The sequence below is a fragment of the Tachyglossus aculeatus genome, chromosome 6, assembly GCF_015852505.1.
Source record: "Tachyglossus aculeatus isolate mTacAcu1 chromosome 6, mTacAcu1.pri, whole genome shotgun sequence".
In the NCBI taxonomy this organism is placed as follows: domain Eukaryota; kingdom Metazoa; phylum Chordata; class Mammalia; order Monotremata; family Tachyglossidae; genus Tachyglossus; species Tachyglossus aculeatus.
The window spans coordinates 45,809,268-45,933,004 of NC_052071.1; the positions used below are offsets into that span (position 1 = coordinate 45,809,268).

Consider the following 123,737-nt stretch of genomic DNA (forward strand, 5'->3'; position numbering starts at 1 on the left):
GTGCTGCAGGTCGAGCTCTGGCCGCTGCTGTGCGCCGAGCAGAACCACCTGCTGCACCTCGTCCTGCAGGAGATGATGGCCCCCTCGGGCCAGGGCATTTGAACACTCCCCACACGCGCGCTCGACCCACCAGGAAAACTGTCTTGCTCAAGAACGGGTCCCTTTCCCCACCCTCGTCACCTCTGGGGCAAGGAGTCTCCGTCCCTGGAGACTCTTGTCCGCCCTGCCACCTGCTGCTGCAGTCCCTGGATGTGGCCCCCCACGAGAAGGCCGTCGAGGCCATCGAGGTGCTGCGGGTAGAGCTCTGGCAGCTGCTGTGCGCCGAGCAGAACCACCTGCTGCACCTCGTCGTGCAGGAGATGATGGCCCCCTCGGGCCAGGGCATTTGAACACTCCCCACACGCGCGCTCGACCCACGGGGAAAACTGTCTTGGGCAAGAACGGGTCCCTTTCCCCACCCTCGTCACCTCTGGGGCAAGGAGTCTCCGTCCCTGGAGACTCTTGTGCGCCCTGCCACCTGAGAGCCCGAAGGGCTCTTTATCCTGCTGCTGCAGTCCCTGGATGTGGCCGCCCACGAGAAGGACGTCAAGGTGCTGCAGGTCGAGCTCTGGCCGCTGCTTTGCGCCGAGCAGAACCACCTGCTGCACCTCGTCGTGCAGGAGATGATGGCCCCCTCGGGCCAGGGCATTTGAGCACTCCTCACACACACTCTCAACCCCCTTGCCGACCCACGGGGAAAACCGTCTTGGGCAAGAACGGGTCCCTTTCCCCACCCTCGTCACCTCTAGGGCAAGGAGTCTCCGTCCCTGGAGACTCTTGTCCGTCCTGCCACCTGAGAGCCCGAAGGGCTCTTCATCCTGCTGCTGCAGTCCCTGGTCGTGGCCGCCCACGAGAAGGACGTCAAGGTGCTGCCGGTGGAGACCTGGCCGCTGCCGAGCAGAACCATCTGCTGCACCTCATCCTGCAGGAGATGATGGCCCCCTCGGGCCGGGGCATTTGAGCACCCCACACACACTCAACCCCTTTAGGGTCCTCACCCGACCCACGGGGAAAACCGTCTTGGGCAAGAACGGGTCCCTTTCCCCACCCTCGTCACCTCTAGGGCGAGGAGTCTCCTTCCCTGGAGATTCTTCTGCGCCCTGCCACCTGAGAGGGGTAGAAAGGGCATGATGTTGGGGCCCTGAGCACAAGGGAACCAAGCACGGCCTCTTTGCGGTGGACTTTGGGGACCTCCCCCTGGTGTCATCGCCTCCTCGCTCTCCCACCGACATACGTTATTGATGAAAGTACAGATGTTAAGGTGGCTTGGAAATTTCAAAATCGGGTCCTTTGCCGTTGCACCGAGGTTTCCGTGTGGCCCGGACTCCGCCGGAATAGGGCGGAGAAGCTCGGCGCCCTTTCCAAAAGTTAGGGGCAAATTTGTCGGTTCTATCCGCCCTTAAATTCTGCAGGTTTTGAATTTGTTTTTACCTCCCGGCCCTGTACGCCTGGCTGAGAACCGTACTGTTCTGCTGACGTCGGTTCTTGGATTCTCCATAACTCTGTATGGATTTTCGCCAAAATTCCCAAACCCCCTCTTAAAGGCAGTTTTGTTGGTGCCGATTAATTGAGCAGCCTGGTAATGAGCTCTCTGGTCTTTACCAATAATAAAAGGCTTGAAAATCTATCTAGTTATTCGGTAGAGGTGGAATCATTTTCATTCTCTAACGGGACCGGGTCTGTGGGCCCATCACCAACCAGAGAGTCAAGACAGGAAGGATCAACCCTGTTGGATCAGTAACTCTCCCTTTTAAGCAGTAGAGCCAGTTAATCCTTATGTCCCTCAATTCAGTTGTAGAATATATTTTTAACCTTGCATCTGTTCATCCTCCAGAACGCCAGAGCTTTTGAAATGCACCGGGGCTCTCAAACGTGATAGAATACTTCAATGTATTGTTCGTCACCGCTATTGAAATATAGTGCAAATTCTAATTCGCCTTTGCAAGCGGTAACTTTTCTATAGTTGTCATATTTGACCCGTATTTGTGAAATAGAGCATGGCCCAATGCCTGATACTGCGTTCTCATGAGTGTGAAAGACAGTTATTGTGCATAACAGGCAGGGTGTCTACTCTTGATTACTTAAACGTTACATTTTCACCCTCTTGGTTTAGAGTCCGTTAGAGTATACTGTTCATTTGTTTTAGTCCTCAACAATTTTGCGGTAATGGGATTGACTATTCATCTACACACATTTCCAGGGTAGCCCCCAACTAAAACACTTAGCTACTTAATAAATGAGCTAGTAAGCTGAATCTGGATGGTATTTATTGAGTGCTGTTGGGTACAGAGCACTGAACTAAGTGCTTGAGTAAGTACAATACTACAGAGTTGATAGATGTGATCTTTGCTCACAGAGAATGTACATCTTACAGCCTTTGAGTAACACAGAATAATACTACAATTTTCTATTGAATAATACAGAAGCAGCAGGGTGTAGAGGAAAGAGCACAGGCTTGGGAGTCGAAGGACGTGGGTTCTAATCCCGCCTCCACCAATTGTCTGCCGTGTGACCTCGGGCAAGTCACTTCTCTGAAGCAGCGTGGCTCAGTGGAAAAGGGGGCTATGGAGTCAGAGGTCATGGGTTCAGATCCCAGCTCCGCCAATTGTCAGCTGTGTGACTTTGGGTGAGTCACTTAACTTCTCAGTGCCTCAGTTCCCTCGTCTGTAAAATGGGGATTAAGACTGTGAGCCCCACGTGGGACAACCTGATCACCTTGTATCCCCCCAGCGCTTAGTGCCTTGCGCGTAGTAAGTGCTTAACAAATACCATCGTTATTATTTTTATTCTCTGGGCCTGTTACCTCATCTGTAAAATGGAATTAAAAGCGTGAGCCCCGCGTGGGACAACCTGATTACCCTGTATCTACCCCAGAACATTGCTTGGCACATAGGAAGCGCTCAACAAATACCATCGTTACAAGCTAACTGGGAAACTTAGTCACATGCAGAAAAAGAGAAGGGAGAACACACAACATAAACCAAAAGTTTTGATGTTCGAAAAGTATTTCCCCTGTCAGAACTTAGAGCTAAAAATGGGACACGTGTGGGTTCAAAATGACAAGCTAAAACGCTAAATGCGGCCGATGTGGCTCTATTGAGCCTGACCCTCCCTGATAGACTAGTTAGAATGACCGCCTGTGTACGTGTTTTGTCACCTGTCTACATTCATTCATTCAATTGTATTTATTGAGCGCTTACTGTGTGCAGAGCACTGGCCTAAGCGCTTGGGAAGTACAAGTCGGCAAAGTATAGAGACGGTTCCTTACCCAACAACGGACTCTCAGTCTAGAAGGGGGAGACAGACAGCCAAACATGGAGACAGGTGTCCAAATCGTCAGAACAAATAGAATTAAAGCTATATGCACATCATGAACAAAATCAATAGAATAGTAAATATGTACAAGTAAAATAGAGTAATAAATCTGTACAGACATATACAGGTGCTGTGGGGAGGGGAAGGAGGTAGGGCGGGGGAGGGATGGGGAGGAGAAGAGGAAAAAGGGGGCTCAGTCTGGGAAGGCCTCTTGGAGGAGGTGAGCTCTCAGGGCTTTGAAGAGAGGAAGAGAGCTAGCCTGGCGGGCTCGGGGGGTCATGTAACATGTTTTGTCACCTGTCTACATTTTTTGTTGTCTGCCTCCCCCTTCTAGACTGTGAACCTGTTGTGGGGTAGGGCCCGTCTCTATATGTTGCCAACTTGTACTTCCCAAGCACTTAGTACAGTGCTCTGCACACAGTAAGCGCTCAATAAATACGATTGATTGAATGAATGAGTTTAAATAGGAGCTAAAAGTATTCATTTTTGTGCCTACTGGAGATTACGTACTTTGGCGGTCTTGCCGCTCTTCAAGAGGACCTTGACAAAGCATCTGTTGCGATAATACTCATGGGATGCTGATAGGTGGTATAAGCACATAAGAAGCTCATGTCCTGCTCCTATGTTATAAGAAGTCCAGACCACACAAGGAGCATCATTCTCCCTCACGCAAATGATACGGGCTGGTGTGTACCAGAACTTACCATGTGCATAGGCAGATAGTTTACTGCCTCCATGACGTTGAAACCTCCGAGGCTTAAAAAAACACCCTGATTTGGAAAATGCCTCTCAACTCCATTTTATTGTTCTCTCCCAAGTGCCTGATAAAGGACTTGGTGTGCAATCAGCAGCCGATAATTTGCATCGATTCAGTCCCAGGTTCTAAAGTTTTTAAGTGAAAGTAAATTCCTTATGTCCTCTAGGATAAACTTTTTATGATGTGGAATGTTGTCCAAACATTGTTTCATTTTGAAGAATTATTTGGAATCTCAGGTTAAAGCCATTCACCGAAACAGTCTCCCTTAAAAACTTTTTCCCACACCGTTTATTGTATGTTTGTAAGGGAAAAAAGCTAAAACACAGACTTTGGGGAAAAGAATCCTTGGTACCTGCCTAGAGTTACTGTGAGTGAGTGCCCCTTATTTTGCTGGATTAGGAGCAGTCATAATTTAAGACTTGAAAGAGAAGGCTCAGCCAGTTACTAGTCACACACAAAAAAAGCATTAGCCCATAATGTCTAAATGCTAGTAAAATGCCTACTTCTAAGCACTGCTATTTTACATCTAGGATGTCTTGAGCGGCTCTAAATGCTAAGAATGTTCCTAGCGTTAGAAATATCGCCAACACAGATCTAACAAATAGCTTCAGAAGAGCTTTTCATGGTTTTAGCAGACCTCAATTCTGCATCCTACATGTCAACTGAGAAGTTTAAAAAGTGCTTTTCTTTCTGCATCTTTCCCAACCCTAAATATACCTGTCACTGCAGTCTTCTTTACTCCAAGGCCTAACCATTCATTCAATCATATTTATTGAGCGCTTACTGTGTGCAGAGCACCTGACTAAGCGCTTGGGTAGTACAAGTCGGCAACAGATAGAGACGGCCCCTACTGAACCACGGGCTCACAGTCTAGAAGGGGGAGACAGACAAAACAAAACACGTAGACAGGTGTCAAAACCGTCAGAATAAATAGAATTATCGCTATATGCACATCATTAACAAATAGAATAGTAAATATGCACAAGTAAAATAGGGTAATACAGCTGTACAAATATATACAAGTGATGTGGGGAGGGTACGGGGGTAGGGCTGGGGGTGGTGGGGAGGAAGAGAGGAAAAAGGGGGCTCAGATAGGGAAGGCTTCCTGGAGGAGGTGAGCTCTCAATAGGACTTTGAAGGGAGGACAAGAGTTAGTTTGGCGGATGTGTGGAGGGAGTGTGTTCTAGGCCGGGGGAAGGATGCTGGCCAGGGGTAGGTTGTGGGACAGACGAGGACGAGGCCCATTGAGGATGGCAGAGGAGCGGAGGGTGAGGGGTGGGCTGGAGAAGGAGAGAAGGGAGGTGAGGTAGGAGGGGGCGAGGGGATGGACAGCCTTGAAGCCCAGGGTGAGGAGTTTCGGCCCGATTCGTAGGTTGGCAGGCAACCACTGGAAATTTTTGAGGAGGGGAGTGACATGCCCAGAGCGTTTCTGTACAAAGATAATCCGGGCAGCAGAGTGAAGTATAGACCAAAGCAGGGAGAGACAGGAGGATGGGGTAGGATGAGAGATTGTACCAACAAGGTAGCGGTTTGGATGGAGAGGAAAGGGCGGATCTTGGCGATGTTATGGAAGTGAGACCGGCAGGTTTTGATGACGGATTGGATGTGTAGGGTGAACGAGAGAGCGGAGTCGAGGATGACACCAAGGCTGCGGGCTTGTGAGAGGAGAAGGACGGTAGTGCCGTCTACAGTGACGGGAAAGTCAGGGAGGGGGCAGGGTTTGGGAGGGAAGGTGAGCTCAGTCTTGGACATATTGAGTTTTAGATGGTGGGCAGACATCCAGATGGAGATGTCCTGAAGGCAGGAGGAGACCCGAGCCTGAAGGGAGGGAGAGAGAGCAGGGGCAGAGATGTAGATTTGGGTGTCATCAGCCTAGAGATGATCGTTGAAGCCGTGGGAGCGAATGAGTTCAAGGGAGTGAGTGTAGATAGAGAACAGAAGGGGACCAAGAACTGACCCTTGAGGAACCCTTGCAGTAAGGGGATGGGAGGGGGAGGAGGAGCCCGCAAAGGAGACTGTGAATGAACGGCCAGAGAGGTAAAAGGAGAACCAGGAGAGGATGGAGTCTGTGAAGCCAAGGTTGGATAGCGTGTTGAGGAGAAGGGGATGGTCCGCAGTGTCAAAGGCAGCTGAGAGGTTGAGTAGGGTCAGGATAGAGTAGGAGCCGTTGGATTTGGCAAGAAGGTGGTCATTGGTGACCTTTGAGAGGGCAGTTTCGGTGAAGTGTAGGGGATGGAAGCCAGATTTTGGGGGGGGGGGTCTAGAAGAGAGTTGGAGTTGAGGAATTTGAGGCAGTGGGTGTAGACGACTCGTTCTAGGGGTTTGGAAAGGAAGGGTAGAAGGGCGATAGGGCGATAACTAAAAGGGGCAGTGGGGGCAAGAGGGGGTCTTTTTTTAGGATGGGGGAGACATGGGCATGTCTGAAGGTAGAGGGGAAGGAACCAGTGGAGAGTGAGCAGTTGAAGATGGAAGTTAAGGAGGGGAGGAGGGAAGGGGCGAGAGTTTTCATGAGGGAATGGGGTCTGAAGCACAGGTGAATAGAGTAGCACTTGAGTGGAGGGAGGAGATCTCATCTGAAGATAATGCTGGGAAGGATGGGAGAGTAGCCGAGAGGTTTGAGAGCGGGGGGTGATGGAGAAGGAAGAGGGGTGACTTTGGGGAGCTCAGACCTGATGGAGTTAATTTTACCAATGAAGTAGGAGGCCAGATGTTGGCAGTGAGGGATGGAGGAGGGGGAGGAACAGGGGGCCTGAGGAGGGAGTTAAATGTATGGAACAGCTGATGGGGATGATGGGCATGGCTGTCGGTAAGGGAAGAAAAATAGTTTTGCCTGGCAGAGGAGAGGGCAGAGTTAAGGCAGGAAAGGATACATTTAAAGTGAGCAAGCTTGGCTTGGTGTTTAGACTTTCGCCAGCAGCGTTCAGCAGCTCGAGCGTAAGAGCGAAGGAGGCGGACAGTGGCAGTGATTCAAGGCTGTGGGTTAGCGGTACGAGAGTGGCGAAGGGAAAGGCGAGCCAGCAAGTTGAACTGAGTAGAGAGGGTGGAGGTGAGAGCAGTAATCTGGTCCTCAAGAGTGGGTAGAGAGGATAGGGAGGCGAGGTGGGGTGTGATGGGCTGAGAGAGATGGATGGGATCGAGAGAGCGGTCTCTGTGGGGCAGTAATATTGATTTATGGGGGGAGGAGTGTGAGCGAAGAGGCAGGTGAGAAGGTTATGATCAGAGAGAGGGATTTCAAAGTTGGTGATGGTGCAGACAGTGCAGCGGTAGGAGGTGATGAGGTCGAGGGTGTGACCAAGTTGGTGAGTGGATGAGATGGGGTGGAGCAGGAGGCTGGCAGCATCAAGGAGAGATAGGAGGCGGGTGACAGAGGAGTCACCGGGGGCATCCATGTGGATGTTGAAGTCCCTGAGGATCAGATTGGGCATGGAAAAGGAGAGAAGGAAGGTGAGAGAGGGGTCAAAATCGTTTAAAAAAAAGTTGGAGGTGGGGTTGGGGGGGCGGTAGGTGACAGCTACGAGAATCTGGAGGGGGTGGTAGAGGCGAATAATGTGGGCTTCAAAGGAGGGGAAGGACAGGGAGGGGGGAGGAGGGATAAACTAAATACTCTGGAAGAGAAAGGGCTGCGGTACACAATAGCCACCGTCTTTGGAAGAGACCAGACGGTGCAGCATGGGATGTAAGACACTGGAAGAGAGAGCAAACTGCTGAAAGTCGGCCATGAGCCAGAGTTAGTGGAGGTGAGCAGGACATCTGAGCGAGGTATAAAGGCCATAGCGCCTGTGGAAGAGGCAGCAGACCCGGGAGACGGCTGGTACATTAATCAATGCTATTTACTGAGCTCTTACTGTGTGCAGAGCACTATAGTGAGCACTTGGGAGGGTACGGTTCAACAGAGTTGGTAGGCACGTTCCCCACCCAGAAGGAGTTTAGAGGAGACGGCCAGTAATATAAATAAATTGCAGATCTGAACGGAAGGGTTGTGGGTCTGCTGCCCCTACTTTCCCTTTCAGGAGAAAAGGACTTTTCCAACACAACAAATTCTGTTTTTCTCACTGCCCGATTCTTTTTCTTCCAAGCCCAGATTCCATCACGCCCATGGTCTCTGGGTACATGGAGTCGAATACATCATTTGAAATTGGCATCATCACAATTGATAGAGCGTTGTGTAGAGAAGCAGCGTGGTGTAGTGGATGGAGCACGGGCCCGGAGTCAGGAGGACCTGGGTTCTAATGCCGGCTCCACCACTAGTCTGCCGCGTGACCTTGGCAAGTCGCTTAATTTTCATCCATGCAGTCGTAATTACTGTTTGCAGAGCACTGTACTAAGCGCTTGGAAAGTACAATTCGGCAACAGATAGAGATAATCCCTACCCAACAATGGGTTCACAGTCTAGAAGGGGGAGACAGACAACAAAACAAAACAAGCAGATGGGCATCTCTGTGCCTCCATTACCGTGTTGGTAAAATGGGGATTAAGACTGTGAGCCCCATGTGGGACAGAGACTTTGTCCAACCTGATTAACTTGTAATAATAATGATCGTAGTACCATTATTTGTAGCCCAAAACACGATCCCTGACCAAGAGTTTACACCTCGATGGGGGAAACATCAATATTCTCAAACAGTGGCTCAGAATAAATACGATTGAAACCTCAATATACTATATGCGTGTCCATGTACAGACTAAAGCACTCGTACAGGTGTATACAAATATGAATGCTTTAGTCTCGGTTATTCCATTTGCTCATGTTGCAAGCATGCCTGAACCATTTCATTCGACGAGAATCTAGCTCGCTCTTTCTTTTAAGTTTTGGGACCACTGAAGCAAGACCAACAATCCGTCCGCAAAACCCGCTTCGACACTGTGGACCGCTCCCTTCTCCTGGAAACGTTATCCGATCTTGGCTTCACTGACACTGTCTTCTCCTGGTTCTCTTATCTCTCTGACCGCTCGTTCTCAGACTCTTTCACGGGTTCCTCCTCTGCCTCCCATCTCCTAACTGTGGGGATCCACAGTTCAGTTCTGGGGCCCTTTCTATTCTCCATCTACACCCGCTCCCTTGGCTTCAACTACCACCTACCCCTATGCGGATGATTCCCACATCTACATCTCCGGCCCTGATCTCTCTCCGTCTCTCCAGTCTCACATCTCCTGTTTTCGAGACGTCTATTTGGACGTCCTCCCGTCACCTCAAACTTAACACGTCCAAAACAGCTCCTCATCTTCCCACCCAAACTCTGTCCTCCCCCGTTTCCCATCACTGTAGACACCACCACCATCCTTTCTGTCTCTCAAGCCTGTAACCTTGGTGTTATCCTTGACTCATCTCTGTCATTCAACCCACATATTCAATCCATCCCTATAGTCTGTCGGTCCCACCTTCACAACATCGCTAAAATCCGCCCTTTCCTCTCCATCACAAGAACTCCTCACCGTTGGCTTTAAAGCCGTCCACCACCTTGCCCCCTCCTTCGTCACCTCTCTTCTCTCCTACGACAACCCCGATGGCACGTTTGGCTCCTCTGGCTGACCTCTCGCCCTCCTTCCTCAAATCCAACAGATAATTGCTCCCCCAAACACACACACTTCAAAGCCTTAATGAAGGCACATCTCCAAGAGGCCTTCCCAGACTAATCCCCACTTTTCCACATCTCCCACTCCCTTGTGTCACCCTGCCTTGCTCCCTTTGCTCTCCCCTCCTCCCAGCCCCAAAGCACTCATGTCCATGTGTGTAATTTTATTAATTTGTATTGCTGTCCGTCTCGGTTCCCTCATCTGTAAAATGGGAATTAAGACCGCGAGCCCCACGTGGGACGGTGACTGCGTCCAACCTGATTAGCTTGTATCCACCCCAGCTCTTAGTGCTTGGCATGTAATAAGCGCTTAACAAATACCACAATAATTATCATTACAGTGCTCTGCACACTGTAAGCACCCAGTAAATACGATTGAGGAATAAATTTATTAAGGAATAAATAAATGCCTTAAATGCTTGGCACGGTAGAGCACCGGCCTGGGAGTCATGTGTTCTAATCCCGGCTCCGCTTGTCTGCTGTGTGACACCTTGGGCAAGTCACTTAACATCTCTAGGCCTCATTTCCCTCATCTGTAAAATGGGGATAATAATCATAATAGCGGTATTTGTTAAGGGCAGGTTGTCCCACGTGGGGCTCACAGTCTTAATCCCCATTTTACAGATGAGGAAGCTGTGGCACAGAGAAGTGAAGTGACTTGCCCAAAGTCACATAGCTGACAAGTGGCGGAGTCGGGATTAGAACCCATGACCTCTGACTCCAAAGCCCGGCCTCTTGCCACTGAGCCAGCGTTTAGAACAGTGCGCGGCACATAGCGCTTTAAAAATACCACTATTATTATCTTCATAATCAGTGGGAAGCAGTGTGGCTTAGCGCAGAGCCCGGGCTTGGGAGTCAGAGGTCATGGGTTCGAATTCCGACTCTGCCACTTGCCTGCTGTGTGACTTTGGGCAAGTCACTTCACTTCTCTCTGCCCCAGTTAACCTCATCTGTAAAATGGGGATTACGATTGTGAGCCCTATGTGGGACATCTTGGTAACTTTGCATCTATCCCAGCGCTTAGAACCGTGCTTGGCATATAGTAAGCGCTTAATAAATACCGTTATTATTCATTTATTATATTATTCATAATATTAATAATTTTAAAAAGCCATACAGTGCTTTTGAGCGCACATAGTAAGCGCTCAATAAATGCCGTTATTATTTATTTATTAAATTATTCAATCCCCCTCCCCACCCCCCCCGCCTTACCTCCTTCCCCTCCCCACAGCAACTGTATATATGTATATATGTTTGTACATATTTATTACTATTTATTTTACTTGTACATATTTATTCAATTTATTTTATTTGGTTTATATGTTTTGTTTTGTTGTCAATCGCCCCCTTCTAGACTGTGAGCCCATTGTTGGGTAGGGACCGTCTCTATATGTTGCCAACTTGTACTTCCCATGCGCCGAGTACAGTGCTCTGCACACAGTAAGCACTCGGTAAACACGATTGAATTAATGAATGAATGAATACCGTTATTATTTTTTTATTATATTATTCATAATATTAATAATTTAAAAAAGCCGTACAGTGCTCGGCACATAGTAAGCGGTTAATAAGTACCGTTATTATTTATTACATAGTAAGCGCTTAATAAATACCGTTATTATTTATTATATTATTCATAATACTAATAATTCTAAAAAGCCGTACAGTGCTCGGCACATAGTAAGCACTTAATAAGTACCGCTATTATTTATTTATTGTATTATTCATAATATTAATAATTTTATAAAGCCATACCATGCTTGGCACATAGTAAGCACTTCATAAGTACCGTTATTATTTATTATATTATTCATAATATCTATAATTTTTAAAAGCCATACAGTGCTTGGCACATAGTAAGCGCTTAATACCGTTATTATTTATTATATGTCATAATATTAATAATATTTAAAAGCCTTACAGTGCTTGGCACATAGTAAGCGCTTAATAAGTACCGCTATTATTATAGTATTCATAATATTAATAATTTTTAAAAGCCGTACAGTGCTTGGCACATAGTAAGTGCTTAATAAGTACCTTTATCATTTATTTATTATTATATTATTCATAATATTAATAATTTTAAAAAGCCGTACAGTGCTTGGCATATAGTAAGTGCTTAATAAGTACCGTTATCATTTATTTATTATTTATTATATTATTCATGATATCAATAATTTTTAAAAGCCGCACAGCGCTTGGCACATAGTCAGTGCTTAATAAGTACCGTTATCATTTATTTATTATTTATTATATTATTCATAATATCAATAATTTTTAAAAGCCGCACAGTGCTTGGCACATAGCGCTTAATAAGTACGGCTATCATTCATTTATTATTATATTATTCATAATATCAATAATTTTAAAAAGCCGCACAGTGCTTGGCACATAGTAAGCGCTTAATAAGTACCGTTATCATGTATTTATCATTTATTATATTATTCATGATATCAATAATTTTTAAAAGCCGCACAGCGCTTGGCACATAGTCAGCGCGTAATAAGTACCGCTATCATTAATTTATTATTTATTATATTATTCATAATATCAATAATTTTTAAAGGCCGCACAGCGCTTGGCACATAGCGCTTAATAAGTACTGTTATCATTTATTGATTATTTATTATATTATTCATAATATCAATAATTTTTAAAAGCCGCACAGCGCTTGGCACATAGTCAGCGCGTAATAAGTACCGCTATCATTTATTTATTATTTATTATATTATTCATAATATCAATAATTTTTAAAGGCCGCACAGCGCTTGGCACATAGTAAGCGCTTAATAAGTACCGTTATCATTTATTATATTATTTATAATATCAATAATTTTTAAAGGCCGCACAGCGCTTGGCCCAGAGTCAGCGCTTAATAAGTACCGCTATCATTTATTTATTATATTATTCATAATATCAACCATTTTTAAAGGCCGCACAGCGCTTGGCACATAGCGCTTAATAAGTACCGTTATCATTTATTGATTACTTATTATATTATTCATGATATCAATAATTTTTAAAGGCCGCACAGCGCTTGGCACATAGCGCTTAATAAGTACCGCTATCATTTATTTATTATATTATTCATAATATCAATAATTTTTAAAAGCCGCACAGCGCTTGGCACATAGTAAGCGCTTAATAAGTACCGTTATCATTTATTATATTATTTATAATATCAATAATTTTTAAAGGCCGCACAGCGCTTGGCCCAGAGTCAGCGCTTAATAAGTACCGCTATCATTTATTATATTATTCATGATATCAATAATTTTTAAAGGCCGCACAGCGCTTGGCACATAGCGCTTAATAAGTACCGTTATCACTTATTGATTATTTATTATATTATTCATGATATCCATAATTTTTAAAGGCCGCACAGCGCTTGGCACATAGTCAGCGCTTAATAAGTACCGCTATCATTTATTTATTATTTATTATATTATTCATAATATCAATAATTTTTAAAGGCCGCACAGCGCTTGGCACATAGCGTTTAATAAGTACCGCTATCATTTGTTTATTATTTATGATATTATTCGTAATATCCATAATTTTTAAAGGCCGTACAGTGCTTGGCACATAGTAAGCGCTTAATAAGTACCGTTATCATTTATTTATTATATTATTCATGATATCAATAATTTTTAAAGGCCGCACAGCGCTTGGCAGATAGTAAGCGCTTAATAAGTACCGTTATCATTGATTATTTATTATATTATATTATATTATATTATATTATTATAATAAGTAGCGTTATCATTTATTATATTATTTATAATATCAATAATTTTTAAAGGCCGCACAGCGCTTGGCCCAGAGTCAGCGCTTAATAAGTACCGCTATCATTTATTATATTATTCATAATATCAATAATTTTTAAAGGCCGCACAGCGCTTGGCACATAGTCAGCGCTTAATAAGTACCGTTATCATTGATTATTTATTATATTATTCATGATATCCATAATTTTTAAAGGCCGAACAGCGCTTGGCACATAGTCAGCGCTTAATAAGTACCGCTATCATTTATTTATTATTTATTATATTATTCATGATATCCATAATTTTTAAAGGCCGCACAGCGCTTGGCACATAGCAAGCGCTTAATAAGTACCGCTATCATTTATTATTTATTATATTATTCATGATATCAATAATTTTTAAAGGCCGCACAGCGCTTGGCACATAGCGTTTAATGAGTACCGCTATCATTTGTTTATTATTTATGATATTATTCATAATATCCATAATTTTTAAAGGCCGTACAGTGCTTGGCACATAGTAAGCGCTTAATAAGTAGCGTTATCATTTATTATATTATTTATAATATCAATAATTTTTAAAGGCCGCACAGCGCTTGGCCCATAGTCAGTGCTTAATAAGTACCGCTATCATTTATTATATTATTCATAATATCAATAATTTTTAAAGGCCGCACAGCGCTTGGCACATAGCGCTTAATAAGTACCGTTATCACTTCTTGATTATTTATTATATTATTCATGATATCCATAATTTTTAAAGGCCGCACAGCGCTTGGCACATAGCAAGCGCTTAATAAGTACCGCTATCATTTATTATTTATTATATTATTCATGATATCAACAATTTTTAAAGGCCGCACAGCGCTTGGCACATAGCGTTTAATAAGTACCGCTATCATTTGTTTATTATTTACGATATTATTCATAATATCCATAGTTTTTAAAGGCCGCACAGCGCTTGGCCCATAGTCAGCGCTTAATAAGTACCGCTATCATTTATTTATTATTTATTATATCATTCATAATATCAATAATTTTTAAAGGTCGCACAGCGCTTGGCACATAGCGTTTAATAAGTACCGCTATCATTTGTTTATTATTTATGATATTATTCATAATATCCATAATTTTTAAAGGCCGCACAGCGCTTGGCACATAGTAAGCGCTTAATAAGTAGCGTTATCATTTATTATATTATTTATAATATCAATAATTTTTAAAGGCCGCACAGCGCTTGGCCCAGAGTCAGCGCTTAATAAAGTACCGCTATCATTTATTATATTATTCATAATATCAATAATTTTTAAAGGCCGCACAGCGCTTGGCACATAGCGCTTAATAAGTACCGTTATCACTTATTGATTATTTATTATATTATTCATGATATCCATAATTTTTAAAGGCCGCACAGCGCTTGGCACATAGTCAGCGCTTAATAAGTACCGCTATCATTTATTTATTATTTATTATATTATTCATGATATCCATAATTTTTAAAGGCCGCACAGCGCTTGGCACATAGCAAGCGCTTAATAAGTACCGCTATCATTTATTATTTATGATATTATTCATGATATCAACAATTTTTAAAGGCCGCACAGCGCTTGGCACATAGTAAGCGCTTAATAAGTACCGTTATCATTGATTATTAATTATATTATATTATATCATATTATCATAATAAGTAGCGTTATCATTTATTATATTATTTATATCAATAATTTTTAAAGGCCGCACAGCGCTTGGCCCAGAGTCAGCGCTTAATAAGTACCGCTATCATTTATTATATTATTCATAATATCAATAATCTTTAAAGGCCGCACAGCGCTTGGCACAGAGTCAGCGCTTAATAAGTACCGTTATCATTGATTATTTATTATATTATTCATGATATCCATAATTTTTAAAGGCCGCACAGCGCTTGGCACATAGTAAGCGCTTAATAAGTACCGTTATCATTGATTATTTATTATATTATTCATGATATCCATAATTTTTAAAGGCCGCACAGCGTTCGGCACATAGCAAGCGCTTAATAAGTACCGCTATCATTTATTATTTATGATATTGTTCATAATATCAACAATTTTTAAAGGCCGCACAGCGCTTGGCGCATAGCGCTTAATAAGTACCGCTATCATTTGTTTATTATTTACGATATTATTCATAATATCCATAATTTTTAAAGGCCGCACAGCGCTTGGCCCATAGTCAGCGCTTAATAAGTACCGCTATCATTTATTTATTATTTATTATATTATTCATAATATCAATAATTTTTAAAGGCCGCACGGTGCTTGGCACATAGTAAGCACTTAATAAGTACCGTTATCATTTATTTATTATTTATTATATTATTCATAATATCAATAATTTTTAAAGGCCGCACAGCGCTTGGCACATAGCGTTTAATAAGTACCGCTATCATTTGTTTATTATTTATGATATTATTCATAATATCCATAATTTTTAAAGGCCGTACAGTGCTTGGCACATAGTAAGCGCTTAATAAGTAGCGTTATCATTTATTATATTATTTATAATATCAATAATGTTTAAAGGCCGCACAGCGCTTGGCCCATAGTCAGTGCTTAATAAGTACCGCTATCATTTATTATATTATTCATAATATCAATAATTTTTAAAGGCCGCACAGCGCTTGGCACATAGTGTTTAATAAGTACCGCTATCATTTGTTTATTTACGATATTATTCATAATATCCATAATTTTTAAAGGCCGCACAGCGCTTGGCACATAGCGTTTAAAAAGTACCACTATCATTTGTTTATTATTTATGATATTTTTCATAATATCCATAATTTTTAAAGGCCGCACAGCGCTTGGCACATAGTCAGCGCTTAATAAGTACCGCTATCATTTATTTATTATTTATTATATTATTCATGATATCAACAATTTTTAAAGGCCGCACAGCGCTTGGCACATAGTAAGCGCTTAATAAGTACCGTTATCATTGATTATTTATTATATTATATTATATTATATTATCATAAGTAGCGTTATCATTTATTATATTATTTATAATATCAATAATTTTTAAAGGCCGCACAGCGCTTGGCCCAGAGTCAGCGCTTAATAAGTACCGCTATCATTTATTATATTATTCATAATATCAATAATTTTTAAAGGCCGCACAGCGCTTGGCATAGAGTCAGCGCTTAGTAAGTACCGTTATCATTGATTATTTATTATATTATTCATGATATCCATAATTTTTAAAGGCCGCACAGCGCTTGGCACAGAGCCAGCGCTTAATAAGTAATGAAGTCAGCTGTGGGACTTTGGGCAGGTCGCTTCACTGCTCTGTGCCTCAGTGACCCCATCTGTAAAATGGGGATTAAAGACTGTGAGCCCCCCCGCGGGGGACAACCCGATCCCCTCGTCATCCCCCCAGCGCTTAGAACAGTGCTTGGCACGTAGTAAGCGCTTAATAAATGTCCCCATTATTATTACTGTGGATAATAGATTTAAAAGGCCGTTGGGCGACCCCCTCAGCGCGCGGGCGCAGCGCCGTCGCCCAGCGGCCCAATAGGAAGCGCGCTCTCTGCGGGGAGGAGCCTTCCGGCGGCCAATCGGGAGCGCCGTCTCTCCGCCGCCGCGGCGCGTGACGGACGCGCGGGTCCTCGCCGCGTCGTGCGTGAGGACGTCGCGGCGTGGGAGGGGGGCTGACGGGAAGGGGGGCGGGGCCAGGCTGGTCTTTTGGGCGGTCGGCGGTGAGGAGAGCGCGGGCTGCTGCTGAGGCGAGGGCCCGGCGCGCCGCCATGGCGGACGGAGACGGTGAGGACCGCGTCGGGACGGAGGGATGGAAGGACGGATGGATGGATGGACGGACACGGGGGCCGCTCTCCATCCCTCCTGAGCCCCGTGGGGCGGGGGGACCGAGGGCAGCCTCATCGCCTCATCGCCTCATGCCTCATCGCCTCATGCCTCATCGCCTCATGCCCATGGCCGCCGCCCCAGAACCCCACGCGGTCGGGCCTGCTTAGGCCCTAGGGAAACCATCCTCCTCATCAATCGTATTTATTTATTACTCTATTTTATTTGTACATATTTACTTTATTTTGTTAATATGTTTTATTCTCTTCTCCGTCACCCCCTTCTATTGGGAAAGCGGCGTGGCTCGGTGGACAGAGCCCGGGCTTTGGAGTCAGAGGTCATGGGTTCAAATCCCAGCTCCGACCGTCAGCTGCGTGACTCTGGGCAAGTCACTTCACTTCTCTGCGCCTCAGTTCCCTCATCTGGAAAATGGGGATGGAGACTGTGGGCCCCACGTGGGACAACCCGACCGCCTTGTCACCTCCACAGCGCTTAGAACAGTGCTTTGCACATAGGGAGCGCTTAATAAATGCCATCATTATTATTATTATTCTAGCCTGTGAGCCCGCTGTTGGGTAGGGACCGTCTCCCTATGTTGCCAACTTGGACTTCCCAAGCGCTCAGTACAGTGCTCTGCACGCAGTAAGCGCTCAATAAATACGATTGACTGAATGAATGAGCGCTTACTATGTGCTAAGCGCTTGGGGAGTCCAAGTTGGCAACATATGGAGACAGTCCCTACCCAACAGCGGGCCCACAGTCTAGAAGGGGGAGACGGAGAACAAAACCAAACATACTAACAAAATGAAATAAATAGAATAGGTAGGTGCAAGTAAAATAAATAAAAACTAGAGTAATAAATATGTACAAACATCTGTACAGGTGCTGTGGGGAAGGGAAGGAGGTAAGATGGGGGGGATGGAGAGGGGGACTGTCTATATGTTGCCAACTGGTACTTCCTAGGCGCTTAGTACAGTGCTCTGCACACAGTAAGCGCTCAGTAAATGCGACTGATCACTTGATTAAGGAGGTAAGACGGGGGGGATGGAGAGGGGTGCGAGGGGGAGAGGAAGGAGTCTCATCATCATGAGACGAATAATAATAATAATGATGGTATTTGTGAAGCGCATACTATGTGCCAAGCACTGCTTTAAGCGCTGGGGGGGATACAAGGTGATCAGGTTGTCCCACGTGGGGCTCACAGGCCTCACCCCCATTTTACAGACGAGGGAACTGAGGCCCAGTGAAGTGACTTAATACAAATAATGGTATTAAGCGCCATGTGCCAAGCACAGCTCTAAGCGCCTTCCCAGACTGAGGCCCCTCCTTCCTCTCCCCCTCGTCCCCCTCTCCATCCCCCCCGTCTTACCTCCTTAATCAATTAATCAATCGTATTTATTGAGCGCTTACTGTGTGCAGAACACTGTACTAAGCGCTTGGGAAGTACAAGTTGGCAACTTATAGAGACAGTCCCTACCCAACAGGGGGCTCACAGTCTAAAAGACTTCCCTTCCCCACAGCACCTGTATATATGTGTATGTGTTTGTACATATTTATTACTCTATTTTACTTGTACATATCTATTCTATTTTGTTTTGTTAAAATGTTTGGTTTTGTTCTCTGTCTTCCCCTTCTAAACCGTGAGCCCACTGTTGGGTAGGGACTGTCTCCATATGTTGCCAACTTGTCCTTCCCAAGCGCTTAGTACAGTGCTCTGCACACAGTAAGCGCTCAATAAATACGATTGATGATGGATGGGGGGGATACAAGGTGATCAGGTTGTCCCACGTGGGGCTCACAGGCTTCACCCCCATTTTATAGACGAGGGAACTGAGGCCCAGTGAAGTGATTTAATAAAAATAATGGTATTAAGCGCTATGTGCCAAGCACAGCTCTAAGTGCTGGGCGGGTACAAGGTGATCAGGTTGTCCCACGTGGGGCTCACAGGCTTCATCCCCATTTTATAGACGAGGGAACTGAGGCCCAGTGAAGTGACTTCATAAAAGTAATGTTGGTATTAAGCGCTTACTATGTGCCAAGCACTGTTCTAAGCGCTGGGGGAGATACAAGGTCATGAGATTGTGCCACGTGGGGCTCACAGGCCTCATCCCCATTTTACAGACGAGGGTACTGAGGCTCAGTGAAGTGACTTAATAAAAATAATGCTGGTATTAAGCGCTCACTATGTGCCAAGCGCTGCTCTAATCGCTGGTGGGGGGGGTATACAAGGTGATCAGGTTGTCCCACGTGGGGCTCACAGGCTTCATCCCCGTTTTACAGACGAGGGAACTGAGGCCCAGCGAAGTGACTTAATAAAAACAATGTTGGTATTAAGCGCTTACTATGGGCCAAGCACTGTACTAAGCGCTACGGGAGATACAAAGTAATCAGGTCCCACGTGGGGCTCACAGTCATCACCCCCATTTTACAGACGAAGGAACTGAGGTACAGAGAAGTGAAGTGACTTAATAATGTTGGTATTTGTTAAACGCTTACTATGTGCCAAGCACTGTTCTAAGCGCGGGGGGGGTGGAATACAAGTTCATCAGGTTGTTCCACGTGGGGCTCACAGGCCTCATCCCCGTTTTACAGACAAGGGAACTGAGGCTCAAAGAGACTTGCCCAAAATCCCACAGCTGACAAGTGGTGGAGTCGGGTTTAGAACCCACGACCTCAGACTCCCAAGCCCGGAGCTCTTTCCACTGAGCCACGCTGCTTCTCCGTAATGGTTGTATCAGTAAAAAGAGCTTATTGGCAGGTCCTTTATCGTCTAAGGAAATAATAGTAATGATTGTATATGTTAAATGCTTATTGGAGGTTGCTTATTGCCTGGGGAAATGATAATAGTAATAATAATTGTATTTGTTAAGAGCTTATTGCAGGTCCTTTATCGTCTAAGGAAATAATAGTAATGATTGTATATGTTAAGTGCTTATTGGAGGTTGCTTATTGCCTGGGGAAATGATAATAGTAATAATAATTGTATTTAAGCGCTTATTGCAGCTCCTTTATCGCCTAAGGAAATAATAGTAACGATTATATATGTTAAGTGTTTATTGGAGGTTGCTTATTGCCTGGGGAAATGATAATAGTAATAATAATTGTATTTAAGCGCTTATTGCAGCTCCTTCATCGCCTAAGGAAATAATAGTAATAATTGTATTTAGCGCTTATTGGAAGTTACTTGTTGCCCAGGTAAATAATAATTAATGTGTTAAGCGCTTACTATGTGCCGGGCACTGTACTAAGCAATTGGGGTGGATAGGAGCAAATCGGGTTGGACGCAGTCCCACGTGGGGCTCACAGTATCGAGCCCCCATTTTCTAGGTGAAGTAACAGGAGGCACGGAGAAGTGAAGTGACTTACCCAAGGTCCCAGCAGACAAGTGGCAGAGGCAGGATTAGAACCCAGGCCCGGGCACTAGCCACTACGCCATGCGCGCTTCCCTGTTAGTTCGTGCTGTTAAGTGCTTCCTATGTGCCGGACAGTGTACTAAGCGCTGGGGTAGATACAGGTTGGACACAGTCCCTGCCCCGCATGGGGCTCACAGCCTTAAACCCCATTTTACAGATGAGGGAACTGAAACCCGGATGCCCAAGGTCGCACAGCAGACACGTGGTGGGGGTAGGATTAGAACCCAGGCCCTTGCAACACCCACGAGGCCATGCTGCTTCTCACGTGGGGCCGCGGCCTTGCAGTGTCCTTTTCCCCGTTTCTGATATTAGACCCGCCCGTTTCCCAGGACATTGCTTCCCCTTAGCCTCTTTGTGGGTTCATTCATTCAGTCGTGTTTATTGAGCGCTTTACTGTGTGCTGAGCACTGTACTAAGCTTGCAACCGTGAGCAAACGGGGGCTGCATTACTAAAAATCCTTCAACAATCCCCGGTCCCCTCAAGTCAGGCCCACACGGTTGGATTTAAAAGCGGGGAGGGCGTGGTGTGCCCTTGTATTGTGCCTTTGACACTAAGAAAGTCTTGATGGCGGGAGAAGAAGGAATTTCACTAAAAACCCCGCCAAGGAATAGGGAGGGAACGTCTTACATCTTGCCGCGTTTTGTGCCGCCTTGGCTTTGCTCCCCTTGTGACTTTGTGGTAGGTGAAATGTGCGGTTACTCTGGACTGGGAATGGTAGCAACGATAAAACACTGAGTAGCAATCCACGCACGGTGTCTGTAGATTGGTAATTGAACCAGTTTTAAGGGTCACCCCCCCCCCCCCACCCCGCCTTTTTATTTTCAAATTCCCTAGGAGTTGAGGTCGGAAAGGGAGTAAGGTATCGTTGCCCAAGTGAGGCCGTTTTCAGAAACCCGCAAAGCAAAAAACGATCTGTAAAAAGGCCAGAGTGGGGAGACGATTTGGGTGGGCTAAAAAATCTCGGATGAATCGGTGCAATAATTAGGGTTTTATTTTCATGTTTAAACTAATCTTGGTGCCACGTGGTGACTTGAGAATGTGCCGTGAAGCACGTGCTCAGTCCGGAGTGAGGGTAAACCCGTGCAATCCATTATCCCTCTAGTGTATGTTTAAGGGAAAGTGGGGCTGCTTGTGGTTGTATAGTGATTCCTCTTTATGGGGAATAATTTTGAGATTTTTTTTCTAAATAGTTTCTGTATCGAAGAAGCACAAGAAAAAAAAAGACCGGAAAGAATTAGCAGATGAAGATGTCGCTGTGAGTATTTGATTTTATATATTTGTATTATGTATGTGTTAAGAAGAAAACTAAATTTATTCACTTACCTCCATATGATTTGTGAATGTTCAAATATAGTCAGTTGTTTATTCCCACACCTGGCCCTGGACTTATTTGTGCTTCTACCTTTGTGATTCATGCTCCTTTTTATTTTAATGGTATTTAAGCACTTGCTATGTGCCTGGAATTAGGTGCAAGGTAATGGGGCTGGACTCAACCTTCGTCCCATGGGGCTCACAATCTTAATTCCCATTTTACAGGTGAGGTAACAGGCAGAGTCTGTACTACTGTTTTTAAATAACTTTTTATATCTGTAGATGCCTTGTTTCTAAGGATTAGGTTTTTGCTTCAGTTCTGAATCAAGTGCACAATAAATGATGGGGATTTGAGTATTCAGTAAATACTATTGGTTGTTTAGTTTTCAAAATTAGAGGGGAGAGGCTTCATTTTATGAAAGACAAGAACTGAAAAAGGAAGCATGTTAAAAGTGCTTACTATGTGCCGAACATTATACTAAGCAGAAGGAAAAGAATAACATAGGTGACAGACATGGTTACATTTTTTTCATGGTATTTGTTCGGGGCTTACTTTGTGCCAGGCACCGTATTAAGCGTTGAGGTGGTTACAAACTAATTTTTACCACCTGTAAAAACAGGGATTAAGACTGAGCCATGTCCCATGTATTTTTATAGGTGAGGTAATGAGACACAGAGAAGCGAAGTGACTTACCCCGGCTCTCACAACAGACAAGTGGTGGAGTTGGGATTAGAATCTAGGCCCATGCTCTTTCCACTAGGCCAAGATGCTTCTCAAGAACTTAATCGTTAGTATCTTGTACCATTGATATTGATATCAGTTCTATCAGTATTAATCCCAGTTCCCCTTAGTCTTCTTGCCCGATGCGTAACCTCTATAAATTCGTTTTTGTGCTGGCCCTCCTACCTACTTAAGAAATACTAGAATTGAACAGATAATAGAGCTGAGGATAAAATGAAAGTTCCATGCTTATTGATGTGGGCCTGTTTGCGTTCCCTTTTCAGGAAATACAGCACATGGGTGAATTCTTCATCAAGCCTGAATCCAAAGTGGCTCAGTTGGACACATCTCAATGGCCCTTATTGCTAAAGGTAGAGGATAATGTGGAATTTGTGTTTGAGGGGCACAGATGTTCATTTGGTGGGGCTGGGGGGCTATATGTCATTCTTAGGTGTTTTGCTGTTACATAGTCTAAACTAAGGCAATTCAGGAACAAAAACTAGTGTGTGAGTCTCTCGATTTTTTTTGCATTGTGTTTTGCTTTGTAGTAAGTTCAGTTGCATGGCATTTACATGTGGAATTTACAGTGGGTTGGAAGAGTGCTACCGGAAAAAGGAAAACAAGCTTTTCTCAAATTGTAATTTATGCTTTTATCATATTTTTTTAGAATTTTGATAAGCTAAATGTACGAACAACGCATTACACTCCCCTTCCATCCGGATCCAATCCTCTCAAGAGAGAAATTGCTGAGTATGTCAGGTAAGAGAATTTCCTTTCCCCTCCCATGTTATCCTGTTTACAGTCACGGGATCTTGCACTCAGCAAGACCAGTAACTGTAATGTTGCCTTAGCTAAAAGAAAAAAAAGTGAAACAGGGTTCAGTTCTCTTTATACCCTCTGACCCAAACCTGGCATGCGGAGTGATTCTCAAGGCAGGTGTTCTAGTCGTTGACCCGGATAAAACCTTATGCCTGGAATAAGAAAAGGCTTACCGATCTCTTTCAAATATCGTGCAGGACCGGTTTCATTAACCTCGACAAGCCCTCCAACCCCTCTTCCCATGAAGTGGTCGCTTGGATCCGGCGAATCCTCCGGGTGGAAAAGACAGGACACAGTGGAACGCTAGATCCCAAAGTGACAGGATGCTTGATTGTGTGCATAGAACGAGCTACCCGCTTGGTCAAATCCCAACAGAGTGCAGGTATGTCGACGGTCTGGTTCCAGAAGTGGCTTTCTGAATATGGCATCATTACTGGAGACCGTTAATCGAACTTTAGAGAAGCATATTTCCACTCCAGTTCTGTGGAACTCTCAAAAATAAAGTGTCATCCACTAGAGCATAGGATAAAGTATGTTTTAACAGTGGCCACTGTTGAAGTGGATTTGCGTGTTTCGAACGCTAGTTAATAATACAATTGCTCAGATTGATGTTTTTAGTATCAGGCTAAGATCTTGGTCACACTCAATCTCTTGAGTGTTTGTCATGTGGTGGGTAAACATTAAAACAAAAACCCGAGTGGCCACTCCTGACTACTCTTCTGTCGTTTTTCAGGCAAAGAGTATGTGGGAATTGTTCGGCTGCACAATGCCATTGAAGGCGAGATTCAGCTTTCCAGGGTAAGTGGCGATGAAATGACGCTTAGGTTTTCCTCTGTTCCTGGGAAGTGTGAGAGCAGTGCAGGGCGGCCACCTGTCATCTTTGTAGGAAAATATCTCTTTTGTCTCCGTTTCCGATTAGCCTGGCCCTTAGCTAGCTTTCACCTGAGGCAGCAGTGAAAGTCAATCAAGCCTAACTTCCCCAGAGCCTCTTCCCCACCACAGACTGCCCTTTTTGCTGAGAAAGAAGGGCAGTGCTTTGCACACAGTAAGGCTCGATAAATACGATTGAGTGAAAGAAGTGAGACCACCACTTAACGTAGGAGCGATTAGCACCAAGTTAGAAAGGAGCCACGGAGGACTGAGGGTCTTGATTCAAGTCCTTCCTCCCTGTATGTGACATGATGATGAAGTTTATCCATTCTCTGAGCTTGCAGACTCTGTCCTCCTTCAGCATCGAGGTTCCTGTTCTAGGGCTTCGGTGTTTCGCGGCCTTCCGTGCACTCCAGCTTTCCAGTGTTCTACTGGGGGTGCCCGTGTCCGGTTGACTGCTTGAGGGTGTGGTGGGGTTAGCAGGGTGGGAACCCCTCCTGGGGGATCCCATCTTGGCAGAGACGAGTGATGGGAGTCTGATCACATACTGAGGGTAGGCTGGATTTATCTCAGGGATATGGCCACGATGGGACAGTATGGAAATGCGGCGGAATATATTTGGCCTGGATCAGGGCTGAACGCAGATCTGGTTCAAAGATTCACCTGAGCACTTTGTGCTAAGCTTATTACCTTATCAAGCCCGTTGTACGCTTTGCTTAGATTAGTCACTTCCTTACACAAAGTTTTCTCATATCTGGTTACTGCAGAATGGTGTTTCTCTTCTCCCTTAGGCCCTGGAAACTCTCACAGGTGCACTGTTCCAGAGGCCACCTCTCATTGCTGCTGTCAAGAGGCAACTCCGGGTCCGAACCATCTATGAAAGCAAAATGATTGAGTATGATCCTGAAAGGAGATTAGGTAAAAAAAAAAGGACCGTTTTTAGGAGAAATTAAAATCGCCGTAAGATGCATCCCTTCGGTTTCATTTGTAGTTAAGAGCCACATGATGAACCCTAGATGTCATTAGCATACCGTGCAAAGATGACTCACATCTATCACCCAAGACTGATGGTTCAAGCTGGGAACGTTGGGCTTGTTGAAGCTTGTGAACTGGGAGGAATTGTTCAGCCTGAATTTTTCTGTGTCTTGTCTCCATGTGCCCAGGTATCTTCTGGGTGAGCTGTGAGGCTGGAACATACATTAGAACACTCTGTGTCCACCTCGGCTTACTGCTGGGAGTTGGAGGTCAGATGCAAGAGCTCCGAAGGGTCCGTTCCGGAGTTATGGGAGAAAAGGTATGTGTCAAAGTCCCCTCTTGGCTCGTTTTTTAAATTCCTTTTGAGAATCTTTAGGATGTTCACAGCCTCTCGGTACTTCATTCCAAGTGGATAGCGATTCTGTGTAATCTCCAAAGTGTTGAGTTCAGGGCAGGGTTCCTCCCCTGTTCTGGTAATTTAACTTTGGAACATTGGTAAAGGCTAGAGGAAGTGAAAGGGTGGAGAGTGTTGCTCTACCCGTTTTTACTATCTAGCGTACAACCCTCACTTTTCCTTATTTGAAATAACTTGGAACAGTTGGTTGAAATGGCAAAAGCTGCTCCTCATTGAGGCTGGGAAGTTTTCTTCCACCTAACTCTAGGACAGTTTTTCATGTCCTCCCATTAGAAAGACACCAAACCTCTGTTGGCTATTTGCAGGATCACATGGTCACCATGCATGATGTTCTAGATGCTCAATGGCAATATGACAATAACAAGGATGAAAGTTACCTGAGGCGGGTCATCTACCCTCTGGAGAAACTCCTGACTTCCCACAAGCGACTAGTCATGAAAGACAGTGCGGTATGTTCTCCGAGCCATGTTGCTTTTCATCAGCTAACTCAAAAAAATTCCAAAAGGCGGGTGTGTAGTGATCTGATCAGCCCTCAGCTCCAATTTTGTTGTTTTTTTAATTCTGGGAGCAGTGGAAGGGCTGGGGAGTGTTGGATTCTGTTTGTGTGCATGCCTTTGAATTACATATTACAAATTACCCATATTAATGTCTGTCTCCCCCTTTAGACTGTAAGCTCGATATGGGCAGGAAATGTGACTGCTAATTCTGTTGTAGTAAGTCAAGTGCTTAGTACATCACGTTGCATGTAGTAAGCGTTCGATAAGCCCCACTGATTGATCAAAGTAGCCGGGCTGCTCACAAGCAGGTGTCTAGCCTCTGGAGTTCCTATGCACAGAGGGAAGCTCAGTCTTGTGGCAACCCAATCTATCCTCCCCCAGCCGCCAATTCCAAAAGTGTCTCATGAGGTAAGGGGAATTTACGCTTTTCTAATTTTAATCCACAGGTCAATGCAATCTGCTATGGGGCCAAAATCATGCTTCCTGGGGTTCTGAGGTATGAGGATGGAATTGAAGTCAATCAGGAGATTGTGGTCATTACCACCAAAGGCGAGGCCATTTGTATGGGTAAGAGGACAGATTTGTTTTGAACACCCAACTCTGCAGCACTCTGCAGTGTCAAATGAGCAGAGACGGTGTAAAGCATTTTTTACACAAGTTCAAAGTGAAACTTAGAGGGCTGTTTTGGAGAACAGGGACAGTTCTGTAAACTGAAGCCCTGCTTAATGCCTAACTTGCCTCTGCATTTGGGTTAGCAACACCCATTAGTGATCTTTTCTTTCCATTCCTGAGTCGACTACTCTCTCTTGGTTGTCCGCATTGGGATTTGAAACTCGCCGGGCAGCGTATGAAATGACGACTGAACTCTATCCATTCTGGGAGTGTGCCGTGCTACTCTTCTGCAGCACGAGGTTCCCGTTCCAGGACCTCCGTGCCATGCAGTTTCCAAATGCCCTTTTGGTCTTTTGGCGTTCTGCTGGAGACGGCTGGTGTGTTTTTGGTGCCTGACTGGGAGAGGACGCTGGCTGCAGGGGGGTGGGGGGAGATGAACAGTGACAGTTGGGTCAACATCCTGCAGCCTTTAAGCCACTGTTGAATCCAGAGACCCCAGCCACAGCTTATTAGGGCAGGTTTGGGGTTCTCATGACTCCCCTTCCCCCCCCCCACCTTTTTATTTTTGGTATCTCACTGAATTATAGACAATAAAATTGGCTGCAGTTAGTATCCTGGCATCACTGAGGCGGCACCTCATCTTTGACTATCTTTGTTTTTGTACAGCCATCGCCTTGATGACCACAGCCGTTATCTCTACCTGTGACCATGGCATAGTGGCCAAGATTAAAAGAGTGATCATGGAGAGGGACACATATCCTCGCAAGTGGGGCCTGGGGCCAAAGGTGAGTGGATCAGGTGGTTTGAGCTGGTTGAGTTCACTTGGGTCTTTACTGAAAAAGATTTGGTACATGTTTTCCATGGTTGAGTGACAGTCAGACACATGCATATCTGTGCACACAGGATTTCTCTGCCAGTTAAGGCTTGAAGTGTTTCGGTGACTTGGGCTATTGAAGTATGGCTCTGTCGGGTGGAAGCAGGCAGTTATCCCTCTCTAGCCTGATCGGGTGGCTCTAGAGGGAGTCAGCCTGCAAAATCAAATGGAGGGCTCTGTTTCTGTCCAGCATCACAGTGCCTTGGTGGTGGTTGCAGACCTGCCATATATCTTCAAACACCATAGAGAAATGCTGCAAATTTTTCCTAACAACCCCAGGTTGTAATTTTTGTATTTAAGTGCTTACTAGGTGCCAAGCACCGTCTGAGTACTGAGGAAGATAGATGAGAATCAGATCAGGCGCAGGGCTCGCTAAGTAGGAGCAAGAATGAATACTGAACCCCCATTTTGCAGGTGAGGGTACTGAGGTCCAGAGAAGTTGAGTGAGTGGCTCAAGGTCACACGGCAGGCACGTGGTGGAGCTAGGATTAGATCCTGACTCCCAGCCCTGTGTTCTTTCCACTGGGCTACTCTGCTCTTTGAACTGGTACTTTCTGATCTCTACCTTACTAGAAAGGGTGCCTGTGTTGGCTGTGCTTAGAAAGAGTTTCATGGCTATTGTCATTATTCTCATTTAGACATTTAGAAGGCATTGGGAGGATCCAAGGGATAGGTTTCTCTGAAGGTCTTTTAATCTAAGAAACCTTTTGTCATGTTATTTTGGGTGAATGTGGCACCCTGCCCAGGCCCATTTTTTTAAGGGTTTTTCTACCAAGGACACAATCTCTGTTACTTTGAAGAAGAAACTTTTCCAGTGCTTGCATTTAACTGAAGTGTCTTTGGGGTGACATGTATGGAGATGGACGTCACAAGTAGGCAAACAGGAAATCCAAGCAGGTTTTCATGCCAAGGTCTTCTAAGTGAGAAACAGGCTAAGCGTTCATAAATACTACCGAAGGAGCTTGCAGCCTAGAAGGGGGGAGGCCCTCTAATGCTCAGAAAATGGTTTTGAGTCCCTCAGCTATTAAAAAATTAAAACGAGCACGATCTGTGTTTTTCAGGCAAGTCAGAAGAAACTGATGATCAAGCAAGGTCTTTTGGACAAGCACGGCAAGCCCAACGAGAGCACCCCACCAACTTGGAAGCAGGACTACGTAGACTATAGGTAACGGCCTGCCTTTGGCTTGGTGATATGCTCGATCTGAGATGTAAAGCTGAGGCCGAGTCGAGAATTCAATGGGACATCAGGATGTTTTGGGGAATGAAGGAACCGTTGAAATGGTTCCGACTGTGTTGAGTCCAAGGCATATTAGCAGGAGGGTGTTCCCGTTGGAGGCGGGTTTGGGGGTGGGTGGGGGGTGGTGTGTGTGTTGGACGACAATAAGGCAGACAGTTATCCCTCTTTAGTCTGACCCAGTGGCTCTAGAGGGAGTCAGTCTGCAAAATCAATTGGGGGCCCTGTTTCTGTCCAGCATCACGGTGCTTTGATGATGGTTGCAGACTTGCCGTACATTCCCAAATGAATTCTGGACTGTATAGGATCATCGGGCAAGTGATGGGATTTGGCTTCAAGAAAGTATTGCATGGTTTTTTTTTTTTTCTTTCAGGGCAACTGTGAAGAAAGAGCCAGTAACCCCAGTTACTCCAGTTGCGGTGGCCAAGGTACAGAAGGTAAGTGTCTTCAAGTGACCTCTTAACTGAGCCATTGTCTTTCAAATGTGGGTGTAGGGCTAGAGCAGGGGCTTGCAATGGTTTTTGACTTGACTTGTTGGAGACTTGACTTTTGGGCTGGGGCTGATGGTCAGGGGAGAGATCTAAGTGGCCTTGGAGACAGATGGGTCTGTTCATCTCTAAACTAGGGGGTAAAAGGGACAGAAAGTTCACCTGATCAATCCTCCTTCCTCTAAATAAACTTGGGACTCTTAGAATGGAGTCACTTTAAAATTTGAGGGAAGAAAGTTCCGTCTCTTCATTGTAGTTACCTGACGGGGCTAATTTTTGATTCACGTCGTATATTTCTGTGATGACAGTCTTTGACTGGGACTAGGCCGCGGTTGTGTCCGTAGAAGTTTAGGGACTTTGCCCGAGTAAAGTTTAAATACATGAACACCTTAGGACAGATTCCCTAAAAGACTTCTAAATAAGTCTTCCTGAATCATCTTAATGTTGGGATATATTGTTAGATGTTTTATCAGAACCTGGTAATTTGGAGTGTCAGCATATGCTATGGCTTGGGGTTTTTTTTTTGGTTTTTGGGGGTTTTTTTTGTTTTTTTGTTCTGACTGAATCTATTGATCTCTTAAAACAGAGAAAGAGGGAAAGTGGAAGTGAAAGTGATGAGGTAGCTCCTTCCAGCCCAGTTACTCCAAAATCAGAAGAAATAAGTAAGAAGGAAAAGAAAAAGAAGAAAAAGGAAAAGAAGGCTAAAGAAGCAGTAGAGAGTGGAGGCGAGTCGATGGATGTGGTATGTATTATGAAGTGGTAAAGTAAATTGAAGTTAGACAGGGAGCAGGGATAATGAAGAGGGTCTGATGGTAAACTAACATTCCATTGGTTATGCACAATTTTTTATAATATACATTTCTACATGAACTTAAATAGGGCTGAAAGGAAGCCAGTGGTTTAGAAACCTTGGCAAAGGGACCCCAACTGTACTGTTGTAAGTACTGTTGATTGTCAATCAAGAAAAGTAAGTCTTTGTTGAATTTATTCGTTTCAGGGCAGCGATAGTACCAAAAAGAAGAAGAAAAAGAAGAGAGCAAAAGAAGCTGAGGAAAGTTCCGAGTGATTGGGAAAGAACATCCATTACTTGAGCATATTGTCTGTCTGGATGAAACGAATTTTGAGGCCTTAACCAAGGGTTCGTTCCCACAGGAATGGGGGAAAGATGCACCACGGGAATGGACAATGGAGGTAGCATGTTTTTTGCTCTGCTGCCTAAATTATATGGAGCGTTTGGTGGTGTAGTACAAAGTGGTCATCCCCTCAACGTCCTGTTTTAAGGATCTCTGAGGGGCGGGTGAGAAGCGTCCCTTGCGTTGGACAAGTCCGTTCTCCAGTTTAGAGCAGCTGGAGAAATCGCACACTTTGAAATACCATGAGTCATCCAACTGCTGCAGCCTGTTGTCACTTTTACATTTACCAATGTTTTATTGCATTTCCATTGAATGGGAGTATTTAAAAAAAAGTCACCTGCCTCTCCTCTTTTAAAAGAGTTGAGAGGTAGATCTTCAAAGATTAAGGGGTTTTGTGTGAGTTCAGTTTAAATGAGCTGAATCCCTCACTGAACAGTGAGGGGAAGAGAAAAGGTGATGGGCAGCACCAACCATATCGTTTCAGGTCAACAAACTACTACAGGTCCAGACTGTGATCGGGTCCGGGTCGAGAATAACGAACTGGTCCGGACTCTGGTATTGAAAGTGACAAAGCAAATGTCAATTTTGGATGATGATTGATGTTTCACTATCACTGTTCTCATGCTTCATTCATACCCCATCTCACTGGTGGAGAAGGGGGGGTCTTTTAAAGAGCCAATTTTAATGCATCCTACAGAGTGAATGGGAATTTACATCAGCCTACCCTGGCCTCATATATTTCTGACCACGGTATCTCCGTGTGTGTCGACAAGAATGCACTACTTTTGCATTTGGGTGAAATCCTTTCTGTCTGGAACTGTCCAATGAAATCCCCTTAGTCTATTTTTGTTCCTGTCCAAGTCAAGAGGGGGGAAACAGCTAATAATGGTTGTCCCATATAGGGGAAAATTGGTTATAATTTTTATTTACTTTTTTATAAAAAAATAAACCTAATTTGTAAAAATTAGTGTGTCCAGCTGTTGAGAAATGATGCTACGGTTTTGCTTGATGAGCGGTGTGAAAATGAGGCTGCGGTTTTCAGTTTTATTCTTGGGTACTTGACACGCTTGTCTCTGTTTTTAACCTACATCCCTTCTATCCTTAATATTCAAAGGAAGTGTTTGCTTTTGTGGGATGCAGCCACATACTTTCAGGGAGCACTCAAAATGAGATTAATTTTTACAGTTTCTTTTCTGTGATCTTATCACCTTGGATTGTCAAAGCAGTGGGTGAATAGGAACCCTCCGTTAGGGCTCTGGGTAGCAGGTGGAGAAGACTTTACTGATACTGAAAGCGCTAAGGATGAATGTCAACTAATTAGGGACAGAGGTAAGATCGAACTATGGTTTGTCCTCCCTCAGAGCAGCCTAGTCTCTGTTATGGGTGGTTGGCAGGTGCAATAGCTGCTGCCATTTCCACCTGTCTAGGCCCAGCAAAACAGCAGAAAGGGAGGCTGGGTTCAGGACTCATTCATTGTTGTATTCATTGAGTGCTTCCTGCGTGCGGAGCACTGAAAAGCACATGGGAGAGTACAATATATCAGACACATTCCCTGTCCATAACTAGCTTATGGTCTTGGGAGTTGGGGAACGGCGCGTGTCTTTACCTCAGTGGGAGGATGGGGGTGCATACTTCTCTAACAGTACTGGTATTGTAGTCTCCCAAGTCTTAGTAGCACAGTGCTCTGCACACAGTGAGCGTTCAGATACCGCTGACTGATTATGTAGGTACAGTGATGGAACTGTAAAGTCAGCCTTAGTGATTCTAAATGATGTCTGCTTGCAGTTTCCTCTCTGCCTGTGGAAACCTGACTGTAGCCGTTTGGCTGGAGTGCATGGGGCCCACCTGTTAAGCATCTTTAAGAGTGCTTGGCGTAGAGTAAGTGCTTAAGATCCCATCATCACCCTGAGAGGAGGTATTCTGATCACCAACCGTTCCTAATGTGAACACTTGCAGCCTTTTCTCCAACTAACCACCATCCACTTCTGGAAAAAAAGGGGGGTTCCACATCTCCCATTAGCTTTTAGACAGCCACATTTTTATTGCTACTAAAGGTTTCCCTGCAGTGAACTACAACAATGTCCTATTGCACATCATATGTGGTTTTTTTTTTTGGCATCCTTAAAAATTGCACAACACACATTTTGCAACATCTCACTGGAGACACCACCTTTCCCAAAGCAAAGAGACACAAATGGAGTCAGGTGCCTTCATTCCCAACGGATTGGAGTTTGAGCAAGATGGGCCATGGTCCACTGCGATTGCTTAATGGCATTTGGAAACACAAAGCAGAGCATGGATCGTAGAGGATGTGTTGAGTATTGTTGGACTTGCATTGATACGAGTTCATGGGCAGCTTTCCTGCAGTTGGGAGATGGTGTGTGGATCGTCTTTCCTAAAGTCATTACACTTGTGTCTGAATCAGGTTTATTAGCGTTTAATCTGGAAATTTATAGGGTAGACTGCTTTCGGGGTCAATCTGAGTGTTGCCCTGCCCCTAGGCAGGATGGAGAAAGGTCCCTTCTAGCCCCCAGGTTCTCAGCTGCTTTGCCCTGTACTTCCCAAGCGCTTAGTACAGTGCTCTGCACACAGTAAGTGCTCAGTAAATACGATTGATTGATTGATTGCCCAGCTCGGTTTGGCCGCTGGCATATGGTTGTCCGAAAGGCTAGATGAGGCGGCCGTATCAAATCTCACAACCAGCCCGCCCGCTGGATAAGTCGGGAGGCTGGACCCTGCATCGTACTAATGGAGATCTGTACGAGGGGAGCCGATCGCTTTGAGCCAGCGAGGTATGCCGGCCCCCTGATGCTCGTCTTAAAAAAAAAAAACACAAACTACACACTTAACCCTGTACAGATGATAAGACAATTGAAACCGGATTCGGGACATTTGAGGTTGGGGCCTTACTGGACTGTATGGAGATGAAGATCACAGTGGTTTCCCCCATGCTGAAAGACGGGCAGAGAGGCGCCTCCGTCAGTAAACCCAAGAGACAGGAACCCACTGTGGGGAGCTGCAGGCCTGGTCGAAGGCGTCCTGCAACATCTTGAGGGTTTCCTCGATGCCGTTGTTCACCAGAGAGAGGTCAAAGTAATGAGCGTATCTGCTGCGGATCATCTCCGAGTCCTTCTGCAGCTGCTGCAAAGCTTCTGACTGCAAAGGAAGAGTTAGGGTATTTGTTAAATGCCTTATACGGGGCAAACGCCAGGGTGGCTACGAGGCTATCTGTATTGAACGGCCCCTGTCCCTTGTGGCTCTTGATCTGAAGTAGGGTGGGGGGGAACGGGAATTTAATTTCCGTTTTACAGGTGAGGAAACAGGCACAGAAGTTGAGTGACTTGCCCAGGGTTGCCCAGCAGGATGGTGATGGAGGTAAGATTGGAACCCAGGTCCTCTGGCTTCCCAGGCGTGTGCTCCTTCCACGAGGCAGGGAGGGAAAGGACGGTAAATTAAATGGGGCCAGGGGTTTTAGCGGGCAGTGATGGGCCAGTGGAGAAAAGAAAAACAAAAAAATCCTGTGTTTGGCAGCCTAGGTGAGGAGGTCTGGAGAACAGTAAATTGTGATTCTGGTTGGCTCTTTGAGAAATCCCAGTAGGGAATATTTCCAACCACTCACTTCAGCCCTGCTGAGCACGGGATGGGGGGGCTTGGGCCCATCCCTGAATCCAGTCCAAGACTAGCTTTGCTCCCCCGGTCGTAGGACATCGCTCTCACAGCATCTCCAACCCTAATTTAAAGGGAAGCACGTACCCAGGTTTTCTCAGCATTAGGAAACCATCCCTCAATGCCGCTACCAGAATCCCTAGCAAACTCCATGTCCTGGGTCTGGGTGACTTAACCCATTGTTTGCACTGATGGGAAGCTTGGGAGCGAAACAGTTTGCTCCCGGAGCTCTCCTAGTGATGCATCGTTTCCTGTTCTGTCTGTGTTTCTAACGGAGCTTGAAATTAAGACAGGCGGTCTCCGTTTCCACTTTTTCAGTCTTAGGATTCTTATCTAGGAATCCCAATTCAGGCTGTGAGTTTCACGTTGCAGTATCAGGGATAATATAAACCTCAGTGTACTTCTATCAGAGGAAACAATGGGAAGGAGGGCAGCAGATAGGGAAAGGGACCTGGAAAATTTTCCAGTTAGCTAGCCTTTGTACCACTTTAAGGTCTGGATGTGTGATGAGGTCAAGACTTGCAGGAACCTCAATCCCACTCAGTGCCTCGGGAGTCCTGACTGCACGATGTCGGCACCTTCTTAGCCAGAGGCAGGCACGGTGCTCACTGCTGGCGGTTTCAACAAAACAGAGGCTGGATAGATGCGCACAAATGGCTCAGCCATATATTTGGTGTTTAAACAGCTATTCGCTAATTATCCAGTTCCTTGCAGGGGTAGGATTTACGTCAATGAGTCTGGGTAGTGAAAGGCTCCTTCGTTCTGGGGGCTTTTCGTTAACTTTCAACCTTACCAGCCACTTCCTAAACAAGACTAGAGACAAAACCAGCTATATCAGCACCAGAAATACAGCCTCCACTGCAAGTCAGTGGAGAGTCCAATCATACCTGCTCACTCAATAGAGTTGGAGAGTCAGGGTGGGGTATAAATTTGAAGATCTGGGCTTCCTAAGGGGAGAAAAATAGGTCCTACCCTCTTCATCTGAAAGAACCAGAAAAGCCGCTCGTTTTCCTCCTTCCTCCCCTGGCAGGAAGCAGGATTTCCCCAAGCACTGAGCCGGGTTGCTCCAGCAACGGTGGGAGGGGGACACCGGGTGAATACGATGGGTTCCAAGCCCAAATTCCCTTCCCACCTGGTCAGCCTTGTCCGTCGGGGCAATGAACACGATGAAGGGAGAAAGCTCTGCTGTCCGAATAATCTTCAGGGTCTGGAAAGAGGAAGAAATCCAATAAGGTGGGATTTTTGGGGACTGACATAATTTGAGGCTTTAGAATAGTGGTGACCAGCAAAATAGGGCGTGGGAGTTGCTTCTGCTGAGAAGTTTGGGCTGGCTTTAGAGTTGGGGGCCCAGCGGGTCCCTCTTCAACTCTCCCATCCTTCCCAGTAGTATCCATAGATGAGATCTCCTGCCTCCCCTCAAAAGCCACCCCCTCCACCTGCACATCTGACCCCACTCCTTTGATCCTTACCAAAACTCTCACCCTCTCCCTTTTTTCCTCCCAAACAGCCATCTTCAAACATTCACTCTCCAACAGCTTCTTCCCCGGCCTTTCAACACGCCTCCCCTATACTAAAAAAACCCCTCCCTCGACGCCCTGGCTCCCTCATTGCTTAGAGAAGCAGTGTGGCTCAGTGGAAAGAGCACAAGCTGTGGAGTCAGAGGTCATGGGTTCAAATTCCAGCTCCACCAATTGCCAGTTGTGCGACTGTGGGCAAGTCACTTCACTTCTCTGTGCCTCAACTACCTCATCTGTAAAATGGGGATTAAGACTGGTGGGACAACCTGATCACCTTGTAACCTCCCCAGCGCTTAGAACAGTGCTTTGCACATAGTAAGCGCTTAATAAATGCCATCATTATCTCCCTCCTACCATGCCCCTCCAAACTCCTTGAGCGAGTTGTCTACACCCACTGTCACAATTTCCCCTCCTCCAATTCTCTCCTTGACCCCGTCCAATATCAATCAATCAAATTTATTGAGTGCTTACTGTATGCAGAGCACTGTACTAGGCGCTTGGCACTGTACTAAGCGCAATATGGCTTCCGGCCCTTCACTCCACAGAAACCACCCTCTTAAAGGTCACTAATGATCTTCTCGACAAATCCAATGGCCTGTACTCCATCCTAATCAATCAATCAATCGTATTTATTGAGCGCTTACTGTGTGCGGAGCACTGTACTAAGTGCTTGGGAAGTCCAAGTTGGCAACATATAGAGACAGTCCCTACCCAAGAGCGGGCTAACAGTCTAGAAGGGGGAGACAGAGAACAAAACAAAACATACTAACAAAATAAAATAAATAGAATAGATATGTACAAGTAAAATAGAGTAATAAATATGTACAAACATATATACAGGTGCTGTGGGGAATCAATCAATCAATCCTCCTTGACCTCTCAGCTGCCTTCAACGCTGGACCACCCCCTTCTGGAAACGTTATCCAACCCTGGCTTCACTGCCTCTTGTCCCCTCCTGGTTCTCCTCTTCTCTCTCTGGCCACTCCTCCTCTGCAGGAGTCCTTCAAGGCTCAGTTCTGGGTCCCCTTCTATTCTCCATCTGCCCCCACTCCCTTGGAGAACTCATTCGCTACCACGGCTTCAACTGCCACCTCTATGCGGATGATTTCCACATTTACATCTCCAGCCCTGATCCCTCTCCCCCGCTCCAGTCTCACAACTCCTCCTGCTTTCAAGACATCTCTACTTGGATGTCCTCCCATCACCTCAAACTTAACATGTCCAAAACAGAGCTCCTTATCACCCCACCCAAACCCTGTCCTCTTCCATCCTTCCTGTCTCACAAGCCCGTAACCTTGGCGTTTCCTTTGATTCCTCTCTCATTCAACCCACACATTCAATTCATCACTACATTCTGTCGGTCCCACCTTCCCAACATCGCTAAAAGCCGCCCTTTCCTCTCCATCCAAACTGCTACCACGTTAATACAGTCAGGCATCCTATCCCGCCAGTATTACTGCATCAGCCTCCTTCCTCTCCCCACTCCAGTTTATACTTCACTGCCCGGATCATCTTTCTACAAAAACGTTCTGGACATGTCACCCCGGTCCTCAAAAGACGCCAGTGGCTGCCCATCCACCTCCACCTAAAACAAAAACTCCTCACCATTGGCTTTAAAGCAGTCCACCACCTTGCTCCCTCCTACCTCACCTCTCTTCTCTCCCTCTACAACCCAGCCCGCACACTTCACTCCTTTAGTGCTATCCTTCTCATCGTGCCTCCATCTCGCCGCCGACCCCTCGTCCACATCCTGCCTCTGGCCTGGAATGCCCTCCCTCCTCAAATCTGACGATTACATCTCCTCCAAGAGGCCTTCCCAGATTAAACCCCACTTTTCCCATCTTCCATTCCCTTTTGCATTGCCCTGACTCGCTCCCTTTGCTCTCCCCCGTCCGTCCCAGCCCCACTGCACTTACATACATATCTGTAATTCTATTTATTTGTATTTATGTCTGTCTCCCCCAACTCTAGACTGCAAGCTAGTTGTGGGCAGGGAATGTGATTGCTTATTGTGGTACTCTCCCAAGCGCTTAGTACAGTGCTCTGAAAATAGCACTCAATAAACACAATTGAATGAATCACCTGAATCCATTCCCACCCCAGGAAAACGGGTATGCTCCAGGGAGCTTCATTCATTCATTCAGCCAGTCAGTCATTCATTCAATTGTATGAGTTTGAAGGCCTGGAAATAACCCTCCCCCAGGAATCCAATGCACTTGGGACAGTGTTTCTGCCCCTTTAAGGCCTTGCCCACCCTTTTCTGTGCGGTTGTAACTTGTACGTCCCAAGCGCTTAGTACAGTGCTCTGCACACAGTAAGCGCTCAATAAATACGATTGAATGAATGAATGATTGTAACTCTTCCTATTACTGCCAGTCATTTCTCCCATGTGACATTATATGCCACAGACTCACCCTGGACTTGCCCTCCAGTGAACCCCTTTGGACCAACCCAGCAAATTGATGAGAGGCTCCCCTTTCCTCCCTCCATCTCTTTTTTGTACAGTATCTGTTAATCGCATACTACATGCTAAACACTGTTTTAAGTGCTGGCAGGTACTAGTTAATTAGGTTGGACACAGTCCCCGAATCACAAAGGGCTCACAGGCTAAGGAGGCAAGACAACAGGTACGTACTCCCCATTTTGGAGTTGGCCCAGAGGAGTTAAGTGACTTGCCCAAGGTCACAACGCAGGCAATTGGCGGAGCAGGATTAGAACCCAGGTCCTCTGACTTCCAAGTCTGTGCTCTTTCTACTAGGCCTTCCTTCTTCTCCACTAGGCCACTACGAGACTTTTAGACTGTGAGCCCACTGTTGGGTAGGGACTGTATATGTTGCCAACTTGTACTTCCCAAGCGCTTAGTACAGTGTTCTGCACACAGTAAGCACTCAATAAATACGATTGATTGATTGATTGATTGAGAAGAGGCCTCCCTCCCACCGTCCCAGGCAGCCCGGCACCAACCTGCGGCTCGATATCCAAGATGGCAATCTTGTCGTGCTCGTGGATCTGATGCACCGTCTCAAACTTGGTGCCAAACATGTTGCCCTGGTAGCTGCCGAACTCCAAGAACTTGTTGGTGGAGATGTTCTTGGTCATCTCTTCGGTGGAGATGAAGTGGTATTCCTTCCCGTCCACCTCGTTCTTCTTTGGGGGGCGGGTGGTATCTGGAGACGGGTGGGGGGGACCAGGAGCGGGCTGAGTGACCCAAGGCCTAAGCTGGGCTCAAGCGCTGAAGTGTGGGGGTGAGGACGTCTGGGGGGGGGCAACGCTCTTAATAATAAAAATAATAATAATTATAATGATACCTGTGGTATCTGTTAAGCACTTACTATGTGCCAGGCACTGTACCTAGAACTGCGATGGATACAAGCAAATCAGACTGGACACAGTCCCCGTCCCACATGGGCTCACAGTTTCAATCCCCATTTTACAGATGAGGTAACTGAGGCCCAGAGAAGGGAAGTGACTTGCCCACGGTGACACGGCAGAGAAGTGGCGGAGCCTGGATTAGAACCCACTCCCAGGGCCATGCTCTATCCACTACACCATGCTGTTTCCCTTGCCCAGAGGAGATGAGGGCCTCCTCCAGGAGGCCTTCCCAGACTGAGCCCCCTCCTTCCTCTCCCCCTCCTCATCCCCCCTGCCTTACCTCCTTCCCCTCACCACAGCACCTGTAAATATGTATATATGTTTGTACGTATTTATCACTCTATTTGTACATGTTTATTCTATTTATTTTATTTTGTTAATATGTTTTATTCTCTGTCTCCCCCTCTAGACTGTGAGCCCACTGTTGGGTAGGGACCGTCTCTATATGTTGCCAACTTGTACTTCCCAAGCGCTTAGTACAGTGCTCTGCACACAGTAAGCGCTCAATAAATACGATTGAATGAAAGAATGAATGAGGACAAGGGGTTTAATGTTGACTTTTGGGAAAGACACCAAACATATGCTGAAAGGTTTGGCCTTTGGGAAAAGGTCCTGGAACTCCCAGAGCTCACTGGGACTTGGATGGTCAGACCAGCTCTTCTCTTTTTAATAATAATAATGGCATTTATTAAGCACTTACTATGTGCAAAGCACTGTTCTAAGCGCTGGGGAGGTTACAAGGTGATCAGGTTGTCCCACTGGGGGCTCACAGTCTTCATCCCCACTTTACAGACTAGGGAACTGAGGCTTAGAGAAGTGACTTGCCCAAAGTCACACAGCTGGTTTTACTTCTATTTATTCTGATGACCTGACACCAGTCTACATGTTTTGTTTTGTTCTCTGTCTCCCCCTTCTAGACTGTGAGTCCGTTGTTGGGTAGGGACCGTCTCTATTTGTTGCCAACTTGTACTTCCCAAGCGCTTAGTACAGTGCTCTGCACACAGTAAGCGCTCAATAAAATCATCAATCGTATTTATTGAGCGCTTACTATGTGCAGAGCACTGTACTAAGCGCTTGGGAAGTACAAATTGGCAACATACAGAGACAGGCCCTACCCAACAGTGGGCTCACAGTCTAAAAAGTGGGCTCACAGTCTAAAAGTCTAAAATAAATACAATTGAATGAATGAATGAATGACAATTGGCGGAGCAGGAATTTGAACCCATGACCTGGAGAACAGCATCCTCCGAGGGGCTCACAATTCAGAGATCAGCACCCCGCTCTCCCTGCACCCTCCAAGGCGGTTTGAAGTTCCCACGAAACCAAAGCTCTCAATCCACCGCCCCTAGGTAAACCGGGGTTGGGGCGAGGGGGCCCAAAATATTAGCTCCCCAACCTCTCAGAAGAAGCAAGTCAACTGAGATGTGAAAAGTTGGGTGTCACCTAGTGGGAAGTATATCATTTAGAGAAGCAGCATGGCTCAGTGGAAAGAGCACAGGCTTTGGAGTCGGGGGTCAGGGGTTCGAATCCCGCCTCCGCCAATTGTCAGCTGGGTGACTTTGGGCAAGTCACTTAGCTTCTCTGTGCCCCAGTTCCCTCATCTGTAAAATGGGGATGAAGACTGTGAGCCCCCCGTGGGACAACCTGTTCTCCTTGTAACCTCCCCAGTGCTTAGAACAGTGCTTTGCACATAGTAAGTGCTTAATAAATGCTTCTTCCTCCCTTCAAGGCCCTACTGAGAGCTCACCTCCTCTAGGAAGCCTTCCCAGACTGAGCCCCTTCCTTCCTCTCCCCCTCTCCATCCCCCCATCTTACCGCCTTTCCCTTCCCCACAGCACCTGTATATATGTTTGTACATATTTATTACTCTATTTATTTTACTTGTACATATCTATTCTATTTATTTTATTTTGTTAGTATGTTTGGTTTTGTTCTCTGTCTCCCCCTTTTAGCCTGTGAGCCCACTGTTGGGTAGGGACCGTCTCTATATGTTGCCAACTTGTACTTCCCAAGTGCTTAGTACAGTGCTCTGCACACAGTAAGCGCTCAATAAATACGATTGATTGATTGATTGATTGATATCAGCCTGGCAGCAGGTCTACCATCTGCTTGCTATATGACCCTGGGCAAGTTGCCTAACTTTTTTAGGCCTCAATTTCTTCATATGAAAAATGGGGATTAAATACTTGTTCTCCCTCTCCTTTACACTGAGTCCCATGTGTGACCGGAACTGTGTCCAATCTTTTCTCTTGAATCTACAGCTGTACTTAGTACAGTGTTTGGCACTGAAGCAGCGTAGCTCAATGGAAACAGCCCGGGCTTGGGAGGCAGAGGTCATGGGTTCTAATCCCGCCTCCGCCAATTAGCTGTGTGACTTTGGACAAGTCACTTCACTTCTCTGGGCCTCAGTTCCCTCATCTGTAAAATGGGGATGAAGACTGTGAGCCCCACGTGGGACAACCTGATCACCTTGTATCCTCCCCAGCGCTTAGAACAGTGCTTTGCACATAGTAAGCGCTTAAATGCCATTATTATCATCATTATCTACTAAGCACTGAGCTTTTTGAAGGCGGGATCAGGCCTATCACCATCAATCGTATTTATTGAGCGCTTACTATGTGCAGAGCACTCTCATACTGTACTTTCCCAATTGCTCAGTACAATGTCCTGCCCACAGTAAGCACTCAATAATACCATTGATTATAATAATCAATCAATCATATTTATTGAGCGCTTACTATGTGCAATCACATAATATATAATATATATTATATAATCTATTATATAATATAATTATATAGTAATAATAATGGTGGCATTTGTTAAGCACTTACTATGTGCAAAGCACTGTTCTAAGCGCTGGGGGGGGGGATACAATGTGATCAGGTTGTCCCACGTGGGGCTCATAGTCTTAATCCTCATTTTACAGATGAGGCAACTAAGGCTCAGAGAAGTTAAGTAACTTGCCCAAGGTCACACAGCAGGCATGTGGCGGAGCCGGGATTCGAACGCACGACCTCTGACTCCAAAGCCCGGGATCTTTCCACTGAGCCACGCTGATTGATTGACAAGTACCACAGTTATTACTTTTTTGGGTTTTTTTTTTCCTTTTTCCCAGTTTGCCTTTCTCTGCTTGATGGGGAGAGTTGTTACGCTCTAATTAGTCCTTTTGTAAGGCATTTGGAAAACGATTTAGTGACACGATTTGTTCTGTTGTGCCAGACTCCAAAATATTCCACTGCCCTGCAGAAACCTTATTGCTCTGTGACCACCCCTGTCTTACAGATGGAGAATCCAACTTGTACTTCCCAAGCACTTAGTACAGTGCTCGGCACACAGTAAGCGCTCAGTAAATACGATTGACGATGATCCGAAACTCAAGGGGTCAAAAGACTTGCTCAAAGTCACCTGACGCCACAAACTAAGGGCAAAGCCCGCAAGCCTCGGAAGGCTTAGAGAAGCAGCGTGGCCTAATGGATAGAGCAGAGGCTTGGGAGTCGGAAGGACCTGGGTTCTAATTCCATGTCCACCGCTTGTCTGCTCCGTAACTCGGACAAGTCCAGCGCTTAGAACAGTGCTTTGCACATAGTAAGCGCTTAACAAGTGCCATCATTATTAAGTCACTTCATTTCTCTGTGGCTCAGTCACCTCATCTGCAAAATCATCATCATCATCATCAATCGTATTTATTGAGCGCTTACTGTGTGCAGAGCACTGTACTAAGCGCTTGGGAAGTACAAATTGGCAACATATAGAGACAGTCCCTACCCAACAGTGGGCTCACAGTCTAAAAGGGGGAGACAGAGAACAAAACCAAACATACTAAAAAATAAATAGAATAGATATGCACAAATAAAATAAATAAATAAATAGTAGAAAAAAAAAATGGCAATTAAGACCACGAACCCCTTGTGGAACATGGACTGTGTCCAACCTGATTAGGTTGTGTTTACCCTCAGCATTATGTGCCTGGCACATAGTAATAATAATAATAATGGCATTTGTTAAGCGCTTACTATGTGCAGAGCACTGTTCTAAGCGCTGGGAGGGGGAATACAAGGTGATCAAGTTGTCCCACGTGGGGCTCACAGTCTTAATCCCCATTTTACAGATGAGGGAACTGAGGCTCAGAGAAGTTAAGTGATTTCATCATCATCATCATCAATCGTATTTATTGAGCGCTTACTGTGTGCAGAGCACTGTACTAAGCGCTTGGGAAGTCCAAGTTGGCAACATATAGAGACAGTCCCTACCCAACAGTGGGCTCACAGTCTAAAAGGGGGAGATTTTTGCCGCAGATACGTGGCGAAGTGGGCATCCGAACCCATGACCTCCGACTCCAAAGCCCGGGCTCTTTCCACCGAGCCACGCTGCACTGAAATATCACCTGATTAACCTGTATCTACCCCGACGCTTAGAACAGTGTTTGGCACATAGTCAGCGCTTAACAAGTACCGTAATTACTGTCAGAGCATTAAAAAAAAATGACTTGAAGTGGTTTTCTCTTCCCGGCAGGGATTCCGTCACAGGGATCCGAATGGGAGCTGGGCGGGAGCCCTCGGACCCCTCCCCTACCTCCCCGTCCGGGACACGAAGTGGTTTGCCCAGATAGTTACTCACACGGTGTGGGGTACACAAACTTCTCCGGGTTGTTGCTGAGCAGTGCGTTCTTAATGTGGCTGCGGCCCACTCCATTGGCACCTGGGCGGGAGAGAGGAAAGGCGGCGTGGTGGGTGGAGGTGTTGGGAGAGGGAGGTTGGCACCTCGCCATGGGGCCTCCCCAAAGACCAGGGAGAACAAGGAGAAGGGAAGAAGGGCAAAGCCAACACGTCATCGGGGCCGGGGATGAGTGGGGATTCAGGCAGGAGCACAGTTAGCACCCGGCAATGCGGACACAGCGGGTATTTGTCTCGTGGCAGATGAGGTTGCGGATGAACCCCGTATCTAGTTCCCGACAATTTTCCCCATCCCAAGAGTCCCGGCCTATCTCGGCCGCAGTCTCCCGGGCCTTTGGGGGCTGGGGAGGTGAGGGGTCGGCGGTGGGCGGGCCGTACCAATCAGCACCAGGGTCTTCCTCTTGAAGGCAGGCAGCCGCACCACCTCTTCGTAGGAAACCACGTCCAGCTGGTCAAAAACTGGGGACAGACGGAAGGGGAAATACGCTCAGTCCTGGAATCGAGGGTAAGCCTCCCCTCTCCGTCACCCTAAACCGAGGCCCCTCCCCGCCCAACTCCTCCTCGGTTCCTTCTTGCTACTAGTGCAGATATCTGTGTGGCTTTTTCTTGATTTAAGCTTTCCTTCTTTCCATAGTAGAGTGTAAGTTTCTTGAGGGCAGGGGCCGTATTTGGAGAAGCAGTAGAGCCTAGTAGAAAAAGCACTCCCCGCCCAACTCCTCCTCGAATCCTTCTTGCTACTAGTGCAGATATCTGTGTAGCTTTTTCCTGATTTATGTTTTCCTTCTTTCCATAGTAGAGTGTAAGTTTCTTGAGGGCAGGGGCCGTATTTGGAGAAGCGGCGGAGCCTAGTAGAAAAAGCACAGGGCTAGAACTGGGTTCTAAATCTAACTCTGCCACTCGTCTGCTGTGTGACTTCATACAAGTCACTAAGCCAGTCTGTCCCAAGTTTTCTCATCTGTAAAATGGGGGTAAAACTGGCCCTCCCCTGTGGACCGAGAGCCCCATGTGGGCCAGAGGCTGTTTCCGATCAGATTATCTTGTATCTGCCCCGTGCTTTGCACACAGTAAGCATTTAAATATCATTATTATTATATTCTATATTATTATATAATAATATATTATATTAATATGTAATATATTATATAATAACATAATATATGATATAATATACAATATATAATGATATATTAATATAATATATATTATATAATATATTATTATATTCCCTTCTAGACTGTGAGCCCTTTCTAGACTGTGAGCCCACTGTCACAGGTAAGGACCATCTCTATGTGTTGCCAACTTGTACTTCCCAAGCACTTAGTACAGTGCTCTGCATACAGTAAGCGCTCAATAAATACGATTGATGATGATGATATTTGTTTTTTTAACTCAAACCCCAAGAGCCTAGTTCCAGGCTCTGCATGTGTGGGAGCTCCCAGAAATTCATGGACCACCCTTCAACTGGTTCAGAGGAAAGGCAGAGCCCTCCGACCCTCAACCCCCTTCTTTGAGGAGGTCTTCAGGACAGTCTACAGTTTGTTCCAATGTGGGGTCCAGCTGAGAAAATGACCCCTGAGTATACAAGATCTCCCGGGAGAAGAGGAAGAGATTCCAAATGGCCAGCACAGACGGCTGTTTGGGGCTTGGAAATTGGGTGGAAAAATCAGGTCCCATTTTGCCGGGGTTTTAATGGCCGACGGCCATATGTTTTGCTATTATCAGGGCCCTTACTGATCATTGGAGAAGCAGCGTGGCTCACTGGAAAGAGCCCGGGCTTTGGAGTCAGAGTTCACGGGTTCAAATCCCGGCTCTGCCGATTGTCAGCTGGGTGACTTTGGGCAAGTCACTTCACTTCTCTGGGCCTCAGTTCCCTCATCTGTAAAATGGGGATTAAGACTGCGAGCCCCCCATGGGACAACCTGATCACCTTGTAAACTCTCCAGTGCTTAGAACAGTGCTTTGTACATAGTAAGTGCTTAATAAATGCCATTATTATTATTATTATAATTACAATGAGCCCTTTCTTCAGTCTGGTGCTTCTAAGGAAGCGGGCAGCCTCCTTCAACCCTTCTCTTCTCCTCCTGGAGTGTCCACTTTGGAGAATGCCTACGTAGGTACCAGCTCTGCTCCCTCCAGGACTGCCCCTTCTAAACCAGGAAACTCAGGAAACGTAGCAGGGGCACAGGAAGCCGAAGCTGTCAATCATATTTACTGAGCGCTTACTGTGTGCAGAGCACTGTACTAAGCGCTGGGGAGATTAAAACGATAGACCAGATACAATTCCTACCCACAACAAGTTTACAAGTCTAGAGAAGCTGGGCCAGTGGGGGAATTCTAGAGAATCCACAGACACCGCCCCGAACTTGAGCATGCCCCCAAATAGCATCATGTCTGCTGCAGAAGCAGGCCCCACACGGTAATAATAATAATAATAATAATAATAATAATAATAATAATGATAATAATAATAATAATGGCATTTATTAGGCACTTACTATGTGCAAAGCACTGTTCTAAGCACTGGGGAGGTTACAAGGTGATCAGGTTGTCCCACGGGGGGGCTCACAGTCTTAATCCCCATTTTACAGGTGAGGTAACTGAGGCACAGAGAAGTTAGGTGACTTGCCCAAAGTCACACAGCTGACAATTGGCGGAGCCGGGATTTGAACCCAGGACCTCTGACTCCAAAGCCCGTGCTCTTTCCACTGAGCCACATTGCTTCTGTGATGATGATGATCCTATCAGTATTACTACTACTAATAATAGTAAGTGCTTAACTAATAGAACACAGGCCTGGGAGTTAGAAGACCTGTGTTCTAATTCCAGTTCTACTACTTGTCTGCTGTGTGACCTTGGGCAAGTCGCTTCACTTCTCTGGGCCTGTTACCTCATTGGTAAAATGGGGATTAAGATTGTTGGCTCCCACGTGGGACATGGACCTTGTCCAGTCTGATTAGCTTATATCTACCCCAGCCCTAGTAGAGTGCCTGGGATGTAGTAAGCGTGCAACAAATAGCATGAAAAAACAAATAAAAAAACTAAGGGGCAAGCACTGTGCTAAATGTTGGGGTAGAAGTACTTAGTACAGTGCTCTGCACACGGTAAGTGCTCAATAAATACTATTGAATGAGTAGAGGATCATCAGATAATAATAATAATAATAATAATGATGGCATTTGCTAAGCGCTTACTATGTGCTAAGCGCTGGGGATGATACAAGGTGATCAGGTTGTCCCACGTGGGGCTCACAGTCTTAATCCCCATTTTACAGATGAGGTAACAGGCACAGAGAAGTGAAGTGACTTACCCAAAGTCACACAGCTGACAAGCAGTGGAGCCGGGATTTGAACCCATGACCTCTGCCTCCCAAGCCCGGGCTCTTTCCACTGAGCCACGCTGCTTTTCAGATCACACAGAGGCCCTGTCCCACAGGGGCTCACAGTCTAGCGGAGAGGGAGAAAGATATTAACGAGAAGCAGCGTGGCTTAGTGGAAAGAGCCCGGGCTTTGGCGTCAGAGATCAGGGGTTCAAATCCCGGCTCCGCCAACTGTCAGATGTGTGACCTTGGGCAAGTCACTTCACTTCTCTGTGCCTCAGTTCGCTTATCTGTAAAGCGGGGAGGAAGACAGCCCTATGTGGGACAACCTGATTACCTTGTATCTATCCCAGTGCTTAGAACAGTGCTTGGCACATAGTAAGCGCTTAAATACCAACAAAACAAAAAACTAGCCATTTTACAGATGAGGAAACTGAGAAGTCAAGTGATTTGCCTAAGGTCACACAGGGAGGAATAGAATTCTGGTCTCCTGATTTCCTTGCTAGGGCTCTGTTCACTAGGCCACGTCGCTTCATTGAACCAACATGCCATGAACCATCGAGGATGAAGGAAGTGGGAAAGGCCGAGATGGACCACACTGGGAAAACCAATTCTTCAGTCACTTCTAGGTAGGGGTAACAAAGCTGCTGAGGTAGAGACACCTTTCAACCGGGCTGGCTTCTTAGAGAAGCAGTGTGGCCCAGTGGAAAGAGCCCCGGCTTTGGAGTCAGAGGTCATGGGTTCAAATCCCGGCTCCTCCAATCGTCAGCTGTGTGACTTGGGGCCCACTGTTGGGTAGGGACTGTCTCTATATGTTGCCAATTTGTACTTCCCAAGCGCTTAGTACAGTGCTCTGCGCATAGTAAGCGCTCAATAAATACGATTGATGATGATGATGATGACTGTCTCTATATGTTGCCAATTTGTACTTCCCAAGCGCTTAGTACAGTGCTCTGCACATAGTAAGCGCTCAATAAATACGATTGATGATGATGATGATGATGAAGTCACTTCACTTCTCTGGGCCTCAGTTCCCTCATCTGGAAAATGGGGATTAAGAGTGTGAGCCCTCCTTGGGACAACCTGATTACCCCGTATCCCCCCCAGCACTTAGAACAGTGCTTTGCACATAGTGAGCGCTTAACAAACGCCATCATCAATCAATCAATCGTATTTATTGAGCGCTTACTGTGTGCAGAGCACTGTACTAAGCGCTTGGGAAGTACAAGCTGGCAACATATAGAGACAGTCCCTACCCAAGAGTGGGCTCACAGTCTAGAAGGGGGAGACAGAGAACAAACCCAAACATACTACTAAAATAAAATAAATAGAATAGATAGGTACAAGTAAAATAGAGTAATAAATATGTACAAACATATAGACATATATACAGGTGCTGTGGGGAAGGGAAGGAGGTAAGATGCGGGGGATGAGGGGAGAGGAAGGAAGGGGCTGAGTGTGGGAAGGCCTCCTGGAGGAGGTGAGCTCTCAGTAGGGCCTTGAAGGGAGGAAGAGAGCTAGCTTGGCGGATGGGCAGAGGGAGGGCATCCCAGGACCGTGGGAGGACGTGGGCCGGGGATCATCATCATCATTGTGCCAACAAGCTGAAGGGAAGCAATATGGACACGCTGTGGGTCTGGGCCTGGGCCCGCCAGAGGAGGTTTGTAAGGAGGGAGGGGAAATCGCTCCAGGCAGTTGGCATGGGCTCAGTTAGTTGGTGAGGCCAGCTGGTCACTTTCTTCCCCTGAAAACAAAAGGATTTTTTTTTACCGGGACAATAACTCTCTCCCTAGGGCGCCTAGTACATCTTCAAGGCAGCTGGGAATCAGATGTTTAAGAATTGTTTTAAAAAGTAAATGTTAAAGGACCCTCTCCCCTGCTAGATCCATAAGAAGCAGTGTGGCCTAATGGAAATAATAATAATAATAATGATGGCATTTGTTAAGCGCTTACTATGTGCAAAGCACTGTTCTACGTGCTGGGGGGGATACAAGGTGTTCAGGTTGTCCCACGTGGGGCTCACACTCTTCATCCTTATTTTACAGATGAGGTAACTGAGGCTCAGAGAAGTTAAGTGACTTGCCCAAGGTCACACAACGGACATGTGGCGGAGCTGGGATTCGAACCCATGATCTCTGACTCCAAAGCCCGTGCTCTTTCCACTGAGCCACGCTGCTTCCCTGGAAAGAGCCCAGGCCTGGGCCTGGGAGACAGAGGGTCTGGGTTCTAACCCCTGCTCAAACCACATACCTGCTGTGTGACCTTGGGCAACTCAACTTCTCTGTGCCTCAGTTACCAGCTCTACAAAATGGGGATTCAATACCTATTCTCCCTCTTAGACTGTGAGCCGCCTAAGGGACCTATCTTGTATCTAACCCAGTGGTTAATACAGTATTTGACACACAGTAAGCACCTAAATACCACAATTATTATTATTAAATTATTATTAGGGCTGGATAATTCCTTCTGTATATATGTATATATGTTTGTACATATTTATTACTCTATTTTGCTTGTACATATCTATTCTATTTATTTTATTAGTATGTTTGGTTTTGTTCTCTGTCTCCCCCTTTTAGACTGTGAGCCCACTGTTGGGTAGGGACTGTCTCTATATGTTGCCAACTTGTACTTCCCAAGCGCTTAGTACAGTGCTCTGCACACAGTAAGCGCTCAATAAACACAATTGATTGATTGATTGATTCTCCCTCCTCTCCTCTCCCTTAGCTCTTGGCTCTCCTAGCTCAGCCAGTCGATCATATTTATTGAGCACATATTGTGTGAAGAGTACAATATAACAATAAACAGGCACAGCCCCTGCCCATAACAACCTTACAGTCTAGAGGGGGAGACAGACACCGATACCAATAACGTCCCCCAGAAGTAACTACAATTCCTTCCCTAAGGCGGCTGGCGCGGGATCAGCCGCACAGCTGAGGAAATGAAGACTGCAGAATTCAGCTCTCTGGGCAGAAGAGGAAGAGCAGCGTTCAAATTTACTGTCAAATAAAGCTTCTCCCCTTCACCAGTGGGGCCAGATTACACTGCAATACACTTGGCTCTACCACCAAAGCCCAACAGACTCCGTTTCCTCTAAAAGACGCGGTCAGTGACCTGCGGGGTCTAGCTATTATTCATTTAAAGGGGCAGAGGGCGGCGTGTTCTTTGGATGGAACCAGACACCTCTGAATTTCAAATCTCCTTCAGACACTTCCACCCCCACCGGCCTCAGAAAAGAGCCCTAATCTCCCTCTGGATTCCCATCAGACCAAAGTGAGGATATCTTCCTGTTCCCACCCGTCTCTGTTTCCAGATGGATGAACTGATTAATATTGCATCTGGGAGCCCAGTGGGACCACAGCTGATCTGTTCCCCAAGCCCCCTCACTGGCCTAAAACTCCCTCTCCATGACAACCCACAGAGCACCATTCTCCCCATCTTCAAAGCCCTCCTAAAATCACCTCCTCCAAGAAGCCTTCCCTGACTAACCTCTTTTCTCCATCCTATTTGTCCTCTCTTCTGCATCTCCTGTGCACCTCTCAAAACAGTTTGGTACTCACCCCTCTTGCAACCCTGCATCACTTAGGTATATATCCCTTTTAGACTGTGAGCCCCTTTTAGACTGTGAGCCCACTGTTGGGTAGGGACTGTCTCTATATGTTGCCAATTTGTACTTCCCAAGCGCTTAGTACAGTGCTCTGCACATAGTAAGCGCTCAATAAATACGATTGATTGATGATGATGATGATATCCTTATACTCTGGTGCTTCCCCTATCTGAAATTTATTTTAATGTCTGTCTCCCCTATTGGACTGTAAGCTCCTTGTGGGAAGGAATCGTGTCTACCAACTCGACTGTACTGTACTCTCCCAAGCACATAGCACCATGAGTGCACACAGAAAGCAGCATGTCCTAGGGGAAAGAGCTTGGTCCTGGGAGTCAAAAGGACCTGGGTTCTAGTTCCGGCTTGGGCACTTGGCTGCTGCAAGTCACTTCACTTCTCTGTGCCTCAGTTATCTCATCTGTAAAATGGGGATTAAGACTGTGAGCCCATGTGGGACATGGACTGTGTCCAACCTGATTACCTTGTATCATCATCATGAATCATATTTATTGAGCGCTTACTATGTGCAGAGCACTGTACTAAGCGCTTGGGAAGTACAAATTGGCAACATATAGAGACAGCGCCTACCCAACAGTGGGCTCACAGCGCTACCCCAGCGCTTTTTTTTAAATGGTATTTTTTAAGCGCTTGCTATGTGCCAAGCACTGCTCTATGTGCTGGATTAAAACGGTCCCTGCCACATAGTAAGTGCTTAATAAATACTAAGTAAATAAATGCCATTCAAGGAGGTTGGGAAGTGCTCTCCACAAGGCCAACCGGGCCAGCAAAGTTGCCGGACGGCGGGGCTGGAAATGGAATGACTGAAGAAAGACTCTGATGGCTCCAGAATCATTTAGGAGCATTTAGCAGCTCCCACAACTCCTTAATGAGATCATTCGGATTTGTTGACAGAGATGCCCACACCAGCCCTTTGTAATGGGCCAGATGGTTCCAAACGACAACACAACGGCACGTTGTGCTGCTGCTTCCAGGGGGCTCACAGCGACTTCTCTGTCACATCTCCTCTTCGAGGTGGCTTGTTGCCACCAGACACATGGACCCCCACTGTTCTGGAGAACTGAGGCGATGGGAGGAGAAACAATCCACACCCCATCACAGCTCTAAGTGGTTGGGAAAAGGGACAGATTTGCCTCAGAGGAAGGGAAAGAGTTCAGAGAAAGGAAGGGTGGGAAGCTAGTGGAGAGAGCCTGGGCCTGAGAGTCGGAGGGTTATTTTTGCTTTGTTTTCTTTTTAATGGTCTTTGTTAGGCACTTCCTAAGTGCCAGGCACTGTACTTAACACTGGGATAGATACAAGAAAATCAGGTTGGACCCAGTTTACGTTCCACACGGGGCTCACGGTCTAAATCCTCATTTTACAGGTGAGGTAACGGGCACAGAGAAGTGAAGCGAATTGCCCACAGTCACACAGCAAACAAGCGGAGTGGGGACTAGAACCCAGATGCTCTGATTCCCGAGCCCTTGCTCTATCCACTAGGCCATACTGCTTCTCCAGCATGGTCCCAACCCCTACTCTGCCACCCGCCTTCATGTGATTTTAACTTCTCTGTGCTCCAGTTTCCTCATTTGTAAAATGGGGTTGGAAAACCTGTTCTCACTCCCCTTTAGACTGTGAACCCCATGTTGGTCAGGGATTACATCTGACCCAATTATCTTGTATTTGCTCCAGTGACTAGTACAGTGACTGGCACATAGTAAGTGCTTGACAAATACCACAGTTATCACTACTGGAAAGAAATGCGGGTTTAGAAATGCAAAACGCGGTCCAATTTCCCTCTAGTAGTCTTCATGGCAATACTAATAATTGGCTCTAATAGTCCTCATCTCCTTATGGTGTTCGTTACAAGATCATCAGGAATGACACAACTCCCGTCCCACAGGGGAATCACTGTCTGAAGCTACAAAATGATCTCATTCTCCACGTCAATATTCTCGGGAGATTGGAAGCACATGTTCTCCTGTATTTTGTTGAAAGGCAGAGTCAGGGATAGGGCTGCTGTTCCTTTGTGGCAACAATCCCCACCTACACACGTACACACTGTGAGAGTCCTCACTGCGAGCCTGAAGAGGGGAGGCGGAAAGGGATGGGGAAATCAGGGAGGGAAAGCACTAAGAAGCAGCAGGGCTTAGTGGAAAGAGCACGGGCTTGGGATTCAGAGGACGTGGGTTCTAATCCTGGCTCCGCCACATGTCTGCTGTGTGAACTTGGGCAAGCCACTTAACTTCTCTGTGCCTCAGTTACCTCATCTGTAAAATAGGGATTACGACTGTGAGCCCCACACGGGACAATCTGATTACCCTGCATCTACCCCAGCACTTAGAACAGTGTTTGGCACATAGTAAGCGCTTAACAAATATCATAATTATTATTATTATGCCTATACATGTAATTTATTTATATTAATGTCTGTCTCTCCCCTCTCTAGACCGTACGGCTCGTTGCAGGTAGTATGCAGTCTGATCGATTCTCCTAATTCAGTTAGTTAAAGGCAAATTTAACAGATGGGCCATGTATTTCTCAACCAAGAATTGTATGGTTTGGCCTGGGAAGGATCAAGCACATTTCAGTGCCTGGCACATAGTAAGAGCTAAACAAATACCATAAAAAAATAGGGATCATTATAGACTGGACTAGACTGGAGAAGCAGCATGGCTCAGTGGATAGAGCACGGGCTTTGGAGTCAGAGTTCATGGGTTCAAATCCCGGCTCCGCCAATTGTCAGCTGTGTGACTTTGGGCAAGTCACTTCACTTCTCTGGGCCTCAGTTACCTCACCTGTAAAATGGGGATGAAGACTGTGAGCTCCCCCGAGGGACAACCTGATCACCTTGTAACCTCTCCAGCGCTTAGAACAGTGCTTTGCACACAGTAAGCGCTTAATAAATGCCATTATTATTATTATTATTATTGTAGTGTACTCTCCCAAGCACTTGGTACTGTGCTCTGCACACGGTAAGCATTCAGTAAATATAACTGAATGAATTAATGAAAGAACGAGGGGGATCTCTGGGCCTGAAGCAGGGGCGACAGGTGGCTTACTTGAGCTGTGTTTGGCTAGATACTTGTCCTTGTATTTCTTCTTCTTCCCAAAGGGGCTGCAGCTCGGAGCTTCGCTGGGAGCAGACTGAGCCATGCTCGCCACTCGCCTGGAAGAAGAGAAAACATCAGGATTTGACCGTCCCATCTAGACTGGAAGCTCATTGTGGGTAGGGCATGTGTCTCTTATATTGTTCTATTGTACTCTCCAGAGCGCTTAGTACCGTGTTCTGCACACAGTAAGCACTCAATAAATACAACTGATTGATTGATGAGGGAGAGAAATGGCAACCAAGGAGGGAGGTTTCATTGAATCATATTTATTGAGCTCTTACTGTGTGCAAAGCACTGTACTAGACACTTGGGAGAGGTCAATACAACAATAAACAGACACATTCCCGGCCCACAATGAGCTCAATCCCCAAGGCTCAAGTTCCATCATCATCATCAATCGTATTTATTGAGCGCTTACTGTGTGCAGAGCACTGTACTAAGCGCTTGGGAAGTACAAGTTGGCAACATATAGAAACAGTCCCTACCCAACAGTGGGCTCACAGTCTAAAAGGGGGAGACAGACAACAAAACCAAACATACTAACAAAATAAAATAAATAGAATAGATATGTACAAGTAAAATAGAGTAACAAATATGTACAAACATATATACATATATACAGGTGCCGTGGGGAAGGGAAGGAGGTAAGATGGGGGGGATGGAGAGGGGGACGAGGGGGAGAGGACGGAAGGGGCTCAGTCTGGGAAGGCCTCCTGGAGGAGGTGAGCTCTCAGTAGGGCCTTGAAGGGAGGAAGAAGTTTCAGACTTTGAGCCCATTGTTGGGTAGGGACCGTCTCTATATGTTGCCGATTTGTACTTCCCAAGCACTTAGTACAGTGCTCTGCACAAAGTAAGCGCTCAATAAATACGATTGAATGACTGAATGCACTAGTGATCACTCCCTTCTTCAGAGGCCAAGATGCTGGTGAATGAGTCGCAGCCTTCTGGCTTGCTCTGGAAACAACAGGTCTAGCCCAGAAACCACCACCAATAGTGCGATAAAGGCACCTCAACCATCTTAAGCGCTTAGTACAGTGCTCTGCACACAGTAAGCGCTCAATAAATGCGATTGATGATCTTGGCAGGCTGATGCCCAGGCCAACGTGAACCACCTTCTGTCTCCCAGCTACCTCTGGGGCAAGGCCCAACAGTAGGGCCCAGTTGTTATTGACAAGACAAAAGACCAGGTGTCCCTGGATGACAATTCCAGCAGGGTGATGAAAGTCGTTCCCCAAACCTCTTTGCCTACTCAATTACTATTATTGTTATGTTATTTGTGCAGCTCTTACTATGTCACTAAAGCAAGAAGGGTAACCGACAAGGAGTCATCGTTGCGCCGCGGCAAACTCCCTCTTCCCCTCTCTGAAGCATGAGGGTGGGTGGACGGTTCAATACAAATAGAAGATCATCCTCTACCATTGCACCAGACAGATGGGGAGTCTACGAAATTCGTTTCCAGAAACTGGACAGGGAGAAAATATCAGTAGGCTCCAGAGAGGTTTGGGGAAATTCTCTAATGGGGAACCTGAGGAGATGGTAAGAATATGGTCCACTCCTAACCATCTGGGTGGCTCAAAGGAGAAGCACCAAAATATGGTTCATAGCTGACAGAATTTCACCCCTCGCCTTGTTTTTAAAGGTATTCTTAAGTGCTTCCAATGGAGTCCTGGGATGAACAGACCACGGGACTGACAGGGTCGAGGCGATCGCTGAATATGGCCTACCACTCCTGCAGCTCCGGTGACGGGATCAGGCCCGCTGAGGCTGACTCCGCGTTGGGGCTTTCCACTTTGCCCTGCCACCAGTTACTGTCATCTTTGTTGATGATCTGGATGACGTCCCCGGTGTTGAACTTCAGGCCGGCCTCCTTGCAGGGAATCAGGTGGTCCTTCTTGGGGTCATAGTCAAACTGCGCCCGCATGAACATCTGGAAAAGAGGCCAGGAGTCATCCGGGTGGCAAACGACCTCTTGGTTCCCAGAGAAACCGTGTGGGTGGAGGCGGCTGCCCATCTTCCTTGAACGCACACCTGCAGGAATGGACGTGGCCGGGCCCGAGCTAAACCTGTCTCCTTTGGCCTTGGCGATAAACGAGACTCGATCTACGGGATCTCTCAGAGTGCAGAGAAGCAAAGAGGTTACCACCGGCTGGGCAACCCACCTAAGCACCTCATAATCAGTAACTAACATGGATGGCAACGGCAGGCTCGATGGGTGGATCGGTTCATTTCTCTTTGCTCCAAACAGGGAATAAAGCCCTCGTCGTCTCAGAAGGAGATGTTAGAAGCCCATTGTTGGGTAGGGATTGTCTCTCTTTGTTGCCGAATTGTACTTTCCAAGAGCTCAGTACAGTGCTCTGCACACAGTAAGCCCTCAATAAATACGACTGAATGAATGTTGGAAGCAGGGGCGTAGGGTGAGACAAAAAAAGCATTCTAAATTGACTCCTTCAAATAGGGTTGATTTTTTTCTACGTGGCATTTAGGTGCATACTATGTGCCAGGCACTGTACTGGTGCTGGGGTAGATACAATCTAATCCAGTGGACACAGTCCCTATCCCGCATGGGGTTCACAGTCTTAATACCCGTTTTACAGATGAGGTAATCGAGACCCAGAGGTCTCACCGTCACACAGCAGACAAGTGGCAGAGGTAGGATTAGAACCCAGGTCTTCTGCTCCCAAGCCCATGCTCTTTCCACTAGGCACGGGGAACCAGTTGGACAAATCACAGCAAACTACTACTCATCCCAAACACTCCTTCACCATCACCTCCTTCTGTATACACACAGACCCCTGATCGGCTGACGGTCGTAACATTCATTCAGTCGTATTTATTGAGCGCTTACTGTGTGCAGAGCACTGCACTAAGTGCTTGGGAACTACAAGTTGGCAACATATAGAGACGGTCCCTATCCAACAACGGGCTCACAGTCTAGAAGGGGAAGACGGACAACAAAACAAAACATGTGGACAGGTCAAGAGGAACCATAGAAGAAAATAATTCCTCAGATGCAATGTTCCCTGCATCCACTTCTGGCCACGGTTCCTATCGGTGATTGAGGAGAGGAGGTTCTCTAGAAGGTTCCAGCCCCCACTCTGGATGGGCAGACCACACCAGGAAGCCACTAGAGAAATGGGTATGTCCTCTCCATACTCTTGGGTATTTGTTTCCTTTGCTCCCCATAACAGCAGTTGCTTTCTCTAAACATTGAGCAATTAAAACCAAATCAATCAATCAATCGTATTTATTGAGCGCTTACTATGTGCAGAGCACTGTACTAAGCGCTTGGGAAGTACAAATTGGCAACACATGGAGACAGTCCCTACCCAACAGTGGGCTCACAGTCTAAAAGGGGGAGACAGAGAACAAAACCAAACATACCAACAAAATAAAATAAATAGGATAGAAATGTACAAGCAAAATAAATAAATAAATAAATAAATAAATAAATAGAGTAATAAATATGTACAACCATATATACATATATACAGGTGCTGTGGGGAAGGGAAGGAGGTAAGATGGGGGGATGGAGAGGGGGACGAGGAGGAGAGGAAGGAAGGGGCTCAGTCTGGGAAGGCCTCCTGGAGGAGGTGAGCTCTCAGTAGGGCCTTGAAGGGAGGCCCAAGAGACCTCAAAGCTACAGTTTGAAGCTGAACTGGTGATGGTAATTTTAGCCTCGGTGGGTGGATGTGGCTGAAAAGACTGACACAAGATTGACAGTCCTTCCCACCAGGCACCCAAAAAGCTCCTCCTTGGTTGTCCTTGGTTATTTGCTATTTTGCAGCTCCTGTTCGGTTTTCATTCTCTCTTCCTATCCTATTTGTCCCAGAGCCCCTGCTCCAAAAGACCCATTCCCTTATCCCACTCTGTTTCCCTGAATGCTGGGGGCCAAATCTTTGTCTGTCCCTGTTGTCTTCCTGCAGGCCATGGGATAATGATAATGATAATTAATAATAATAATAATAATAATAATAATAATAATAATGGTATTTGTTAAGTGCTTACTATGTGCCAAGCACATGGGATCTTCTCCCGTATGATTTCCAGGAAAGGGCAGAAGAGGATGATGAGAGGCCGACCCTCCATCTCCCCAGTGCCATCGTGAACTCTGAGCCTTAAGCCTCTAGGCAGGAAGAGAGAAATAACTGACTTAAAGTCATCGAGGAAGAGGAAGTGTGAAAAGGGTGCCAATTCATCAGCTTGAGTGGGGAGTACCTGCCGCCTCCCCAGTTTGCCATGTGGGGAGTTTTAGGGTGCAGCAGCCTGCCCCTTGGCCTCTCTCTGACAGTTACTCAACCATTCATTCAATCATATTTATTGAGCGCTTACTGTGTGCAGAGCACTGTACTAAGCCCTTGGGAGAGTACAAGACAAAAGAATAAGCAAACATGTTCCCTTGCCCTTAATGAGCTTGCAGTCTAATAATAACGATGGTATTTGTTAAGTGCTTACTATGTGCAAAGCACTGTTCTAAGCACTGGGGAGGTTAAAAGGTGATCAGGTTGTCCCACGGGGAACTCACAATTTTAATCCCCATTTTACAGATGAGGTAGCTGAAGCACAGAGAAGTTAAGTGACTTGCCCAAAGTCACACAGTTGGCGGAGCTAGGATTTGAACTCCTGACCTCTGACTCCAAAGCCCAGGCTCTTTCCACTGAGCCAGGCTGCTTCTTATAAATAACTTATATAATTTAAAGATACGTAAACAAGAGTTGTGTGGTTGGGGGCGGGGACAGCAAATGTCCAAATGTCAAAGATCCAAGGGCATAAATGATGCCGAAGGGAGAGGGAGCCGGGGTTGCTCAGTTGAGTCAAATTACTTTAAGCCCTGATGCTTTCCTTCCCAACACATAATGATGATAATAATAATAATCATACTAATGATAATGATATTGGTTAAGCGCTTACTATGTGCCAGGCACTGTTCTAAGCGCTGGGGTGGATACAAGCAAATCGAGTTGGACGCAGTCCCTGCCCCACGTGGGGCTCACATTCCTGACCCCCATTTTACAGATGAGGTAACTTGGGCCCAGAGAAGTGAAGTGACTTGTCCAGAGTCACACAGCAGACAAGTGGTGGAGCCGAGATTAGAACCCATGACTTTTTGACTTCTGGGCCTGTGCTCTATCCACTATACCATGCTGCTTCATGGCTGTCTCCCAGGGCTCCGACTCCTGACATTTTTGGGGCACACCAGGCAGTGAGGAAATTTGAGCCAGGCAGCACGTGAGCCTCTGCAAAGTTTAGATAGTCCTTTTGACCACCAGACTTGGACTCTTGCACTTTATGTTGTCTTGCATTTATATTATTACATCTTTTCTGCCATGTCAGTCACCAATTCCCTCTGCCTTATTTCTTCATTGCAAGCCCTGAAGGGCAAGTGTCCATGTCTAATTCTCACCTTTTTATTTTTTCCCCAGAGTATACAGTATTCTGTCCACAGTAAGCACTACTGTTACCACCATGACTGTTACTACTAATAATAGAACTATTTGCTAAGCACTTACTATATGCCAGACACTGTATAATATAAGCAAATTAGTCAACCCCCCCATTTTACAGATGAGGTAACTGAGGCACTGAAAAGTTAAGTGACCTGCCCAAGGTCACGCAGCAGACAAGTAGCAGAGCTGGGATTAGAAACCGGGTCCTTCTGACTCTCAGATCCGTGCTCTATCCATTAGGCCACGCTGTTTCTCTGTGCCTCAGTTCATCTCATCTGTGGGGAGGGGGATTCAATACCTGTTTTTTCTCCTATGTAAGACTGTGAGCTCCATATGAGACATGATGATCTTGTATCTACCCCAGAGTTTAGCACATAATAAATGCTGAACAAAAACTACAATCATTATAACTATATAGAAAATCACAAGTGGTAGTACTGCATAGGTAACTGCAGCTAGCCCATTCAGCTTTTTTTTTTTTTAGCAGAGAGCTTGGCACAAACCAGGTGCTTAATAAATACCATCATTATTATTGATATAGGCCAAGGAACCAATGCTCTAAATTAATCCCAATCCCAAGAGTTCAGGGATCAGGCTGGAGGATCAGGTTAGATTCCAGGAGCTGGACCCTTGTCCTGGCCTTATAACCTCTGTGAGCTGGAGAACTTGGCCGTATCATTTTCCACTGTACAATCTGACTTACAAAAAAAGTCACTTAACTTCAGTCACTTAACTTCTTAGGACCTCAACTTCCTCACTTGTACAATGGAACCTCCATGTCTGCTCTCCACCTAATATAATAATAATAATAATAATAATAATAATAATAATAATAATAGCATTTATTAAGTGCTTACTATGTGCAAAGCACTGACTGTGAGCCCTGTGCATGATAGGAACTGTGCCCAACCTAATTATCTTGTATCTACCCAAGTGCTCAGCACTGAACTAAGCGCTGGAGAAGATACAAAGTAGTCAGGTTGGACACAGTCCATGTCCCACATGGAGCTCACAGTCTTAGCCTCCATTTTACAGCTGAGGTAGTGGAGGAACAGAGAAGTGAAGTGACTCACCCAAGGTCACACAGCAGACAAGTGGCAGAACCAGGATGAGAACCCAGGTAGTTTTGACTCCCAGTTCCATGTTCTACTGAGCGGGCCTCGCTGCTTCTGTATTGGGCTCTCCCAAGCACTTAGTACAGTGCTTTGCACATAGTAAGCGCTCAATAAATACCAATGATTGACGATTGATTCTTAATCTGATGGAGCAGGTAAGCGACCCCTGGATTCACTGAGAAGAGAAGCAGCGTGGATCAGTGGAAAGAGCCCGGGTTTAGGAGTCAGAGGTCACGGGTTCTAATCCCAACTCCGCCACTTGTCTGCTGTGTGACTTTGGGCAAGTCACTTCACTTCTCTGTGCCTCAGTTACCTCATCTGTAAAATGGGGGATTAAGACTGTGAGCCCCATGTGGGACAACCTGATTACCCTATTTCCCCCTTGGCGCTTAGAACAGTGCTCGGCAATAATTATTATTATCATTGAACTTTCCCTGATCTGATCAGCGGGAGGCAAATGCAAGGCAATTTCAGAAGCTGCACAATCGCATGCTTAAGTCCGTTAACCTGTTATCCCTGGCCAGAGGTTTTAGATGAGGGAAAATTAATCTTCAAACTAATGGGGCAGGATTTTCTCCTCCTTGTGGTACGAGCCCATTAAAATACTTGAATCCGATCAAGCTGGAACCGGCCAAGGAAAGGAGGGAGTTGTCATTGCGAATATTGCCCATGGAGGGAAAACAATGGAGAAGTTTCAGTAAGAAACCATCAGTGACAGCTTCAATGGGCAACAATATTTCACCGAAAAGATGTGAATTTCTGCTACAGTCTTGGCAACTAATCTCTAGGTGGGAAAGCCAATTTTCAGTAGGAGGGAAAATACACTAAGACTTTAGAAAATACAATTGAATTTGGTCCTGAAAAGGGCTTATCTTTGGCAGCGGAGACAGTCTGTGAAGCAGCGTGGCTCAGTGGAAAGAGCCCGGGCTTTGGAGTCAGTGGTCGTGGGTTCAAATCCTGGCTCCGCCAGTTGTCAGCTGTGTGACCTTGGGCAAGTCACTTAACTTCTCTGGGCCTCAGTTACCTCATCTGTAAAATGGGGGTTGACTGTGAACCCCCCGTGGGACAACCTGATCACCTTGTATCCCCCCAGCACTTAGAACAGTGCTTTGCACATAGTAAGTGCTTAATAAATGCCATTTTAAAAAAAAGGGGCAGAAGGAGATTTGATGAACTGTACTTTCTAGCAAAAGCAGAGCCAAGTCCTCCCAAAATAGACCGTAAACTCCTTGAGGGCAGGGATCAGGTCTCCTCTCCCTATTGTACTCTTCCGAGCTCTTAATATTAGTACTCTGCGCATAGAAGGCACTCAATAAATATAACGGATCCACTGAACACAGTGAATTGGTGGATTGGCAATGGGCAATCCATAAAGATCTGGCAGTGGGGATGGCCGCTGTGGAAATTTCAGAGCAAAAAATCCACTTCTGTTCCTCACTTTGGGGGATTATCAGGCAAAAAGTAGGGGATCCCTTTTGGTCTGGATTGTCTGGGTAATTGAGACTGTGTGGATTCAGAGATGGAAACTAGAACAGGTGATGGAAGAGATCTGAAAGAATGAAAGAAACAGCCTAGCCTAGAGGAAAGATCATGGACCTGGGTTCTAATCTTAGCCCTGCCACTTGTCTGCTGTGTGACCTAGGGCAAGTCACATAGTTTCTTCTGCTTCCCTTACCTCATCTGTAAAACTGGGGATTAAAGCTGTGATTGTCTTGTATGTAAACCACCACTTAGTAACTGCTTAGTAAGCAGTTAAATACCATATAACCCCCCAAAGGATCCTATGAAACAAAGGGGAGGAAAAACCATGAGGATCTCTGAAAGAAGGACTGAAGGGAAGGAATCATTATGCCATCGCCTGGAGGAATGTTCGTTACCCTAATCCTTTGAAGAACTGCTTCCTAGCGATGAGTAACAGGTAAAGAAGAAGACAGCCTGATGTGACTCTCCCTCTTCCTCCTTGACCTAAACCCGCCACCTCTCCCCTCTTCAAAAAGGACCTTTCAGGGTTAGATTTCCATGCCTGAAAAAATTCTAGTTTGTGCTGGGGAGCCTGCTGTTAGATGGTGGTGATATCCTCCTCACAGCTAGACTAACAGGTGGGTGGCCCTCAGTGCTGACAAGTGGAACTGATGTCTGTATTCAGGACCTCGCCTTGCTAAGGGGGGAAAGCACTGAAGAGGCAGGGTAGCAGGGCAGGTGAATGCCTATAAATGGGGGAGAAGCAGGGGTCTTTCACCAGGGATTGTGATTGTCAGGCTTGGTAGCAAACAAATAAAAAAAAGTAGCCACTATGCAGTCTTGTCTTATGCTGTCGAGTCATTTCCGACCCCTAGCAACTCCATGGACACATCTCTTCCAGAATACCCCACCTCCATCTGCAATCATTCTGGTAGTGAATCCATAGCGTTTTCTTGGTAAAAATCTGGAAGTGGTTTACCACTGCCGTAGTCCATGCAGTCAACTTGCGATTCCGCCCTCAACTTTCTCACGTGCCACTGCTGCCCAGCACCTGCGAGTTTTGACATGTAGCAGATTGCCTGCCACTTGCTAGTCACTGCCCAAGTTAAGAATGGAGTGGGTAGGCCTCTGCTTGACTCTCCCTCTCATAGCCGAGACTGGTAGAGTACTGGAAACTCGCCAGGTGTGACCCTGAGAGGGGCCTACCACTTAAGACACTGACTGTGAGCCCGTTGTTGGGTAGGGACCGTTGTTGGTAGGGTTGGCAAGTATATGTTGCCAATTTGTACTTCCCAAGCGCTTAGTACAGTGCTCTGCACACAGTAAGCGCTCAATAAATACGATTGAATGAATCAAATCATAATCCAGGATCGGCTCACCGACGCTCCTTGACTCACACCGCACTACGACGACTGACGGCGCAATGGAGAACACAGATCCACCTACCTGAAGCGCGGGGAGACGGCTCTGCTGGTTGGGGATTACTTTTAACGAAATTGTTCCCTTGGTTTCTTTCTATTGGACAGAGGAAGGGGAAAGAGAATAGTTGGAGAACCAGGACCCAGATCAAACCAGTAAGCCCCCCACCTCCCAGTGAGTTCAGGCCATCTTAATCTGGGGAAGGGGAGGTGAAGTGAGGCACGAGTCCAAGGCAGTGACGACAGAAACTCCGCAAGTGGCCTCAGGTTGGCAACAGTGGAAGAAGAGAGGGCTGGGAAAGTCACTGGAGCACCTGCCTAGGTAGCATTCCTTTCACCCAGGGATTTTCTTCCGTCTAGGCCAAACGCTCCTTGTGGGCAGGGAACATGTCTACCAACTCTGTTGTACTGTACTCTCCTAAGCGCTTAGTAGAGTGCTTTCTGCTCAAAGTAAGCGCTCAATAAATACCATTGATTGACTCAGGGGATTTGGGGCTCAAAACGTCCTAACAGGCATGTTTCACGGTGAGGCTGTAAGCGGGAGATTGAGGTTAGTTTCTTCTAGAGACCCCCCCACCGGGACCAAAAAAGGGCTTTGTCATGTAAGGACCAAAAGCCAAGGGTGGGACCAATCAATCATACTTATTGAGCACTTAGTGTGTGCAGAGCACTGTACTAAGCACTCGGAGAGGTACGATAGAGGAGTTTGTAGACATGTTCCCTGCCCAAAATGAGCTTGTAGTCTAAAGGGGGAGACAGACATTAATAAAATGTAATATAATGTACACTTATATAGTGTAACAATGTACGTTAATATAATGTAATGTGATATAATGCACGTTAATATAATGTAATGTGATATATGACTTTGACACCTCTCTACATGTTTTGTTTTGTTGTCTGTCTTCCCCCTTCTAGACTGTGAGCCCGTTGTTGGGTAGGGACCATCTTTATATGTTGCCAACTTGTACTTCCCAAGCACCTAGTACAGTGCTCTGCACACAGTAAGCGCTCAATAAATATGATTGAATGAATGAATGAATAATGCACATTAATATAATGTACATAAGTCTTGTGGAGCTGAGGGTGGGCCAGCCTGAAAATCTGGAGGAGGGGGATTTGCCTGCTAGACTGTAATGTCCTTGAAGGACAGATAGCATGTTCACTAATTCTATTAGACTCTCCCAAGCATTTAGTGCAGTGCTCTGCATACAGCAGATGCTCAATCAATACTGTAAACTCCTTCAGGGCAGGGAGCGTGTCTTCAAACTCTATTGAACTAGGCCATGCACTTAATATAGTGCTCCAGATTAAGGCATTGTAAATGCCCCTCTACTTCTAGGCCCTCCTTGTTCCCGCTTTGTTGGGGCAAAAAAAAAATCACTGAAGGGGAAAACGGGGAAGCAGAACAAAAAAAATCTGTTCTCATTTTCAATGCTTTAAGAAGAGGGGAAAAATAAGTGAGCATAAAGATACACACCCACTCCTAGACAGAAAGTTGCAAATGTGTTCATGTTGGGGATGCTTCCACAAAATAGCAATTTCTAAATAAAACCATGGACTTCACTACAGCATGAAAAAGAAGAAAAAAAAATCTATTCAATGAGGGCATTTGCCAGTCTTGTCAATGGCATAACCAGCAGTTGGCTTCCCAGCAGTTTTGCCGTTTGTTTCGGAAGACCTTTCTGGGATGAGATGGCTTAGGTTTCCTCTAGGACCCTTTCAGCCCCCTGATCTCTTTGGTTTCTTACAAGAATGATTTCACAGCCCAGTGTTCCAGTCTCTGCCACCCCACCAAATACCTACCATGACCTTCTGCAGCTGGTCAACGGAGTGGTTGGTCACACTGGTACCATTGATCTCTAGGATCTCATCTCCCACATGAAGGGAGCCTGCCGGGGGAGAAATGATCAGCACTCAGACAACGTTTAGTACTAAAACTCAAACAGCTAGGCTGGATCATTCAGTGAAGATACTCCTGGGTTCGTAGCAGTTAAAGACCTCATTCATGGGAGGCAATTGACTAGGAAAACACAACTGACCTTCAGCCCCACGACCTTCTCACTCTCTCACAACTCTACCAGAGGCCCATTCAGAAAAATGACCCCTTCTCTCTCACATGGAAGCCATATTCAAAGCCTTCCTGCTCCGCTACAAATGTAATGGCTTAACTGTCCACAAAAAAACCACGTGTATGCTACCAGGAGAGAAGGCAAGGAGGGGGGAGAAGCAGCAGCCGGAATCCAAGATCACAACCAGCTGGCTGTATTCTGGCCTTCTTTTTGGGCGGAACCCATAGGATGGACAGTCTGAGAGAGAAGTCGGGGCTGTGTATCGACTCAAATGAATTAACATCTTTCTCTTTCAAAACCTCTGAAGGATGAACGAGGTTCCTCCTGGGACCACAGACACCTTTCTAAATGAAGGAATGTCTGTACAAAGTGACTGAAATGGCTGCTTCTTTGGAAGGAGGAGGAAAGGTGTCTCTTTAAGCTGGCAGAGCAATCGCGTTGTATCCTGAGTCACATCCCCGCTGTGGGGAGGAATCCATTCCTGTGACATGTCCCAGTTTGGCAGGGGTGAGGAAATCTTCCCTTCTGGCCTGAAGCTGGCTCCTGGTCTTTGCAGAGTGGGAAAGGGAGGTGAAAAAGGAAGAAAGGATCCATGGGAATATGTGAAATCCGTTCCATCCGGAGAGCAAGAGAAGGAAAAAGGGAGTGGAATCCCACCATCCGTCTGTCTGTTGGTTGGCCGATGCTAGGTAGGATGGCTTGTTCCTTCCATGAACCTAGATGTTGGAGCCTGGCAGCTTCTGTCTTTACAGTGCAGCTGAAGGCGACCCTGCCAGAGGTTCTAATAATCACCACCTTTGGGGAATGGGCACTTAAGGACCACTAGGAAGATTTGTTCCAACTCCTTAAGACACCTACAGCTCACCTCTATCATGAGCCACTTACCTGTCCGGGCCCCAAAGTGAAATACCATCAGGCGTCCCAAACCTGCCATTAAACAGGGGGTGCCTCCTGGGATTCTCAAGTTTGTGGGAGCCCTAGCCAGCCAAAGCCCCCTTAGAGTGCTTAGTACGGTACTTTGCCCACAGTAAGTGCTTAATAAATATGATTGAATAGAGCCCACCCACAGGTTACCTTGTCTATGAATCATGCCTCCATGCAGAATCCTGGCCACCATGCACGACTGTTTCTCATTCAGCTTCAGGGTTATCCCCTGGAAGACATGAAAATCCATGACGTCCTAGACTTCCATGGAAGAACTCTTTCCTAACTGTCTCCTAGTTGACTTAGCCTCCTGTGAACATCTTTCCTACTGAGGAACAAGGAGGGTTTATGCCCTCCCTCCTGGCTCTGGCTTAAGTGAGGTGGGAGCCACAATGTGGGACTCTGTGCCCACCCCGCCATGCCCCTAACTCATGGCCGAGTGGAGAGACCACGGGTCGGAGAGTCGGAAGGACCTAGGTTCTAATCCTGGCTCTGCCATTTGTCTGCTGTGTGATCTTGGGCAACTTACTTCACTTCTTTGTACCTCAGTTACCTCATCTGTAAAATGGGGATTAAGACTGTGGGACAAGAACTGTGTTCAGCCCGATTAACTTGTATCTTCCCCTGCGCTTAGTACAGTGCTGGCACAACGTAAGCACTTAAATACCACAATGATTATTATTATTATCTCCACACCTAGCCCTCTCCCCTCCTCTGGAGGATTAGACTGAACAGTCATTCCCCTTTCCCAGACACTCCGACACCCCTCTAAGACTGTAAGTATGTCGTGAGCAGGGAATATGCCTGTTATATTGTTACACTGTACTCTCCCAAGCACTCAATACAGTACTCTGCCCACAGTAAGCGCTCAATAAATATGACTGACCGACTGAGTCAGAGGATGGGGACTTAACGCTCACCATGGGCTCCTCCGTGACCTTCTCAAACTGGATGAGCCGAACTTTACGCACCTCCCGTCCGTTGACGTGGGCCGGGCTGTCTGGCTCGGCCAACCCATTGGTGTATATGTCCTCGCTCACGGCGCTGGATGGATATGAAACGGTCTGTCAAGTCAAAACAACACACTTTGTTTAATGGGCGGTGTGGACGCAAGGCGAGGAGAGCGTCACCACAAACCGGTGGTTAAATGGACACAGGACCATTTCCGGGAAGAAGCAGTTACCCCAACGTGATGCGTGACCCCCACAGTGTCCACCACGGACCCTGGTCTGAAGACCACATTTCTTCTTCCACTCCCGGAAGGCTGAGGGGTCTAGGAATTGGGAGACTTGAGGACTCTCTTTTTCCCTTTCCCTGTGAGCAGGGATGGTGTGAACTCCAGAGGTGGTCTTTGATGGTCGGCCTCTGGGATGGAGATCTCAGCCAATGGCTGGGGCTGGGTCATTAACCAAAACCTGGTTCAGCTTTGTCCTTTCCAGAGAAGGCCCAGGTTGGGTATTCACTCATTCATTCAATTGTATTTATTGAGTGCTTACTGTGTGCAGAGCACTGTACTAAGCGCTTGGGAAGTACAAATTGGTAACATATAGAGATGGTCCCTACCCAACAATGGGCTCACAGTCTAGAAGGGGGAGGCAAACAACAAAACATGCGGACAGGTATCAAGTCATCAGAATAAATACAAATAAAGCTAGATGCACATCATTAAGAAAATAAATAGAATAGTAAATATGTACAAGTAAAATAGCGTAATAAATCTGTACAAACATATATACAGGTGCTGTGGGGAGGGGAAGGAGGTATGGCGGGGAGGATGGGGAGGAGGAGAGATTAGAGTTCTAATCCTGGTTCTGTCATGTCCCTGCTGAGGGACCCTGGGCAAGTCACTTCTCATTTCTCTGCCTCAGTTCCCTCATCTGCAAAATGGGGATTCAATACCTGTTCTCCCTCCTACTTAGACTGTGAAATGATTATCTACCCTAACACTTGGCACATAAGTGCTTAACAAATATTACAAATATTATTCAAGTTCTCCCAACAATCCCTCCTAGGCAGAGCCACAAGATGCAACGAATTTCCAGTCACCTTCCTTTTAACTGTTTAGACATCGGTAAAAGCCATTGGAAGGGTGAAATGAGAAGCAGTGGTGCTTAGTGAAAAAGAGAACAGGCCTGGAAGTCAGGAGATCTAGGTTCTAATCCCAAACCTGCCACTTGTCCACTGTGTGACCTTGGGCAAGTCACTTAACTTCTCTGGGCCGCAGTTACATCTGTAAAATGAGGATTAGATAGCTCTCTCCCTGATCCTTAGGCTTTGAGGGAAGGGCTGCAGAGAAACACTTTGTCGGGAAGAGGGAGGGCATATTTCAAGAGGGGTGGGGGAGGAGGAACTGGAAACGTTGAGGGATAGGTGGAGAACATGATAACCTGATGCTCAGGTGGCATCACCTGGCATGGTCTCGGTATCCAAGGGCAAGAAAGAAGGGGCACTCTGCTCAGGGGATTCCTCAGGAAAATCTCCTGGATCCTGGACCTCGTGAGGTCCCTGTTCTGTGTAGAACTCTCCAGTCTCTATTCAGGGAGGCAAGGAAGGAAAAATGGGAACAGGAGATGATCCGAAAGTTGGCATTCTCTCTGTAGAGGGGGTGGGACAGAGGAAAGGCAATCATCATCATCAATCAATCGTATTTATTGAGCGCTTACTATGTGCAGAGCACTGTACTAAGAGCTTGGGAAGTACAAATTGGCAACATATAGAGACGGTCCCTACCCAACAGTGGGCTCACAGTCTAAAAGGGGGAGACAGAGAACAAAACCAGACATACTAACAAAATAAAATAAATGATAGCTATGTACAAGTAAAATAAATAAATAGAGTAATAAATATGTACAACCATATATACATATATACAGGTGCTGTGGGGAAGGGAAGGAGGTAAGATGGGGGGATGGAGAGGGGGACGAGGGGGAGAGGAAGGAAGGGGCTCAGTCTGGGAAGGCCTCCTGGAGGAGGTGAGCTCTCAGCAGGGCCTTGAAGGGAGGAAGAGAGCTAGCTTGGCGGATGGGCAGAGGGAGGGCATTCCAGGCCCGGGGGATGACGTGGGCCTGGGGTCGATGGCGGGACAGGCGAGAATGAGGTACGGTGAGGAGATTAGCGGCGGAGGAGCGGAGGGTGCGGGCTGGGCAGTAGAAGGAGAGAAGGGAGGTGAGGTAGGAGGGGGCGAGGTGATGAAGAGCCTTGAAGCCCAGGGTGAGGAGTTTCTGCCTGATGCGCAGATTGATTCTGCGCAATTCTTTGCAATTCTTTGCAATTCTTTGATTCTGTGCAATGGCACAAGAAAGAATCCTCCAAGTGGCATTAAGCTCTTCCCTTATGTCCCTACTTCCAATGACTAGGTCACCTTCTCTGCTTCCCAACTTTAGGTCCCACAATACTGACTTCCGGGGGAAGGATTCTGCCTCCTCCTTCTTGCCACGATGCAGCTTGTCTACTCCAAGTTTCCACCCACACCAACAGCCAGAACCTGGAGCTTCAGAGGAAGGCTCTGCAACAGCCCACTCAGCTGGACAGTTGTCAAAGAGGAAACAGGCAAAAAAGTCTTCCCAACCCCCATTTGTCAGCTTTCTGATGATTAACATCCCTGACGGAGAGAGACCGACAGCCTCTGGCCTGCTATCCCAGCCATTTATAAACACTGATCGGATTCTCATTTGCGCAAGAAACGATTAAGTTTCCTCATGGCCTGTGGATTTATTTCACACTGGACTATAGGTTTACTGGTAAGGACAAGCCAAACAGTCATGCCACCATTGACCAATAAAGACAATTTTAATGAACTAAGGTTATAAATAAAATGTGAAATCCACACACAAAGAAAGACGACGCAGGATAAAACAATACGGTATCATGAGGGGTTGTTCAGTCCTTTAGAGCGAATATTCAGCTTATCACTATAATGTGCTAGTGATATGCTTTCTGGAGGACTTGCAATGCATTACGAATGACACAGCAAAATCCAACTCAGGTGCTCGGAGCCATTTTTTTGCATGTTTGCTAAACAGGCAGAGTGAGGCTGGGGTCCTTGGAATCCGGTGACATTTTCGGGGGTCAAGCCAACACCAAAGGTTGTGGGCTGGAAGCAGGAGAGCCCTTAAAAGACCACTGAGGCATGAAGACAGAGCTGTTCCCTTGATTCAGAATGTCAAATGACACTTAGGAGGAGAAGCTGAGGAAAAAGCCAAGTCCAGATTCTAGCTCCTAGCAAAGTCTAAAAGGGAAAGGTTTGCAGTTTGTGACTGGGTTTCGTTTTCTGCTCTTTTGATCTTGTACTTATCTGAAGAAAGCTTGTTAAATATTGATTGGTGTTGATGATTTTACTACTGGGATCTGTCTTTAGCTTTAGTAAAATCGTGTTTTTTTTAATCTCTCTTCCTGTATAAAATGGAAAGCCTGTACACCTCATTTTCTGGGTACCTACAGCTATAATGAAATCACCTGACAGGGATGGGAAGCAGTGTGGCTTAGTGGAAAGAGTACAGGCCTGGGAGTTAGAAGACTTGGGCTCTAATCCCAACCTCCCCCGCCCCAATTCATCTGCTTAATGACCTTGGACATGTCACAACTCCCTTATGCTTCAGTTTCCTCATCTGTAAAATGGGGATTCAATGCCAGTTCTCCCTCCTAGACCGTGAGTCCCCTGTGGGACAGGGACTGTGTCCAACCTGATTAACTTGTATTTACCCCAAAGCTTAGAAGATGTCTTGAAATGTCTTGTCTTGTGCTATCAAGTCGTTTCTGACCCATAGCGACTCCATGGACACATCTCTCCCAGAATGCTCCATCTGCAATCGTTCTGGTAATGTACTCATGAAACTTAGTAAGTGCTTAACAAATACTATATTACTAATAACATCTATCAGGCCATCTATAGAACAGAGCTAGGTAGCAGATTCCCATATTGGCTAAGGAGGTTTAAAATGAAGGCTTGGGCTGGTGGTAGTTAAAATTAAGCCAGGGACTGGGGGGTGGAGATTTATCTGAGTGATCTCAGATTCCTCTAGCTGGGTTACAGTCTCAGACGCTCAGGCAAGGGCATCTGGGACTGTTGCAATAACTGTGGTATTATTACATATCTATCCTATTTATTTTATTCTGTTAGTATGCTTGGTTTTGTTCTCTGTCTCCCCCTTTTAGACTGTGAGCCCACTGTTGGGTAGGGACTGTCTCTATATGTTGCCAATTTGTACTTCCCAAGCGCTTAGTACAGTGCTCTGCACATAGTAAGCGCTCAATAAATACGATTGATGATGATGATGATGATTTGCTAAGCGCTCACTATGTTCCAGACACTGTACTAAGTGCTGGGGTCAACACGAGCTAATCAGGTTGGGCATGGTCCCTGTCCCAAATGGGACTCACAGTCTTAATCCCCATTTTACAGGTGAGGGAGCTGAGGCGGAGAGAACTGAAGTGACTTGCCCAAGGTCACACAGCAGACGAGTGGCAGAGCTGGGATTAAAACCCAGGTCCTCTGACTGCCAGATCTGTGCTCTTTCTGCTAGGCCAGCTTCTTCTCTGACAAGCAACAGAAAGTCCTGGTTCAGTACAGGAGATGAGCTTTTTGCAGGATTTTTAGCTCTTGGGGAAAAACCCAGGATGCAACCTGAATGGCCAGAGGCACAAATAAGGTTAAAAATGGTACTGGATAGAAATGTTCAAAGGTGATTTTTTTTCCATAATGTGGAATTAGCTTTTCTACTTTACATGTAATTTTGGGAAAGGGTCATAAAAAGAGAAGAGTATGAGGATATACACGGTGGCATTTGTTAAGTGTTATAATGATAATAGTGATATTTGTTAAGCACTTACTATGTACCAGGCACTATACTAACCGCTGGGGTAGATACAAGCAAATCAGGTTGGACACATAGACCAAACACTGTGCTAAGCACTGGAATAGAGATGGTATTATCAGACAGGACACAGTCCTAGACCCATATGGGGCTCACGGTCTAAGAGAGAGAGAAAACAGGGATTTAAATCCCTATTTTATAGATAAGGAAACTGAAATCCGGAACATTTATACAGTCCAGTGCTTAGTACAGTGCCAGACATGTTATAATCACTTAAATACCATAATTATTACTAGAGAAGTTAAGTAACTTTCCCAGGGTCTCAAACGGCAGAGCTGAGATTAGAACCCACATCAAAGGCATTTGAGTGCTTACTGTGTCAGAGGACTATACTAAGCGGTTGGCAGAGTACAATAGGAGAGCTGGTTGACACCTTCCCTGCCCACAATGAGCTTACAGTCTAGAGAATATCCTGACATTCAAGTCTGTACTCTCTCCCTTGGACCAAGCTGCTTCTCTTAAAGGGTAGACTGATTAGAAGGAGAGGATAGAAACCGTGATAGTAAATGGACATATTTAGAGATATGCTTTTAAGACAATTTTAATTTTTACAGAAAAATACAAACAAAAAACCATGGAGATCAAAAGTCCAAGTTTGGGAGGCTCTTGGAATTCCTTAGAAGGTGGTCCGATAACAGTAGTGGATACAGCACAGGCTTGGGAATCAGAAGGACCTGGGTTCGAATCCCAGCTCCGTCACTTGTCTGCTCTGTGACCTTAGGCAAGCTTGGCTCAGTGGAAAGAGCATGGGCTTTGGAGTCAGACGTCATGGGTTCAAATCCCGGCTCCACCAACCGTCAGCTGTGTGACTTTGGGCAAGTCACTTAACTTCTCTGTGCCTCAGTTACCTCATCTGTAAAATGGGGATTGAAACTGTGAGCGCCCCCATGGGACAACCTGATCACCTTGTAACCTCCCCAGTGCTTAGAACAGTGCTTTGCACATAGTAAGCGCTTAATACCATCATTATTATTATTATTATTATTTAACTTTTCTGTGCCTTAGTTACCTCACCTGTAAAATGGGAATTAAGACTGTGAGCCCCATGTGGGACAGGGTCCACCCTGATTATACTGTATGTATCCAGGTGCTTAGCAGAGCACATAGTAAGCGCTTAAATCCCATAAAAAAAAAATCGTGCCCACACAGGCAGGTCCCTGGCCTATTGATGGCCTGCCTCATTCATTCATTCAGTCGTATTTATTGAGCCCTTACTGTGTGCAGAGCACTGTACTACGTGCTTGGGAAGTACAAATTGGCAACATATAGAGTTGGTCCCTACCCAACAACAGGTTCACAGTCTCATCTCAAGGAGTAGTGCTGATGGGCAGAGTACCTGCACACATCTCCCTGGTTCCACATGCTCCTCCGGGGTTTGGGGTCAGCATTTCCACTGCCTGAAGTTTGCAAAGGCAAAGCAAACACATCCAGATGTTTCTGGTTAGCTATTAGCTCACTGGTTTTACTGCTTCATTAATACCTAATACACTGAAGACAGCAGCTCCAACTCATTAACCTCTCTCAAGGCTGAGGCTGCAGAATGCCCTGGGTATCACGTTACCCAAACCGTGATCTCCCGGAGTTCCAATTCCTCTCCCCGACTTCCAATTCCTCTCCCCGACTTCCAATTCCTCTCCCCGACTTCCAATTCCTCTCCCCATTCTCTCCCAGCATCACAAGGCTTAGTCTAAGACTTGATATCCATCCGATTTCAGTTCCTTTGGCATGTACACTTCCTTCCTGGGTGTCCTAGATCAATGCATCCGTGGTATTTATCAATCCCTCAGCGGCCTGGGAGCACTGTGTGCAGAGCAACGTACTAAGTCGTATTTATTAAGCTGTGTACAGAGCACTGTATAAGCACTAGGAAGGTACAAATACAGCAATACAGTCAGAATCCCTGCCCACAACGAGCTCACAGTCTAGAGGGGGGAAGAGTACGATTCACGTGCTTAATACAGTGCTTTGCGCACATAAACACTCAATGTATATGATCGAATGAATACAAAGGAATTGGTAGAGATGTGATCCCTGCCCAGAGGAGCTTACAGATTAGAAGGGGATACAGACATTACAGTAAATTACAGATGAATCAATCAATCAATGGTATTTGTGAAGTGCTTACTGTGTGAAGAGGACTGTACTAAGTGCTTGGGAGAGTAGAATATAACAGAACTGGTGGCCATGTTTCCTGCCCACAGTGGATTTACAGTCTAGAGGGGGATGACTAGGTACATAAATGCTGTGGGGCTGGGGAGAATATCAAAATCTCTTTCTCAGTACAGCACACTTGGGGGAGTAGAATACAGTTGGTAGACGCAATCCCTGTCCTCAAAGTGCTTACAGTTTAACAGGAGAGAGAGGCATTAAAATAACAGATAGAGGAAACAACAAAGTATACAAACAAAATAATCTCCTTTCCACCAAACTCCCTCCCTCTCTGTACTCATATCATGCCACCTTAGAGGAAATATTCCACACCAGTAGAATCAAATTTGAGCGCTTACTGTGTACAGAGCACTGTACTAAGCACTTGGGAGAGTACAGTATAACACAGTTGGTAAACATGCTCCCTGCCCACGAGATGAATCAGTTCCTCTTCAAAGCACAGAATTCTGCAGATCCTTCTTCCTGTCCCTGAAGTCCAGTTTTAACAAGAGTAAAACAAAACGTAGTGCTCGTCAAAATGTCTGAGCCATTTTTCTTTTAATCTGGCAGAGAACGTGCTACTGTTAAGATAAAAGATCTACTATGCTAGTGTAGAAACATTTCCTTGCTTTCGGTTGTTGCAAATAAACCTTCTTGGTCAATGAAGAAACAATAAAATCTTTTCAAAATAAATCCCCAAAATACCAAGTTCTAGTTCCTGGGCACCACCCAGCAACAAAATCATTTCTCCTAGGCAAGAATACATTTTCAGACTTTTCTGCCAACAAAGGAAGAGGGAGGTTATTTAAAGCCTTTCTCTGAGAAGAAAATAGTCCCATTATTGCTTAATTCCATTTCTTGCTTTCCTGCCACATGGGTTTCTGAGTCTGAAATGTATTTCCCACAAGGCATTTGTTCACCTTATGCCAGTAGCCTGCAGCTCTTCCGCTGAAAGGGTTTTTGCAACCATGGTTATTGCTCTCAAGAAGAGCTAAATCCTCCTCCATTCAAATAATAATAATAATAATAATAATAATAATGGCATTTTGTTAAGCGCTTACTATATGCAAACACTGTTCTAAGCGCTGGGGAGGATACAAGGTGATCAGGTTGTCCCACGGGGGGCTCACAGTCTTAATCCCTATTTTACAGATGAGGTAACTGAGGCACAGAGAAGTTTTAAGTGAGTTGACTCCCAAGCCCATGCTCTTTCCACTGAGCCACAATTCCAGTTTTGTAACGCCCTGAAAAGAAAAACTCAGGATCATGGAGAACCCAAATTCTTGGCTAGCTTCTGTAAACTTTGCCCCCTGCCCCTACCTCACTTCTAACTCCACACACCTCTTCCTTGAGTCACCAGAGATAACCAGCACAGCATACGGGCTACAGAATGTGCCTGGGAGTCAGAAGGTCATGGATTCTAATCCTGGCTCCGCCACTTTTCTGCTGTGTGACCTTCAGCAAGTCACTTCACTTCTCTGGGCCCCAGTCACCTCATCTGTAAAATGGGGATTGAGACTGTGAACCCCATGTGCGGCAAGGACTGTGTCCAACCCGATTTGCTTGTATCCTTCCCAGTGCTTAGTAAAGTGCTTGGCACATAGTGCTTAACAAATACCATAATCATAATTATTATTATTCATTCAATCATATTTGTTGAACACTTATTGTGTGCGGAACACTGCACTAAGCGCTTGGAAAGTACACTACATCAATGAAGAGAGACAATCCCTGCCCACAGAGTCACCAATCTGTGCTGCAAAACTTGTCTTCACTTCACACTCAGCTGCTCGAGGGAAGGGAAAGGGAAAGGGAAAGGAAGGGAAAGGGAAAGGAAGGGAAAGGGAAAGGGAAAGGAAGGGAAGATGGGAGTGTAAATGTTAACCCTAACTTGCCCACCCTTTTATGCCAAAGGATGTGCAGATGGGGTTAACCTATAGAAAAGCGGCATGGCTTAGTGGAGAGAACCCAGGCCTCAGAGTCAGAGGACCTGGGTTCTAATCCCTGCTCCACTTATCTGCTGTGTGACCCTGGGCAAGTCATTTCACTTCTCTGTGCCTCAGTTACCTCATCTGTAAAATGAGGATTAAAACTGTGAAACCCATGTGAGACACAGATGGCTTCTAACCTGAATAGCTTGTATCCACCCCAGTGCTTAGTAGAGTGCCTGCTACACAGTAAGCACTTACACAAACACCATCATTATTATTATTATTAGCAAATACCATAAAAAAGCTCTGTGCTAAGAACTAGTGTAGAGCACTTAGTACAGTGCTCTGCACACAGTAAGTGCTCAATAAATACAATTGAATGAATAAGAGATAAGCAGATCATTCATTCATTCAATCGTATTTATTGAGCGCTGTGTGCAGGGCACTGCATTAGTGCTTGGGAAGTACAAGTCAGCAACATATAGGGACGGTCCCTACCCAACAACGGGCTTACAGTGTAGAAGGGGGTGACAGATAGATCAGACTGTTCCTGTAGCACAGGGCAGGGAGAGGGGTGGTATCACAATCTAAGTGGTGATGAGAGGTCTTATCTCATTCATTCATTCAATTATATTTATTAAGCGCTTACTGTGTGCAGAGCACTGTACTAAGAACTTGGAAAGTACAATTCAGCAACAAAGAGAGATAATCCCTGCTCACCTTGGGCTTACAATCTAGAAGTAAACAAGTCCAAAAGGAAACAGGCATCAACATAAAGAGAATTAAAGAAATGCACATATATACTCAAGTGCTCCATTTTATAGACAAAGAAATTGAGGTCCAGAGAGGTTAAATGACTTGCCCAAGGATCCACTGCAGGTCAATGGCAGAACTGAGATTAGAACACAGGTGTCCTGATTCCCAGTTCCTCATTGTTTTGAGAAACAGTATGGCCTAGTAGAAAAAGCATGGGCCTGGGTGGGAGTCAGAGACTTGGGTTCTAATCCTAGCTCTGCCACGTACCTGCTGTGTGATTTTGGGCAAGTCACTTAACTTCTCTGTGCCTCAGTTCCCTTATCTGGAAAATGGGATTCAATACCTAGTCTCCCTCCTACTAGACAGTAAGCCCCATGGGAGAACCTGATTATCATCTATCTATACCAGAGTTTAGTTCAGTGATTGACACATAGTAAGTACCTAAATACCACAATTAATCATTAATGTTACTAGGCCAAACTTCCTCTCAGTGATGATGATAATACTACTAATAATAGCAACATTTATTGAGCACTTACAATTGGCTAAATATGGAGGGGTAGGTAAAAAGACATGAGACACAAGGTCATGGTTATGTGCCCTGTCTTCTGCATTCTGAAAATATACATTTCTCAGATAAGGCAACTTCATAGTTAAGTAACGTGCCCAAGATCTCACAGGAGACCAGTAACACTTTTGGGTCTATATCTTAGGTCTCCTGACACTCAATCCTGTGCTCTCTCCACCTGGCCACACTTCCCAGAAACCCGTGAAATATTTTCAAATAGTCAGCAGGAGAGACTTGAAGTGATTGTGATTGCAAGAGACTTGAAGTGACTGTGATTGCATCTCGCATTTTTCTCATTCTCCGACTGTGATTATCATCCTCAGACTCCTGACCATGGAAAAAGCAATAAAATGTCAATCAATGAGGACTCCGCCCCCAAGATAGGTTGGCCGTGGGCTGATCTCTGACTGATTACCAGCTTGGAGGCCTCACTTCTGAATACTGGATATCAACAGGAGGAGAGGAGGATCAGGAGGGGGAGGAGGAGGGAAAAGAGGAGTTATGGTTTTTATTAAAGGTTTTGTGCAGGGCACTATACTAAGCACCAGGTCCAGGAGGCCTTCCCAGACTGAGCCCTCTGCTTATCCTCTCCTCCTTTTCCCCATCGCCCCCAGCCCTCCCTCTGCTCTACCCCCTTCCCCTCCTCACGCACTTGTGTATAATTATACATATTTATTATTCTATTTTATTAATGATGTGTATATATCCATAATTCTATTTTGATGGTACCTCGCTCTCGCCTGTCCCGCCATCGACCCCCGGCCCACGTCATCCCCCGGGCCTGGAATGCCCTCCCTCTGCCCATCCGCCAAGCTAGCTCTCTTCCTCCCTTCAAGGCCCTGCTGAGAGCTCACCTCCTCCAGGAGGCCTTCCCAGACTGAGCCCCTTCTTTCCTCTCCCCCTCGTCCCCCTCTCCATCCCCCCGTCTTACCTCCTTCCCTTCCCCACAGCACCTGTATATATGTATATATGGTTGTACATATTTATTACTCTATTTATTTATTTATTTATTTATTTTACTTGTACATTTCTATCCTACTTATTTTATTTTGTTGATATGTTTGGTTCTGTTCTCTGTCTCCCCCTTTTAGACTGTGAGCCCACTGTTGGGTAGGGACTGTCTCTATGTGATGCCAATTTGTACTTCCCAAGCGCTTAGTACAGTGCTCTGCACATAGTAAGCGCTCAATAAATACGATTGATTGATTGATTGATTGATGGTATTGACACCTGTCCAATTGTTTCGTTTTGCTGTCTGTCTCCCCCTTCTAGGCTGTGAGTCTGTTGCTGGGTAGTGGCTGTCTCTAAATGTTGCCAAATTATACTTTCCAAGCACTTAGTACGGTACTCTGCACACAGTAAGCGCTCAATAAATAGACTGAATAAATGAATGAATGCTCAAGAGAAATGGATCTGTGCAGGACAGGAAGGAAGCAAGAGCCCACAATCACCTTACAAACAGGGGCCACGTGAAAGAAAGATGAGAAGTGGGGAGACACGTGGGGGATGGACAAGGTTAGGATAATAAGAGGTTCAAGCACGGAGAAAGCAATTATGTTACTTGCCTGCCGTGTGACCTTGGATGGGTCACTTGATGTCTCTGAGCCTCTGTTTCCTCATCCATAAAATGGGGAGACGATCCCAGCCCTCCTTCTCTCAGACTGTAAACCCTATATCAGGCAGGAACCTTATCTGATCTGACTGCATGTGATTATCTGACGGAGAAGGAGCATGGCTCAGTGGAAAGAGCACGGGGCTTGGGAGTCAGAGGTCATGCGTTCTAATCCCAGCTCTGCTGCTTGTCAGCTGTGTGATTTTGGGCAAGTCACTTATCTGTGCCTCAGTTATCTCATCTGTAAAACAGGGATTAAGATTGTGAGCCCCACATGGGACAACTTGATCACCTTGTATCCTCCCCAGTGCTTAGAACAGTGCTTTGCACATAGTAAGTGCTTAATACCAAAATTATAATTATTGCATTGTATCTGCCGCATCATCATAAATGCCTTCATCATCATCATCTGGCTCTAGCTATTTCTCCTTTGTAGCTATTTAAGGGCAGGCTGACAGTAAGCAGGGGAAAGGGGAGGGGAAGGGTGGGAAATTAAAGCACAGATCGGCAGGAACTTGTACCCACAGCGGCTCCGGGTGCCAGGATTAATCCAACCAGCGCTCCCCGACCCACCACGGGAAGCATGCTGGGGGATGCCTTGTTGGTCTGCCAGGGAAGGGGGAATGTGGGCAGCAGCAGCTGACTGAACCAGGCCCCAAGACACAGCTAGCCCACCTCTATTCTGGGGGCACGAAGGAACTGGATGGAAGAGTAGTCCTCTTGTCTCCGTATACAGTGACAGAAGACTTCGAGGTAGAAGAGAGAGAGATTCCCCTGGTGCGGGAAGACTCAGGGACCATTCCCGAATCTCTTACGGCATGCTCCACAATGCTCAGAGAACACCGTGCCCTTTGAGAAGCTGGAAGAAATCTCCCCAGCCTCGACCTGGGTTCAAAGCTTTTCTACCACAAGAAGCGGCCTTGGCACTATTTCTCTGTCCGGTAATCGCTTCTGATTCTTCTGCAGCTGAATCACACAGCTTGATTCTGACCCATCAGCCTTCAATCAGGAGACTCAGCAAAGATTACAGGGAGCAGGGCGAATTCCAGTTAGAAAAGTTCAGGCTTCGCTGGCCCAAAGGTTGTTCTGGCAACGGCCTTTATCTCCCAGTTCCTTTTACTCCTTGCTGGGTGATAATCACTATCATCCTGACCCAATCTGGGGACGATGACTCAGAAGGTCATCTTTTTGGCCTAACACGGCCAACTCCAATGAGAGGCAGCATGGCCTAGTGGTTAAAGCCCAGGTCTGGCATCAGAAGGACCTGGGTTCTAATCCCAGTTCTGCCATTTGTCTTTAGTACAGTACTGCATTAGTACAGTGCTCTGCACACAGTAAGCGCTCAATAAATACAATTGATGATGATGATTTGTCTGCTGTGTGGCCTTGGGCAAGATATTTAACTTCTCAGTGCCTCAGTTACCTCATCTGTAAAATGGGGATTAAGACCGTGAGTCGCATGTGGGACAGGAACTGTCCCCAACCGGATTACCTTGTATCTATCTCAGTGCTTAGAACTGTGCCTGACACATAGTAAGCCCTTAACAAATAGCATTGAAAGAGAGAAATGGCTGCAGAGAAGTCAGCTCTTATACCAGCAGGAGCTGGACTGGGTAAAAAAGGAGGTAGACAGTTGGGAGAATCAAGGGAACCAAGCTGACATTCAGTAGGTTTTCCTTAGGTTTGAGCCATGGCAGAGAGGAAATCGGCTTTGGGAAGAGGTTCTGCTTTCCTGCTGACCACAGAGCAGCATAGGAATAGCAGAAAACAAGGAAGGAGAGGGAAAGTGATGCCTGAGGGGTAGAAGGGATTTAGCCACTCTCAGAGAAGCAGTGCGGCCTAGTGGAATGAGCAAAGGGCTGGGAGTCAGAGGGCCTGGTTCTAATCCTGGCTCTGCCACGTGTCTGCTGTGACCTTGGACAAGCCACTTAACTTCTGTGCCTCAGTTTCCTCATTTGTAAAATGGGAATCAAATCCTGTGTGTAGATTGCTGTACCATGTGCTTGGGAGATACAATATAACAGAATGGGTAGACATGTTCTCTGCCCACAATGAGCTCAGATATGCACATAGGAGCTGTGGGTGGGGCGAATGAAGGGTAAAAATCCAAATGCAAGGATGACGCAGAAGGGAGTAACAACAGGGAAGCAGCATGGCCTGGTGGAAAGGGCACAGATCTGAGAGTCAGAGGACCTGGGTTCTAATCATAGCTCCACCACTCATCCGCTATGTGATTCATTCAATCGTATTTATTGAGCACCTACTGGGTGCAGAGCACTGTACTAAGCACTTGAGAAGTACAAGTCGGCATCATATAAAGGCGGTCCCGGCCCAACAACGGGCTCACAGTCTAGAACAGGGAGACAGACAACAAAACAAAACAAGCCACTTCAATTCTTTGTGCCTCAGTTACCTCACCTGTAAAATGGGGTTTAAGACTGTGTGCCCCATATGGGATGGGGACTGGGTCCAACCTGATTATCTTGTAACTACCCCAGTGCTTAGTGCACTACCCCAGTGCAGTGCCTGGCTCATAATAAGTCCTTAACAATTACCATAAAAAATGAAGTAAAAATATTCATGTGAAAGCGGCTTTTGCTCCCTAGAGCCTCTTGGCCCTTTAAGACACTGCACTGCTCATCTGGCAACACCCACGGCTGACGGGAGGACCAGGAGCCCTCTTACCAGAGGAAACATCTGCAGCAGAGTTCAAAGTGCAACGGCAGCGCCTCCGAGCACATTGAAATAAAAGAACAAAATAAGACTCCTAGCAAGCTCAGCGGATCGTAGCACGACCCAAGGAACAAAAGGGAGGGAGGGAGAAAGAAGGCAAGAAGGAGCATGCTCGAGATGAGGTCAAAGCCTCGGTTGATGCTCTGACTCATCTGGGCAGCGGCAGGCCGGAGGCTGCAGCTTTAGGGTATGAATTCTGAGCAGAGAGCAGAGAAGGGCAGAGCTGCTCGCAGAGCGGGATAATAATAATGATGGCATTTATTAAAGGCTTACTATGTGCAAAGCACTGTTCTAAGCGCTGGAGAGGTTACAAGGCAATCAGATTGCCCCACAGGACAATCTTCACCCCCATTTTACAGATGAGGTAACTGAGGCCCAGAGAAGTGACTTACCCAAAGTCAAACAGCTGACAACTGGCGGAGCCGGGATTGGAACCCATGACCTCTGACTCCAAAGCCCGTGCTCTTTCCACTGAGCCACGCGGGATCCCAGCCTTCCCGCTGCCAGACTGGCACAGCCGCACATTGGGCCTTGGCAGCGTGCCAGTGAGTAGAGGATTATTATTATAATAATTGTGGTATTTGTTAAGCACTTACTTATCCCGACTCCACCAGTTATCAGCTGTGTGACTTTGGGCAAGTCACTCAACTTCTCTGAGCCTCAGTTACCTCATCTGTAAAATGAGGATTGACCGAGAGCCCCACATGGGACAACCTGATCATGTTATATCCCCCCCAGTGCTTAGAACAGTGCTTTGCACATAGTAAACACTTAAATGCCATTATTATTATTATTATTTTTCTGTGCCAGGCACTGTACTAAGCACCGGGGTAGATACAAGCTAATCTGGTTGGACCCAATCCCTGTCCCACATAGGGTGAACAGTCTTAATGCCCAATTTACAGATGAAGAAACTGAAGTATAGAGAATAATAGTTATTATTATGGTACTTGCTAAGCGCTTTCTAGGTGCCAAGCACCATTCTATGCACTGGGGTAGATACAAATTAATCTGGTTGGTTACAGTCCCTGTCCCACATGGGGCTCCCAGTCAATTCATTCAGTTGTATTTATTGAGCGCTTACTGTGTACAGAGCACGGTACTAAGCGCTTAATACTCATTTTAGAGATGAGTAACTGAGGCCCAGAGAAGTTAAGTGACTCACCCAAGGTCACAAACCAGACAAGTGGCAGAGCCGGGATTAGAACCCAGGTCCTCTGACTCCCAGGACCCATGGTCTTTCCACTAGGCCAAGCTGCTACGTAAGCATGTGGATGGAGGGACATGTGAGATTAATACACGTCGCATTTGTTAAGCTTAATACGATTAATACACATGATTAATTTGTACATATCTGTTTATTTTATTTTGTTAATATGTTTGGTTTTGTTCTCTTTCTCCCCCTTCTAGACTGTTAGCCCACTGTTGGGTAGGGACTGTCTCTATATGTTGCCAACTTGTACTTCCCAAGCGCTTAGTACAGTGCTCTGCACACAGTAAGTGCTCAATGAATACGATTGATTGATTGATTAATCAAGATGGGTTTCCTGGAGGCAGTGTGATTTCAGAAAGGCTTTGAGATGGGGAGGGCAGTGGTCTCTCTGTGGAAAGACTAGGAGGGAGGGTGTGACCAAGGGGTCAACGGTGACAGATACCAGAGTGAGATACAGTGGGCAGGATGGTGTCGGGGGAGCCAAGTGTTCTGGCTGGGTTGTAGTGGGAAAGGAGGAGGATTTTTAGGGGTGAGAGACCTACTGCTTTAAAGCCAAAGATAAGGATTTTCTGCTCCCTGCAGAGATGAATAGACAACCATTGGGAGACAATTATATAGTGGAGCAAATCCCCTTGGCTAAAAGCTGCAGCAAGATAAAAGTGGTTTAGCTATTAAAACCACCAGAATGGGGCAGGAATGGGTGTGGGGAGAGATTGGTGGGTCCCTGTTAGTGATTCTTCTGGAATCAGGCAGGGCTTCCCAGCAACTGTAATGCTGATCCTGCAGCACAGGAGGCCCCAAAGTAAAAGCATCAAACATTAACAAGGAGCTTCATTGGAAAGTAGGTAATTAAATTATTTTACAAGCCTTTGCCTAGGTTCAAAGGTCAAGGCTGTTCACTTTGTCTTCTTGATAAATTTCTACACCACCTTTGGCCACTTAGGCCATCCCTCTTCCTCTCTCTCTCTTGGTCCTGCCAAGATGCCTGCCCAACAATGAGGTCTCTGTATCAAGCCCTAAGAAAGCAGGAATAATAAATAAAGCTGTTGTTTTGTGATATTTGTTAAGCACTTGCTGCGTGCCAGGCACTTTACTAAACACTGGGGTAGATACAGGGTAATTGGGTTGGACACAATCTCTGTCCCACATCGGGCTCACAGTCTCAATCGCCATTTTACAGATGAGGGAACTGAGGCACAGAGAAGTGAAGTGGCATGCCCAAGGTCACGCAGCAGACAGGTGGTGGAGCTGGGATTAGAATCCAGGTCCTTCTAACTTCCAGGCCCATTAGGTCAGGCTGCTTCTCTAAAGTTAGCAGCTCAATCTAATTGTCTTTTAACATCAGGATGCTGAGACGCAAAGGTCAAACTAAAATGGTAAAGACAGCCATTACCAACCTCTCACCTCCACCCCCCTGAAAAATAAACCCAAACCCAAAGGTCAAGGGACTACAGAAGCAATGATGTCAGCTTTATCTCCCAGAGGCCAAGGAGAAACTATCCTGAAAGCTCACCTACTTGCCTTTCATTCAGTAAAATAACCATTCAGTAATATAACCGGGAGTGGCAGATAGCACCTAGAAGGGTTACTGGGGGCATGAAGGGTCACAAATGGAAACTCCAGACCTTTGATCCTAGAACCAAATTTGATCTAAAGAGGCATTCCCTGACTAAGCCCTTCTTTCCTTCTCTTCAACTCCCTGACTTGCTCTCTTCAGTCATCCCCCATCGCAGCCCTCCAGCACTTATGTACATATTTGTAATTTACTTATTTACATGCATGTCTGTTTCCCCCTTTAATAATAATAATAATAATAATGGCATTTATTAAGCGCTTACTATGTGCAAAGCACTGTTCTAAGCGCTGGGGAGATTACAAGGTGATCAGGTTGTCCCACAGGGGGCTCACAATCTTAATCCCCATTTTACAGATGAGGTAACTGAGGCCCAGAGAAGTTAAGTGACTTGCCCAAAGTCACACAGCTGACAATTGGCGGAGCCGGGGTTCAAACCCATGAACTCTGACTCCAAAGCCCGGGCTCTTTCCCCTGAGCCACGCTGCTTTAGACTGGAATGTGTCTGTTACGTTATTTTCTCCCAAGAGCTTAGAACAATGCTCTGCACACAGTAAGCACTCAATAAATACAACCGACTGACTGATATTCCCTTAAAAATCTGTCCTTAGCAGAGACATTCATACTGAGCATGTAAGATTAAGAAACCTCAGGCTGGGCTGGAGTTGACTGGCCTTCTGTCAAAAAAAAAAAAGTTCCCACTGCTCCCGCATTCTCAAAACCTCATGTGGTTCCAGGAAAAATGGATTTTGAACCAATGAGGCAGACAAAGCCATCTTAGCAAAAAGGAAAATGAGACAGTCCCTGACTGGGCTGAGAGAAAAGAACTGGCGAGAGGAAAGGAGGGAGAGAAGGTGCAGGCAGGCTGGTTGAAACCCAAGCTTCAATAAGACTTGGGCTTAAGACCTTGGGACAGGGACTTCTCTGTGCCTCGGTTATCTCATCTGAAAATGGGGACTAAGACTGTGAACCCCATGTGGGACAGGAACTGTGTCCAACCTGATGATTTTGACACCTGTCTACATGTTTTGTTTTGTTGTCTCCCCCTTCTAATAATAATGATGGCATTTATTAAGTGCTTACTATGTGCAAAGCACTGTTCTAAGAGATGGGGAGGTTACAAGGTGATTGGGTTGTCCCACAGGGGGCTCACAGTCCTAACCCCATTTTACAGATGAGGTAACTGAGGCACAGAGAAGTTAAGTGACTTGCCTAAAGTCACACAGCTGACAAGTGGCAGAGCTGGGATATGAACCCATGACCTCTGGCTCCCAAGCCTGTGCTCTTTCCACTGAGCCACGCTGCTTCTCTGCTCCTTCTAGATTGTGAGCCCATTGTTGGGTACGGACCGTCTCTATATGTTGCCGACTTGTACTTTCCAAGTGCTTAGTACAGTGCTCTGCACACAGTAAGCGCTCAATAAATACGATTGAATGAATGAATTATCCTGTATCTACCCCAGAACTTGCCCCATAGCAAGTGCTTAACAAATAGCACTAAAAAAATGAGCGCATTACAAAGGTCAACTGCAGAGAGATTCATTTAAAAAATGTGGTAACCAGAAAATCCTACTGTACAAACCCTTGCTCTGTTTAGAAGGTGATAGCCTTTTCCTCCAACTACAGCTGTAGCAGTTAAATCTACTGTACAAGGAAAGTTAGACTTTGAACTAGAATGTGCCTACCTCAGAGTGGCCCAATTCCCTGGTGCCATGAGGCTAGGAGAGATCATTTGGTAGCACTGGGCTTGGTGTGTGTGCTGGGAGGTGCGGCGGGGGGGGGTGAGATGGTTTTTATGACTTGAAGAGATGTCACTATTGGCTTTACAGTCCACTTGAATCAAGGGTCAGTTAGCTCTGCCTTTGGATTTCTGTGGCCTAGCCACAGTCACTGCTCTGTCAGGATTTCATTTTTCTACAAAAACGTTCAGTCCATGATTCTTCAATCCTCAAGAACCTCCAGTGGTTGCCTGTTGACCTGACCTGGGAAGCAGCATGGCTCAGTGGAAAGAGCCCAGGCTTGGGAGTCAGAGGTCATGGGTTCAAATCCCGGCTCCTCTGCTTGTCAGCTGTGTGACTTTGGGCAAGTCACTTAACTTCTCTGGGCCTCAGTTAACTCATCTGTAAAATGGGGATTAAGACTGTGAGCCCACCGTGGGACAACCTGATCACCTTGTATCCTCCCCAGTGCTTAGAACAGTGCTTTGCACATAGTAAGCACTTAACAAGTGTCATTATTATTATTATTATTATTAACAAACTCCTCATCATTGACTTTAAAGTACTCAATTACCTTGACCACTCCTACCTCACTTCTCCTATTACAACCCAGCCCACACACTTAACTCCTCTATGGCCAACCTACTCATTGTACCTCGCTTCATCTTGTCTATCTCACTACCGACCTCTCAACCCATGACCTGCCTCTGGCCCGGATCGCCCTCCCTCTTCACATCCAACGGACAATTATTCTACCCACCCCCTTCAAGGCCCCGTTGGCACATCTCCTCCAAGAGTCCCGCCCTGACTAGGGCTTCTCTTCATTCACCCATCCAACCCCACAGAACTTGTAAATACCCGTAATTCATTTATTTATATTAATGTATTATATTATATTAATGTCTATCTCCCCCTCTAGACTGTGAGTTCGTTACGGGTAGGGAATGGGCCTGTTAATTCCATTGTATTGTTGAGCCACGAGAAGCAGCGTGGCTCAATGGAAAGAGCACGGGCTTGGGAGTCGGAGGTCATGGGTTCTAATCCGGGCTCCGCCAATCATTAGCTGTGTGACTCTGGGGAAGTCACTTCACTTCTCTGTGCCTCAGTTACCTCATCTGTAAAATGGGGATGAAGGCTGTGAGCCCCACGTGGGACAATCTGATCACCTTGTATCCTCCCCAGCACTTAGAACAGTGCTTTGCACATAGTAGGTGCTTAACAAATGCTATCATTATTATTATTACTCTCCCAGGCACTTGGTACAGTGCCTTGCACATAGTGTGCCCTTATAAGACTGATTGAGAGACCTGCCCATCTGTGGATACCAGGATTGGAACTCTCCGGCTCCTGCTCTGTGCCATCCCAATGAAGCAAAACATGCTCCCAAAGGGGCAGGGACCCATGTTAACATTTCCTGAAGAGCAAGACGCTTGGTGAGAGTTAGGGTAGCTTTTCATCAAGCCCTTCTGGCATGGAAGGTTACAAATTTATCAGCAGGCAAAAAAAACCAAAACCAAAAACAAAAAACTAAACTTGCTCTTTCCCTGCTCACTGACAACAAAGAAAGTATACTTACTTATGATCGCTAGGCTACAATCAATGGTATTTGAATCCTTACTATGTCAGAGCACTGCACTAAGTCCTTGGGAATATACAATTCGAGAGAGATACAATCCCTGTCCACAAGAAGCTTTTATTCTAGAGAGCCATGGTACTGGTGCTTTGAGACATTTTCACATTTCACTATTCTACCACATCAGCATCCTGATTTTCTTTAGATTTCTCCCGCTTTTTTTTTTCTTTCCACAAGAAGAAGTATGGCTTTAGAGGAAAGAGCACAGGCATGGGAGTCAGAGGAACGTGATTCTAATACTGGCCCTGCCACTTGCCACTTCAGTTGCTTAGTATGTTGCGCTGCACATAGTGTTCAATAAATGCCATGTTCAATAAATACCACTGATTGATTGCCTGCAGTGTGAACTTTGTCAAATTACTTAAATTCTCTATGTCAGTTTCCTCATTTGTAAAATGGGCATTCAATTCGTATTCTCCATCCTACTTAGACTGATTCCTTTGACAGACAGGGACTGTTTCTGACCTTATTTATCTTGTATCTACCCAACCCCTTAGTACAGTGCTCAGCACAAAGTAAGCTCTTAATAAATATCATATCTATTAGCATTATTGTCAGCTCATGACCATTTGCAGGGACTCTCAACTTATTGTCCAACTACTTCAGAAGAGGACTCTTTTAGGGAGGAAAGAGGCCCTTCAGAAAAGCCAGTACCTGACAGGGAAATGCTCCAAAGTAGAGTTTCAATTGGGAATTTCCTGCCCCTGAAAAGTGTCCTGGCCAAGAGGTAGTGACCCAAATCAGGTGCTTCCTAATCAACACGGAAAGATTGAAATACCCAGACAGGTGTCTCTGTCTTCTCTGCACAGGCAAACACGTGTCTGGCTGTCTCAGCAGTCACAAATCAGCGACATTTACTGGCATTTGAGTGTTTCCTGTGTGCTGCAGCGTGGCTTAGCGGAAAGAGCATGGGCTTTGGAGTCAGAGGTCATGGGTTCTAATCCTGGCTCCGCCACTTAGCTGTGTGACTTTAGTTAAGTCACTTAACTTCTCTATGCCTCAGTTGCCTCATCTGTCAAACGGGGATTAAGACTGTGAGCCCCGCATGGGACAACCTGATTACCTTGTATCTACCCCAGTGCTTAGAACTGTGCTTGGCACACAGTAAGCGCTTAACAAGTGCCATCATTATTATTACTGTGCTAAGCTCTTGGGAAATTACGATAGAGTTGGACATACTAAGCACTTGGGAAATTACGATAGAGCTGGATACATCCCTTCCCATATACTCTAAAGGGGGAGATGGCTGTTAAAATAAATTACAGGTAAGAAGGGAAGCAACAGTGTATCAGTGCTGTGGTAGTGGGGTGAGTATCAACGTGCTTAGGAGGATGTAAGTGCCTACGTGATGCAAAAGGGAGGGAGAATTGGGTGAGGAAAATAAGAGTCAGGGAAGGCCTCTTAGAGGAAATAAGATTTTAGTCGGGCTTTGAAGATGGGGACACTGACAGTCTGTCGGAGATGAGGGGGCTCAACGGGCAGAAGGGAGGGCATGAGCAAGGGTCGACAGTGAGGATGAGATGGAGGCCTAATAAGTACGTTGGTGTTATGAGGAGTGAAATGTGAGGGCTGGGGTGTAGTGGAGAGGAACGAGGATAAACACTTTTCTGATAACCAGAAGGGTGAGTTCTGTCTCCAGACCTTATTCTCAGTCTGTACAAAGGAGGATGCAGTCTTGGGGAGGAAGTGAAACTATGAGGCATTACACCCAACAAAAATCTTTACAAAATAGTCATTCTTACAATTTGAGGGTACCAGCAGAAAATGGTTACGAAACCAATTCAATGCCAAGAAGGGGGGCACTTAGAATATAAGCTTCTCTTGGGCAGGAAGTGTGTCTCATAGTTACATCTTCCAAAGTGCTACTACAGTGAGTGCATTCCACCCAGTGGACTCTAGTAGGAGAGGCTAAAGGAGTGGGTCATCAGAATTGGTTGCAAAAGAAGGAATGGTGTTTTGAAATAATAGCTTTGCATTTTCCCCCCCACCCCCCACCCAGTGTTTCAAAATTACACGTTTGCTTCTTAAAAACAAATTGATGCTTTGGTCAAATGCCACTGGGTTTCTCATTCAAACCACAAGGAAGAAAAAAAAATAGACCCTGCTTGGAATGACTGTCACATGGGGCAGGATTTCAACTCACGAGTGGTATTCTTGTTAGTTCAAGACAGGGTTTCGGTTTTTCAAGAAGTTCCTCCTAGACATGGTGAGTTTCAGAAAAGCTCCACACATCCAGCTGACCCTTATCGTTGCCTGATCATGGTTTTGCCTTTTTTTTTCCAGATGAAATGAAAAACTCCATCGACCCCCATCTCAGACGACAGTTTCAAAGCAAGGCGAGGAATACTTTCTGGGAAATCTGTCTCTCTTTCTTCCTCCGCCGATTAAGCTGTTTTTTCTCATTTCCTACAGTGGCCGGCACTCCCTCCCTCCCCTCCATTAACCCCCTGAATCGGCGAAGAGCGAGATGAGTTAGTGTGCCAAGAGAGATGCCCGCCCTGGTTTTCTAGGATTCGAGGCCACAGCTGTTTCTCCTGAAGCCAGCCAGCTCTGGGAATCGGCCCGCCCCTCTGAGCCTCAAGAGCTGAGTCAGCTCACGTGCCCAACAGTCCCAATTCAGATCAACTGATTTAGCAATAAAAAGCAAGAGAGAAAGTTTCTACTGGATGAGAGGTGGGTAGCTTCCAAGCCGTGAGAGAGTCCTGCTCAGGAAAGGAAGTTACAGCATAGGGGTCTTGGGGTGTGTGGAGAAGGGGAGAAACTTCACCTATCTTCTTGGATCAATCATATTTATTGAGCGTGTACTGTATACAGAGCACTATACTAAGCACTTGGAAGAATACAGTCTAACAGAATTGGTAGACACATTCCCGGCCCAAAACAAGCGTACAGGCTAGGGGGGAGACAGACATTAATATAAATTACAAATATGTACATAAGTGCTGTGGGGCTGAGGGAGGGGTGAATAAAGGGTGAAAATCCAAATGCAACGGTGACACAAAAGAGGAAATGAGGGCCTAGTTGGGGAAGGCTTCTTGGAGGAGTTGTGCCTTCAATAAGGTTTTGAAGATGGGGAGATATTCGACTGTCGGATATGAGGAGGGAGGACGTACTGGGTCAGAGGTAGGGTGGAGGTGAGATAAACGACACTGAGGTACAGTAAGTAGGCTGGTATTAGAGGAAATCAGGGAGGTAAGGGAGAAGAGGATCTTGGGACAATTCTCCTACACTTGGAGCCCCTCCTAAGATTCACTCTGAAACTTCCAGACCACATCCCTTAGTAATTTCTTCCTTATCCCATAAGTAACCCTGTCTAAATAGTGACTGTTGTCCTCTGTCCAGTTTCCCTCCTTCAATCGGCTGAACTGGCACCTGTGCCCATGAAAAGCTTTATTGCCATATTGTACTCCCCCAAGAGCTTATTATGGTGCTCTGCACACAGTAAGCTCTCAATAAATACGATTGACTGACTTGATATTTACCCCACAGCACTTATGCATAGATCCCCAATTTACTTATTTATATTAATGTCTGTCTTCCCTTCTAGACAAAGCTCCTTGTGAGAAGGGACATGTATACACCTCTGTTGTATTGCATTTCCCTAGCTCACTGTACGCCGCTCTGCACACAGGCAGTGTACTTGTATTTCCCAAGCGCTTAGTACAGTGCTCTGCACACAGTAAGCGCTCAATATGATTGATTGATTGATTGTACAAGGCTCTGCACACACTAAGTGCTCAGTACCACCGATTTGTTCAATCCCCTCTACTTCTCTCCACCAATTATATTTGTTGAGTGTTTATTTATGCAGGGCACTGTACTAAGCACTTAGAAGAGTACAATATAACCCAGTTAGTGGACACGTTCCTGCCCACAGTTCTTCCCCACGCAAACCCATCTCTCTGGGAAATAGTGCTGATGGGAAAATAAGTTCTCTCTCCCTTCCTGCAACCAAAAGAGTTGTCCTTCAGTTCGAAGTCAGTGCTGCTGATAGGGAAAGGGAGATCTACTGGGGTGAGTAGATCAAAATACTCTTCTAACCAGAGGCTATAGGCTACACTCTTACCTCCCTTCAAATCCTCACCATCCCCACACACATTTCCCTCCTCATTTTCGGTTTCACGGCCTTGTGAAACCAATTGGAGCCAGGTTGGGCAGCTCAGAAATCTGCTTGTCACTTTAGACTGTGAGCCCACTGTTTTAGACTGTGAGCCCACTGTTGGGTAGGGACTGTCTCTATGTGTTGCCAATTTGTACTTCCCAAGCGCTTAGTACAGTGCTCTGCACATAGTAAGTGCTCAATAAATACGATTGATTGATTGATTGATTGAACAAGCAAACAACAATTTACTCGAAGTTAGAGGGAAAGCTCCTCTCTCCTGATCTTTTATGGGAGCCTGTTTTTTTAAGGTATTTGTTAACTACTTGCCATTCTAAGTGCTGGGGTAGATACAGTCCCTATTCCTCATGGGGCTCACAATCTAAGCAGGAGGAAGAACAGTACAACTGAGGCACAGAGAAGTTAAGTGACTTGCCTCAGGTCACAGCAGGCAGTTGGCAGAGTGGGAATTAGAACCCAGGGCTGCTGATTTTCAGGCCCATGCTCTTTCCACAAGGTCACTCTGCTTCCCTTTTGTGATAGCAACCTTATCACTCTCCCAGGGTCAGCTTTATAAGCCACATTCATGGCTTTACTTTAATTTCATGAGGCCGGCACTCTGGCTTCTACAAAGAGAAATTATTTAGAAGATGCTGTAGATTTTTCCTTCTAACTGCTTTTGTCTAGATGTTTCAGGCTGATGGAACAGCTTTGACTCAAGTCTCCTGTGGCTTGCCTTCCCAAGCGTAACCACATATAAATAATACACAAACCTAGAACTGCGGGGGGGGGGGGGGGGGGGGGGGGGGGGGGGGGGGGGGGGGGGGGGGGGGGGGGAATAACATCTTCATTAACATTTTGGGGAGCAGACCTTTCATTTTTAAAGATTTAATCCTAGATTACGTATACACCTACAGGCGTGGAAGGGACAAAAGCAAGTGGTTAGAAAGCTTAAAACGACACTTTCTTGTTCTTTCATGTTCCAAGATTGTTTTTTCCCCATTTTAGGTAAAATGGGCACTGATACCCCGAGCCTAACTGGACTGGCCAGGTACTTTATAATTAAGCGTGTTCAGTCATATTTTCACGTGAACCACTCTACTGGAGGAACATGGAGGGGTCAATAGTCATGAAGAAGAATGTTTGCAAGTAAACCGAGTGATAGAATGGCAAAATGTCTGTTCAAAGGGGGAGACAACAGGCAAGCAGCATGACCTGGTGGAAAGAGACGCAGAATGGCCTAGTGGGGAGAGCACATGCCTGAAAGTCAACAGGACCTGGGTTCTAATCCCAGCTCCGTGGGATTAGACACGTGGCGTGTCTGCTGTGTGACCTTGGGCAAATCACTTTGCTTCTCTGTGCCTCAATTCCCTCTTCTGTAAAATGGGATTAAGATTGGGAATTCCATGAGGGACAGAGACTGCTCAACCTGATTAATCCCTGATTAATGAATCTACCTCAGCACTTTGTACAGTGCCTGGCACAAACAGGTTAACAAATACCTTTTTTTTTTTTTAAAAGCACAGGATTGGATTTCAGGAGATCCATATTCTAATCCCACCTTCGCCATTTACCTGCTGTGTGAGTTTGGGCAAATCATTTGATTTCCCCGTGACTCATATTCCTCATCTGTAAAATGGGGATTAAAATTCTGTTTTCCTTCCCCCTTAGACTGAGCCCCATGTGGGTACTATTGTGTCTGATCTGACTTTATCTATACCAGCATTTAGCACAATGCTTGGCACAAAGCACTTACTACCATAATATATTGCAAACTCTTCCTCCCTTCAAGGCCCTAGAGCTCACCTCCTCCAGGAGGCCTTCCCAGTCTGAGCCCCTTCCTTCCTCTCTCCCTCATCCCCCTCTCCATCCCCCCATCTTATCTCCTTCCCTTCCCCACAGCACCTGTATATATGTACATATTTATTACTCTATTTTACTTGTACATATCTATTCTATTTTGTTAGTATGTTTGGTTTTGATCTCTGTCTCCCCCTTTTAGACTGTGAGCCCACTGTTGGGTAGGGACTGTCTCTAAATGTTGCCAACTTATACTTCCCAAGTGCTTAGTACAGTGCTCTGCACACAGTAAGCGCTCAATATGATTGATTGATTGATCTGGGAAGATGTGTTCATGGACTGACATCAAGATGAGAAACAAGACACAGATGATCAGAAGCAAGTCTGGGGGCTAATCTGGGACCCTCTTCGGTAGACCTTCAGGGAGAATTTTTTCATGATATTTATTAAATGCAATGTACCAGGCCCTGTTCTAAGCACTGAGGTAGATACAAGCTAATCAGATTGGAGAGAGTCCCTGTCCCTTATGGGGTTTACAATCTTAATCTCCATTTTACAGATGAGATAACTGAGACACAGAGAAGTTAAGAGATTTACCCAAGGCCACACAGCAGAGAAGTGGCAGATCTTCAGGGACCCCATTTAAAAAGCCAGAGAGATGGGGTGAGGAGGTGGTGGGTAGGGACTATTTTACAACTGGAGGGGTGGAGAAGAGCTGGAATTAGGTCCCACTGCTTCTCAACAGCCCTAAATTACCCACTGGTCAAAAATATCTTTTAAGATTATGTTATGTTATACTCTCCCAAGTGCTTAGTACTGGGCTCTGCACACAGTAAGTGCTCAATAAAAGACAACTGATTGATTAACCCTATCCAGAGCTCTTACCGAGAGAATGAGTCCTCATAACTTTCAAGCCAGTTTAGCTACTTGATCCAAGCTTTTCCCAAGAAGGAAAATGAAGACTCAGCCCATGCACAAACATTTAACTCGCCTTCATTCTGGCTCCTCTCTGGGGTTTGGCAACTCAGTCCCTCTAATTTGCTTCACCCTTTGGTCCAACTTGAAGACGAAGGGTGATCAGCTGTGTTCTGATCACTCCCACCTGCCTTCTTCTTCCAATCATCAAGGACATCTTTTAGGACAATCTTTTAGGACCTTCCAACCCATTTCCCGAGGGCATGTGCACATAAAACCAGAACAGTAATGCACCCTCAGGCCCCTGTTACACTAGGTGAGTACATCCCCAGGGCGGTTTTACAAACAAGTTTGGCAACTTAGGGGGACCATCACCCTCATAAGCACTGAGTTGGATATATGCAACTATCTGAGGGTACTGAGACAGGCGCTTTTGGAAGCTCTGTCTTCCTGGGAGGTGGATTCTTGCTGAGGAAAGAATTTCGACATGAAGTCTGGGGAGAAAGGGCTTGAACCAAAAACAAAACAAAACAAAAAATCAAACGCTGGCTGGTTTCCTTCAAGTTTCTGGGACTTGAAGCTAAGTACCCAGATTCCCATCTGGTTTTTCAGTATCAAAGAGTAGGCCAAAATGCACAAAGGATTTGGAAAGGCTTATCCAGCTGTAAATAAATCCTGGGGAGAGAATGGCTGTGCTCCTGCTGGCCGCTGGACACTGTATGTTTGGCCTTTGGCCTCCCAGGTGCCTTCTGACCTGGAGAAAACTAGCACAAGGTGGAGAAGGGGAAACTTGCTTTTCAGACCTGAATGCTGGCTTTCCCTGGACCCTGCTGCCAGTCAAAGGCAAAGGGGTCTCTGAGGCCGGGTGGGCGGATGGACGGAGACGTGCTCCCACATATCCACCCCTTCCCCAACCCACAGATCCGCTCTGAGACGGGATCCCGAGGCCTCCCACCACCCCGGTTCTTCAGTAGTCCCTGCTCACTGCCCCCCACCCCATCTCCCCTCTAGACTGTCAGCCCTATGTGGGCAGGTATTGTCTCTATACTATAACCTGTATATGTTTGTACATATTTATTACTCTATTTATTTTACTTGTACATATCTATTCTATTTATTTCATTTTGTTAGTATGTTTGGTTTTGTTCTCTGTCTCCCCCTTTTAGACCGTGAGCCCACTGTTGGGTAGGGACTATTTCTATATGTTGCCAACTTGGACTTTCCAAGCGCTTAGTACAGTGCTCTGCACACAATAAGCGCTCAATAAATACGATTGATTGATTGTATTGTACTTCCCAGCGTTTAATACAGTGCTCCGCACACAGTAAGAGCTCAATACGATTGAATGAATGAATGAACGAATCTCTCCGGCGATTTCGATGGGGTCCCCGAAAGCATCATAGGCCTTGGCTCCCAGACACCTCGGGAAGGGCGTGACTCTGCTACTGTTTTCCCCCAGCCTCAGTTTCCCTGCATGGGGTGGGGAAGGAGCTGCCCTCTCCCCAGCCACCCCCTGTCTGTCTTCAATATGCAGGTCAGGGAACAGGCAGGGTAGTTGGGGTGGGGTGTGGGGGAGAGATTCCCTACACGCTGTGCATGATCCTTCTGCCAATGTCCGCCCCCGCAAAAGCAGCAAGAGCCTGGGCTTGGGAGTCAGAGGTCGTGGGTTCTAATCTCCGCTCCGCCACTTGCCTGCTGTGTGACCTTGGGCAAGTCATTTCACTTCTCTTCTAGACTGTGAGCCTGCTGTTGGGTAGGGACTGTCTCTATGTGTTGCCGACTTGTACTTCCCAAGCGCTCAGTACAGTGCTAAGCACACAGTAAGTGCTCAATAAATACGATTGATTGATTGATTGATTCTCTGGGCCTCGGTTACCTCATCTGTCAAATGGGGATTGGGACTGGGTCCAACCCGATTACCTTGTACCTACCCCAGTGCCTGAAACGGTGCTTGGCACGTAGTAAGCGCTTAACAAATACCATCATTATAAGGGATATTGTTGGAGATGGCAGCAGCCCCTCCTGCCCCGGATCCCCGAGGAACACGACGCTGGACCCAGGGGTCCTGGGCTGGAGGCCCCCTCACCCCCCCCCCCGCCCCCAAATCCCCTCTCTGAGCTTGACCCAACCTAGGCCTGACGGCTGTGCTGAGCGCTCTGCTCCTCAGCCCCCCCCCCCCCCGCCCCCAGGTCGCAGAGCTGAGCTCTGGGCCCCCCTCCACCCACTCCGGGCCCCAGGGCTGTGCTGAGCGCTCTGCTCCCCGACGCCGCCGGGTCCCCCCCCCAGGCCCTGGGGCTGCGCTGAGCGCTCTGCTCTTCGACCCCACCGGGTCCCCCCAGGCCCCGGGGCTGTGCTGAGCGCTCTGCTCCCCGTCTCCCCTGGATCCACCCCCCAGGCCCCGGGGCTGCGCTGAGCGCTCTGCTCCCCGTCTGTCTCCCCTGGATCCCTCCAGGCCCCGGGGCTGCGCTGAGCGCTCTGCTCCTCGGTCCCACCGGGTCCCCAGGCCCAAAGGCTGCGCTGAGCGCTGTGCCCCCCGTGCCCCGGGGCTGTGCTGAGCGCTGTGCCCCCCGTGCCCCGGGGCTGTGCTGAGCGCTGTGCCCCCCGTGCCCCGGGGCTGCGTTAAGCGCTGTGCTCTTCGTCCCCGCCGGGTGGCCCCGGGCCCTGGGGCTGCGCTGAGCGCTCTGTTCCCCGTCTGTCTCCCCCCCGGATCCCCCCCGTGCCCCGGGGCTGCGCTAAGCGCTGTGCTCCTCGGTCCCGCCGGATCCCCCCCAGGCCCCGGGGCTGCGCTGAGCGCCGTGCCCCCGTGCCGTGCCCCCCGGTGCCCCCCGGGCCGTGCCCCCCGTGCGGTGCCCCCCGGTGCCCGCCCCCCGGTGCCCACCCCCCGGACCTGTGCCTTGGCGCGGTGGTGCAGCAAGTGGTCGAGATAGAGATCGGCCAGAGCGGTCCGCAGGCTGCCGGCGCTCTCGCTGCGGCTGCACGGAACCGTCATCCTCGACGCGGCCCGCACCCGCACACCGCACACCGCACACCGGCGGACCGCACCGGACGCACGGACGGACAGACGGACACCAGGGCCACCAGGACCGCCCGCCCGCCCGCCGGCCCCTCCGGGACAGGACAGGAACGAGCCGCCGGAGGGAGCGGATCCGATCGGATCTGAGATCTGCCGCCGGGAACAACACCGCCCCCAACCCCACTCCCAACACGCCTCCTCCTCTTCCTCCTCCCCTTCCTCCTCCCCTTCCTCCTCCTCCCCCTTCTCCCCTTCCCCCTCCTCCTTTCCCTCCTCCCCCTCCTCCTTTCCCTCCTCCCCTTCCTCCTCCCCTTCCTCCTCGTCCCCCTTCTCCCCCTCGTCCCCCTTCTCCCCCTCCTCCCCCTTCTCCCCCTCCTCCTCCTCCCCCTTCTCCCCCTCCTCCTTCCCTTCCTCCTCCCCCTCCTTCCCTTCCTCCTCCCCCTCCTCCCCTTCCTCCTCCCCCTCCTCCCCTTCCTCCTCCCCCTCCTCCCCTTCCTCCTCTCCCTCCTCCCCCTCCTCCTCTCCCTCCTCCCCTTCCTCCTCTCCCTCCTCCCCTTCCTCCTCGTCCCCTTCTCCCCTTCCTTCTCCCTCCCTTCCTCCTCTCCCTCCTCCCCCTCCTCACCTCCCCCTCTTCCTTCTCCTCCCCCTCCTCCCCTCTCCTTCCTCCTCCCCCTCTTCCTTCTCCTCCCCCTCCTCCCCTCTCCTCCCTCCTCCCCCTTATCCCCTTCCCCCTTCCTCCTCCCCCTCCCCTCCCCTCCCCTCCGCTCCCCTCCCCCTCCTCCCCTTCCTCCCCTTCCCCCTCTTCCCCTTCCCCCCTCCTCCTCCTTCCCTTCCTCCTCCTCCCCTACTCCTCTTCCTCCTCCTCCCCCTTCTCCCCTTCCTCCTCCTCTCCCTTCCTCCCTCTCCTCCTCCCCTTCCTCCTCCCCCAGCAGCGTGGCTCAGTGGAAAGAGCGCAGGCTTGGGAGTCAGAGGTCATGGGTTCAAATCCTAACTCTGCCAATTGTCAGCTGGGTGACTTTGGGCAAGTCACCTCACTTCTCTGTGCCTCAGTTACCTCATCTGTCAAATGGGGATGAAGACTGTGAGCCCCCCGTGGGACAAACTGATCACCTTGTATCCTCCCCAGCACTTAGAACAGTGCTTTGCATGTAGTAAGCGCTTAACAAATGCCATTATTATTTATTATTATTATTATATCCATTCATTCAATCGTATTTATTCATTCATTCAGTCATATTTATTGAGCACTTACTGTGTGCAGAGCACTGTACTAAGCACTTGGGAAGTACAAGTCGGCAACTTATTGAATGCTTGCTGTGTGCAAAGCACTATATTAAGCACTTGGGAGAGTGCAACAATAAACAGACACACTGAGCACTTACTGTGTGCAGGGCACCCAGTGTACTAAGCACTTGGGAGAGTACAATATAATAGGATTGGTTCATTCATTCATTCATTCTATCGTATTTATTGGGTGCTGACTATGTGCAGAGCACTGTACTAAGCGCTTGGGAAGTACAAGTTGGCAACATATAGTGACGGTCCCTACCCAGCAACGGACTTAACAGTCTAGAAGGAGGAGACAGACAACAAAACGAAACATGTGGACAGGCCTCAAAACAGGCGGTTGACATGTTCCCTGCCCACAACAAGCTTAGCACCTATAGGAGTGACCTGGGCAAGGACTAATAATAATGTTGGTATTTGTTAAGCGCTTACTATGTGCAAAGCACTGTTCTAAGCGCTGGAGCACTGCTATAAACATGCGGAGCAACAACCTGACCAGGGCAATGGGCATGAGTTCACTGAGGAAACACACCTCCTTATCCAAGGCGACTGCAGTCCAACTGCCCCTTCCAGTTTGGAAATTCCTCTCCTGACATGGTCTATGCTGACCCCACAGAGTCCCTACGGCCCAAGAGGGAGAGGGGATCCTGGTAGCTAGGGCTTCTGCAATGTCCTGAAGAATTAGGACTACATCAGTCTGATAGTAACAGTCCGTCTCCCCCTTCTAGACTGTGAGCCCGCTGTCGGGTAGGGACCATCTCTAGAAGTTGCCGACTTGTACTTCCCAAGTGCTTAGTACAGTGCTCTGCCCACAGTCAGCGCTCAATAAATACGACTGAATGAATGAATGGTGATCAGAGGTGTCCATTAAGGAAGGAGCATTGATTCATTCATTCATTCAATCGTATTTATTAAGTGCTTACTGGGAGCAGAGCACTGGACTATGTGCTTGGAAACAACCAGAGACAATTCCTACCCAACAACGGGCTCACAGTCTAGAAGGGGGGAGACAGACAACAAAACGAAACAAGTAGACAGGCATCAGTAGACTCAGTATAAATAGAATTATAGCAATAAGCACATCATTAATAAAATAAATAGAATAATAAACGTGTACATATATACACAAGTGCTGTGGGGCGGGGAGGAGGGTAGAGCAGAGGGAGGGAGTAGGGGCGATGGGGAGGGGAGGAGGAGCAGAGGAAAAGTGGGGGGCTCAGGAATGCTGCTTGCTTGGAGAAGCCCCGTGGCCTAGTGGAAAGAGCTCAGGTCTGGGAACGAGGGGAACCTGGGTTCTAATCCCAGCTTTGTCACTTGCCTGCCATGGGTGATCGCAGGCGAGTTGCTTAAGGGAAGCAGTGTGGCTCAACGGAAAGAGCACGGGCGCCAGAGGTCATGGGTTCTAATCCTGGCTCCGCCACTTGTCAGCTGTGTGACTTCGGGCAAGTCACTTCACTTCTGTGGGCCTGTTACCTCATCTGTAATCAATCAATCAATCAATCAATCAATCAATCAATCGCATTTATTGAGCGCTTACTATGTACAGAGCACTGTACTAAGCGCTTGGGAAGTACAAATTGGCAACACATAGAGACAGTCCCTACCCAACAGTGGGCTCACAGTCTAAAAGGGGGAGACAGAGAACAAAACCAAACATACCAACAAAATAAAATAAATAGGATAGAAATGTACAAGTAAAATAAATAAATAAATAAATAGAGTAATAAATATGTACAACTATATATATATATATATATATATATATACCATATATATGTACTGTAAAATGGGATCAAGACTGTGAGCCCCACATGGGACAACCTGATCACTTTGTATCCCACCCCCCAGCACTTAGAACAGTGTTCCGCACATAGTAAGTGCTTAACAAATGCCATCATCATTATTATTAACTGATCTGTGCCTCGGTTTCCTCATCTGTGCAATGGAGAGGAAATGCCTATTCTCTCAGACTGTGAACCCCAAGTGGGATAGGGACTGTGTCCAGTCTGATTATCCTGTACCTACACAAGCACTTAATACAGTGCTTGGCCCGTAGTAAGCATTTAGCAAGTGTCAATATTATTATTACTATTATTGTTACGGCTTTGGGGAGCAGAATGTGGTGGTAGAACCGACGCGGAAGGCTAGCTTGCCTTTGGTTGCCAAAGAGGTTGCCCGCTGGCTGCCCTCAAGAGAAGGGAGAGAGGGCAAAATAGGCTTGTCCCAGTCCTGGGACCCCCTCGATGAGATGGTAACCTCCATGGCAGCTCCTTTCATTACCTATTCTAGTATTTAGTTCTCACTGTCAGGTTCTTTCTAACCTAAGTCCTTCATCCTGCCATTTAAATTCATTTTCTCTTGTTCAGTCCTCACTGTAGGAGATGAGCCATTCACCGTTCTCTTTATAGACTTCAAAGCCATAATTAGGCCAGCTTCAGCTAAATTCCCCTCCAGGAAAAATCCAGAATCGTAGGCAAAAACTCAATTGGTTTAGTTTTCCCTCCGAAGTGCTATTTTCCAAGTCCTGACGTAATCTCTGTGACTCTCCCTGTCTTCCTCTCTTCTCTGAGGTTAAAAGTTCTGCCTCATAAATACCAGGGTTATTATTCCTCCCAAGTCCAGATGGAGAAACCAAGGCACAAAGAACAAATTTCATCGACAGTCAGTCTCCTATTTCTCTTCTCTAACGGGTCACTCACTGCATATATGCACTGCAAACCACATCTCAGGAAAACAAGTCTGGCGAGAGTTTATTTTAAAATATTAAATTTAATCCTGGATGGCAAGGATTTTATTCTTTGAAAACCAAAAGAGATTTAAGCATAAGTAGGTTAGCCCACTGCAGTTTTCCTATTTTTAGGAATTCCCAAGATAGATATCCGGCACCTGGAATTTCTGCCTCCCCCTTAGGTTGGATTCAGGAATAACTGGAGTCTTCTGGCGGTTCTTCACTGAGTTGGGTCATCCACAAGAACACTGGCAGTGAGGAGAGAAAGAGAGGGATGCTGAGCCTAGAAGGCTCATGCAGAGAGGAAAATGAGGAAACTAAAGAAGGCTTAAGGAAATGGGAAAAAGGTAACTACTCTAACAAACGCGCACACCTAACCAACTTCCCCGTACTCCCGCCCCACCTCCACCTCCCACCCCAAACACACCGAGGAAAAATGGGAACATTTTCAAAGATCCAACTAGATGTAATTCATCCTAGCTTTCCTAATAGTCGAACAGTTATTGCCTCAGTCTGTGGTAGTTAGTAGCCAGAATAATTGCCTGCATGTGGGTGGGAGAGAGGAATCATCATCATCAATCGTATTTATTGAGCGCTTACTGTGTGCAGAGCACTGTACTAAGCACTTGGGAAGTCCAAGTTGGCAACATATAGAGACAGTCCCTACCCAACAGTGGGCTCACAGTCTAAAAGGGGGAGACAGAGAACAAAACTAAACATACTAACAAAATAAAATAAATAGACTGTAATGGAGTAGAAGGAATAAGGTGAGGGTTCTTTTTTTTTTCTTGGATCAACAAAAGCTATGAAGCTCTTCTGGGGGTTGGATGCTGTTATTTCTTATCCACCAGAATGCTCCCCTCCCCAGGTCTGTGTACAGAGATAAGCGGCACCTCTCCTTCTCATGAAACTGGTGGAGAACAGCCAGATGGCTGTGGGGTAGCTGAAATCAGGAGCAGCTGCCGATAGACTGGCCAAATACTTCTCCCTCTCGATCTCCGACCTCAACTGTGTCCACACACAGTCCCTCTCTCACCACCCCGGTCTCCTGGGAATGGGGGCAGCGCTTAGACAGTGACCCCCCTACTGTGTAGCTGACAGAAAAGCAAAGGGAGAAGAAAAAATAAACACCACACAACTCCAATTTGGTAAAGGATAGGGCTTCCGAGGGTCTGATATGAGCGGAGGCAAAGTTAAGGCCCCTCTGAGAGGCTGCAGAATGTTTGGGATCCGCACTGTTCCTGCCGTGCTGATGTTTCCTTTTTCTCTGGCTCAGGCAGTACTTGGAACTCATTTCTCAGGGCCAGCCAACTTTAGAGGCTGGGGAGGGTGTGAGCCGGCAAGATAAGAGTATGTTTGTCTCGGGCTGTGGGATTTTATTTTCCCAGAGGCCTGGACCCCAGGAACTCAAGAGAATGACCCTGATTATTTTTCCCCAATTTAGTGGCAACCCATCTGGGATCAGGATGGTCTAAACAGAGAAAGACCTTAGGCCCGAAGAGGGCTCAACAGCTACATAGACTGATGCTGGAGGATGCCCAGAGTGGTCCCTAGTGAATTCAGAGCCCACGCTTCAGCCATGAAGACAATTCAACTAAGCAGCTCTGCTCACCTTCAGTTCCCTGCTTGGAAATAAGTCTGTGTCTGATCTGACTATCTTGATCTACCCCAGTGGATGGTAGCATGGTATTTGCACTTAAATACCGCAGTAATGGAGAGGCATATCTTTCTTAATGCAACCTTGTTGTGGGCAGGGAATGTGTCTGTTATATTGTATTGTCTGCTTCACTGCATTCTCCCAAGAGCTTAGTAAATTGCTCTGCACACAGTGAACATCAATAAATACGATTGACTGACTGACTGACCGGTTTGCCAGTCAGTGAAGCTCATCGGTCTCCACACCGCAAGAGATTTGCCTTGATTTCCCTGGGCCATCTGGGGACCTATTCATGCCTGGATTTGTATTGACCTTGCTTTGCTTCCTAGTTCACATTCAAGAATCTCAGAACAATCAATCAATCAATCAATCGTATTTATTGAGCACTTACTGTGTGCAGAGCACTGTACTAAGCGCTTGGGAAGTACAAGTTGGCAACATATAGAGGGCTCACAATCTAGAAGCAGCATGGCCTAATGAAAAGATCACAGACCTGGGGGTCAGAGGTCCTGGGTTTTCATCCTGGTTCCGCCACTTGCTTGCTGTGTTACCTGGGGCACGTCACTAAATTTCTGTGTACCTCAGTTTTCTCACCTGTAAAATGGGGATTCAGTGTCCTTTCTCCCTCCTACTTAGACTGTGAGCCCCACTTGGGACGGGAACTGAGTCCAGCATGATTAACTTGTATCTTCTCCAGCGCTAGCTTAGAACAGTGCTTGACATGTAGTACGGGCTTAACAAATATCATCGTTAATAGAAAACCAATCATTAATTCCAACAGCACAATATCTGGGAGGAAGATAAGCATGGTGACAGCTACTGCCAAAATCACAAAGAAAAACAGTGGGAGAGATGGAAACAGGAATCAAGTTTTCTTAACATGGTGTTCAAAGCTAGCTCTCATTAACAAATATTCCCTTTCAACCTCTCCTCACCATCATCCCTCAGAGCCAACCATTTTCCCTCAGGATTCCATGTGGATCAAAAATGGGTTATTTCAATGTGTCTACTGACTCTGTAATATTGTACTCTCCCAGTGCTCTGACCACAGTAAGTGCTCAATAAATAAGGGTGATTCATTGATTTTCTATACCACCTAGTCCCATCCTCTTGTAAGGAAGGAGCATTCATTCATTCATCCATTTATTCATTCAATCATATTTATTGAACGCTTACTGTGGGCAGAGCACTGTACTAAGCACTCGGGAAGTACAAGTTGGCAACATATAGAGATGGTCCCTACCCAACAACGGGCTCACAGTCTACAAGGGAGAGACAGACAGCAAAGCAAAACATGTGGACAGGTGTCAAGTCACCAGAATAAATAGAAATAAAGCTAGATGCACATCATTAACAAAATAAATATAACAGTAAATATGCACAAGTAAAACAAAGAGTAATAAATCTGTGCAAACATATATACAGGTGCTGTGGGGAGGGGAAGGAGGTAGGGCGGAGGGGATGGGGAGGAGGAGAGGAAAAAGGGGGCTCAGTCTGGGATCTGGGAAGGCCTCCTGGAGGAGGTGAGCTCTCAGTAGGGCTTTGAAGGGCGGAAGAGAGCTGGCTTGGCAGATGTGCGAAGGGAGGGCATTCCAGGCCAGGGGGAGGATGTGGGCCGGGGGTCCGTTGCATTAACATTAAGATGCAAGTAATTTCTAGTGGAGGCAAAATCTTCATTATAATAATAATTATGGTATTTGTTAAGCACTTAATACGTACCAGGCCCTGAACTAAGTGCTGGGGTGGGTGCAATGAAATGCGGTTGGACACAGTCCCTGTCCTGCCTGGGGCTCACAGTCTTGATCCCCACTTTACAGATGAGGCAACTTGAGAAGTGAAATGGCTTGCCCAAGGCCACACAGCAGACAAGTGGTAGAGCTGGGATTAAAACTCATGACCTTTTGATTCCCAGGCCAGTGCTCTATCCACTATGCCATGCTACTTCTATCCAGAGCTACCATATTATATCTTAATCCCCATTCTGCAGATGAGGTAACTGAGGCCCAGGGAAGTGAAGCCACTTGCCCAGGATAACCCAGCAGACAAGTGGCAGAGCTGGGATTGGAACCCAGAACTTTCCGACTCCCAGACCTATGGTCTATCCATTAGGCCCTGCTGCTTCCTCAAATGCGATAGCTGCTAACTAATCCACCACCATCTTCTCAAACTCTTTCACGTCCCGCCTCTTCAGCCCGCGGCTCGGACGCTACCACGCAGCTGTAGATACTCCCGAGCTTTGGTAGGCAGAACGGGGTCATTACCGAAACTAATGTCATCTTCCACTTTGAACTGTAATTGAAATAGTTTCGGGGAGATTTATCCCTGGTAGTGAACAGACTAAACCCCCAGTTTAAAAATCAGCTTTCCGTTTCACACCGGCTTTTCTCATCTACAACGTCACCTCGGCCAATGCGAGCGTGTGATTCTCTCCTCTCAGACACGTCCCGTGTCTACCTCCCTTCTGCTGTCCTAAACGCTGTGTTCGGTCCAAGATAATTCGGTTGAACCCAGTCCCCGTCCCACAGTGGGTTCCTGATCTAAGGGGGAGGGAGAACACGTATTTCATCCCCATTTTAAGGAAGGGGAGACAGAAGCCCAGAGAAATGAAGTTTTGGCATTATGTTGCATTATGTTGCCAATTTGTACTTCCCAAGCGCTTAGTACAGTGCTCTGCACATAGTAAGCGCTCAATAAATACGATTGATGATGATGATGATGATGATGATGATGAAATGAAGTGACTGACTCAAGGTCAGTGCCTGTCCCCCACGGGGCTCACCGTCTTCATCCCCGTTTTCCAGATGAGAGAACTGAGGCCCAGAGAAGTGAAGTGACCCGTCCGAGGTCACCCAGCAGTCAAGGGGTGGAGTTGGGATTGGAACCCAGGTCTTCCTGACTCCCAGGGCTGGGCTCTAATAATAATGATGGCGTTTGTTAAGTGCCTACTGTGTTCCAAGCACTGTTCTAAGTGCTGGGGTAAATATAATCAGGTTGTCTTAAGTGGGGCTCACAGTCTTAATCCCCATTTTAACAGATGAGGTAACTGAGGCACAGAGAAGTGAAGTGACTTTTTTTGAATAGCATTTATTAAGCGCTTACTATGTGCAAAGCACTGTTCTCCCAGTGACTTGCCCGAAGTCACACAGCTGACAAGTGGCGAAGTCGGGATTACAACCCACAACCTCTGATTCCCAAGCCCGTGCTCGTTCCACTAAGCCACGGGCTCTAGCCACTGGGCCACGCTGCTTTTGACGGACGGGACCCGCCGACGGCCGCGGTGACCACAGCCGGGCCGGAGAGCCTGGGCCTCATCATCATCATCATCAATCGTATTTACTGAGCGCTTACTGTGTGCAGAGCACTGTACTAAGCGCTTGGGAAGTGCAAATTGGCCTCGAGGGCAGGGGCCTCAGTAGCCACCACAGTCTTCCCCGCCAGGGTCGGCGGGCCCCTTCAGGCTTCCCTCTGGGCCTGTCCACCTTGTGGAATGTTGTTCTTTCCCAAGCGCTTAGTACAGTCCCCACAGCACCTGTATATATGTTTGTACATATTTATTACTTTATTTATTTTACTTGTACATATTTATTCTATTTATTTTATTTGGTTTCTATGTTTTGTTTTGTTGTCTGTCTCCCCCTTCTAGACTGTGAGCCCGCTGTTGGGTAGGGACCGTCTCTATGTGTTGCCAACTTGTACTTCCCAAGCGCTTAGTACAGTGCTCTGCACACAGTAAGCGCTCAATAAATACGATTGAATGAATGAATATCTATCTTGGAGGACTGAAAGTAGTCGAAAGGAAGACAGGTCTATAAAGAGACATTGAAAGTCCAGAGTCCCATTGTACTGATATGATTTTTAAACAATTTGCCCTCCTTTTTTTTTTTTTGATGGCATTTGTTAAGCGCTTACTATGTGCAGAGCACTGTTCTAAGCGCTGAGAACTGTCCTTATTTCTCTAAACTCTAAATGTCAGTGAGAGGCAGTGAGATTCAACTAGGTCCAATCTTGAGGAAGTAGAGGAGCTGAGCTAAAAATTGACCCCTTTTAAGGGTTGGTTGAGGAAAGCATTTAGGAGAGGCAGTGTGGTGTAGTAGAAGCTCATTCATAGAGAAGCAGCATGGCTCAGTGTAAAGAGCCCGGGCTTGGGAGTCAGAGGTCATGGGTTCTAATCCTGACTCCGCCACATGTCTGCTGTGCGACCTTGAGCAAGTCACTTCACTTCTCTGAGCCTCTGTTCCCTCATCTGTAAAATGAGGATGAAGACTGTGAGCCCCACGTGGGACAACCTGATCACCTTGTAACCTCCCCAGCACTTACAACAGTGCCTTGCACATAGTAATAATAATAATAATACTAATGATGGCATTTGTTAAGCGCTTACTATGTGCAGAGCACTGATCTAAGTGCTGGGGGTGGATACAGGGTGATCAAGTTGTCCCACATGGGGCTCACAGTCTTAATCCCCATTTTACAGATGAGGTAACTGAGGCTCAGAGAAGTTAAGTGACTTGCCTAAGGTCACACAGCATGTCCACAGACATGTGGCAGAGCTGGGATTCGAACCCATGTCCTCTGACTCCAAAGCCCATGCTCTTCTCCACTGAGCCATGCTGTTCCTCTTAGTAAGTGCTTAACAAATGCCATTACTATTATTATTAAATCGAAGGACCCAGATTCCAGTCCAAGCTCTACCACGGCCTACTCTGTGACCTTGGGTAAGTCACTTCACCTCTCTCCCTCAGTTTCTTCATCTGCAAAATGGAAATAATAATACCTGGTTGTCTACCTACCTCACACACGAGGACAACAGTGAGATAATCAATCAACCAATGATATTTATCGAGTGCTTACTGTGTCCGGAGCGCAGTACTAAGCGCTTGGGAGAGTACGACAGAGATAGTTCCCTGCCTGCAAGAGATAAGTAATATGAGAGTGCTTTGGGAATAAAATCATATACAAAAAGACAAGGTGTTATTTAGCACTACTGGGTAGATGATTTAGCCCAGATCACTTCTATTAGGGCCTGGTCGGGAGGCTGCATTTAATGATGGCCCGGAATATTTGAGGAACTAGGGCTAGCAGACTCAGTGTCTGGACTTGGAGGGTTCCTTATGATGGAAATAGAGGTAGTAGGTTTTAATGATAGCTCTCCACCTCCTCCTGATACCAATCACAGAGGAAATCCTGCCACATCTGTCCTCTGTTAGTAGATAACTTACGTGAAGCAGCAGAGAAGGAACATAATCCCGGAAGTGATGGGAATGGCATACAGAGCTGATCGTGGGATGGAATCCCTAACATGATCCCAGAGATCGTCCAAGAAGTTTTCTACCAAGGACCGGCGAATTCCTGCAATGAGGAGAGATGCACTGTGGGAAAGAGGCACATCAATCACCATGACAACCTTCTGGTAGGAGGATAGAGGAATATGGGAGAGGGAAGGGATGGGAAGGAACGCAGCGTGGCTTACTGGAGAAAGCATGGGCTTGAGAGTCAGAGGACCTGAGTTCTAATTCTGACTCCTCCACTTGTCTGCTGTGTGACCTTGAGCAAGTCACTTCCCTTCTCTGTGCCTCAGTTCACTAATGGGTGGGTTCAATATCTGTTCTCCCTCCAACTGAGACCGTGAGCCCTATGAGAGACCAGATTAGCTTGAATCTACCCCAGTGCTTAGAACAATGCTTTGACACATTAGTGCTTAACAAATACTATTATTATTATTGTTTCTGTCACAGTGCTTAGTAAATCCTTTGTTTGGCATATAGTAAGTGCTTAATCAATACCATTATTATTGTTGAGAAACAGTAATATAGCGTGGCTCAGTGGAAAGAGCCCAGGATTGGGATTCAGAGATCATGGGTTCTAACCCCAGCTCTGCCACTTGTCAGCTGTGTGACTTTGGGCAAGTCACTTCACTTCTCTGAGCCTCAGTGACCTCATCTGTAAAATGGGGATTAAGACTTTGAGCCCCACGTGGGACAACCTGATCACCTTGTATCCCCCCAGCGCTTAGAACTGTGCTTGGCACATAGTAAGCACTTAACAAATACCATCATTATTATTATTATTTTTATTAATAGACCAGAGAACAGCACTGCACAATTATGTCACTGGATTAACAAATCTCCTAATGTAACAGATTCTCAGGAAAAGAGAGATGTCTATCTGAGTGAGAGCATTAGAGGGGATGAACTTCAGATCCTTCCTGCCCTATTATATTTCCTATAATGAGCCCCCTTTACTCTCCTATAATTAATAGGAGTCCAACGTGCGAAAGTCAGAAATTAATCCTTCCGCTTTATGCCGCTTTGGTCAGAACCTTATTAGAGTCCTAAGATCTAATTTTGATTACCACACTTTTATGTGGAGAAACTGGAGAAGGTGGAAAAAAATTGACAGGACAATTAAAGGAAAGGAAAATAGGTTCTAAGAGAAGAAGTTAAAAGGAACCAGAGTGGAAAGGCTCTGGGGAACTTCATAACTGTGGGACCCTGTCTGACCTGATTACCTTATACTCTCCCTCAGTATTTAAAAGACTGTTTGACACAGAGGGAGCTCTTAATAAATGCCCCTATTATTATTCAAGCCCATGAAGAAGTTTTTGTTGTTGTTGTTATTGTTGTTATTGTTGTTGTAGGAATGCCAACTAACGGTTCTCCGTGTCCACTGAGGACTAAGCAAGAATAAGTTTAATTTAAAGCAGAAAGATTTTGGTGGACATAAGGAGAAGCAACATAGCCTAGTGGAGAGATCACTGACCTGAGAGTCAGAAGGACCTAGGTTCTAGACCTGTCCCTGCCATTTGTCTGCCGTGTGACCTTGGATAAGTCACTTAACTTTTCTGTGCCTCAGTTACCTCATCATTAAAATGGGGATTAAAACCGTGAGTCCTAAGTGGGACATGGGCTGTGTCCCACCTGATTTACTTATATCTACCCCCAGTGTTTAGAACAGTGCTTGGCATATAGTAAGGGCTTAAATACCATAAAAAAAATTAGGAAGAACTTTGGACCATCAGAGTGCTAAAATACTGAAGAGATGTTGTAGGTTATGCACTTCCCACTGTTGGAGATCTTTAAGATCTTCGAGGAAGGATACCTGCATTGTTTGTAATTAATTTGCCCTGAAACAGGGGCTAGGAGTCTAAGATTCTATGAAAACAGCAGGGGAGAGGAAGAAAGACGTGTTTAACAACCACACATGGTTCTTTAATAATGAAAAGGCATTTTTCTTCCACTCTCCACTTTGGAATGAGGAGGTATGCCTGACAGGGGCTTTATAGGTAGATTTTTGTTGGGGGTGTTTCAATTCTTGGAAACTGATGACTAGGAAGCAATCATTTCTAGGATTTTCCTCTGATTCCTAAAATTCAAAGTTAGTTTCTGATTGGCATCCCTATTGATGAATCCCCTGGGGATGATTTCCCTGCATCAGGTTCTCTTTTTGCTAAAGGACTGAGAAATGAATGTTAACCATTTTTGCATCGAAGGTCTTTTCTGATTGCTCCCACTCTTACTGCATCCTATTTTGAATATCGAACTTATCCTGTGGAGTTCTCTGGGATCCTAGTAGGCTCTCTGGAATCTGTGCAGGGGCGATTTTCCTTCACTACCACACAGTTCAGCGTGATCCTCAAGTCAAGTCTTCCCTAGATTCAGTTTAGGGGCTGTTGTGTCGAGTCTTCCAGGCCGCAGGGGCCAAATATTGTCAAGACATAGGCCAGTAGGGTACAGAAGATGTGGTCCAAGAGACTCAACTCGTAGCTTTCCCCTAAAGGAGGACAAGGCCTGTGCTCCTCCAGATCATTTTCATCCCTCTCTCTCCCCTCAGCTAAACGGTAGCTTCTAGACTGTGAGCCCGCTGTTGGGTAGGGACTGTCTCTATATGTTGCCAACTTGTACTTCCCAAGCACTTAGTACAGTGCTCTGCACACAGTAAGAGCTCAATAAATACGATTGGTTGAATGAATGAATAGTAGAGACTTTGAGGAGGGGCCTGAGGAAAGCGGGGCCCTTAGAATAAAAGTGCTGGCAGCCAAGGCCCAACCTAGGGTCCCTGAGATGGGGCAGAGCGGGAAGTTGGCATTTCCTTCCTCTCTGCCACTCTTCTATGAGGCTCCCAGGTGCTCTTAAGCTCGGAACCACTTCAGAGCAATGCAGCTGAAAGGAAGGAACTGCTTTGCGCTGCGTGGTCTGATGCGGCTCTCTCAGTGACCCACTAAGACCTTCTCATCATCAGGAGCCTGAGGAACGTGGGCCCCAGGAACCCAAAACACCTGGCTCGGGGACCCCTAGAACACATCCTGTATGTGCCTTCTCAGCCTCCAATATATCTCACTGGGATTGGGGGAGAAGCAGTGTGGCTCAGTGGCTAGAACACGGACCTCGGAGTCAGAAGGACCTGAGTTCTAATCCTAGATCTGCCACATGTCTGCTGTGTGGCCTCGGGCAAGTCACTTCATTTCTCTGGGCCTAGTTATCTCATCCGTAAAATGCGGATTAAGAGTGTGAGCACCATGTGGGACAGGAACTGTGTCCAACCTGGTTAACTTGTTTTGACCTCAATGGTTAGAACAGTGCTTGGCACATACTAAGTGCTTAACAAGTACCATCATTATTATTCTTATTATTAGCTGACTGGACTCATAGAGAAGAGGTACTGAATCTCCATTTTGCAGATGAGAAAATTGAGGCACAGAGCAGCTGACTTGCCCAATGTCATAAGCCAGACAAATGGCAGAATCGGGGTGGGTCACGGGAGGTGGTTCTGTGTCCACCAGTGGATTTTTCCGGTTTGGGACACCATAGGTCAGCACACCCCAGGAGTTTCTTTGACCGGTCGTGACTTCCATACTACTTACTGCGGATTTGCTGCTCTGGGTTGTGGCTCTTCCCCGCAACAAAGGTCCGAAGATCCGTTTTGATCTTGATAGCCCGGAGCTGTCTCTGGAGTTGCCTTGGAGCGGTTTTCTCTCTAGCCCCAAGGCTAGGAGAAAGGGAGTGAACGGCAGGGGTCAAGCCGGGAGAGCAGGAGGAGGAGATCAGCAGGAGCTCAATTTTCAGCAGCAGCAGTAGCAACGAGGGAAGATTCATGACTCACTCTCTCCAATCTAACCCAATTTAGGGCCCGATCTCTTCTCAAGTCCTTTCTCTCTCTTTAGGTCCTTTGAAAGTAAACTGATATGAAAAGGAAAAGCACATTAATTACTCCCAGTGGGAGAAGACTCATCACCTATTCTGGGCAAAGCGTTCAAGTCTGGTTGCAGGATCTGGGGCCACAGTCGCCGTTAGGACACAAGCCAAAAGGGTCTTTAAACACGCAAGCAATAACTGGCATGAGGAACATGGAACTCTATTGTTCTGCTTGTAGATCAATCAATTGCATTTATTGAGCATTTACTGTGTGCAGAGCATTTTACTAAGCGCTTCAGAGAGTCTACTATGTAAGAGTCGGTAGACACATTCCCTGACCACAAAGAGCTTGCAGCAAACAGGGAGAGACAGACATTAAAATAAATAAATTACAGATATGTACATAAGTGCTGTGGGGAGGTAACAGTTGAAGCACACAGTGTGTCCGTTGTTGTACTCTTCCAAGCACTACAATGCTCAGCGCTTAGAACAGTGTTTGGCACATAGTAAGTGCTTAACAAATGCCATCATTGTTATTATTACAGTGCTCTGCACACAGGAAGTGCTCAATAAATAGACTGGGAGCCCATTGTGGGCAGGGATTGTCTCTGTTGCTGAATTGTAGTTCCCAAGCGCTTGGTACAGTGCTCTGCACATAGTAAGCGCTCAATAAATATGATTGAATGAATGAATAAATAGGATTGAATGAATGAAAGAAAATATAATTGACTGACCGGCTGTAGGAATTATACTTCGGACACTGAATGGTTTTAATGGTTTCATGGTTTAAGACTGTGAGCCCCACGTGGGAAAACCTGATCATCTTGTATCCATCCCAGCTCTTAGAACAGTGCTTTGCACATAGTAAGTGCTTAACAAATGCTATTATTATTATTATTATTATTATTATTATTATTATTATTATTATTATTATTAATGAAGAGTGAACTGAACCTCCTTGCCCTGAGCTAGCAGAGGAGAGAATGCTTAGTCTTGCAGCTGACCTGTGAGTCCCAACTCACACTGCCTTGTCGGAATCATAATAATAATAATAGCATTTATTAAGTGCTTACTATGTGCAAAGCACTGTTCTAGGAATGGTTCCTCACTGATTCAGTTGGGATCGGGTGGGCTTTTCAGGGCTCTCCCTCATCCACCCAATCAATCAGAGGTATTTATTGAACACTTACTCTACGCAGAGCACTGTGAGCCCACTGTGGGCAGGGATTGTCTCTTTTTATTGCTGAATTGTACTTTCCAAGTGCCTAGTACAGTGCTCTGCACACAGCAATCACTCAGTAAATATGACTGAATGAATGAATGTACTAAGCACTTGGGAGAGTACAATAGAGTTAGTAGACACGATCCCTACCCTCGAGGAGCTTACAGTTTTAATTCATTATAATTATTATGGTATTTGTTAAGTGCTTACTATGTGCTGAGCACTGTTCTAAGGGCTGGGAGAGATACAAGTTCCACGTGAGGCTCACAGTCTTAATCCCCATTTTCCAGATGAGGTCACTGAGGCACAGAGAAGTGAAGTGAAGTAACTTGCCCGAGGCCTTCCCAGACTGAGCCACCTCCTTCATCTCCCTTTCCTCCCCCTCCCCATCCCCCCTGCCTTACCTCCTTCCCCTCCCCACAGCACCTATATATATGTATATATGTTTGTACGTATTTATTACTCTATTTATTTTATTGGTACATATTTATTCTATTTATTTTATTTTATTTTGTTAATATGTTTTATTTTATTGTCTTTAGACTGTGAGCCCACTGTTGGGTAGATACCGTCTCTATATGTTGCCAACTTGTACTTCCCAAGCACTTAGTACAGTGCTCTGCACACAGTAAGTGCTCAATAAATACGATTGAATGAATGAATGAATGTACTTCCCAAGTGCTTAGTACAGTGCTCTGCACACAGTAAGCGCTCAATAAATACGATTGAATGAATGAATGAATGAATGAAAGGCCACACAGCAGACAAGTGGCGGAGCCAGGATTAGAACCCATGTCCTCTGACTCCCAAGCCCGGGTTTTTTCCACTGAGCCATGGTGCTTCTCAATCTAGCGGGGACACTTGGCATGGAGTCTGGGTAGACCTTGTAGGTGATAGGATGTGATAGTGTTCCTGGGAATGAGGTCAGATAATAGTGTAATGGATAGAGCTTGGGCTTGGGAGTCAGAAGTTCACAGGTTCTAATCCCGGCTCCGCCACTCGTCTGCTGTGTGACCTTGGGCAAGTCACTTCACTTCTCTGTGCCTCAGTTACCTCGTCTGTAAAATATGGATTGAGACTGCGAACCCCAAATGGGACAGGAACTGTGTCCAACTTGATTTGCTTGTATCCATCCCAGTGCTTAGTACAGTGTCTGGCACAAATACCATCATTATAACCCTCTGGTTTAGCCTAGGCAAGTTCAACTCAGTTTCCCATTGACTGGGGGAAGGAGCAGTTCCAAGGACTGGCAAAAGAAAGAAAAGAATCCTAGAACTGGGTTCCTCTGAGATCTTGGGAAGCAACATGGCCTAGTGGAAAGAGTCCGGGACTGGAAATCAGAAGACCTGGGTTCTAATCCCGGCCCTGCCACTTGCCTGCTGTGTGACCTTGGGCAAATCAGTTAACTTCCCTATGCCACCACTTCCTCATCTGAAAAATGGGGAATAAATACCGGGTTTCCCTTCCCAGCTTAGGCCATGAGCCTCATGTAGGACAGGAACTGTGTCTGATCTGATTATCTCCTACCTACCTTAGTTCAAGGCTTATAAGCACTCAGTTCATTGCTCAGTATATTAAGAACTTAAAAAATACCACAATTAGTACCTTGCCAGACTTGAGCTTCGTGGAACTACCAGCTGTATTTTAAAACATTTAAAATCGAAAAGACCTGTTTTGTACGGGCTTTCTTCACCCAAATTTCCACGTGGCAACATTTTCTGGGGCTTCCTGAAGAGAGAGCAATCCATATTATCTGGCTTCTGAGGATTTCAGCAGCACATTACAGAACAAATCACCAGTTGGGAACCAAGTTAGCTCCCTGTACTGTAATCAGTCAGGAGGGCTCTGGGCTATTTCTGGGTGAGCTGTGCTATATAAAAATCCATTCTGTTTGTGTGGCTTGGCTGGAGGTTTGGCAAGCATATAGTGTTCTAGCCCTGCATGCTCCTGTTAGCCTACAGCTCTGTAGAATCCATCTTAGATTTAGCTTTAAAATAATTATTCCAAAGAAATACTGTAACCTGCACCTAATCCAGGGCAAGAGGAGGGCTTAATATGCTACATTATTCAACTGGACAACCAAAACTCTATGATAATCGATAAGCAGGGCTTTTAAAGTTAGCAAAATCGCATGTGCTTTTTAAAGTTTCAAAAATTATAACGGAAAACATTTACATCACACTTTCTATTTAACTCCGGTGATATATTAACTAAATACAACCTTCTTCATCCTATGGAGCATGGGTATTCCTTTTGAATGCTTATTTTTATTTCCTTGATTTTGTTACTTAACTGCTCTAACTCTTCATTATGGCTTCAGCCATTTATAACGTGTTTTCTCCAGTAGACTGTAAACTCTTGGTGTTGAGGATCACAATGCATACTACCGTACGTTCTCAAAGTGCCTAATGAAATTCATTCATTCAGTCGTATTCATTGAGTGCTTACTGTGTGCAGAGCACTGTACTAAGCGCTTGGAAAGTGCAATTCAGCAATAGAGACTATCCCTGCCCACAATGGGCTTACAATCTAGAAGATGCTTGGCACATAATAATGATGGTATTTGTTAAGCACTTATTATGTGCTAATCACTATACTAGACACCGGAATAGATACTTGTTAATCAGGTTGGACACAGGTCCTGCGCCGCATCATCATCAATCATATTTATTGAGCGCTTACTGTATGCAGAGCACTGTACCAAGCGCTTGGGAAGTACAAATTGGCAACATATAGAGACAGTCCCTACCCAACAGTGGGCTCACAGTCTAAAAATGGGGCTTGCACTTTAAATGGGAGGGAATAAAATTTAATCCCCATTTTACAGTTGAGAAAACTGAGGCACAGAGAAGTGACTTGTCCAAGATCACACAGCGAACAGGTGGCAGAGCTGGAGTTGGAACCCAGGCCCTCTGATTCCCAGACCTCTGCTTTTTCCACTAGCCATGCTGCTTCACGAGGTGGACGCCACAAGGGCTGAGGATCCGTGTGAAGGAACGGATTTTAGTGAAGTTGGTTCGCGCAGCTCCCTTTGAATTATTTCATCCCTGCCTGTCACATTCCAGCTGGGGCATGGATGGCACAGATAGATAGGTGGGCAGGGGAGCAACCCATTGAAAAGTGATTGCAGCATAGTGCCAGAGTGATTAGGCAGGCGGTTTCCTCCGTAGCCTCAGTGGTCTTTGCTATCCACATCATCGAGCTATTTCAGCTCTTAGAACAGTGCTTTGCACATAGTAAGCGCTTAATAAATTCCATTATTATTATTATTATTATTTTCAGGATTCTTGCTGGACTCAGAATTCCCTGGGCAGTCCTTCAGTCAGCAACCTCCATTACTGATGGCTTGGCCCCGACAATCACTTTCCCCATGCAGGAGCAGGACTGGAACCCAAGTCTCCTGATTCCCAGAAGTGTGTTTTTTTTTTTCCCACCGGTCCAACAGCAGGGCTGCCAGCGAGACCTCAACTGTGACCCCAGAGCTGGGGCTTATGATCATTTTCGTTGCCTTCATTTGGCTCTCCCACCCAGAACCTGTTGCCAAAGACACCTGAAACAACATTAAAAATAAAGCACTGCAATTCAACACTATTTTTATGATGCTCATTTTGAAAGTCTCCTTCATCCCTCTTTGGCGGGGATCTGTGGTTAGGGTGGCAACTGGAATAATGCTTTTCTTTTATTCCTTTTGAAGTCAATATCTGAACTTACCTCTGAGCGGTTTCTTAACTCCAGCCCCGTTGCGGTCTTTGGTTCATTGAAGAACTCCAATCCAGCACAAGGCTTCTGTTTCATTCCCCCGGATCATGACTTCTTGATTTATTACAGACTCCAAGTCAGTGTTTCAAGAGCCTGATAGAGCCCTCCAATCTCCTTTCCCCCAACTTCCTCCCCAAACTTGACCTGCCCTGCTGCTTCCCCCCACCCACCAGAGCAAGATAATTTATGATCAGTCAATCAATGGTATTTATTGAGCACTTACTTTGTACATAGCACTGTACTAAGTGTTCAGGAGAGTACAATACAACAGAGTTAGCAGGAACATTTCCTGCCCACAAAGAGCTTACAGTCAAGATGGGGAGATAGTAATATAAATTAATCAATTATGGATACCACAAAGAGCCTACAGTCAAGAGGGGGAGATAGACAGTAATATAAATTAATCAATTATGGATCCGTACATAAGTGCTGTGGGGCTGAGGGTGAGGCGGGAACTATCAAATACTTAAAGGGAACAGATCCATGAAGATAAAGTGCTCCATCTGTTAGCTAGGGAGGACTACCCTTACTGTTTCCTAGCCATGAGAGAATTTTCTAATGAGTTTTCTGCTTTGGTCTAACTGCCTTCTCCCATTGTGGGATTTTTTATTTTTTGTTAATCTTAAATAGTTAATTGTAGCCTGCCCTCTTGTAGTTCATGTCTAATTTTCTCTAGTCTGCCCTCCTCCATTTAAATTGTGTGTCCTCTGTGGGCCAGAAACTGTGTCTAAATTAATGTCCACCTAGTCTCACTGGTGCTGTTTACAGTGCTTTGCATATTGAAAATGCTCATTCTTATCCACTTCCTTTCAAGGGATTAAACCAACTGCCCAAATGGATCAAAAATAGCGAAACGCATCAACACACTTGGAAAGCTTATTAAGGGGAGGAACAAGCTGCTGTTCCTTCATACAATTTTATAATATCTAGGGCAGTCAGAGGATATTACATACTGACTCTCCCTCAGGGACAAGTTGGACTCAGTTCAGAAAGGAGTTCTCTCCCCTCTGAGATTGAGTCAACAAGGGAGAGGGCAAAAGGAAATGGGTGAAGTCTCTCTGATTACCTCTATCCCTTCCCTCCATCTCTGGGTTTACTCAACTGAACAGCAGAGTCATGAAACAAGCATCAGGGAAAGAAGGAAAGAAATTATTTTCTCTCATTCTGTGCCCCCCTTTGTCCTACTGAATTGAATGAATGAATGAATGAACATGCCCAGGGCACAGGTATTACCTTCACAACGAGAGACCAGGGAACAGTTTGATGAGTTGGTGGGGTAGATGAACAAGTGACCGATTCTCAATTAGCCAGAAAATCTTCTCAGGGGAGGAGACAGTGTCAGGCTAAGATCCTCCTTATGCTCCCAGGAATTCCACTTGAATTCTACTACCTTTTATTATGTCATAGACAGTGTTAATCTCTCCTTCTACTTCAGCATCCAAACACATCCCGGGTAGATTAGGTTTCCCCATCCAGAATCAGATGGGACTCGAGGAAGATCTAAGTGTCCAAGACTGGACCTCTTTAGTTGTTCGGCCACTTGACTCATGTATTACAGAATCGTAGAGCTGGAAGGGATTAAAGACGGCACCAGATCCTAACCCCCGTCTCTGGTTCAGATGGCTATTTATTCCCTTATGAAGGCTCCAGGGACGAGATTGAGAATGAGTCCAGACCAAGATAGAGCAACAGATTCAGAATGTGCCACTTCAGCATCACTTACCAGTGATACTTGGACAGCATCCCACCACCCAGTGGCCTCCACCCTAACCAACAAACTGCCCTGGGAGAATCAGGCCGGATTCCAGGAGACGAAAGAGGGAAATGGCCTGGGTTGACCCCAAGTGCCATTGAAAAGCAGCATGGCTTAGTGAATAGAGCACAGGCCTGGGATTCAGAAGGACCTGGGCTCTACATGTCTGCTGTGCAATCTTGGGACAGTTACTTCACTTCTCTGGGGCACATAGTAAGCTCTTAATAAGAACTATTATTATTGTTATTCTGAGCCCATCTAGCCCTGTAGCAGAGGTAGGGAGTCAGGTGAGAGGGCATGCGTTAGGTAGCATCTTGTGAACTTTCTCATCGATTCCACTAATTTCTGAATATTGATCCTCTTGTTTTCTTGTTTTGTTTTTAATGACATTGGTTAATTGCTTACTATGTGTCAAGCGCTATACTAAGTGCTAAGATAGATAGAGCTAATCAGGTTCAACACAGTCCATATCCCACAAGAGGTTTACAAGCTTAACCCCCGTTTTACAGATGAGATAACTGAGGCACAGAGCAGTTAAGTGACTTCCCCGAGGTCACACAGCAGACAAGAGGCAGAGCTGGGATTAGAATCCATGTCCTTCAGACTTCCAGGTCTGTGCTCTAAGTGCTAGGCCATGCTGCTTCTCTTCTGCCCTGAAAATCCTAAGGATATCCCTTGGCCTCCTGTGACTTGGGAAAAGAGATTCTAAGCTTCTTGAAATTAGGAACTGTGTCTACTTTATTTCAGTCTCCCAATATGTTCAGTATGGTGTTCTGCTCACAGTGAGCACTCAGTAAATACCAATGATTGATTGAGCCCACTGTTGGGTAGGGACGGTCTCTATATGTTGCCAACTTGTACTTCCCAAGCGCTTAGTACAGTGCTCTGCACACAGTAAGCGCTCAATAAATACGATTGATTGATTGAGCTTTGATGTGTAAGCTCCTTATGGGCAGGGAATGTGTCTGCTAATTCTGTATTGTACTCTCCCATGCTCTTAGTACAGTGCTCTGCACATATAAAGAGCTCAACAAATGCCCTTGGTGGATAGAAATGGAATCAGTGAGGGAAGTTATGGAAGAGGAAAAATCACATCCAGGATTACTTTACAGAAAGCTATTTACAAGGGGATACAGCAAAATCAAGTTGAAGCATCAAGCTAGAGGGATATCTGTCTTCCCTGAACCCTTCACCTATGCGCCGGGTAGAAACATGAGAGCTTAAGTGGAAAAAAACCAGCAGTTGGAAAGTAGCTGAGCCATCTCAGACATACTGTAGTTACTACTATCTGCCCTGCAGGCTTTGAAGCAATAAACGAAACAATTCTGAAAAGTCAAAGGGTTTGGGCTCCAAAATTACAAAGTTGATATCAAATGGTATCAATCACTCAACTATCTTCCCCAATACTGATCTAAGATTCTATCACTTAAGTTTTCCTTGGTTCTATAGCACTTATCAGCAAAGTACAAAGGTTCATAGAGAAAAACTGGGGAAGGTGCAGGACTCCATCCTGGAGCAGGTAACTGGGGCTGGCCTCTCAGATCCAGAATGATTGGGTGAAGAGAAGGCTGGAGTGGATGGTTTTGGCGGAGACACAACTGAGGCCAGAAAGCATCATAGGAAGCTCCACACATATGTGTAGGAAGTTCAACATATGTATAGGAAGCTCCACACATCTAATCTCTGTCTAGAAGAGGCAAAAAGGCCTGTTTATGACCAGGCATGATACCAGAGGAGGGACAGTGTTGTATCAAGCCAGAGCCGGAGTTGTGTTGGTTATCCAGAGGTGGGAACGGGGCTGCTACGTGCACACAGAGGAGTTGACTGATTTTTGTGGCTCACCCAGTTCACACTGATGCAATGGAACCCAATTCTCAGCACAGGTTGAAACCTTAGTCAGTAAAAAAGAGACAGTACGGTGTTAACCTCTTGGGCTAACTTTCTAGTGCTAGCCTTGATCTTGCCTGTCTCGCCAACAACCCCTGGCCCACATCCTGTCTCTGGCCTGGAACGCCCTCCTTCTTCAAATCCAACAGACAGGTACTCTCCCCACCTTCAAAGCCTCACTGAAGGCACATCTTCTCCAAGAGGCCTTCCCAGACTAAGCCCCACTTTTCCTCATCTCCCCCTCCCTTCTGCATCACCTTGACTTTCTCCCTTTGCTCTTCCCCTGCCCACAATCCCACAGCACTTAGGTATAGTTCTGTAATTTTATTTATTTGTACTGATGTCTGTCTCACCCCCAGACCGTAAGCTCTTTGTGGACAGGGATTGTCACTATTTATTGTTGTATTACACTTTCCCAAGAACTTAGCACAGTGCTCTGCACACAGTAGGCACTTAATAAAATCAAACGATTGAATGATTGAAACAAACAATAACAGGAAACTGTTTTGAGGCTCCTTGTTGCCTTTCACTCCACTCTTGACTTCAGCTTCAGGCCCACTGCTACTCTTGGGCAGGCTCCCAGATATAACCCCAACCCCTGACCTAATTTTGTTCCCACTCTCAGGACAGGTTGATCTCCTGCCTGCCCTTATTCTGCCTGGCTCGGCTTCCCCATCCTTATCAAACCTGCAGAATGCAGATTTCCTGTTTAAAGAGGGTGGAAGGTTGGTAGGTTGAGAGGGCATGAAGGAAGTAGAGGATGGAGGCCTCCTTCGGAAGACCTTATCCTTGAGAAGCAGCATGGCGCAGCAGATAGCGTCCCAGCCTGGGAGTCAGAACATCATGAGTTTTAATCCTGACTCTGTCACTTGTCTGCTGTGTGACCTTGGACAAGTCACTTCACTTCTCTGGGCCTCAGTTCCCTCATCAGTAAAATGGGGATTGAGACTGTGAGCCCTATCTGGGACAACCTGATTACCTTGTATCTACCCCAGCACTTAGAACAGTGCCTGGCACATCGTAAGCGCTTAACAAATACCATAATTATTATTATTACTTACTATTTTTACTCCACACCCTGTTCAGTTGTCTTTGCCCCATCTCCCTGAAGATATGGGTTATGCAGTCAAGGCGCTCTTACTGTTGGCTCCTGACACAGCAATCCCTAGAAGTCTTGCTTCTCCAGTGCTTTTTTGAAGATGGGAGGCAGTGATACAGGGCTTGAAAAGGTCCTGCTGGGGCCCCTCTGGCTGAATCAATCATTGTGATCAGTTTTGTGGCATTCCCTTGGGTGGCTATCAACAACAACCCTGTATATTTGTGACTGATTAGTTGTTCTCTTTTTCTCTGACATCCTACATCCCATCTGCCTTCCCTTTTTATTTTCGTTTTTCATCTTTTCTTACAATAGCCTCATTTTACAGATTGGTGACCTGAGGCATAAAGAGGTTGTGTCTTGCCTTTTGACTAAGTCCTTTGCTCTTACCCCTTTCCCTTGGGGCCTCCCTCGTACATGACTGGAGAGCTAAAGAAGTGTGGTTTTTGAATAATTTATGAAGATTCATTTGAGATTTCTTCATTTTTTCCCCCCTCTTGAGTTTCTAGATCCAATCCTTCCCCCACAGCCCTACCCTCCAACCTCTGAGAAAGCAGTCATTCAACCAGAGACCAGGTCTTTAATGGGAAACAGGGGGAATAATGATTCCCAAAGCACGTTTCTCATTTTCTCCTGTTCTCTTTTGTCCCTGAAGGTTGGCTACGGTTCATCCTAAACGATCTGCTGGGGTGAAAGTTCAATTACAGAGAGTTCACCGAAAAGGCAGAGTCTGGAGTTGGAGGCAGTCATGAGTGGGTAAGTCATTAGCTTTGATCAACACTGACTTGGAATTTCTCAAGGGCCTCTGGACTCAGGAGCCCTTCATTCATTCAATCGTATTTATTGAATGCTTACTGTGTGCAGAGCACTATAGTAAGCACTTGGGAGAGTACATTATAACAATAGACACATTCCCTGCCCACAACAAGCTTGAAGTCTAGAGCATCACAGTGGCCAGGGATGGAGATGTCTAGTTGTTTGCTGAAATGGCACGATTTGAACCAACAGGAACATGCTCAGGTGATGTGGTACAGTCCTACTTAGACTGTAAGCCCCATGGGGGACAGGGACAGCATGGCCTAGCTGATAGAACCCGGCCCAGGTCCTTATCCTGGTTCCATCACTTGTCTGCTGTGTGACCTTGGGCAAGTCACTTAACTCCTCTGGGCCTCAGTTACTTCATCTTAAAATGGGAATTAGGACTGTGAGCCCCATGGGGGACAGGGACTGTGTCCAACCAGATGAACTTGTATCTACCCCAGTGTTTAGAACAGTGCTCAGCA

The 123,737-nt window shown here is 46.3% G+C and overlaps 3 protein-coding genes and 6 non-coding genes across 11 annotated transcripts; 7 read left to right on the forward strand and 2 right to left on the reverse strand.

Moving 5' to 3' along the window:
• The first annotated feature begins 17,177 nt into the window (after positions 1 to 17,177).
• DKC1 (dyskerin pseudouridine synthase 1) lies at positions 17,178 to 31,612 on the forward strand. Its single transcript, XM_038747615.1, has 14 exons — positions 17,178 to 17,253; positions 21,897 to 21,961; positions 23,023 to 23,109; positions 23,406 to 23,497; positions 23,755 to 23,939; positions 24,291 to 24,355; positions 25,219 to 25,345; positions 25,591 to 25,721; positions 26,123 to 26,266; positions 26,761 to 26,881; positions 27,593 to 27,711; positions 28,862 to 28,965; positions 29,408 to 29,471; positions 30,109 to 31,612. Exons 1-14 carry the CDS (start codon positions 17,238 to 17,240, stop codon positions 30,283 to 30,285), a joined length of 1,497 nt encoding a protein of 498 aa, XP_038603543.1. The 5' UTR covers positions 17,178 to 17,237; the 3' UTR covers positions 30,286 to 31,612.
• Positions 24,731 to 24,971, forward strand: LOC119930305. The gene has a single exon (XR_005451785.1). It is a non-coding gene; the product is annotated as a small nucleolar RNA SNORD17 (small nucleolar RNA).
• LOC119930294 lies at positions 25,425 to 25,500 on the forward strand. The gene has a single exon (XR_005451776.1). It is a non-coding gene; the product is annotated as a small nucleolar RNA SNORD83 (small nucleolar RNA).
• Positions 25,833 to 25,966, forward strand: LOC119930318. Its single transcript, XR_005451797.1, has one exon. It is a non-coding gene; the product is annotated as a small nucleolar RNA SNORA36 family (small nucleolar RNA).
• LOC119930307 lies at positions 27,162 to 27,367 on the forward strand. Its single transcript, XR_005451787.1, has one exon. It is a non-coding gene; the product is annotated as a small nucleolar RNA SNORD17 (small nucleolar RNA).
• LOC119930303 lies at positions 27,901 to 28,033 on the forward strand. Its single transcript, XR_005451783.1, has one exon. It is a non-coding gene; the product is annotated as a small nucleolar RNA SNORA56 (small nucleolar RNA).
• Positions 29,184 to 29,315, forward strand: LOC119930304. Its single transcript, XR_005451784.1, has one exon. It is a non-coding gene; the product is annotated as a small nucleolar RNA SNORA56 (small nucleolar RNA).
• A 1,059-nt stretch (positions 31,613 to 32,671) lies between the features above and the next one.
• MPP1 (membrane palmitoylated protein 1) lies at positions 32,672 to 97,981 on the reverse strand. Its single transcript, XM_038747616.1, has 12 exons — positions 97,809 to 97,981; positions 67,271 to 67,414; positions 66,501 to 66,579; positions 65,161 to 65,246; positions 63,383 to 63,451; positions 55,641 to 55,843; positions 53,866 to 53,972; positions 44,265 to 44,345; positions 43,831 to 43,911; positions 38,803 to 39,005; positions 35,454 to 35,528; positions 32,672 to 33,811 (listed from the first exon to the last, which is right to left on the reverse strand). The coding sequence occupies exons 1-12, from the start codon at positions 97,908 to 97,910 to the stop codon at positions 33,635 to 33,637; spliced, it is 1,407 nt and encodes a 468-aa protein (XP_038603544.1). The 5' UTR covers positions 97,911 to 97,981; the 3' UTR covers positions 32,672 to 33,634.
• A 4,021-nt stretch (positions 97,982 to 102,002) lies between these two features.
• On the reverse strand, positions 102,003 to 119,609 carry SMIM9 (small integral membrane protein 9). 3 transcript variants are annotated; one of them, XM_038748358.1, is made up of 5 exons: positions 118,952 to 119,609; positions 117,671 to 117,772; positions 112,467 to 112,782; positions 108,826 to 108,955; positions 102,003 to 102,197 (listed from the first exon to the last, which is right to left on the reverse strand). In XM_038748358.1, exons 3-5 carry the CDS (start codon positions 112,696 to 112,698, stop codon positions 102,170 to 102,172), a joined length of 390 nt encoding a protein of 129 aa, XP_038604286.1. In that variant the 5' UTR covers positions 112,699 to 112,782; positions 117,671 to 117,772; positions 118,952 to 119,609; the 3' UTR covers positions 102,003 to 102,169. The 3 variants fall into 3 exon arrangements, with proteins under 3 accessions (XP_038604286.1, XP_038604287.1, XP_038604288.1); XM_038748359.1 differs by lacking the exon at positions 117,671 to 117,772; XM_038748360.1 differs by lacking the exons at positions 117,671 to 117,772; positions 118,952 to 119,609 and adding an exon at positions 115,565 to 115,649.
• Between the last annotated feature and the right edge of the window lie 4,128 nt (positions 119,610 to 123,737).

Bases quoted from the DNA above. Each gene is read 5' to 3' on its own strand.
- SMIM9 (XM_038748359.1), bottom strand. From the start codon at position 112,698: ATGAATCTTCCCTCGTTGCTACTGCTGCTGCTGAAAATTGAGCTCCTG. The intron at 108,956-112,466 runs GTAAGTAGTATG...TCCTCATTGCAG, and splicing joins CCCAGAGCAGCAAATCCGCA to GAATTCGCCGGTCCTTGGTA. The intron at 102,198-108,825 runs GTAAGTTATCTA...CCTCACTGCCAG, and splicing joins TTCCTTCTCTGCTGCTTCAC to TGTTCTTGTGGATGACCCAA.
- MPP1 (XM_038747616.1), bottom strand. From the start codon at position 97,910: ATGACGGTTCCGTGCAGCCGCAGCGAGAGCGCCGGCAGCCTGCGGACC. The intron at 55,844-63,382 runs GTAGGTGGATCT...CCTCTTTTCCAG, and splicing joins GCCGTCTCCCCGCGCTTCAG to ATGTTCATGCGGGCGCAGTT. The intron at 35,529-38,802 runs GTTGGTGCCGGG...TCCTCTTTCCAG, and splicing joins TCTTGGATATCGAGCCGCAG to ACCCTGAAGATTATTCGGAC.
- DKC1 (XM_038747615.1), top strand. The intron at 23,940-24,290 runs GTATGTCGACGG...GTCGTTTTTCAG, and splicing joins CAAATCCCAACAGAGTGCAG to GCAAAGAGTATGTGGGAATT. The intron at 25,346-25,590 runs GTAAAAAAAAAA...CCATGTGCCCAG, and splicing joins TGATCCTGAAAGGAGATTAG to GTATCTTCTGGGTGAGCTGT.